Source organism: Diceros bicornis, chromosome 3, assembly GCF_020826845.1.
Source record: "Diceros bicornis minor isolate mBicDic1 chromosome 3, mDicBic1.mat.cur, whole genome shotgun sequence".
Classification (NCBI taxonomy): domain Eukaryota; kingdom Metazoa; phylum Chordata; class Mammalia; order Perissodactyla; family Rhinocerotidae; genus Diceros; species Diceros bicornis.
Genome location: NC_080742.1, coordinates 54,620,026 through 54,758,568, shown reverse-complemented (window position 1 = coordinate 54,758,568; position 138,543 = coordinate 54,620,026). Strand labels below are relative to the sequence as shown.

Below are 138,543 nucleotides of genomic sequence, written 5' to 3'. Positions count from 1 at the left end.
CCGAGGAAGCAACTGAAGCCTCTGCATCTGACCTCCGAATCCATACAGGTGGCTTCTCACATGAAATGAATCGGGGTGGCTTGGGCCAGGATACGCTGGCATGGGCCAAATTTCAGGACCCTTCCACTGTGCCATGGTAGGTCCCGGCAGGCCAAGTTCAATGTCCACTACCCTCCTTGGCTGTTTGTTGCTGAGTGGAGGACCCAGGTAGGCCTGTCACCCACTGTGGCAAGAGGCACCAAGCTGATAGAGGCCGAACTTGAGGGGGGAAGAGGGGAGGGGACCCTCCAACTGTACCTCAGAGTCCTCGGATGTCCAGCCTGGCTTTGTACAGCAGCCCCTGTGAGGAAGAGTGCAATGCAAGAGGTAGCCCTGAAGGTTAAGGGGAAAATCCTATACAGTCATTTAGCCACAGGGCGGCCATTCCCCTAAGGCACTGCTTTGGGGGTTCCTACCCACCCCTCCCCTCACCCCAGATCTGGGGATTCACCTAACAGTCACCCCCTGAAGCAGCAACTCTCTCCCTACCAGAGAATCGGGGCAGCAAACATGCCCAGAAAGCACAAAGGAATGAATGGGGTAAGCTGAAGGCCAAGGGTGCTAGGACAGGCTTCAGACTTACCAGGTGAGAGACCCACACTTCTCAGCTGACCAATTCATATTTTATTAAACTGCTAAAACTAAACTTTTGAGAGCCTAAAATTTACTCAGAAACTACTAAATATTACTGCTTTTAGAGACTATCAAAATTAAAACTGCTGCCTCTGAGGGAATTAGAATTTGTGTGGTGGCATTGGCTTAAATTCTATTTGGAAATAGTTTTGTCTTCTAGATGGTGAACGCTAGACTTTTTAGTTCCTTATAAAGATGAAATCAGGCTCCTCATTTACTGGAAAGGTTCTCCTTTATCCACAGGTAAGCTCCTGTGCAGAGAAGTGGAGACTTTTCCTAATCAAGAAAAAGACAATTGAAAATTGAAAGAAAAGATAAAGAATCCCACAAACTTGGGATATGACTGTTTCTTCCCATGGATATCTTGGTTGGTTTTGGGAAAGAAACTACTGCTCCCATATTTCAGACCTGCATTTCTGACATGTCCATGCTGATTTGGAACCTATGAAAAAAGCCACGTCGGAGCCGGCCCCGTGGCATAGTGGTTAAGTGCACGTGCTCCGCTGCTGGCGGCCCGGGTTCGGATCCCGGGCGCGCACCGATGCACTGCTTGTCAGGCCATGCTGTGGTGGCATCCCATATAAAGTAGAGGAAGATGGGCATGGATGTTAGCCCAGGGCCAGTCTTCCTCAGCAAAAAGAGGAGGATTGGCATGGATGTTAGCTCAGGGCTGATCTTCCTCACACACACAAAAAAAGCCATGTCAAGTCAGTGTGTGGCTTTGGGCCGGGTCCTAAGACTGTCAGAATCTCAATTTCCTCCTTGAAAAATGGGAATCCTAGAGGACTGACTCACAGGCTTGTTGTGAGGATTAAAGGAGCTGATGCACAGAAAGCTGTGCCCAGCACAGGGCCACTGCTCCATATCCGACACTTATTATGAAACCCACGTTTCTCATCTCTGCTCACAGTGGAACCCCCAGGTGGCTCTATTCTCACACTCAGGCCTAGGGAACTTCCCAACAAGGTCAAATATGAGACTAGAAGTTCTCAAAGTCAAGTCCAAAAATATTCACTTTGGGGGCTGGCCCAGTGGCGTAGTGGCTGGGGTTGCATGCTCTGCTTTGGCGGCCCAAGGTTTGTGGGTTTGGATCCTGGGTGTGGACCTACGCACTGCTCATCAAGCCACGTTGTGGTGGCACATCCCATATATAAAGTAGAAGAAGATTGGCACAGATGTTAGCCAATCTTCCTCACACACAAAAAAAAATTTCACTTTGTCAGTAAAAAGCATAGCTGTTTGTTGTCATCATTCTTACCAAAGAGCCCTACCATTTAAGTGTTCCTCATTAACCAGAGGGAGCACGTCCATGTCTTCACGGCACAGTAAAGAACAGAGCAGGAGCCAGCACCAGCATACAACCTGAGGGCCATGAGCCTCTGCCAGGCGTCCTTGTCAACTCCTGAACTTGGTAAGGAGCATTTGGCTCCTTGATATTTTGATCCTCTTCCAGGTGTGGCACATGTTTATTTCCAGTAACTAATTGCTCACTTACAGAAAAAAACCTTGCTGTGGAGCTGAAAGGCAAAACCATGACCATTATCCCAGGTCCACAGAGAGGAATGTTAATGGAAGTGGAATTAGCTCGTGAGGAGGCCGCGGTTCACGTGGCCACACAGATGGGCTTGTAGCAGAGCTGCAGGGCCCAGGGCCCATCCCTGCACGATTCTCCCAGCCTGAGAATTGAATTAACTGCACCCAAGACCAGCTTAAAACTTTTAGAGCACTAAGCACTGGAAAGGTTATAGGCCCCCACTGATCGATAATAAAAAAAAAAAATTAAACTGTAATAAATTATAAAATAAAATAAGTGCAAGGATGTTAAACAAGCTCCTGATTTTTTCCTGTGACTACTTGGGTGCTTTTTTAGGCAAATAAATATCAAAATATCTCTAAATTTTTTCTGTCACAGTGCTTTTTGTTATAAAAGCAATATAACAATATTAAAGAAAGTTTTAAAAATAATGCTTATAATAACATAATGCTAACGGAGCTAATTTAATTTTTGCATGTCATCTTCCCATGTTTTGCCTACTTTGAGACATTTTTCTCCCAATTTTTTTTATTGTGGTAAAATACACATAACATATTTACCATCTTAACCATTTGTAAGTGAACATTTCAGAGGTATGAAATACACTCATGAAAAAACACATTCAGAGCCAGCTTTGATGGCCTAGTGGTTCAAGTTCAGCACGCTCCGCTTCAGCGGTCTGGGTCTGCCTCCAAGGCTCGGAACCACAGTACTTGTCTGTCAGCTGCCATGCTGTGGTGGCTGCTCAGACAGAAGAACTAGAAGGACTTACAACTAGAATATACAACTATGTACTAGGCCTTTGGGGAGGGGGAAAAAAAAAAAAGAGGAAGATTGGCAACAGATGTTAACTCAGGGCAAATCTTCCCAGCAAAGAAAACCCCAAAACAAAATGAAAATACACTCTTAATCTTCTGTAACCATCACCACCACCCATCTCCAGAACTCTTTTCTTGTAAAAACTGAAACTCTGTACCCATTAAATAACTGCCAACCCTCCCCTCCCCCCAGGCCCCTGGCAACCATGCTTCTACTTTCTGTCTCTGAATCCCACTACTCTAGGTACCTCACATAAGTGGAAGCACACAGTATTTGTCTTTTTGTGACTGGCTTATTTTACTTAGCATCAAGTCCTCAAGGTTCATCCATGTTGTAGCATGTGTCAGAATTTTCTTCTCTTCCAGGGCAGAAGAATATTTTGAAACATCTTTTTACATAGTTTTAATCACAGTATATGTTTGCAGTTTCTTTCAATCAGACATTTTCCCACATTGTTACATAGTCTTTAACTTATTTATATTCTATTAGTTTGAGAATTTGCTTAATTATGTTCCAAATGTTAGCCCTTCAGGCTTCCAGATTGGTTGTAGTGGTGGTGGTAATTATTACAGACAACATTTCTATGGAGGTAAAAAATTCTTTAGGATGATTTCTTTGGAGTGGGACTATCAAGTCAAAGATTCTTGCTATGAGATTTTCTTTCTTTTTCAACCTATGTTAGCCCATAAAGTTTAGGGGTGTAATAAATGGTTTGGAAGCAGCTGGAAGTGAGGAAACAATGTAATGTGAAGCCAGCAGTGTCTCCTTTGAATAGGAATAAACTCCCCGCCCTGGACCCTCACCCTAAACAGTGTTCCAGCACCACCCCCCAAGCCCCCACCGCATTATAGCTAGAGACTGACACTGGTAGTAACTACAACTGCAGGGAAGAATGAATAATCCCCAAATCAACATGTTTGAAAGTGGGACTGTGCAAGGTAACCACTTATTACTGCAGGCGTCAGCATCTTCAAAATCAGTTTTCCTTGATTTAAAAAATTACTATTTGTGTGTATGTGTCCTTGCTTTGCCTAAACAAACTCAGTCCGCCTGAACTCATCAACACTGGGTCAAATGGAAACTATTTCTTCCCAACAACCCTGTGAGGTAGGAATTATTTCATGAATGAAGAAACTGACAACTAGGAGTATGGATATGTATTTTGTCTCACTAATCAGCATTTGTATATTAAAATGGAAAGAAAAAAAAAGCAAAACCATACAAGAAAGGGATTTGGCAAATGTAGAAAGTTGCGCTTGGCAATATCTAAGATTTTGTGCTCACTTAGCTCAATCCCCTCACTCTACCAGTGAGGAAGCTGGTGTTGGAGAGCAAAAGCAACTTGCCCCATGTCACCCACTTGATCACTGGTTGAGCACGACTAGAACGCAGGCCTCTGGCTGGTCTTATTTTCTCTCTGTTCTGATAGAGCTCGTGACCTTCAGTTCATTCTGCAACTGACTTTTCTGCCAAGTCTATTAAACCTGGTCACTCCACTAGGGCAAGTTAAACAAAATGAATCTCTGCCCAAGGACGCAGACGGGGTCTCCTTAGTGTTCCTGGGATTCTTCAGGAAGCCTGATCTTTTCTCCTATATCCCTGGTGCTAAACGTTACAGGACTCTGGAGTCATGTGTATAGGCCTCATGGTCTGAGAGCCGCAAGGCTAGGAACACCCTGGAGAATGTCGGGTGGTGTGAGTCTGACTCTGCAGAGCCAACAGCTTCCTCACTGGCCACACATCCTCCATCCCCCAACCATGGAACTGGACCAAAGGAAGTAGATGCATTCCAGAGGGCTGGAGAAGGTCATAGGCGGATGATTTTCATCACAAGAGGGCAGCGTGTGTCCAGCAATTAATCCATTACATAAGTGGCCCAAGGATTCAACTGTGCAGGGGGCCTGGTGGCTGACACATTGTTCTATTCAAGTAAGACTCAATCCAAAGTACATGGTGTTGAAAGCAATTTCATCTTAAACCCATTCATCTGTGAGTTCAAAGACTGGTAGCAGGGAGAGTTGGCCCTAAGACACACTAAAGAGCAGTATTACTGCAAGTTCTCTGGGTCCTGAGGATCTGGGTTCAAATCCCAGTGCTGCCAGTGGCTGTGTGACCTTAGACAAGTGACTTAGTTTTTCTGCTCTTGAGTTTCCCATCCGTAATAATAGTGTTCCCCTCGCAGGGCTGTTTTGTTATGAGGAGTAAATTAATTAATATATGTAAAGCACTTGGGGCCGGCCTGGTGGAGCAAGCAGTTAAGTGTGCGCGCTCCACTGTGGTGGCCCAGGGTTCGCAGGTTCAGATCCCGGGCGTGCACCTACGCACTGCTTGTTAAGTCATGCTGTGGCGGCGTCCCATAAGTAGAGGAAGGTGGGCACGGATGTTAGCTCAGGGCCAATCTTCCTCAAGTAAAAAGGGGAGGATTGGCATCAAATGTTAGCTCAGGGCTAGTCCTCCTCTCACTCACACTCACACACACACACACACATACACACACACACTATATATATATATATATATGTAAAGCACTTAAAACAGTACTGACAGTGGTAAGGGCTCCAGAAACAGTAACTCTTGTTATCTAATCAGACCTTCTCCCTCCAGCACTGCCTTAATGAGCATCAGGGATAAAGCAAGAGAAGAGAGGGTCTGTGCTGGGCCATCCTTCCTATTCTTAAGAGCCCCTCCAAAACAACATCGCCATTTTCAAACTGACAGCAAACTCTAGACTTTTAAGCAGCCCAGAGACCAGAAGCCATTTGCAAGGCTGACTACCTGTGGGATAAGAGCTAACCATTCGCTATACTTGCAGTTGTCTTCATTTTTATTTTGTTAAGGAACTGCATACCCAGATCATATCCAGAAGCATGGATTAGGAAAGCCAAAAACATATTTGCATTTTGATTTGATTTTGCAGATATTAGAGTGTATTGTCTGGCTTTCCACACTAAAGTCATGTGGCTGAAGGTCATTTCTTTGATGTCAGCATGTGGCTCTCTGTTTCTAGCCTTCTGTTCTTTCACTCTTTAACATTGCTAATGATTTCCCTGCCTGTAACAGAAAAATAATGTCGGGAGTCTTGAGAGCGAGTAGGACAGGAGAGTAGGGAGGGAGATAGATGAGAACAGAAGAAAACAAAACAAATCAGGAGGGGGTGAGGTGGGTGGGTTAACTCCTGGAATCCTGACTTCCACTCTGTTCCAGACCTTCCTATTGCCGTGTCCGAGAACCTGCCCAGTATGTCTGGGGCCATCAGCCTGGCATCCCAGGCACTGAAATTCTGTGGAGCCAGCAGCTCATCACCTACTGAGCAGCTGTGGCGGTTGTCCCAGCTGCCCGCTGCTGCTTGTAGATTTCTCAATGGATACTCACTAGGAGATGTGTAAGATCTCCTTCCTTCTGCTGAGACAATGCACTTGTCTCCAACTCATTTTCCCAGGAGGACGCATTGGTGGTCAACAAAATCCTTCCATTTGAATCATCTGGTCCAGTGTTTCCCAATCTTTTTCTCATTATTGCCCCTTTAAGGAAACTTTTTAGACATTTTTTTCCTAATCCCCCCTCCTACCATGAATACCAGATATACTGTATTTCTCTTTATATACAGTGGCCCTTTGGAGGGCCACAAACCATTGAATATCCAAGTTCCTTTTTGTCCCCTAAGAACCAATTTTCACCCACTTAGGGATGATATATTCCCTGTTGAGAATGCTTGATCTAGTCAAACCGTAGATAATTCTCGTCACCCTTGCCATCTCCGAGAACCCCCGTTACCCTGAAGGCCGTTCGCCTTTCTACACGTTATTCAGCTTCTAATTCAATATATCTTAATAGTTATAAATTTAATATTCTCATTCTTTCTCTTTACTCTTTTATCTGTCCTGAAAACAATTTTAATCTATGTGCAAAAACTTTGCTTATGGTATTAAAAAAAAATGCTGTTTGCAAAAGGGAACAGTCCGTGTTAACTGGGACAGTTAGTGGAAGCTTCCTGGCGCCAGCAGCTTCAGAGATGAATTTCCATGACGAGTCCCCAGCTACTGCCACCAAGCCTTTGGGCAGAACTGGAGGCTGACCAAGTTTGCCTTTGCTGTTGTCCCAGTTCCCTTTCTCACTTCCTGGTTCCCCTACCCTCAGATCCCCTCTGTGTTGAAATACAACACAGACCTCTGCCCACCCCAGGGTGCCTGCCTCCCATCTCAGCCCTCCCCACGCATCACTGCTGAGCTCAGCTAAATATGAGGATCTTACACTGATCCAAGTAATTCAGAATAAAATGCAATTGTCTAATGGGACTATCCCTATCAGATAGTTTACATATCAGAACTGTAAAAGATAGTTTACATATCAGAAGGCTGATCAGAATACTCTCCAGGGGCTGGCCCCGTGGCTTAGCAGTTAAGTGCATGCGCTCCGCTACTGGCAGCCCGGGTTCGGATCCCTGGCGTGCACCGACGCACCGCTTCTCTGGCCATGCTGAGGCCGCGTCCCACATACAGCAACTAGAAGGATGTGCAACTATGACATACAACTATCTAGTGGGGCTTTGGGGAGAAAAAGGGGGGAAAAAAAGGAGGAGGATTGGCAATAGATGTTAGCTCAGGGCCGGTCTTCCTCAGTAAAAAGAGGAGGATTGGCATGGATGTTAGCTCAGGGCTGATCTTCCTCACAAAAAAAATAAATTAAATAAAAGACAAGTAGAAGGAATGGAAATATAATGTGCTCTTTGCTGCTTGGCTCTGGGAGTAGTGACAGCTAATGGCACTTCTAAAAAAAAAAAAAAGAATACTCTCCAATTAGACACATAAACCCAGAGAAACTTCAGGTCAAATTAATCTTCATGTCTCCTCAGTCATCTCGTCACAATCCCAGTAATTCCCAAACATGGTTGGCTCTTTTGAAAGGGTTTGATCCCTGAACGTCTTAAGCAGAGCTCAGAAAGTCCATCCATCCGCTTCACAAATAAACACTGAATACCTACTGTATGCCAGGCACTGTGCTGGTTGCTAGGAATACAATGGTTAGTGTCACGTCTGGGATTGGATTTCAGCCTATTTACAAGTTAATAAATTAGACTATTACTGTATTACTGTTTCATGGATGCTGGCACAAGGCACAAGACTCCTAGGTCAGAGACACAGGACTTTATTATTCACAGAACAGCAGACAGCCAATGGAAAAATGAAAAGGTTTCAATAAGATTACAGTCAACATTGTTGAATGTTTTTATAACGTCAAAGTAAGGTGAGTCCTGAAAAGTGCCCATGGATTGAGTGACATGGAGGTCGTGGGTCACCTTAAAAAGAGTTGTTTTGGTAAACTGACAGCGGGGAAGCCAGATGGAAGTGCATGGAGAAGTAATTGGAAGACAAGGATATCTCTCAGGAAATATGACGTGAAGGAGGAAAGATAGGATGGTAGCTCAAAGGGGATGTGGAGTCTAGGGAGGGTTACTTTGTCTGACTTAAGACAAAGAGGAGCTAAATGTTGATGGGAAAGATATAATTGGGATGGAGAGGTAAGTGTAGGAGAGAGAGGCGGTAACTGAGAATGCAAGGCTCCTGAGAAGGTGAGTTGAGCTGGCATCTCCAGCAAAGACAAGAGACTGAACTTCATACAGGAAGAAGGGCTTCGCCATTGTGAGAGTGAGAAAGGAGAAGACAGGTGCAGACGCTAGGGTTTGTGAGGTTAGGAGTAGGATGTTGATGCCACTACCAACCCCTAGGATTAATGCAAGACTATTGTTAAACAATCAATCATCTCTTCAGGAAGACAGAGGAAGGCAAAAACAGAGTAGAGTAAAATATATTTCTTCTAACTGTGGAAATATTTTTCAGGGGGATTTTTGCCCATTTCAATTTGTGTTAAAAAAGAAAAAAGGAACAGTATTAAGTAAGAAGCATTTGCAATCTTCCCCCAACTCCCTCACCTTAGGAAGAAGGCTGCAGGGCCCATCACCACTGAACGGAAGGAAAGAAGTCAGGGACACCAGGAGATATTAAGGGAAACTCCTAGAGAAGGCTTACAATATACTAGACCCTCTTTTAATCGTCTAGATATACTCATTGTTTTTTCTCCTCACAATAACCCTACCAGGTTGGAAACTGAGCTACAGAGAGTTTAAAGTAACTTGCCCAAGGTCACATGATGAGTGAGATGGCAGATATTCCAGCAGAGGCAGCCTGGCTCCAGAGTCTGTGTGTTTAACCACTCATACGCCCTGCTGCTGCTATTCGTAAGTACCTCATAAAGAGATAACCCATAGTTGAGGAGAAACAAGAGACCCCACTTGGGAAAGACGTGGGAGACAGTTTCGGGGAGATGGGAGTGGGAGAGGAAGAAGGGATGAAAAGAAAAATGGGAGATTGAGAGAAGTGGGCAGAGTATTTCCATTCTTCTTCCAAATTTTTATTATGAAAAATTTCAAACCTATAGAAAACTTTCAAACCTATAGAAATAATACAATGAACATTCATATTCTACAAATATTAAGTATTAACATTTTACCATAATTGTTTTATTTTTCTCACTATATGTTTTCAGTGTATTTTTTTCTTTTTGCTATACCATTTTGAAAGTAAGTCATATACCTCATGAAACTTTATCTCAATATTTTAGCATGCATCTCCTAAGAAAATAGGCAATATCATACAAAACCTAAATTTATGATATAGTATTGGTAAATATTTCATTCTCATATATAGGTCTGAAGAGTAACTAAAAAATAAAACTGTCAATTATACCTTAATAAAGCTGAAATTAAAGAAAATCAGTATGACTTTTTTTATAACCTGGGCTAGGCTCTGAACTAAGGGCTTTAGACATTTCACCTCATTTAATCCTCACAACAACCCTATGAGGAAGGTTGTGGTCAGCATCCCCATTTCATAGATGAAGAAACTGAGGCACTGAGTAACTGAGTCACCCACGGTCACATAACTAACAAGCAAAAGCGAGAGAATTTGATCCTGCAAGCATTCTGGCTCCAGAACTCAGGCATTCAACCACCCTGCTTCTAAATTCAGCATCATTGTGGAGGGAAAGCACTGCAGAGCACTGTGCCCAGAGCAATGGAGGGAAGCACTCTGCTCTTACGGGTGATTCAGTGCAGCCAAATAAAGGAAAAGTTAAAGGAAAGGGAGGAAGTACTGTGTTTATAACAATCACTTATTCACAAGTGAATAATAAGGTGAATAAGATGAATAATAAATAATAAACAATAACAAATAAGGGTGAATATAAGTTTAGTTTAGTGAATAATAAATAATAATAAATAAGGGTGAATCTAAGTTTAGCCCTTTAAAGATTGCTTTAAAGTATGGATTTGGTTACAAACCCATAGGACCTTGAGAAATTGGATCCTTTAAACCTCAGGTAAAGTTGGCATGTTAATTTGGACCATCAGCTAAAACATCATCGCTATAGTGGTGCCAATATATAGTGCCAATTCTACTAACTTAAATTTATGATGTATTGGTACATATTTTTATTTATAGACATAAAATGTAATTTCAAAACAAAATCAATATGATTTTTATTATAACCAACACTGATATTAAAACTTGATTCAGGGGTTATGAAAATAGCCTCATAGTTGAACTCTACTATCAAATATGTGACTAAGATGTTGTATATATGTGAATGATTTGTCTGATTTGTGCATTAGTACCGCACTATGTATGGTAGATTGTTGCAGCAAATGCTCCTTGGTAAATTACATTTCCCTCTACCTGTGTGACTTGCACTGGAGAATGGTACATTGGCAAACACACACAAGCAGAAACCTGAAAAGTACTTGCAGATCAGGGCTTGCCCTCTTGCTGCTGAGAACCCTTCCACTACCATGTGAATAATCCCATACAAACCTGCTGGAGACATGTGGCCCAGCCAGCAGCCAGCGCTTACCTCCAGACATGTGAGTGAGGCAACGCTAGACCGGTTAGCCCCAGGTGACCCACCTGCTGGTTGTAGCTGCATGAACAAGTATAGGCAAGAGCCTAACTTTCTAACTCACAGAATCGTGAGTTAAGACGGTGGTTTTAAGCCACTAAATTTTGGGGTGGTTATCCAGCAAAGGATAATTGAAATAGTACATAAAAACTAAGGGAGGCTAATTCCTGTAATAAATAGACCTATAAATACATAATGGCTTAAATACAACAGAAGTTTACTGCTCATATAAACAGTTCAAGGAGGTTTCAGATTGGCGGCGGGGGTATTCTGTTGCATACAGTCACTCAGGGACCCACGCTGTCAGTTTTTGCCGTCTTCAATATGTGGTTTCCAAGGTCACCGGAGGCATTGTAAATCCGATAGCAGAAGCAGAATGAGCACAGAGGACAGCAAATGGGAAGTTGTACTGGGCAGCATCAAGAAATAGGGCATCTCTCTCCTATTCACATTTCGTACGTAGAATCCAATCACGTGACCAAGCCTAACTGTGACGAAGGAGTCTAGCTGTGTGCCCGTGAAGATGAGGGGTTTTGATGAACAATTCAGTTTGATGCTACAGAATTGTACTGGCTTTTTAGGAAATAAAAATCATGTCTGTCAGATCCAGAACGGCATAGTGTGAACACAGGCTGAGGGTTAGAAAGATCTGGGCAGGATTTCAATTCCATACTTACTAACTGTGTAACCTGCACAAATTATCTAATCCATCTTAATCTTCATTTCTTCATCTACAATACAATAACTGTCTTTACTAGGTTTTTGTGAGGATTAAACATAAGGTACTTGCTAAAGTGTCTGGCACTTGATAGGTTTTCAGTAAGTGGTAGGTATTAGCATTATTATTATAACTAAATTGAATAGTGTGAGAAATCAGGGTATCAAGAGAAATAAAGAGTAACACTAAGCTATCCAGATAGCAGTAGCAGTAGTCATGACTCTTCCAAACATAAATCACAAAAGTCTAACTCAAACCAATATTACCACAAAAGGAGGGGATTTATCAGAAGGATAGAAAAATAGGGTATAGCTCTCAACATCAAAGAAAGACCTGCCACCTGGAACCTGTTCCGGGACTTCAGAGGCTGGAACTCTTCCTTTTTCATGTTATATGCCACTTACATATCTTTGCTTCAATCTCTCTGATTATAGACACACTTTTTGTATGTTTCAACAGTCTGTAGGATAGCTAATTTTTAAATGTGATAAAGTTATTGTGGTTATACGTTTTAAAAGTCTTTATCTTTCACACAAACATATTGAAGTATCTATGGATGAACTTTTATCAGGGTTTCACTTTAAAATAATACATTTTAAATACACTTGGGGCAGCGAAGTGTAGAGCACAGATGACAAATAATCAGCCATGAGTTGATAATTGCAGAAATTAGGGTTTGGGTACATGGGAGTTCACTATATTGTTCTCTCTACTTTTGTACACATTAGAAAATTTCCTCTAAACAATCAATCAATTAAAGAAAAACAAAAGCCCAAGACTGATCTCATCTTGGCTTAGAGATTCAAGAAGAAAGAGGGATGGACTTGATTGGCTCATCTTACATTTTTTAGCTGTAACTTTCTGCTTTGGTGAAAACTTTATGTAACTAAAAGGGAAACACTGCTGTGATCAGCATTATCCTCCATTTGGCTGGAGTCTTTCTGGATTTTGAGAGAAATGGCTAAAATGATACTCAGAAATCAAGACTTGACAGGGTTGGATGAACTCAACTACAACTTTTTCTTGACCTAGTGATTGCTAGAATACTTTCCCCACTCTCCTCACAACGTATCATCTAAGAAAGGCAGAGCTATTTTGGCAGGGGTTTCCTCAAGAACCATCATATTTAATAGTCTCGGGAGAGAACAGATCAGAGAAAAAAACATGATGACTTGCAAAAATTATGGATCTACTTTCTAGTGATGGAGACAATAAGCTTTTAGAATAGTCATGTGTATTGTGGCTATCTAATCAGAATATCCAGTACATAAGAGATCCTCTGGCAAGCAGCACAAAATAAAAGGAGAAAGAGGTTGAGAACTAGTTACTATTTCTTTCTCATAAGATGTATTTTCTGAAGGAAAAAAAACACAATTTCTCTTTATTACACCCAAGGTGTGCATAGGTTTTGTAATCATGTTCTATGAACTGGTTGATCTCACTTGTTATATTGATCACATAAAAAATAAGAACTGAGGGCAAAGACGTTGATAACTTTAGAAAAAAAAGTCTAGCGATACAGGAAGCAACAGTTTGTTGGCCATAATTTAGTACTCTGTCCAAAAAGAAAGAGTGTATTTGGAATATAACTTTTACCATTAAAATCTTTGCTAATCAGTCTTGACACTTAAATCATGTTGTTGTACCCAAATCAGATTTTTAGTTTTCACAAGTGTGTCAGATTGTCTTTTCCAAAGATGGATACCACAATATACCCCATCCCAAATGCCTTTTCATTTTTTTCTACCATGTAACATTGACATTCCTTCCATTGGGTGGTGGGGTCTATGTCTTCTCCCTGTGAACCTGGGAAGACCTCTGTGTCCTCCTTGACCAACAGGGTACAGTGGAAGTGACTCTATGTACTTGGAGACAAGGTCACAAGAAAGTCATGCACTTCTGCTTTGCTCTCTTGGGACAATGTTATTGGAACCGAGCCACCACACTGTGAGGAAGTCAAGCAGCTACATGGACGTGCTGCATGTAGGTGTTCCAGCAAATAACCCCAGCTGAGGCACCCAGCAGTCAACATCAACCACCAGAAGTGAGTGACTGACCCTTCAGGTGACTCCAGCCCCAACCCGTTGAGTCATTGCCAGCTCCAGCTGATACTACATGGAGCAGAGATGAGCTGTCCCTGCCAATCCCAGCCCAAATTGCAGACCTGTGAATAAAATAAATGATTTTTCTTATCTTAAGCCACAAAGTTAGGGGAGCTTTATTATGCAGCAAAAATAATTGAAAGAATAAATATGACATTATTAAATTAGTAAAGCTTTTGACTTTTTGAACATGGCAGAATGGATAAGTAAAATGTTGAATGAATAGGAATAAAATGGAGTATTTTGAATATAATCAGGAGGGATAAATTAGATTTATATGTAGCAGCATAGATTTCAAAAACACACAGTGAGGGGCTGGCCGCGTGGAGTAGTGGTTAAGTTTGGCGTGTCCCACTTTGGTGGCCTGGGTTCACGGGTTTGGATCCGGGGTGTGGACCTACCACTTGTCAGCCATGCTGAAGGGGCGACCCATGTACAGAGTAGAGGAGGATTGGCACAGATGTTAGCTCAGGGCTAATCTTCCTCACCAAAAAAAAAAAAAAAAATTACAGTGAAAAAACAAATAATCAGAATGATATACAGACAACAAAACATTTATATACATTTTTAAAACATTCTCAAAGCAATTCCATGTATTTTTCAAAAAGTCATAAAAATCTAATTAAATATATAGAAGGTCGATCAGAAAGACTTATTTTAAATATACTAGGGTGTATACCTATAGGGGTAGGAATGTGAAAAAGGGAGAAAATAATATAGAAAGAACAACAACAAAAAAACCCCAACACAAGAGTGTTATGTTATATAATCACTAAACTTAATTCACATTTCCTTCTGGGCACACGGCTAAAATCTACTTCCCAGCCTCTCATGCATTGAGGTGTGGCCACACAATTGCATTCTAACCAATGGAATGTAGGCACAAGTGACAGATGCTATCTCCAGGCCAGGCCTTAGAAAGGGAAAAATGGCCTTGGCAACTAATAGAAAGGCTGTGACATTCCGTTCTGAATATGAACAATGATCACAATATATCAACAATGATCAGACAAGGCAACTCTGTGACCATAGTGGACCAAGACCCAGCACAAACACTCTGTGAGTATATCTGAAACAAGCGACAAAAACACTCTGCAACCACAAAATTATACATCCTCCTTTTCAGACTAAGAGGAGCGACTGGATTTTTTTTTTGTCACTCATGACTCTAGCTCTGCTTTAATCGTACTGCCTCCTAGATACAATTACCAAGGTACACAACCACCGAATAGCCCCAAGTTCCTGACAGCACTCAAACCACCACGAGCCTCTGCTTCTATGAACCCTTCTTTGAATCACCCGGCATGAGTCCAAACCAATAAGTGTGTCCCAATTCTCTGACAAGGGTGCCTCTTGGCTCCTCAACTAGCTAAAGAAATCTTACTGTGTATGACCTCAGTTGTATTCACGGTGGTCTTTGGTTGGTGAGCTTTGACAAGACTGGAGCTTCCTGAAATCTGGCTTAGACTCTTCCCTGCCTTGGAAACCGTGTGCAAATCTCAAACTCCTTAAATATCCATATTCTCAAGGCCACCCTTCCCAAGACAACAACAGCTGAATATAAGCTCCAAACATTTTGTTGAGCGCTTCAGTGTTAGCTTTATATTTGGTTCCTAGGACTTTTGAATTCTGATCAGCTTGTACTATTCCTTGGTGAAATTTGGCTTCTAAGCATTTAATTCAGCATTCCTATCATCTGTCTAGTTGCCCACTGTCTTGACTGTCACTCCTCTATAAGAGAAAAGTCTATACTAAGAGACATAGACTAGGTAAATTGTCAATGACGCTGGTTCTCATGGTTGGTAAGTTCAAAAAAATCTCATCTCATCAGCCCTGCATCCTTGGAACAAACTTTGCCTTGGGTCACTGTCTTAGTTTGCTAGAGCTGCCATAACAAATTACCTAAAACTGGGTGGCTTAAAACAACAGAAACGGATTCTCTCACAATTCTGAAGACTAGAAATCTGAAATCAAGGTGGCAGCGGGGCCATGCTCACTCTGAAGGCTCTAGGGAAGACTCCTTCCTAGCTTCTGGCAGTTGCTGCAATCTTTGGTGTTCCTTGGCTTGCAGCTCTGCCTCTGTCATTACATGGCCTACTTCCCTCTTTGCATGTCCATGTGTCTCCAAATCCTCCTCTCCTTATAAAGACACCAGTCACTGGATTCAGGGCCCCCTAATCCAGGATGACCACATTTTAACTTACCCTATTTCAAATAAGATCACGTTCACAGGTTTAGACTGTGGGTTTAGACTTCAGTATAACTTTCTCGAAGACACCATTCAACCCACAACAGTTACCTTTCAAGATATTTTAAGAATTATTTTCTTTAGTTGTGTCTTCCTAGAACTTTTTTTTTTTTTAAATGAGTCCTCAGTTGGCAACAGCTGGTCCTCGGCCAGATTCTGGAGACATGTGGTTGCACAAGCACATTATCAATGCAATGGTCCTCACGAGGACTTTTTAGTCCAAGTTTGCACTCCCTTCAGACCAAATACCTCTTCATTCATGAGATCCTGTTATATTGATAAATCATGCACACATCTTTCCAAGTTGCATAATTTCATCATGGACAATTAGGTATCACAGTGGTCGCTTTGGTGAAATTTGACATGAGCAACACTGTTAATTTGACAGGCAGCTTAGCATAAAATCCCAACTATCCAATGGTCTGCTTCTACACTCCAATTGAAGTGGTATAATGTTGATACCAGTAGAATGTGATCAGTTATACATGCAAATGTAGAATAACCACTAAAGAAATTATACAAAGAGATATACTTACAAACACTATAAATAAATCTAAATGGAACACTAAAAACAGTTCAAGTAACCCACAGGAAGATAGAAAAGATCAAGGAAGAACAGAAAGAACAAATAAAGTAGCAGACTTAAATCTTAACACACCAATACTTATGTTAAATGCAAATAGTCTACACACACAAATTAAGAGATTGGCACAATGGATTTAAAAAAAGCATTTTTCTGTATGCAAGAAAGAGAAGAGACAAGACAAATTACCAACATCAGGAATGAAAAAGGGGATATCATTACAGACCCAGCAGACAGTAAAAGGATAATAAGGGAATACTACAAACAACTCTGTGCACATAAATGCAACAACTGAGATGAAATCAATCAATACCTCAAAAGCTGCAAACTATCAAAATTCACCCAGAATAGGTAACCTGAATAGTCTAACTACTAAAGAAATTGAATCAATAGTTTAAAATCTACTGATAAAGAAATCTCTAGGCCAGATAGTTTCATTGCTGAATTGTACCAAATATTAAAAGAATAAACAGAAGCAACTTTACACCATTTTTTTCCAGGAAACAGAAGAGAAAGGAATACTTATACTGTAATTGAGTTTTGCAGGGTCGCAAGATACAAAGTTCACATACAAAAACCAGTTGTATATATACTGGCAATTGTATATACTGGCAATGAACATATCGAAACTGAAATTCAAAACACAAAACCACTTATAACTGCTCCAAAAAAAAAGAAATACTTCAGTTCAAATCTAACAGAACATGTACAAGATTTGTATGAAGAAAACTACAAAACTCTGTGGAAACATTTAAAAAAGACCTAAATAGAGAAACCTACCATATTTATGGATTGCAAAATGACTCAACATATTGAAGATGTCAATTCTCCTCAAATTGTTCTATAGGCTTAATGCAATTTTCAACAAAATCTCAGAAGGATTTTTTGTAGATGTAGAGAAACTGTTTCTCAATTTATATGGAACTACAAAACCAAACAGAAAACAAAACAAAGAAAGAAAAGTTGGTGGAATCACACTACCCAATTTTCTAATAGTTACTATATAGCTACAGTAATCAAGACATTGTGGTATTGTTGGAGGATCAGATATACAGATCAATGGAAGAGAAAAGAGTGCCAGAAATAACCCACACAAGTACAGCCAACTGCCTTTGACAAAAAGGCAAAAGTAAGTCAAAAGAGAGATCATAGTTTTATCAATAAATTGTGTTAGAATAATTGTACATTCCTAGGCATAAAAATGAACCTCAACCTAAACCTCACACCTGATACAAAAATTAACTCAAAATGGATCATAGATCTAAATGTGAAAAGTGAAACCATAAATCTTTTAGAAGACAACATAGGAGAGAATCTTACAGGTTAGGTGGAGTTTTTAGACATGACACCAAAATCATGATCCATAAAAGAAAAATACAATAAATTGGACTTTATTAAAACCAAATCCTTCTGCTCTGAAAAAGACCCTGCTAAGAGGATGAAAATACAAGATAAAGACTGGGAGAAATATTTGCAGTTCACAATTCTGAAAATGGGACCTATATTCAGAATATATAAAGAACTCTCTAAATGCAACCATAAGAAAAAATACAATTAGAAAATGTGCAAAAGACTTAGACACTTCACTGAAGAGGATATTCAAATCATAAATGGTATTTAATGGTAAATAAGCACATGAAAAGATGTTCAACATCATTACCCACTGGAAAAATGCAAACTGAATTTATTATGATACACTACTATAGACCTAGTAGAATGGCATGAAAAAATCCACAGTAACAACTGCTGCTGAGGCTATAGAGCAACTGGATCTCTCATACATTGCTGGTGGAAATATAAAATGGTACAGCTACTCTGGAAGAGAGTTTGGTAGTTTCTTATCAAGTTAAACATAGACTTACCATAAGACTCAGCAATCCCACTCCTGGGTATTTATCCTAGAGAAATGAAAACACATGTCCACACAAAAATCTGTACACGTATGTTTATAGCAGCTTTATTTGTAATAGCTGAAAACTGGAAACAATCAAAATATCCTACAAAATATCCTAAAATGAATAAACTGTGGTACATCCATTCAATGGAATACTATTCAGCAATAAAAAGGAACAAACTATCGATACATGCCACAAGTTGAAGGAATCTTAAGGCCATTATGTTAAGTAAAAAATGCCTATTTCAAAAGGTTATATACAGTATAATTCCATTGATGTAACATTGTTGAAATCACAAAATTATGGTGATGAAGAACAGATCAGTGGTTGCCAGCGGTTACAACTATTAGAGAAGGTATGATTTATAAAAAGGTCAGTACAAGAGAGTTTCTTTGTGGTGATGGAATAGTTTGGTACCCTGATTGTTGTGGTAGTTATAGAAATCTACATATGTGATAAAATTTCACAGAACTATACATAAAAAAAAGAATGCATGCAAAACTTTGGTAAATTTCAAATAAGGTTTGTAGTTTAAAGTATTGTACCAATGTCAACTTCTTGGCTTTGACAATAAACTATGGTTATATTACACAAAATCTGACTACTGGGGCATCTGGGGAATGCTGAGTGAAGGTCCACAGGAATTCTTGATACTATTTTGTACAATTACTTGTGAGTATAAAGTTATTTTAAAATACAGCTAAAAAATTGTTAGGAGAAGCTTCTAAATAAAATCCAGAATCCAAAACTTCCCTAAGAGTCTTCACCTAGATCAACAAAACGTGAAAAATTCAAAATCTGCCTCACTTGTGGATTCACCTAAACCCTGTTCCACACTTTCCTGTTTGTTATCTTTCCTTTCTCTTCCCTTCTCTCTCATCTTCAGAACTATCCATACTAACTCAAAGTCCCTTAAAATTGCAATCTCCATATGAAGGGGTCCCTCCTATTTCCTAATACGTCAACTTCTAATCCTGGTTACATTCAGATCTTTGTGCCATTGTTCAGAACTTCCCAAATCCTGTTCTGGCCCATACATTCCAAACTCCTTGACCTCTATATCAAGCAGTTCTTCTTTTGATGGGTCCAGGAGATGCAAAAACTTGATACAAAAAGGTCACTAGAAAATTGTCCCACTGTAGCCAAGAAGAGAGAGAACTAGAAGCCTGAGTGATTATAAAGGAGAGCCAAGGGAAACTGTAGCATCCAGATTCCAGTGGTTCCCTTAGCTCAACAAGGTGAATTCTCTCTGATGGAAGGACAGAAACGAACCTTTCAAATTGACACAGGTTGCACTATAAATCCTACAACTGTTTCTCTAATTATAAAATTATATTTTTCAGAATTATAAATTATCAGGTGGTAGGTTAACTTTCCCCCGTCCGATCTGCCTATAGCTGGCACCCTCTCATTACCCACCACCACTGCTTTCCTTGCTCTTGGAAAAACTTTAGGAATTAATAAAAAATCAAAAATTAATCAAACAGGACTCTGTTGTTATTCACATATACATACAGTCCAGATAAAATTCAAATTATCTTATTTTTTAAGTCTCAAGGCTTACACATATTTGTTCTTTAAATTTTTCTAGCTAAAACTAATACAGGAGAAAAAGTTAACTGTTAGTTTGAATAGTGGCCTTGGTTGCTATAAGATCCAAAAAGCAAAAACGTTAAAACTTTTGACGTGATATAAATTTTTGGTTTATGAATACATAGGTTCATCCTATACCAGAAGTAGAAAGAGTTATACTAGAAAAGAATTCATGTAATATTCCTGATCTTATCTCTTTGGACATATTGGAATGACTTAATTTTAGTTTAAAAATAGCTCTAGGTCTTCTCACTGATTTACCATCATGTAAAAATAATGTCAGTGCAAACTGTCAGTTGGTACAAGACTTGGGTTTAATGCTTTTATGATGTGAATTTTCTAAATCTCTTGCACTGGTTTTAGGGTCAAGTTGATTTAGTCACGTGTAATTCTTATTATGCTACAAACCGTAAGGACTTAATGTGTAAACTTAAATTGTAGTTTCCAGATCCATAGCTAACTTTAACTTTAATGTTAAATTGAGTTAAATTAATAAATAATCTTTGGATACCTCAACAATTTCTCAGTAAGAAAAAGACACAAAACCCTGGTCACACAACATGGTTTTAATTTTCTTGTCTCCTATTTTTATACAGTATAGAATGACTAAAGAGTAAACTAAGTGCAAATGCCTTTGGACAATATTAATTTATCTTTGCCACCTTAAAATCTATGAAAGATACAAAATGTGTAGCCATGGAGAAAAGAACTTAAACAGTTTTTGGTTTTATGTATTCTAGTTCTGTGTTTGGAGGAAATAAAAGTGGTTATTCTGGTTAAGGTAGTAACTAATAAAATAGTTGAGACTATACTATAGTACAGTTACAAAATGATACATCTTGTACATATGAGATAATGGATGTGGTTTAGCTATTACGGGAACTGTTAATTTTATTAAGATGGTAAATGCAATACAATATTTAATTTTATTTAGTTGGCTTATTTAATATGCTCATAAAGGTAAATGTATTTCAAAGATGAATTAAAACTTTAAATTTATTACGTTTACATATTTATGTATGTCTAAACAAATATTTAGGAAGACTTTAGAAAGGTGCATGAATGAAAGCCATACAAATTCTTCACTGCAAACCATCATTTGGATGATATAATAAGAGTCAAATTGAAACTAGGGGGGTTTTTTTACCTGTAAAATGACCCAACACATTCTGTGCCCGGAGAGCCGAGTTTCTTTTTAAAAAATAAAATATTGTGGAATCTCTTTACTTTTGGCACACACTTGAATTATTTTAACCCAAAGTTCTTTCTTTTTGAAAAAATTAAATTTTCACAATGCCACTCACTGCTGCTGTTTTTACATTATCAACTTATTTAGATACTTCTTATGTTTATACTTTGTCTCCTTGTCAATTCTTTATTTCGCCTTTCCCAATTTGAGAATCATAAAACTGCCAATGTGTCTTACAGCTAAATGTTCTTTGGGTGTCCTGGAATGGCTACAAGGGAACTTGTGATTTGCTTCTTCACTGTATAAAAGGAAGAGCAATACAAATAACTGAATTTGTTTGGTGCTTCGAATTTTAACTAACTTAAAACTATTATGAGAATTCTTTTTAGTTCTCCAAACATAGGCTAAAGAACAAAAATTGACAAATCATAAAAGAAATTTTAAAAACTGATTTAATAACAGAAAAAAACTACCTTTGAGTCTCAATGAAATAGACATTTCCAGGAGATCTTAAAATCTTGAGTCTTAAAAATCCTCTTAGGAACAGAAGATCGTCAGATGAAGACTGCTAACGCAAGACCTTCAGGTTGAAGAGATGTTGACACAAAGCAGACAGCTTCTACCCAACATGGCAGAATGAGATTAATTTTCTGATTTTCTTTTTTCTGCTCTACTGCTAATCTGATTTGTTACTGTACTTTGGTGCCCCCTAGCAATCACCTAATGGTTTCACAGAATACTTTTTACATCTTGTCACTGTTGTATTTTCATTCTCCCACTTTCTCTGCAATGTAACAAAAGGCAAAACTACCACGTGGTTTTCTCAGTCCATAGCAACTGCTCTAAATCTAATTGACTGCTGGATTATTTTCATCCTCCATCTGACCCCACTGACAAAACTTTAACAGCTGTTGCTTTATGTACCTCAGACGGCAGGTCCCTTCTGATATTTGAATTTTCTTCACATGTATTAACCCCAACCTTCAGTCTCTTAAAAATTGGAACCTAATCTCAAGTCAACAAAATACTTCTGTTGAAACCATTATGGTACAGACATTACAAGCTCATTAGAAGTGAGAACAAATACTGGGGCTACCCTGGTGGCAAATGTCAGCCTGTTCTCTTCAGAGCCTCTCCAGCCTGATTTGGAAGAACTCTTTACCTTCACTCAGGGAATCTGCTTGCCTCAAGGGACAAGTAGTTGGCTCATGCCTAATGTGATAAATGTTATTTACATTCCCAATGTAGTCTACCCTCCTTCCTTGTTTTCAACCAACCTTGTTTTCATCCTTCTTTTTAACCAACATATCACAATTTGTGGGATACAGCTAAAGCACGGCACAGAGGAAAATTTACAGCATTCTACACAAACTCTTTCAGAAAATAAAACGGGAAGGAACACTTCCCAACTCTTTTAATGAGCCCTCCATTACTCTGACAATAAAATTAAAGATGCCACATGAAAAGAAAACTACAGACCAATATCTCTCATGGACATAGATGTGAAAAAATCCTTAAGTATTAGCAAACTGAATCCAGAAATATATAAAAGGTTGGTTCAACATTCAAAAATCAACCAATGAAATTCATATCAGCAGATTAAAGAAGAAAAGCCTTATGATCATTTCAATAGAAGCAGAAAAAGCATTTGACAAAATTCACTATCATTCATGATAAATCCTCTTAGGAAATAGTACGAAGAGAAGGCAACTTCCTCAATTTTATAAAGGGCATTTACAAAAAACCTACAGATAACATAAACTCAATAGTAAAAGACTGAATGCTTCCCTTTAAGTTGAAGAATAAGCAAAGTTCTCAGCTTTTAGTACTTCCATTTACAACATACTGGAGATCCTGGCCAATGTAATAAGAGAAGAAAAGAAAGAAGAAAGACGGGAAGGGGGAGGAGGAGAGTAGAGAGGAGAGAAAGGGAAAGAGAAAAGGGGGAAAGGAAGGAAAGAAGAAAGGAGGAAGGGAGGGAGGAGCAAACAATAAAGAAAGGAAGAAGAAAACAATAAGTAAATAAAAGGCACACAGATTACAAAGGAAGAAATAAATGATTTCTATTTGTGGACAGTATGCTTGTCTATGCAGAAAATTCCAGAGACTCTACAAAAAAGCTACTAGAACAAACAAGTGAGTTTAAGAAGATCACAGGATAAAAAGTCAAGTTACAAAAATCAATTGTTTTTCTATAATAGCTGTAAACAACTGGAAATTTAAAAATTTAAGAACAGTATTTACAATAACTAAAAAACATGAAATATTTAGGTATAAATCTATCAAGTTATGTGCAAGATCTATGTGCTGAAAACTATAAAATACCGAAGATATTTTTTAAAACTGAAATAAATGGAGAGATATACTGTGTTCAAAGGCTGAAAGAATCAATATTGTTCAGACTATAACACTTGATCTATAGATTCAATGCAATCTCAATCAAAATCCCAGCAAGAGTTTTTGTAGTGATTGACAGGATGATTGTAAAATTCATATAGAAGAGAAAAGGAACTGGAAAAACTAAAATATTTTGAAAAAAAGAATAAAGTTGGAAGACTCATACTACCTAATTTCAAGAATTACTACAAAGCACAAAGCTACAGTCATCAAGACAGTGTAGTGTTGAGAAGGGCAGAAACAGGTAGAATAAAGAATCCAGAAATCAACCCATACATGTATGGATAATTGATTTTTGATAAGATATAAAGATAATTGGAGAAAGAATAGTCTTTTAAACAAGTAGTGCTAGAATAACTGGACATACATATGCAAAAAAAAAGGAACCTCAACTCACTTTGCACCATATTAAAAAAAAATTAATTGGAAATGGATCACAGATTAAATGTAACACCTAAACCTTCTAGAACATGGGTCAGCAACCAAGGGCTGATGGGCAGATGAATGGGCTGGTAAGACGTTTCTATTTTGTCCTGTATGGTTAAGGAAGGTCTATCTGATAAGCCAATATTTGAGCCAAAGTAACAAAATAAGTGAGAGGAAGCCTGTAGCCACCTGGAGGCAGTGTCACAGGCAGAGGGAAGAACGAGTGCAGAGCCCCTGATGGCGGGGGCTTGCCTGGCGTATTTTAGGGACATCAAGAGACCAGTGTGACTTTAGGGGAACAGGTAAGAGGGAGAGTGGGAGAAATGAGTTGGAGAGGTAGGAGCACGTGGCATGTACCTATCTGTGTATGCATGCATGTGTACTCCAGATGTTGCAGGGTCTTTAGGTTAAAGACCTCAGCTGTGGCTTTGAGTAAGATGGAATCCATGGAGGATTTTCAGCAGAAGACTAACATGTTCTGATTATTATGTAAATTAGCTTATAATCTGACCCCTACTCCTTGATCCATCAACTTTAGGCAAGAATGTTCACTGAAGTATTATTTACTAACAGTAAAAAATTGGAGGAAATTATTTAACCATAAGCATTGTTTAAATATATTATGGCACAACTATGAAACAGAATACTATGCAAATAAATACAAAAAATAATGATAAATGGAATGACTATGAGAAAAGTGGTTATAAAACACCATATATAATGGTATCTTGCAAATATATATGCATAGAAGAGAATCTGGAAAGATATATACCAGAGATGAGGAAAGATAAAATATGTTGTTTCCTCCTTTGTGCTTTACTTGTATTTTCATAAGTTTCCACAACAAATATCCATTGTTTTGCTGTGAGAAAAAATTTTATTTTAAAACATCCAAAGGATGAATTATTAGACACATAAACTAAAATAACCTTTTTCTTTGCTTTACCTTAAACTCGAAACAATCATATGCAGCCCATTTCAGCTCCTATGATAATAAGCAAGACCAAATACTAACTGAGCGGCATATACATGGTTAACAGATCTCTAGAATGAGCCACTGACATTCAATAAGGGCTGAAAGAGAACACGGTTAGCTGTCCTGAACAACTGTTTTAACTTACACTATTACACTACCTTCCCTCTTACTTGAATATAGTAGTAACTTTACTTTTTTTTTTTTTTTTTTTTTTGTGAGGAGATCAGCCCTGAGCTAACATCCGCCAATCCTCCTCTTTTTTTGCTGAGGAAGACGGCCCTGGGCTAACATCGGTGCCTATCTTCCTCCACTTTATATGGGACGCCGCCACAGCATGGCTTACCAAGCAGTGCGTCGGTGCGCGCCCGGGATCCGAACCAGCGAACCCCGGGCCGCCGCAGCGGAGCGCGCGCACTTAACCGCTTGCGCCACCGGGCCGGCCCCAGTAGTAACTTTACTTTTTAATTTTGCTTGCCAATTTTTTGAAAGTTGTCTACATGTTTCTCTTAATTGCAAGGGTTTTCAAGTGTCAGGATACTAAGACAAGGGAAGCTTTGGTAGATAAGAACCCGGGTCAACAGAGGATTTAGAGAAAACACATGCAATGGGCACCATTTGAGAAGAAAGTGGCCAAACACAGAGATGATAGAGGACCATCCCAGTAGATGTTCTCCAGTGTTTCTAGGAAAGTTCTCTCTTGTAGTTAGTACTGACTGCTGTGTAACAAACAATCCGAAATTTAGTGGCATAAAACAATAATAATCATGAGTTATCCTCTCACAATTCTGGCGGTTGAGTGGACTCAGCTGGGAAGTTCTCACTCAGGGTCTCTGATACGGTTGCAGTCTGATAGCGGCTGGGGCTGGAGTCATCTAGGAGGCTTCCTCACTCACATGTCTGGAGGTTGATGTGGCCTGAGCTTCCTCAGAGCACGGAAACTTGGTTCCATGCAGAAGCTTCCTGCGAGAGCCAGGCAGAAGCTGCATCGCCTCTTTTAACCAAGCCTCAGAACTCATACAGCATCACTTCTGCTGCTTCAGTTAGGAGAAAGCTACTAGAGCCAGCTCACACTCAGAGGGCTGGAATTGTTACTTTACCTCTTGATGGGAGAAACATCAAAGAATTTGTGGGCATGATTTAAAACCAGCACAGTCTACCGTCTGGCTTAAAATCTACTAGATAGAATCAGATAAGAATATAAATAACTATAATAAAAGGCATTAGGCTAAGTGTGACGAAGGAAGTATAAAATCATGAATTATGAGGTGGGGGTTCACAATAGGTTAGCACAATCAGAAGCTTTCTCTAAGAAAGAGAATTTTGAAAGGCCTTATAGAAATGGTAGAATGTTCACAAGCAAAGATGTGAGGGATAAATAATCTAGACCGTCATTCTCTTGGGTTGCTACAAAGGTCTGTTTAAGGAAACAGCAAATGATTTAGTTTAACTGGGGCTTAGGGTCTACAGGAAAGAATGGTATATGTGATTGAAAAGAAGAGTTTGGTTATAGTATTAAAGTATTTCAAATTTGAGGTGTTAAAAGCTCCTAGGCATGTTCGTATGAGGCCTAAGAGGGGCCTATTTTCCTCAGCTACAAATTAAGTACTTGAATAAAACTATAAACATTTAGCCCTATAGCCTCTCCAAATTGACCTACAACTTTAGGGCTACTTCTCCCCAACCAGGCCCTGAGGTTCCCACTCAGTCTGCCTTTGAAGATAGAGGGTCCCCAAGGCCCTTGACCTGTGTGTCCTCTCTCACTAATTTAATCTCTAGACATCCCATGACCAATCAGGCAACCTGCTTACCACAAGACAGCTTCACTCATCGCTCCATTAAGACAAAAAGGGTTTGATACTTCTCATACCAGGTATTTCCTAGACTAACATCTTATCAGACTTTGCCTTTATAACCTCTCTATAAATTTCTGCTGGTATACTCTTAAATTTCTAAAGCCAGGAATCCTGATATTCGTAATCCTAACTTCAGTTCAGTCACCTACCAATGGTCTGCTCTTGGGCAAATCACTTAACCTCCCCGAGTTGCCTCATCTATGAAGATGAGGATGAAAATCCCTTTCTGATTGGCTGTTGTAAGGATTAAATGACATAACTGTGCTTAGCATGAAGGCTGGCACACAGTGAGTGCTCCAAAATATGAGCTATGACTCTTATTAGCAGAATCTCCTAACACAAAATCCTGATAAAAGAACTATCAAAAGGCTGATGTGAATAGACTGTTTTGTTTTTACCACCATTAGGTGTGGCCAACCTATGCCCCGGCATTAGATGACTCCACAGTTTCATTTTATATTGAATTCTATTCTTCCACTGCCGCCTTTTTTTTTTTTTTTTTTTGGTGAGGAAGATGGGCCCTGAGCTAACATCTGTTGCCAATCTTCCTCTTTTTGCTTGAGGAAGATTGTTCCTGAGCTAACATCTGTGCCAATCTTCCTCTATTTTTTGTATGTGAGATGCCGCCACAGCATGGCTTGATGAGCGGTGTGTAGGTCCGTGCCTGGGATCTGAACTCGTGAACCCCAGGCCACCAAAGCCAATTGCACAAACTTAACCACTACGCCACTGGGCCAGCCCCCTGTTGCCTTCTTTTTAATTTATATTTTCAGAGATATTGGTGGATAAGTAAGTTTCTTTCACATAACATTTTAACAGAAGTTAACACATCGAAAAATTACCACAATGATAAATTTTAACATATTCAGTCATTGACTTAAATACCTATACGAGTGGCTACTATGTGGCAGAATATGTTCTAGGTTCTGGGGATATAGCAATGAATAAGACAGAAAAGATTCTTGTTTTCATGGAGTCCACATTCTCGTGGGAAAGATAATAAGCAAACAAACATGATGAAGTTAGACAGTGATGAGTGCTATGAAGAAAACTGAATAGGGAAGAGGATACTGAACAATGAGTGTGGTCTTCATTAGACAGAGTGATCAGAGAGAGTCTACTTTATAAAGACAGGGTGGTCAGAGAGAGCCTATCTGAGGAAGTGACATTTATGCAGAGATGTGAATATTGAGAAAGAACCAGCCAAGTGAAGATCTGGAGGAAGAGCATAAATATTGTATATAAAAAAATGTATCTTGGGGCCAGCCCCGGTGGTGCAGCGGTTAAGTGCGTGTGCTCCGCTTCGGCGGCCCCGGGGTTTGCAGGTTCGGATCCCGGGCACACACCGATGCACCGCTTGTCAAGCCACGCTGTAGCAGCGTCCCATATAAAGTAGAAGAAGATGGGCACGGATGTTAGCCCAGGGCCAATCTTCCTCAACAAAAAAGAGGAGGATTGGCATTGGATGTTAGCTCAGGGCTAATCTTCCTCACAAAAAAGAAAAAAAAAAGTTTCTCATCACTAGTTCTTATTCCAGCCTTGGCACAATGGGACTTAAAAAGCTTAACTGGTTGATTTTCCAAAAATAAAGCAAAATCTACCTGCTAAGGCACTTATTTTTCAAATATACTGTGCAGAATAAAAAGTTTTATACTTTTTTAAAGTTGTGTTACAATAGACGGATTAAATATTTAAATATAAATTTTAAATGAACTATATATAAAAGTACCAGGAGAAAACACAAGTGAATATTTATGTAAACTTAAGATGATGAAAATCCTTCTCAACATGACCACAAAGGTCAAAAACATAAAGGCAAAAATTGATCAATGCAATTATTTTTATAAAAAGGTACAAATGTTGAACAGAGAAAAAGCAAGAGACAAAACAAAAAACCATAATAAGAAAAAACACTACCATAAGATTCAAAGACCAATGGCAAACTGAAAAACACATTCAAAATATATATTAACAATTAATAGTTTTAACATTTAAAAATGTCTTAAACCACTAAGGAAAAAAAGAAACAAAAAAAGGGCAAGAGTCATAAATAAATAATCCACAAAGAAATACAAATGGCCAGGACACTAATGAAAAGATGTTCAACTATGGTCATAATAAAAGAAATATAATGAAAACTGTTTTTTCGCTTCTCAGAATAGCAAAGGTGGAAAAATAGCAACAAAACTTAGGTTTGCCCAAACTACAGGGAAACTTAAACTCACATGTCCTGTTGGTGGGAGTGTTATGTTGGAAACAAAGTCAACAATAAAAATGTTAATGAAATTACAGTTACTTCAACAGTAGTATGATGCTATCATCAAAATTATGAAATAGATCTGAATTTAATGACAAAGATATTTATGATATATTGTTGAAGGTGCAGGTTGAAAGATGACATAATGGTGTGACACTATTTATGTAAAATTATGTTTGCGGATCAATAAGTCAAAGTATATTCACCAAATATTAACAGTGGTTATCTATACACAGTGGGATTTGAGGTAGTATTACTTTTTCTCTGAGTTTGTAAGTGCTTACATATTTACTTTTCAATTGTCCCAAAGAAAAATTTTTAAAAAGCTGTACTGACTTGACAGCTAACAATTCAAATACTTACCAGCAACCATCAACACGGTTTGAGTTCTCACCTTGCTAGACAACGGAAAGTACAGTATAGTATTTATGAAAATAGTATAAAGCCAAGATTGTGGTCAACTCTAATAGTAGAAGAACACCCAACCCTATCATTTGTATTACATCATCATTTACTATATGCAAAAATGCAAAGTTATGCTAATACTTACAAACTAGTACTTCCTAATCTTTAGGTCAAGTGGCATGGAAAACTTCCTACATCTCTAAGCCAAGAACACTTCCTAGTTTCAAAACATATTACAAATACAGTTATTAAGACTGTGTGGTACTGGCATAAGGATAGACATAGATCAATGGAATAAAATTAAGAGTCGAGACATAAATCCATACATTTACAGTCAACTGATTTTCAATAAGGGAGGCAAAATAGTTCAATGGGGGAAAGAAGAGTCTTTTCAACAAATGGTACTGGAACAACTGGATATCCACACGCAAAAGAATGAAGTTGGACCCCTATACCTCATACTATCCACAAAAATTAACTCCAAATGGATCAAAAACCTAAATGTAAGGGCTAAAATTATAAAATGCTTATAAGAAAACATAGGTGTAAATCTTCATAACTTTGGGTTAGGCAATGGCTTCTTAGAAGACACCTAAAGCACACGCAGCCAAAGGAAAAAAATAGATAAATTGGACTTCATCAAAATTAAAAATTTCTCTGCTGCACAGGTCACTATCAAAAAAGTGAAAAGACAACCTACAGAATGGCATATTTGCAAATCCTATATCTGATAAGGGTCTAGCATCTAGAACACAAAAAAAGAATTCTTGAAACTCAACAATAAAAAGACAAATAATTTAAAAATAGGGAAAGGATTTGAACAGATATTTCTCCAAAGAAGATATACAAATGGCCAATAAGCACATGAAAAGACATTTAACATAACCAGTCATGGAAATGCAAATCAAAGCCACAACGAGATACCACTTCACAGACACTAGGATGGCTATGTTAAAAAAGACAAACAATAACAAGTGTTGGTGACAATGTGGAGAAATTGGAACCTTTCTACATTGCTGGTGGGAATGTAAAATGGTGCAGCCACTCTGGAAACAGTTTCACAGTTTTCAGAAAGTTAAACAGAGATGTCATATGTATGACTCAGCAATTCTACTACCAAATACACACCCAACGTAACTGAAAACATACGTCCATAAAAAGACTCGTATACAAATGCTCATAGCAGCATTAGTCAAGATAGCCAAACAGTGGAAACAACTCCAATGTACATCAACAAAATCTGGTGTATCCACACAATGGAATATTATTCAACCACTTAAAAAGAAATGAAGTACTGATATGTGTTATAGCATGGATGAACCTTGAGAACACGACGCTAAGTGAAATAACCCAGACACAAAAGGACACATATTGTACGACTCCATTTAATGAAATGTCCAGAATACACAGCTCCATAGAGAGGGAAAGTAGATTAGTGGTTAGGGGAGAATAGAGTGTGACTACTAACGAGCATGGGGTTTCTTTTTGGAGTAATGTAAATGTTCTGGAATTAGATAGTGGTGGTGGTTGCATGACTTGGTGAATATACTAAAAACACTGGATTATAGACTTCAAAATGGCGGATATTATGGTATGTGAATTATGTCTCAATTGAAAATTTAAAAAAGAATGATGGCAAACTTCTCGCCTGAAGATATATAAGATAGAGGACAATGGAGCACTATCTTTAAAATACTGAAACAAAACAAAATAAAACAAAAAAAAGGACAATCTGGAATTCTGTGCCCAGAAAATTTCTTTCAAAACTAAAGGCGAATTTCAAGACTCACTGTAAATCTACAATAATCAAGATAATATAAGATTGGCATAAGCATAGATGGATAGGTCAGTGGAACAAAAGAGAGCTCAGAAACAGACCCACACATACAAAGTTATTTTATTTTCAACCAAGATGCCAAGTTAACTCAATAAGGAAAAGATAGCTGTTTCAATAGATGATCTGGAATAAACTGGAGAGTCATATGGATAAACATGAACTTTAATACTTACCTTCACACAATATACAAAAATTAACTCGAATTGTATCACACATCTAAATGTTAGAGCTATAGAGAAAATCTTTGTGACTTTGCTTTAGGCAAGGATTTCTTAGATAGGACACAAAAATCATAACAGAAAAAGAATAAACTAGTAAATTGGACTTTATCAAAATTTAAAACTTTTGCTCTTTCAAAGACACTGTTAAGAAAATGAAAAGGCAAGCCATAGACTGAAAGTATTTGCAAATCATCTCATAAAAGGTTCGTATGCAGAACATGTAAAGAACTCTTACAACTCAATAAGATGATGCACAACCCAATTTAAAAATGAGCAGCCCTATGAGGCTTCACGAATAACTGTGTAAGGAGTACAGCAAATTTTCTCCCCCCAAAATAATGATAAAATTTGACAAAACTGTCAAAACAATCATTTTAGAACTCTGGAAACTGACCAAAGGCATGCAACACACTGAGAAACATTTACTCAAGAAAATCTACTGAACCTTGGTAAAAACAGTAGGCGTCTGGTATTATAGCCTGGAGCAGCTCCTACCTCCACCCACCCTGCACAGCCTCCCAAGTTCTGTGGTACTGTAGTGCTACCAGAGTGGGGCAGGCTGTGAGGACCTGCGGCCTCCCTGCTGGAGGGAGCTGAATTGATCTGGAATGAAATGTGGGAAAAACTCATGTTCAGGAGTATTGTTGGAAACAAGAGCAATCTTGGGTGGTGGCAGGGAATCAAAGAAGGTGGCAATCAGGAAAGACCAATATTGTAGCTAGCCTGAGGTTGAGATATTGTCTGTTGCAAGCAACAGATGAATAGAACAGCAGAAATTTAACACAGCGATTTAGGGATGAGACAGTAGTAAGTGAGCCTCCAACATCCCAAGATGGGATGGAATGTAAGGCTGCATGCATATAACCCAGCAATTCTGCTCAGAAGTACTTACCCAAGACAAAGGAAAAACAAACATGTCCACACAAAGACTTGAAGGTGAGTTTTCAAAGAAGCATTATTAATAGCCAAAAAAGGGGTAACAATCCAAATTTCCATCAACTGGTGAATGAACAAATGTTGTATATTCAAAAGAACACTACTCAGCAAAAATAAGTAAAGAATTACTAATACATGCTAAACATGAATGAACCTCAGAAACATTACATTAGGTGAAAGAAGTCAGACGTAAAAGACCATATTTTGTATGATTGTGTTCCACTTATATGAAATACCCAGAAAAGGGAAATTATGGAGGCAGAATATAGATTAGTGGTTGCCTTGGGCTGGAGGAGGGGGAAATGGGGAGTGATTGCTAATGGGTATGAAGTTTCTTTACGATGATGAAAATATTCCAAGATTAGATTATGTTGAGGATTGTACAACTTTGTAAATATACTAAAAACCATGGAATTGTACACTTTAATTTTAAATTAATTGCATATCATTTTATGGTATGTAAATTATACTTCAACAAAATTGTTAAAAGTAATGGGATAAAGATTTGAACAGACATTTCACCAAAGAAGATACAGGAATGGCAAATGAGCCCATAAAAAATGTTTAATATTATTAGTAGTTAGGTAAATTCAAACTAAACGAGATACAAATACATACCGACCAGAATGGCCAAAATTAAAAAGACTGCCAACAGCAAGTGTTGGCGATAATGCAGCAAAACCGTCATGCATTGCTAGTGAGAATGTAAAACAATACAGCCACTTTGGAAAACAATTTGGCAGTGTCTTATAAACAAATATTTACCATATGACTCAGTAATTCCACTCCCAGGTATTTATTCAAGAGAAATGAAATCACATGTTCACATAAAGATTTATATATAAATGTTCATAGCCACTTTATTCATTATAGCCCCAAACTAGAAATAGCCCAGGTGTCCACCAATAAGAGAATGGATAACCAACTGTACTATATTCATACAATGGAATACTACACAGCAATAAAAAAGAACTGATTCAAGCAACAACACTGATGCATCTCACAGATATGCTGAGGCAAACAAGCCTCACACAAATGAAGTACATACTGAATGTTCTCATCTAATCTAGAGTGACACAAATAGGCACCTAGGGCTGAGAGGGATGGGTGGGAACTGATGGTAAAGGGGCTACAGGTAACTTTTGAGGGGTGACAGAAATGTTCTCTATCTTGGTCGTGGTGATAGTTACACAGGTGTATACCACAGGTGTATACGTGTGTCCAAACTCATCAGATTGTATCCTTATAATGGATGTTTTTGTTGTATGTAAATTATAACTTACTACAGTTGCTTCTAAAAAGTTGTAAGGAAAAAAATTTGATTAGAAATATAACACCAGGGCCGGCCCCGTGGCTTAGCGGTTAACTGCGTGCGCTCCACTGCTGGCGGCCCGGGGTTCGGATCCCGGGTGCGCACCAACGCACCGCTTCTCCAGCCACACTGATGCCGTGTCCCACACGCAGCAACTGGAAGGATGTGCAGCTATGACATACAACTATCTACTGGGGCTTAGGGGGAAAAATAAATAAATAAGTAAAATTATTAAAAAAAAAAAAAAGAAATATAACACCATTCTTACTGAGGAAACAGGCCTCTAAAAATGGAAATGAATTAACAAATCTGTGTCTGGCTGTCTCTATGCAATTCTAGTGTTTGTAGTACTTTCATCTGTTTTCATCAGTGTTTTAGCAGAGTCTGGCACAAGGTATAAAACTGTTACCAGATGCAAGTCAAGTAAAGTATTTTCCAATGACTTTAACAATCTTACATCTTGAAAGATCTGACACACATGCTTACTCAAGAACTAGGTTTCACCCACCCACGTTATTTATATATTTGCTTTGTAATACCTGATTACCAACTTTTGCTAGGAATACTAAACCATAAGCCCCATATGGGCAGGAACTATCTTTCTTCCCATCAGTGTACATGCAGTGTCTCACACAGTATGTTACATCTATCAAATGTTCAATAAATATGTGCTAAATGAATGAACCAACACTTCAGTTCACCCTGCATTCTAGTTCAAGTAACTCTCACACCTTCTTCAGGGTGAGAAGACTTCTGAAGATTACCAACCTAACTCGAAGAATGAAAATCAGACTACAGTGACTCACAGTGGCTTTCTAGTGATTGAAGTGAGTGTAACAGAAAGCTATTTTTGAATTATTAACTGCAATATTTTTCATTACTTGTGTTCCTGGTTGCTTATGATAACTTAGTAACTCACTGGCAGTTGCTGCCTCAGTAGGGAGAGACAATAAGGATAAGACAAAGACATCATTGCTCAATTTTGAGTGTCAAAGTCGACTTTTTTTAAAGCCAAAGGAAGAGACAAGAGCCTGAAAACCAAAGGGTTTTTGATTTGTCAGAGCCACGCTCTGTGAGGCAGAAAGGGCTTTTAAGAATCGACGAACTTTGCTGTGCCAATCAAAGATCTGAGCCTGGCTCAATCAGGCAGTTTATTCTACACACTACAGAGCTGGAAAGAATGCATAATGATATAATGAGCAGTTTTCTCATTCAAAAGGGGACAAGAGCTTGATCAAGCAGGAAAGAGACTTGAAGGGGATGTAGCTAGAGCTTAACTGCAGAGGTCTGAGACATGCTTGGCATTCTCCTCCTCAAGTGTTGACACCCTATCTTGGGGGTGTGTGAGAAAACCCTAGATACAGGTTGCACGCTGGCTATACAATAGAAACATACCAGAACAATTAACTCAGAATCTCTGGCGTGGGGTCAGGGCCTTAGTGTCTTTAACAAGCTGCCTCTGCCTTCCCTTCCTACCTTCTGAGTTGATCTAACACTTAGCCAAGTGTTGAGAATCGCTGGCTTATGAGGATCCCAAAGCAGACGAGTGTAATATCCATCTTTCCGTCCTGTAGCCCATCCTTGTAGACCAACTCCCTGGCAATCCTAACCCCTGACTCCTTTCAACAGGGCACTCCCGACACAAACTAGTGAGCATCTTACTGCAGACAGCTTAGATTTGACTGCTGGTGACTCTCCAGCTAGATTTGGAAGAGTCTCAGTTTTGTGAATGAGGGTCTGGTGGACAAGTTCAACAGTTTAAACGTGGATGTGGTAAAAAGGCAACTACTGCTGGAAGGCTTCAAACTCACGAAACTGGCCCCACAGAGGTCAACAGAGGGGACAACTCAGACCAGAGCACTTCATCAGCACTGCTAACAATTCCTGCTGGTCATTTGGCTAAAACTTCACAAACACACCAACTCCTAACTATAAAACCGACCAGCTATTCAGAGCCTGTGGGTCCTCACCAAGAAACTGTAATTACAAGGAAAGCCAGTGACATCTGTAAAAGCACATGAAGAGGATTCAACAGACCATCAACCTTTTAAGATATTTCCAGCCCTTTTCATTGAAAAAATTAGGAAACTCTGCCTCAATTTAGTAACAACATAGGATCAGCTCTGCTCATGCACAGTAGCTAAATTAACTTTAAGGGCAAGGTCTTCAGAAAGTTGGAATTATAAGACCTTCAAAAATATTCAGGTAAGGATAGATAGGAATGGAAAACCAACCTCCCACAGTCATCTAGACCTGTGTGTCCAATATGGTAGCCACTGGTCACACATGGCTCTTGAGCACTTAAAATGTGGCTAGTTCTAAATACTGATGTGATATAAATATAAAATATACATCAGATTTCAAAGACTGAAAAAAAAGGATACAAAATATCTCACTGATAATTTTTACACTGATTACATGCAAAAATGACAATAGTTTAGATATTTAAATATCCTACGAAGGCCTTTAGCCTTTGCAATGTCTGAATTCCAACAATGGATGAACTGTATGGATATCCTCTGAATATCTGGATAATGAATACACTTAACATTTACAGATTTAATTACATTCCAATTTTTAATGAGCTACTTTTAAAGGTTCATGACACAGTTATTTGATATTTTTATGAAATATAAATTTACATTGCTAACACTGTACAGTTTGTTTTTTTAGCTACCCAGCTACCAAACGATCAAGTCAATCAGAAAGCATTTAAATCTCAAACTGATTTTGTTGGGAAGATATTTTTTGATTACGTACTTTTTAAATCTCATAAAATAGTGAACATTGAATTCGTAAGTTCATGGAAAAGAACCATAGGAATAAGGCACTATATGGCAGAATTTAACAACTCTGTCTTTTAATTACAGCATCATTAAGGTACTGCAGAAAAATTATTTTTACCACATTTTCTGTGGGAAATCCAATTTTAAATCATGCGATGATATTTATGAATATAAGGTTTTTTGACATTTTAGGACAATTCCCTTTCAGCGTTAAGTTTCTATTATTACAGGCCTTACTTTGTAGGAATTCCTGGTTTAGCAAGTTCCAAGTTAGCTACAGAAGCATGTTTGAATCAATTTGGAGAAACTTGTGAAAGCCTGAATTGGTGTTCCCATGGATACACTGTATTAGATTAGGGAATCTGTGGGGAGAACTGACTCCCTGACTTCATCTAACACAAGGACAACCCAAGGTTTCTGCTGCTTCTGCAGGAACTAAATATGTTTACCAGTCCTCATTTTCTGTCCTTTGCTAAACAAAGATCATGACGCAGCCAGCCAGTAGCAACCCACAGCCTTCTAGGAACTAGTAAACTTCTTCTGGTCCTCCTCTTGCCTAGCCTAACCCACCCATCCCCACAGGAGCATCCCTCTGGACACCAGGATTCATCCTTCCTGTATGTCTACTTTTACAAAGACTCTGCTGTCAATAGTAGCTTCTGTTATGAAGGTCTGAGAAGACTGGTTTAATGGAAAAGGTATGAGACAAACAGACTAAAAAGAAAACCTGAAAAATGTTTCAGAGTGCATCTCAGCATTTCACTAAGCAAACCCAGGAAAGCGTCGCCCTACTCCAACAGGTTAAGGGGAAATGTCAGGGGGAGTGCTGAGACAGATCCAACTCAACCAACCTAGATGTCGTTAAACTAGCTCGGTGTACCCCACTTACTATGCACTTACTGAGGCTTCTAACAGTGTTGGCAACATTTGTGTCTAGACACCTCCTGAACCCTAACAGCCACACACACACATACACACACGCTTTGCTTTCTCACAACTTCCCAACTATTCCTGTCTGGCTTCTCTCTCGAGGCTCTGTCTCCCATTTAAGATCCAATTCCTCATGTTAGGATTGATGTTCTTTATTTCTGATTCTCCAGCAGATACTTCTACCATTATCAGCTTCCCCCAGGTAGACTTATGTCCTTAAGATTCAATCCTTCAAGATGTGGAAAAAGTACAACTGGGAGTTGCCCTGGTCTTGTCTTTCATCCCTTCCATCTAAATGACTTCCAAGATGAGTTATTTCTACTCTCTAAATCTTTAAATTCTTCCGTCTTTGCTTCCCCTATTGCCAGTGCTTTAGTTTTGTCTCTCACCATCTTCCCTGAATTACTAGAATTTTCTAACAGGTCTCTCTGCCTCTAATCTCATCCCTCTCTAATCTGAAGGGTATATCTGATTATCTTTTTCCTGTTTAAAATCCTTCAATCAACTCAGCACATACATCCCTTCATGATTTGTCACCTGCTTACCTCTCTACACACAGCAATAAGTGTCATGCTTGTATGTGCTATGCCTTCTGCCTTGGGAATACCCTTCCCAAACTTTCCACTCCACATGTCCTTTTATCCATATCCCTTAGAGCTATGACCTATTTGTTCTTAAAGACTTAGTTTAATCATTCTCTTGCCTAGACTGAATTTAATGACCCTCCTCACTAACTCCACAACACTCTGTGTATATTATTACTCTTTATTATATGTTTATTTACTTATTTGCTTCACTCACTAAAGATTAAGTTCCTGGAGGTCAGCTACCTTTGATTTCTATATTCTTGGTCCCTAACAGTCCATAGAACCAAGTAGTGCTTATTATATAACTGCTGAAATAGTAAATCTCTAGATTTTAGAAAGAGGGAAGATCAGAATCCACAATGTCCTCTATCGATACTTAGGTTTCTTAAACACACTGTTAAGGTCTAAGACATTATTCATACACCTCCTGAATGGAGAGAAAAATTATTTATTCACAGATGGGCACCAATATTTTTATTGTTTTTAATAACCACTAACATCATTAAGTGCTTACTACGTGTCTGGTGCATACATGTATCTTCTCATTTAATTCTCACAAAACTTTGAGGTAGACAGTAGTATTACCACTTTTTATAGGCAAAGGCGAGGCACAGAGAAGTTAAGTATCCCGCCCAATGTCATGGAGATGGCAAAACTAGGCAGTCTGGCTCCAGAACCCATGTTCTTAACCACTATGCTACAAAACTCAATAGCTCTTACATCACAAAAATTGTGCTTCAAAAGATTAAATACTCTTCTTTTTAAAACATAATAGAATGTTACTAAACACAACCCAAATTTTGAAAGTTAAGATTGTACACTGACAGATCATCCCTCCCCAAATGTAATAGCTCTCCAATCGTATTTCAATAACAAAATTTACAAATAGGTTTTACACTAGAAATTTGAAAGTGTATTTTTACTTATGGTTAATGTAATGACGAAAGACCTCTGTCCATTACCACTATAAACAGTCGTTTCTTAAGCTATTACAGAATTTTAACTAATACTTTTAGATTTAATTTTGTGGTAATGGGTATACAAAAATAGATAAACTATAACATCAGTTAATTTATGGTAACCTTTCAGCATTCAGATAATTCTCAGTTTTATTGTAATGTACTGTCAACTTCTAGACATAAGGGTGGATATGACAAATTTCCTTGAAAGCATTCTTCTCTTATTTTCTACTTCTAAATAATAGGATAATTTGGCAAGATCATTTGAAAGTCTTATTTATTAAAATATCAATAATGAGTTGTTCCATTTTAGTTTAGAACACACTAATACAAGTTGTTCCTAATACATTTTCTATATTTCTTGTGATTGATGCTTGTGATACCTTATTTAACAGGAAAATACTTTCTAATAGAGGAAATTAAGAGGTATTACAGAAGAGTTGTAGAAACCATGAACAAAGCAATAGAGGTAAATATCTATTATTATCATGATTTTCAAACAATGAAACTCATAGAAATAGTCATTGCAAAGAAATAAAATATAATGGACTGCTGAAATAAAGATCAATATCATCATCAAATTCCAAAATCTCTTTTGTACCTCCCTATGGGGTCTGCTAACCGTATTATATGCATACAGGTGCTAAAATGCTATTGACTAATAATGAAACCTTTTCACAATGCTGGCACCTGGTTCACTGGTAACAGGGTATTGGCAGAAGTGTTAAGTTTATAAACATAAATCATCAGTACCTATCAATCTCAGCAGACCAAATCTAAAAGGCAGGCATGAGAATTCAGTAATAGAAGAAATCAGTCACTTCTGTTTCTAAGACTTGGGGTCCTGACAGGTGCCTCACAGTCCAGGGCAGAGCTAACAATGTTGGTTAAGAGATACTACAATATCATTTTTTAAACTTTGATTTATTTCTGGGATGTGAGTTTATGCCATGCTGCTCTTTGCCTCTCTATAAGTATAAGCAACCAACAATCTATCTTATTATTAGTCACTAGTCTAAAATCATTGATAGCTTAAATATATGAAAATATACCAACTCCCCTAAGTATAGTAATGTTGCATTTTCAGCTGAAACTAAATATTAATCTATGTGGTTTATCTTCAATGCCTTTTACTTTCCATAAAGAATCAGCTGACTTAAAAGACCAGGTATCTCCCATTCAATAAAAGAATTCTGTGATTTAAAAAGAACATTCTGCTTCCTAGCTTAAGCACAGCATTCACCGAATATGATGCTTGAAGTATTGTGTGGGTAAATTATTACCAAAAAGTTTTATCAGCTGTTACTGAATAAGAATCACTACTAGGAGTATACCAAGTAGCAATTTCCTCTAAAGAAAGCCAAGTAGCAATTTAATTTCAGAATGAAAAGATCTGGGCAGAGAAGAAAAGTAGACAGTAAAACAGATCATTTAATTACTGTTATTCACAATATAGCAAAGAAAAAAATCAGAAACTACATACTTCAGAAAAAAGTGGAATGGGCCAAAGATAAAATATTGGCATGCTATAATTTTTTTTTTTAACTTAGAAAATATTTGTACAAGAACAAGAGACACTTCACATTTAACCACCCATTGTCAATATGTACTGAGCTCACCTCAGCATAAACCAAATTGCAAGAAAATGACCCAAATGAATTAGAAGACTTCCTGCAACTAACAAACTGTACTCATATTTTAATAAGCAATATTTACCTCTATGTAGTTTTACAAAGTTCCTAATAATCTGATTTATATGGAAACTTCTTCCATGAAAGAATAAGATGATTTGGATATTATTATTAATGCATAATGTGGATGTCAATCACATGGTAAATTCAATTATTCTTGAATTTTAAAAAGGAGTTTCATGTTTTGTTCAAATATAGCTCATCGTTAGGAAATTTCCCTTCTTCAACTCTCCAGATTAGCAAATAAAATTAGGTAATATTTACATTGAATTTACAGTTTTTCTCATTTAAAGAAACATCCCTATGTCTCGCTATGTTAATTTAAATGATTGCTCTTAAACTTCACTATACCTGAATTTAAGCAAGTAAAATAAGCTTTGAAAAGGAATCTGCCATTTTCATTAACTCATTTAAACTGAAATCTTTTCGAAATACATACTGCAAATATGCTGAAAGTGTTTCCTAGGCATTTTTGGGCTACATTCTAGTAAAGTGTTTAGTGGGTGAAAATGGAAATAACTGTATAACATTTAAATGAAATATAAGACTTCCACTAAGAAATTAAAATCTATATAGTATGCAACAGTTAACAGTAGGACTTTTTAAATGTTTTGACTACCACAAAAAAAATCAGTAATAGAAACATTATTTATATTTCAATCACAAACACTGCTCTTAAAACACAATCTATACCTGATTTATAACCAGATCTGAAAAACATAGATTAAGACTATGCTTAGTCTATCTCTCTAGCAAAGAGCCCAAAGAAAGAGTAATTTTACTATCTCTCATACATTCTGGCAAAACAAACAAACAAAAAAGCCAGATCAAAGTAAGACGAGGAGTCAAAATTGGCAATAAATCCATTATGAAGAAGAGACTGGCACTAAGTGATATTTCAGAACATATTGCTTTCTATATACGCAAGTGTGATCTTATTTGAGAATAAGTATTTACAAAGATTCTAGAAAGCTATAACCAACTTGATAACCTAGGCTTTCAATCTTTATTTTGTCTCCATAATATTCAGTTGTCAGCTACATATTTAAATATCTAACGTGATTTTATGTCCTACTTAGACTAGTCAGTGTCCACATATGGATTTACAGGTATTATAAGTGACATGTAGAATATTACTTATAATATTTTCCAGAATAGGAACTCTGACTTTGAATAAAAACTGGAGCATTTGGGCTTTAAAAACATTTTCTTTTCAATTTCTAAATTCTTCTTTTTAGGAAGTCATTGATGGAGACTGAGTTTAAAATCAAAAATGCTAACTTTTGTAAATTTTAACAAAAAGGGATCACTATAAACAGACTTAAGTAAATACTATTCTACACAAATATAATAATCAAGTAGCACTTGACACTGACAAACACTGAACTTTCTTTTAAACCACAGGAGCTTCTATTGTAGCAGCTGCAGCACAGAACCTTATGACGAAAAGAGGCCAAGTGAATAAGACTGTGAGAGTATGGTACAGGATAAGGAAAGAAAAGTGAACTTAAGCCAGTAAGTTTTAAAAAGTCAAAAAGAAAATTATATCAGAAAATCAACTTCCAGGAAAATATTAATAGTTAACTACCACAGCTACAGTAAATCTTTTCCTTTAAGAATGGAAGACAACAAAATAATTTTCACCATAACAATATACCAGTAATAGAAAAAAAAATGAATTATTCACATTCTAAGAGGGTTTTCCAGGCGGGGGTGTGTGTACGTGTGTGTGTGTATGTGTGAAAGCTTACAAAATTGAAAATGTGAAATAAAATGGATTCATATTAAGATATCATGATAACAGAAAAAAATCTAAGGAGAGAATATTTTCCTCAAGGGAAGAATATTTTCCATAACTTGTTTAAAGAGCACCTATGAAACTGTGCTGTCAGCTGTCACAATGGAGGTTTTGGATTCTTTTATCAGTTGCAGCATAACAAAAGGCATTTCACAGCATAACTTTAGGGAAAATGTTATCTGGTCTAGAATCACTAGAAAGCAATTAAAAATTCTTTTAACTGTTTATAATACACAAATTTTTCTGGGTAGCAGCAGTTGCTCCTGTACGTGCCCTTTTAAGAAATATGAAACAGAAGCAAGAGAGTAGAGAAAAAATTTGAGAAGAATAAGAGTAGCAGCATTAAATAGAAAAGCAAATACTTAAATACATTAGAGTAAAGAAAGCTTAAAATAAGAAAATAGTACTGTGCAACTTTCAATTATACTGAGTAAAGTGCACTGCTTAAATGTTCACTGATAACATTTTCCCTATGTTGAAAACATAAAATCTACTTATTGGTATTTTTGATATTAAAAAAAAAAAAAAAAAAAGACATTCACTATTGTAGCCCTGATAGCTCTCTTCCAGTATTTTTAACCATTCAGATGAATTTTGTGGGAATATTTATTCACATAATTTTGCTTAATACATTTCTTTCTAAACAAGACTGAATTTAAAAGTCTCTATAACATTTTTCAATTACAGTAATAACACATTAATAAATTATAAATTAACAAAATCTTCATATTTGCTTTAAAAAAATCATTTATCAAACACTAACCTCCAGATTACCTGGAAAATTAAAGATGCAAATTGCTATAAATCTGGCATCCCAATTAAATTCTGATTTTTAAAAGTATATAAAATATCCCTCAAATTATTCCAAGTTCCACTCAAGAAAATTTTATTTTACCCTTTTCATAAGTTATTAAGTTTATAACCTGCTAAACATTTCACCCAAATGTGGGAAAACTTCCTGGAGATGCAAAGCACAATAAAATAATTACATGAAAAAAACAAAAATACCCGTTAAAACAAAAGTTATTGTAGCTGGCAGCACTTAAAATTGGTAATTCTTATTTTTTTAAAAGTTGCATAGCTGCAAGATGATTCATTGCTGATTAACTGTTGAGCAGTTTTAAGAGGAAACAATGTATTTAATAAATTGCAATTCAGTAGACAATCCTAGATTTAATTAATTAAAATGTAATTATGTAACTTGATTTTAGTCTTTGGACTGCATTCTGATAATGTTAAACCTTTAATTTAAAATATTAACATATTTTAGCTTTCCTATGTAGAAGTCTATTTTCCACTCTTGGGGAAAAAAATAGAAGAACTTGAGATCATGGTCTACATTCAGAGAATGTTTTACTTCTTGATTACATTTCTTGGTTTCACATTAAGACTTTAATTTATAAGAAGTAAATTATGTGGTCTTAAATTATTTAAGAATAGATGAATGCAGAAACATCATGTTGGGGGAAAATGAAGAGACCCCAAACTAAAAAACACAATAAATCAAAACACAATGAGTTGCGCAGCTCTAGAGAACTTAATAAAAAGTAAATCAACTTTTAGATCAGTTAACTTTGGCGTCTGAATACAAAATGTTTATCAGTATTACCTATGTAGATAACTATTTAGGGATGTGCAGCATTTCCAAAATCCCTGTGTGTCCTTTATATGCATGTTTGGTACACTGAGTTCTGCAGCAACTGTCCTCTCTGCAGCAGGATTTTTTCCTGTATGATTGTCCATCTCTGCATTTCCACGTCTCACAGAACTCAGATTTCTGGCTGAGTATGCCTGCATTTTTGTTTTTGTTTTTCCAGAGACAGATCCTCATATCCTCTTGGTTTTTCAAGCATCTTGAAAAGACAAGAAAACTTGTGTAAAAGTAGACACATTTAGTTTAAGCAGCAGTCCGTAAAAGTAATACAAATCAAAACACAACATCCATCAATGAACACTGCTTTAGTTACTATAAATTTTCATACTCTTATTTACTATTCTAAAAACTCATAAAATTTAGTGTTCTGCAAAAGATCAGATCAAAAACACAGGACCAATTAAAGCTTAAAATAGTCAAAAAATAGCCACTACATAATAGTTATTCCCCCTCCACAATAAAGACCACACCAGAGTACAGAAAACACACACGTACACAAAACTTGTTAATCTCTCCTCAAATAAGTAAAAACCTCAAACAGAAATAGTAAACAATTTCCTAATTAATCAAGACCTTAGATATGCACTTATCTCTATTTTGGGCTGACTATTAAATTCCTATACTGAAGAATATCAGATATGCTGCATTTGCTGCTACATGTTGCCTTCTTTTTTCTTTTAGTGTTTTAACAACACTGAAATTTCTTCAAATCCATACATACACTTTTAATCTGGGACAGCAAGAGGGTTATAAGGAATTTATCATTTGACAAATAAGAGCAGTCAGAACAAAAGCAAAAATGTGAGAGTCAAGATATTCCATGTCTATACGTTCTTAAAAATGACTCTCCAACAACCATCGAGACAGACTCCATTGATTCAGATTTCTGAAGGCAGCTGCCAACAAACTCAGGTTCTACATAGAAAATAAATAAAAAGATAACACTGGTACATAAGGTAAGAAAACTGAAAAGCTGTTTAAGACCAACAGACATGCATATTGACTATCAGATGAGATACATGTGCCACATATCCCATAAGATCATTGTTACATTAAAGTAAAAATTTAGCTGATTAGATCATGAAATAAAAATTTTATACCATAAAATTCCATCACATTCAAAAAAGTTTATTGAGTCTAAAAGACAAATTTTACCTAAAGGTGAAGGATTTAGACATATTACTTCGGTATGTAAAATACTAAGAAAAGAATTTCATTTTATTAGCATTGGTTTTTAATATGTCTCTTAAAATGCTTCTAATTTTAGCCATAGTTTTACTTTATTGGCCCAGACATAAGGAGACACTGAAGACATTCCAAAGCATTCCTCTGTTCAAAAAACCTTTTTCACAGTGAAATAAAATCATACGTGGACACATACTCAAAATACCACTCCAACACCAAACTTCCCTTACACAGCAATCTTACCCCAACTCATACTTCAAATGTGTCAAGGTATCAGCTGAATAACCTCAAAGTAAAAGGTTCAAAAGCAGATAGTCTTCTAGTTCTCTACAGTTTACCAGGGCTTTCCCATTTCACATGCATAACCCTCCATTCTTATGACAGAGGTCTCACTTAATGTTGCAGCTCTGATTTCAATTGCTGTAGCTGCTGTTAAATCACCTCAAATCACCTTTGTCATATTCTAATCTGCTGCTATGAAATTATCCTCATTAAGAGCAACAGAATTCCTTGAATGTGTTTATTACCTCAACACCTCACATTTAAGACCAGGAGTTTAGTAAAATCAAAGGAACTAGGGGTACACACAGGACTAGACCTCAGGATATCATCTGCTCTAGTTCCCTGCCTTCAGTCTCAGGCATTCGGAAAAGACTGTTGTCTGTTACTGTCTTGAGTCTCTGAACGTAGATGCTCTAACTCGTTCTGAAACAATTCCAGGATTGGCTATAATGTTCTACCTTGATGTAAAAGTCTAATGCTTTATGTCATTTTTGGAAGTCTTCTCATAAAAAGCTTTTCGTATATATGAAGACAGCTATTTTTTCAAAGCTAAATGATGCCATTTAATTCACTTTATGAAATATGAAAAAACACAATACTCAAGTGAGGTTATCATTCAATTCACTAAACATTTTCAAATAACACAGAATTATGAATAAGCTAAATCAGTAGAGCAAAACAAATTCTGTATTTGGTTTAAAATTCTATTCAATTTTTTTTGCCTACTATATAGACACGTACTATACTACATGTTGAGGATAGAAAAGCAAAGATTAAATTGAATGAATAAATTGATGATGCAACTTTTTGAAGAAAATGCTCCTACGTAATAATAGGCAAATAGCTAAGAACACAATCTTTGGAGCCAGAATGCCTGGGTTCAAATCCCAGCTCTACCAAGGAACTAGCTATGTAACGTTGACAAGTCAAGTTTCTTAATCTCTCTATAACTTAATTTCCTCAGCTGCATAATGGAAATAATAAGAGTACTGAGCTCAAAGGGTTGTTATAACAATTAGATGAGTTATTAATAGATGTAAAATGCATAGAACAATACCTGGCACATAATTATGCAATATAAATGTTAACTAATTATTGTGATTAGAGTTATAATATTATATTGCATTACCTAAGAACATACCTGGGAAGTTATGGATGAGAGTATGAAATTTGATTCTGTTTGCTAACTGCATGACTGCAAGGATTTTTGGTGCAACTTGCTTCTTAAAGTCATGGAACTTAATTACTCTGACTCTCAGGTTTCTCATTGGTAAAATGGGTTTTTTAAAAAATATTAAACTAAAATTAAATAAGCTAATGTGCTTTAAAGTACCAGGAACACAAAAGTTACTCAATATATGACTTTTCTCCTCAGGTATCAAGTTGTTTTTTATGTATCTTTTAATGTGAGTTTTCTATACAGTAGCCTAACACAATGTCCAGAACACACACACACAAACACACACACACACCTCAATGAATAAATGAATGAATAAAAATGGTGGCTGAGAATGTATAATTCAGGTAACAGTTTAAAAAGCAATTAAAACAGAAAAAGGGAGAATTACCTAAAAAACAGGAAGCTGATGCTTAATCTGAAGGGTGCTCAGGGCAAGATCTATTTACTTCAAACCATTCATCTATGCAGCTAAAAAAGAACAAAACCAGAAAAGATGAAACACTTATGTTTAATCATTTACACCACTACAGCCGTAATAAAAATGCTTACTTCTTGACTTTACTATATCTCTGCAGGAAAAAATTCAATATTTTAAATGATCATATTTGGCACATATAGGTAAAAGATAAAGATATGTTTATTACCTTTAGATTATTCTCCGCAGTTAAGGAAATAATCTTCGCAAAATTATGCTATAAAGTACTTTCAAGTTTAAACAGAACAACCATGACCTCAAGAGAATCTAAAGAACTACCATTTTACCAATATTCAAAATTAAATGACAAATCTGGACAGATATTTCTCTCTTCAAAATAGATATCATTTAGGCAAATATCAACCTGTTCATGCTACCTATCAATATAATCAAAATAGTTTTTAAATTTTAATTCTTGACAACATTGCATCACATTTTTAAAAGACCATATTTATATGTATTGAATACTTATTTTAATTCTATCCCATCTTGTAATACATATACACACACAAATAAATATACCACCATCCATTTGCATTTATAAAATATTTCATGATTTTATTAGAAGTTAAAAATTAGGAAACATATAATTATCCTCATTACAGACGTGCACTGTCCAATGCAGCAGCCATAAGGCACATGTGGCTATTTAAATTTAAATTCATTAAGATTAAATAAAAGAAAAATGCAATTCCTCAGTCACACTGGCCATATTTCAAGTGCTCAACAGCCACATGGTTAGTGGCTACTCTACCAGACAGCACAGATACAGAACATTTCCAGCACTGCAGAAAGTTTTACTTCACTGTGATAAATGATAAACTCAAGGCCTTGAAAAGGTTGAGTAACTTGCCAACAGCTAGGAAGTTACCCAAGCAGGATTCAAACTGTTTAACATTCTTATTGTTGACACATCAAATTTTCATATGTCACAAAGCTAGAAGGCTTGGCTAATATGCTGAAGGATAAAATTAATATTTATCATTCTCATATCCTGACAGGATGGTTTGGTAGGTAAAAATAATGGAAAAAGGAAAAAAAGGAAAAATAATGGAAAAAACAGAAAAAGGTAAAGTATCTCATCCACATGATATTCTTTCCAATATCTAAAACAATTTCTGTTGCCATTAAGACTTTTGTTGTCTAAATAAATAAACATGTCCAATTTGGCTTACAACAGTTTTCAGCCTGCTCTCTATCCTACTCACATGGCTCTAGAGGTCCCCCTAGTCTACCAGAATACCTCCTAAAACAAAGTACTGAGAACTGAACAAAATATGCCACATGTATTAACAACCCACAGTACATCCGAATACAACCACGTAACTTTGGCTCATCTTGAGAAGGTAATAATTTAAAACCCCAGGTCTTTCTCACATAAATTGCTATCAACCCATGTTATTTAAAATATTATATTTCCTTCTCCCAACTCCAGTAGGAAATCATTATTTTCAATTTCGTGCTTTTCATTCTTAGGTATTCTTACTCTGTAACTATATATGTGCATATTCCAAAACAACATATAGTATTGTTTTCATGTTTTAAATTTTACATAAATGCAACTGTAAAGTAAGTATGCTTTTTCTAACTGCTTTTTTCAAATTGTTCGAGATTTGCAATTGTTAAAAGTAAGGCTCTGTTTTTTACATTTTCATTGTGCATAGTATTCCATTATATAAACATATTGCAATTTATGTATCTATTTTTTTACTGGACACTTTTAATGATGCTATGAACATTCTTATACGTGTCTCTGAGCACAGTGGAACTCAAAGTGTGGTCCACAGACACAGTGCTAAACCATGAGCTGTTTGTTACTAGCTCTCAATGAGACAAGGGGCTTGAGCCAGAATACACATTAATTTTGCCACTAAACACACTGTTTTTTGTTGTCTTTTTTTTTTTTGCTAAGGAAGACTCGCCCTGAGCTAACATCTGCTGCCAATCTTCCTCTTTTTTTTTGTATGTGAGCCACCACCACAGCACGGCCACTGACAGACAAGTGGTGTAGGTCCACGGCTGAGAATCAAACCTGGGCCACCAAAGCAAAACGCGTTGAACTTACCCACTAGGCCACCAGGGCTGGCCCTAAACACACTGTTTTGATTGGCTTTTTTTTGAATCATTGCAAGACCTTCTCAATGCAGACAGCATATATTGATGTACATTCTGGCACAAGCTCCTTTATCTCACCCTGGACCTGCATACTGAGTGAGTAGTAACACTGCCCTAGAGCACAAGATTAAGAACTCCTCCAGGAAATATACCTAGGAGTGGAATTACTGAGTTGTAGGATATGTACAGCACATGGCTATTTACAGAGCTATCTGCTAAGTATACCAACTTAAAATTGTATGTTTATTGGCCATTTGGGGTTCCTTTTTCCTGAACTGACGATTAAAAATTTTTCTGAATTTTCTACTTTGATATGTCGTTTTCTTATACATTTGTAGGAAGTTATTCAGGTATTTCAGCTATAACATGTTTTTGATGAACCTTGCTTTCTACAAAATTGTGCACTAAAAGTAACTGGGTTTAGGGGGAAAAACAAGTTAAAGGCAGACCACTCACATAACACAACCTTTTAACCAGAACAAACATGTGTTCATTCCAAATAAATACAATACCACTGTAAATATAGGATGTTTTTAAAAAAAGGGTGAACTTAGCTTGACATAAAGAAGATTAAGGAAGGATTGATACTGCTAGGTTATGCAGACAAAAGCCAATGCACAAAATTTGAGGAGAACTTGAAGCAAGCACTTTCAAAATAAAGCCCATGGCCTAAGTGAACTGGGTGTAAGAACATTTGGTGAAGGGGTATCCTTACCCATATTCTTCCATGGCCTGCTTCCACATATGCTCTCATCTGCTTTTATTTGATGGAGTAAAACATTAATGTGCTGAGAAATAGCATGTACAAACCAGTAAGATCATGTCGTTATATTGTCATCATCCTTCCATCTACCAATTGCAATGAGCTAGGTGCTTTACAGAAAGTCACTGAAGGCGAGCATTGTTTCAGATACCAAACCTTTGTTGTTATGTGTATTGAAAAACACTCTCAGTCTGAGGTCTAGTTTTTTACTTTTTCACAGTATCATGATGCAAAAAAGTTTTAAATTTTAAAATAGTCAAATTTGTCAACTTTCCTTTTAAATTTTTATTTGGGGGAGGGGTATCTTAGCCCCAAAAATAATTCCTTACCAAGAGGTCAAGAACATTTCTCTATATTCTTTTCAACACTTTAGATTCTGGTTTCCACAGACAGATGTTTAGTGAATTTGGAACTGATTCTTATTTCAAATGTAAGATAGGGATTCAACTGTTTTTCCATATCAATAACCAATTGATCCCATTAGCATTCATTGAATAGTTCATTCTTTCTCAACTACACTGTAATACCACCTCTGGCTAATTTATTCATTTATTTAACGAACACTTACATAGCATCTATTATGTGCTGGCCCTTTCTAAAACTTAACTTGTTTAAAACCTCATAACAACTCTATGAAGTTGGTAATAGTGCATCATTTTACAGATTGAGGGAGGGAAAAACTAACTTGACCAAGATCACACACTGAATTAGTGGAGGGGCTGGAACTGGAATCTTGAGAGTCTTGACTCCCAAGAGCCCATGCTCTTAACCCCCGAGCTGTGCTATCCCTCCATCTGTGCATGAGTGTTTATGGACTCTTTCTGTCCCACTGGCCAATGTCCTTTCCACACTGTTTTAATTAATAGTCTTATAATGAATTTGTATAAGACAAGCCCCCCCAGCATGGTTTTCTTCTTCGTGAGTGTCTTGACTGTTCCCGGCTCTTCACTCTTTGGTCCAGATGTATTTCAGAATCAACTTGTTGAGTTACATGAAAAAACTAATTCAGATTTGATCAGGATAGTGTTAACTATACAGATTAATTTGGGGTGAAGTGACATCTTTACGACATTGAGTCTTCCTTTCCACAATACGGTACACCTCCACATTTATTTTACATCTTCTATAATATCTTTCAATAAAGTTTTGAGTATCTTTTGTAGGATTTATTCTTAACACACCTTATTGCCATCTTAGTTTCTGTTGCTGTTATTATTCTTAAAAAAAAGTTATATATTTTTTCTTATTGAGCTATGAATGCAACTGATTTTCATATGTTGAGCTCATATCTGGTAACCCTGCTAAATTCTTATTAACTTTAATAATTTATCCAATAAATATTCTTTGTTTTTGTTTTAAAATCATTAATACATAAGTATACAATTTTACTGAAACTTTTTTCACATTTATTGAGTTAATAAGGGTCTTTCTCCTTTGTTAATGTTGTGAATTACATATATAAATTTTCTAATCTTATAGTGTCTTTGCATTCCTAATATAAATCCAATTTGGTCATGAGGCATTATCTATGTTTTAGATACCTATTGATGAATTTGGTTTGCTAATATGCTTTTGGATTTTTGCATTTATGTTCATAAATGAGAGTGCCTTCTAATTTTCTTTCTTATACTGTCCTTGTCCAATTTTGGTATCAAGTTTATGCTATTCTCATAAAATATGTGGGAGAATCTTCCATCTTTTTCTTCTTTTGGGGGAGTTTGTGACGTTAACACGGTATTCTTTGGATGTCTGGCAGAATGTTACCAAACTGTCCTTGTAGCCCTGTTTTTAGGTTTTTTTTTCAGGGTTAGTCTTAATAACTACATATAATAGTTATTAGTGGACTCAGGTTTTCTACTCCTTTTTGAATCATTTTTTATAATATTATATATTTTTTAAAACTGCCCATTTTAATTTTTTAATTGAAGAGTGTAAAATTTTTCACAGAATTTTCTGATTATTTTTCATTTCTGCCATGTCTGAAGTTATGTGTCCTTTTTCTTTCCTATACTATTTATTTTTTCCTTCCAGAGACAATCCGGCCAGAGGCTTATCTATTTCATTAGCCCTTTCAAAGAACCAACTTTTGGCTTTGTTGGTCTCCACTCTAGTGTGTAATTCTTAAATTTCATTATTTTCTTCTCTGATCTTTATTATTTTCTTCCTTCTATTTTTTTTTGTGTTTATTCTGCTATCATTTTTCTAATTTCTTAAGTAAGAAGTTGGCTTATTGCTTTTCAGTCTTTCTTTCCACTCTAACAGAAAACCAAAGATCACTCTTTAATGTCAAAAAGGTTTTCATTATTATTCAGTTCCAAGTATTTTCTAAGTTCCATTATGATTTCTTCTTTGATCCACAAGTTACTTAACAGTTTGTGAGAAGATTATTTATCTTTTATTACTGATGTCTAACAGTGGTCAGACAAAAGCTTTCTGTATGGTACTAATTCTTTGTAGTTCGCTAAGACTTGCTTTATTGGCATAGTACATAATCAATTTCTATCATACTTCATGCATGCTTGAAAAGAAAATGTACTAATTGCTGGGTGCAGACACACACACACACACTCCCACACCCATTAGATCAAACCTGTTAACTATATTGCTCAGTTTTTCTAGGTCTTAACTCATTTTGTGTGTGTCTGCTTGAGTCAATGAGAAGTGAGTTGAAATTTCCCATTATAACAGATTTGTCAATTTTTTCTGATTATTCTATAAATAATGAGACTATGTTCTTAGGTACACAAAAAATTGAATTTTATATACTTTTATCATCATATCATACTGATAATACTTTTTGCTATAAAGTTATTTTGTGCAATATTAATTTAGGTTTGTTAGTTTTTAGTTAATATTTGCCTGGACAGTTTTCTATCCCCTTACTTTCATATTTTTCTATATCCTTATGTTTAAGTATGTTGCTTATCAACAGCACATCCCAATCTTTCAATCTGTTTTCAACTGGTGAGTCTGTTCTATTTAGATTTATTATAATTACAGATACTGGGTTTATTTTTTCCTCTTTATTTTGTACTATTTACCATTTTCTCTATGCTTTCCCCCAATTGCACCTCCTACCTTTAAATAAAATTCCACCTTACTCCTTTTATTGGCTTGGAAGTTATAGTTTTCTATTCTTTTTTTTGTTAAATAATTTTTTTTACCTAAAATTTTTCCTGTGTTGCTCTAAAACCAAGACCACTTTATGAGAAACCAGATAGGCTTTGAAGTCAAACAGACATGGCTGGAATCTCAGCTCTTCCGTTCACTAGTCATGCGACCTTCGAGAGATTTCCTATGGTTCCTCAGCTTATTTCCTGAATTGTAAAAGAGACTGTTACAAGGCTTACATGAGATAACCTATTTAAGAAGCTATGGACAATACCTGGGGTTATAGTAAAAGCTTAACAAATGGTAGATTTCTGGATACAAACAGATGTAGGCTTAAATCTTGGTTCTAGCAGGAAAAAAAGATTATTATTATTATTATTTTTATTTTATTGAGGTCATAATAGTTTGTAACATTGTGAAATTTCAGTTGTACATTATTATTTGTCAATCATCATATATATGAGCCCCTTTACCCTTTATGTACACCTCCCCACTCCCTTCCCCTCTGGTAACCACTAATCTGTTCTCTTTGTCCATGTATTTGTTTATCTTCCACGTATGAGTGAAATCATCCAGTGTTTGTCTTTCTCTGTCCGGCTTATCTCGCTTAACATAATACCCTCAAGTTCCATCCATGTTGTTGCAAATGGGATGATTTTGAGAAAGACCACTAATTTTTAAGAAATGAGGGGAGAAAGTTTCAATGAAGAAGAAACCTTTTCAGCCCTAACTACAGTATCTGAAACTTTGAGAAAGATCTTTTACTCTGGTTTCAACTCGGTTAACTTGGTAAACATAAACTTACCCTTTGTGATATATGCATAGACAGGGCAGTCGTGCTATAGTATCCCCCTGCTGCAGCTCTTCAAGGCATATTGCACATTCCCCAGCATCTTTACTCAGTACATCCTCTGAGGAAAGAGAAAATGAATTCAGGACAATAAAACTGAGAGAAGAATTACGTGAATGCTAATTTATAAAGAGTGGTGTCTGGCATATTTGGTCAGAAATACATAAAACTCAGCACTCATATTTGAAATACTATTCATAAATTAGTGAGTAATGTTTACATTTACTTATAGACAGTCTCTCTCATTTCTATTTCATTGAAGCATTACAGTAAGCAAGAACAATACAGAATCCTTCAAATTGCAAAGGATTTTGCTATAAAACTTTATCAAAGTCAGTTATTTGTAATTTACAATTCATTTTCCTTCTCTTATTAATCAATATTAATTTCATGCCCAAGATAGCTCAAAAAAGTTTAGAGTGTAATGTGACTGAAAAGACATGAAAATAGTATTATAATTTTTTAAATTCTAAATAACAAAATCAGATAAGTTAAAGAATCACCCTCAATATAGGACTTTTTAAAAACATCTGCTTAACTCAAGAAAATGCAAAGGTAGATCAAAGATTTTGTGTAGATTCTCAAAGAAACTTTTGGAAACTTAAGGATTTCAAAGACTGGTTGCAACAATTCTTAATCCTTTTCCATGACAATGTTAAGCCTACTCTAGGCAGCAATTAGAGTGGCTTCCAGAGGGTCCTGCAGAGTATTTAAACACTGTTTAAAATACTCCTATGGTAAAACTCTTTATAAAGCAAAAATTTATTTTGGAAAAAAAAGTTCCCTCAACTTAACGTTTTATACTGAAAATTTAATTCCAGTTATATTTTATTAACGTTAAATTTTATTTTTTAAAAGGATATTGCCTAAAATAGAGTATGTTAGCCAGATACACTTTGTGACTCTTTTTAAATGAGAAATAACTAAAACATGCCATTACTGAAGAGTATACAGAAACTGTTGAAGAGTATACATTCTCACTAAGTTTCGAGAATGAAAAGTTTAAAGCAGGAATGTGCAATATGAATTTATTCCACAAATAAATAAATTACTGGTTTTGGGAAATAAAAATCAAATAAGCTACAGGGGAAAGACTGCACCAATCTCTACCTAAATGATGAAAGACAGAGCAAGGTAGGGATGTTTCCTAAAATTAAGTATTTGTCTGGTAGTTGTACACCTCCTATAAAAATCAACAAATTTAATTGTACACATATCTGTAACAGCTCCTTGCAGAAAAATTCATTCTATAAGAAGTAGTTCCCCCTTTAGTTACTCATTTTGAGACAGCACACTACGAGGAAGCACAGATTTATTTGGTCTGTAGAAGGGAAGGCACCAGCAGATGATTTACCCGTAAGGCTGGAAGGGATAAGAGGGCAACTTTCGCAGAAAACGGAAAGGGCCTTGGCAAGAAGGGCTTATGCTTTCAGAATCTAGGGAATATAGTTGAAGTGATTTTAGCTAACTATTGGGTAGCTCACAAGCTAATATATCACAATCAGACACTTAATCAGAAAAAGATTTCTGGACAAGTAAAGCTGGGTAAATGGAAAATGCTGCTTATTAACACCCTCCTCAAGAGTCCTCTATTTTTCTTTTCTTGGCCCTGGTGGTCCCAGCCACTACCCTCACTCCACCCCAACCCCGCGCCAACCCAAAGTCTTTCCTCCTTCTCTTGATCTCCATTTTTTTCTTACTGTTCTCAATAGCCTTCCACAGACAGGGAATCAGCCTAATGTAAAGCATCTAACTAGTGATAAAGTTAATTAGTATATTGGGACTGACAAAATGGAGGCCGCCTCAATGGCCCTGCCCACATCACAAATCTAAACCTAAAACACCCTAAACTTATGGGAAACACCTCACTGTCAAGAAAACCGAACATACACCAATCACAACCCTCCACATCCACTCTAGCTAGCTGACCTTACCCTAGATATGACCCCCGAGCTTATTAGGAAATCCCCACCCTCCTAGCCAATCATGCCTGGTTCCCGCTTTGCCTCTTCTAACATTCTGTAAAACTCACTCTTGCTCAAATTCCTTGGGAATCACTCGTTAGGCACTGTACTCCCTCAATCCATGGATTGTGTTCCCTTGAATAAAGGACATCAAACTTGTTACTAAATGGTTTTAGTTTTGTCATTTGACACTAGGATAACAGCAGTGAGAACAAAAAGAAAAGGATCTGAAGGAAACACTAAAAGATCTTATAATTCCAAATAATATGGTATATTCTCACCACTTAGATTTTTTCACCATAAAGATATACTACATAATAATGAATCCAAGTTCCACAACAAACTCCAAAAAAATCAATGATCACTTTTTATGAAGCCTAAGAAGACATCAATGATTATAAGACACACCATTAGTGTTATATACCACCAAGTAAAAAAAATGCTTCCATTAAACTACGACACAAATCAATTTTAAGACGTCTCATTTTTCAGAGCTTTTAAAGTATGAAAAAGAAGTGTATCAGAATCGATGGAATAGGGTATCACATTTTCTACCTTTTGGAATATATTAACAATGCATCTAGATTTAAGTCTAAATAAACTATAACATCTCAATTATCATAAATTAAGAAAATGAGATAGACCAGCTTTTAAAAAATAAAAAGTATTGCCACATTTTTGCCACATAAGTCTGTGTAATGGATTCTCAACACCAAATGAAAATAAGTAGAAATCCTCTAAGTACAGGCTTCAGAATGCATTGCTCACAAAAAAATAACTGTCTTACAATACTTTTATGCTGATTTATGACTACCAAGTCTCCTTTCTTTATTGCAATAGGTTTTTTAAAATTTCTGAGCTGGTAAAATTTTAACATCTTAAAAGGCTTATTAGGTTTTATCCTGTGTCTAAGAAAATTTATTTACAGTAAAACAAGGACAAATCCAATCTGCATATAATTAACAGAATGATATATATTTTAAGTATATAATGTTATGCTTTGCAGATATTAAGTTAAAAAAAATCTTTTTAGTTTACTCTAGAATGTCATCAAGTCAGTCATTTTAATCATAAGCTCCCTAAGACCTAGGAATGAAAAATAATCAGGACTGTATTTTCTGTTAAGAAAGGTACACCTATACACAAGAACATGCCAAACACATGAATTTCAATGCAGAAGCAGCCCAATGTCCACTGTAAATAGATCTGAGTGAAATGATCTCTGCTCAGAAAATTAAAAGCTAATGTTAACATATTATAGCCACTGCTCAACTGCATTTTGATGAGCAACTGAGTTAAAAGACACTCCACCTTCACGGCAAAACCTCACAGTTACTGTCTCCAATAGCAAATGCTTAATTTTCAAATTTGAAAGTCTTATTTCCAATAGATCTTTGTTTGAAAGTATTTCTCATTTCTGAAAATTCACTATGCAATACGATTAATTTTTGCATACCTGGGGTTTGCGAGAGTAGTCCTCTCTCCCCTCTATTATGACATTGTTTTTTCATTCAAAGGGAAGTTTTGAGCTTAGTAAGGTGACACATTCACAATTAAACAGGGCCTGGAAATACCACTAGATCCAGGACACTGAAGCGTCTTCAAGGCACCTGGGAAAAGATTATTAAAAACCTTGGGGCTGGCCCAGTGGTGTAGCGGTTAAGTTTGCACACTCCGCTTCAGCGGCCCCGGGTTTCGCAGGGTCGGGTCCTGGGCGCAGACTGACACACCGCTTGCCAAGCCATGCTGTGGTGGCGTCCCACATAAAGTAGAGGAGATGGGCACAGATGTTAGCCCAGGGCCAATCTTCCTCAGCAAAAAGAGGAGGATTGGCAACAGATGTTAGCTCAGGGCTAATCTTCCTCACACACACACACACAAAATCTTTAGCCAATCAATTGAAAACATTCATGAAGATATTACCTACAAGCAAGAAGGGGTCAATGCTTTAGGACTGGAATACATTGAGGGCAGACTACTAACTAGCTAAAATTGATAACAGAGAAGCAGAGAAGGGAATACTAATATATTTAACTACCATAGTTGGCTAGTTTGGATTCCCCCCTCCACAGGCACTGATCGACAGAGAGACGTTCGAGATTGTGAACAGAAACTATACTTGTGTTGCTTTTTCAGAAGTGTTGTTGACGTCCTGACTAAACATCTGGAACAGTAAGTTAAATCAGTGTATTGCTTATCCGTCTAATTCTCTGTCTTATTCATACAGTCTATGCATTAATTTATAGCTGTACTGATATAGAAAAAGAATTAAACCCAGAAGAGAGCAATGATTTTCAACCAGAGGTGGGCACCAGCATCACTTGGGCAATGCATTCTGTCTCAATACAGAAAAAAAAAATTACATAGACCTGGGCCCCATCCCTAGCGATTCTGAAATATACACCTGCCTCAGAAACACAATTGGTATCAAGCGAACAGCATGTTGAAGTAGAAAGAGCACAAGATTTAAAGTGGAAAACTTAATATGAATTTCCATTCTCACTATTAGTTAGCTATGTAACCTCCAAAATGTTGGTCAACCTTCAGCTTCCTTTTACTCTTCTTTAATATTAGTATAATAAAGGTACTCACAATATTATAGAGATAAAATTTTAAAGAATTATGCGAAAAACTTTAAAAGTTATAAAAATATACAAATTATTAGTTCTTATTATCATTATTATCAGAAAGTACTTTACCGACTTCTCCAAAAACAAAGTTGGTCATTTTTCTATTTCTTTTTCTCCCCATTCTGGTGTTCTAGTTGTTTCAACTTTACACAATGTCATAAATAATCCCATGGCCACCAGAAACTTCTACAGGATACTCCTGACATAGCCATTTCTAGAGACCTATTATAACTGCCAGGCTGGGAACAATTCCATGCGAACAACACTACCTAATTAGTTTTTAATGTTTTGGCTTCATTCTATATGTAAAAGCATTATAAATGTCCGCTCTGTTACATGCTTTCAGACCTATTTAAGTCTTTTATCAATCCTACGAGGTAACTAATGTTACTTCCATTTTACAGATAAGGAAACCGAGGCTCAAAGAAGTAACTTTACTAGAAGTTTCTAAACTAGTAAATCCTGGGGTCAGTATTCAAATTTAGGCTAAGTCCTTGGCCTTTTTACCACTTCGTGAATTTTGCTACAAGAAACAATTTCACTTTAAAATAGCAAAAATACTCAAGCAAATGAGTTGTTTTAGGCAACTTTAAGTTTGAAACACTCAAGATGGTGATGACTACATATTTAGGGGAAGTATGCTGAAGACTAGTCATATGCTTCACCTTCTGGAGTCTAATATTCAACTGTTGTAAAAAGGTATCAGAAACGAGCTTTTTTACTGCTTACACTTTATTGCTTACTTCCTTCTACTGGACAGGACAAGAGCCCTGTGCAATAGAACTTCCTAAGAGGACAGCAACAATCTTTTCTCTGTGCTGTCCTAAATGGTAGCTACTAGTCACATACGGCCTGAAAACAGCACTTGAAATGTGGCCAGTACAACTTTGCATTTTATTTAATTTTTAGTAAAATATGAAACTTTAAAATATATAGTAAAGAACATACATATATAAACTAATTAAAAACTTCTGTAAATTGGTATTTCACTTATAGCCTCAAGCTGTTAATGTGCATTGCCCAAAGAAATTACTTAAAATTCAAGCAGCCAAATATGCAAAATTAAAATATTTAGCAATTACAAGCACATATCCATATAGTTACTACAGATCAAGACAACATGAAAAAAAGCAGACAGCCAAAATCCTTTCAGGGGGAAAAAAAAAGAAAGAAAACAACAAATAAGACCAAATTTGTTAGACGCAGCCAAGAAAACTCCATGCGAAAATTTCATAATCATCACAACTATTTTCAGATTAAGCATCCAAAGAGGTATATGATCTTTTCAGCAAAATACAATGCCAAGCACTATTATGGATCAGGCATTTTACCTGAAGACTTATTTTTTGTTCTTGCACCCTCAATGATAGCAGTAGAAAAAAAAACAGCTGAAATGTGAAATAATCCCTAGAAAAATCAAGAATTAAAAAAGTTCACAATATTAGTAAGAAGAAATCACTCAAAGAATGAAAAGTTGGGGCTCATACATACTTTCAGGTATAAATTTATCTCTAATGCACTTAAAAGAAGCAGTTAACATTAATATTCTAAATTATAGATTCATGAGCTGTTACTGTACTCAAATATTATAAGGGGAATTAGAAATGATATTTAACAAAGGGAAACTGCCATTTTCACTGTAAGACAAATATATCAATAAAAACATGGGAATAACCTTTATTAAACTGACTAAAACTCAAAATTCCTGGTTAGTGTCAGTTTTTATCCTTTTTAGAAACTTATTCTGGTTCCACTAGGAATTACTGGCTTCCTCTACCTAGATGCCAGTGGCAAATACTGCATCAATGCTTTCTTTACTTTATAAATATAACTGAGAACTGACTAAACACATAGCCCTTTTCATCTGCATTGTTAGAAACTTAATTGAAAATTAAGACTAATTCTTCAAAAGGAGATAGATAGAACTTGTGACTCTTTTGATGACTTTTAAAGAAAAATGTGAACCTTTAGGAATATTTCGGAAATTGACAATTGGCGCCTTCTCCAAAATGTAAGTAAAGTAAAATGGAACCCAAACTATAAACCCTAAAAGGTAAAATATACAAAAGGAACACTAACTCAATACTTATAGATTTAGCTTTTTGGACCTTTTTGTTCCTAATTTGGCTAGAAAAGCTAGCTCAGGATTAGGTTTTATAAAATCAGGTACCTAACAAGCTGTAAGAAGTCATACAAGCCACCTAAGAAATTATTAGATTACCAAATTATTCCCCAATCTTCAAATCATATTAACTTTCCTACTCCCCCCTGTCACAATTCAACAATAAACCAAAATTCAAAACCAATTACACTGATTTGCTAAACCCTAAACAAGTGTTTTCCTAAATAAGATGTCCACATTAAAAAGCAAAAAAATATTTGGAAACTGCTGAATATATATAACAACATAAAATATACTTTGAACTAAACTTAAGTTTCAGGTTCATTTTTGTTTTGAATCACTGCAGAAAGAAAAACATCAGTCCTAAAAAAACAAAAAAGCTTATTTTCAAGCTTAATTTATTACTGTATACTTTTTAAATTAGATTAATGTATTAAATTATAATGTAGGCTCTTTATGGCAACAAAAAGGAGTTAAGCAATCTGGATAATATGATGTAGCACAACAAAAAACGAGTGTTACTTATACAGACAGTTCTAGGTTCAAATTCCAGCTCTTCAAACTAAAAATGTAATGGGGATAACAATACCTACCTCATGCGGTAGTGGTAAGAATTAAATAAGATAATACCTGTTAAATATCTAGTACTGTACCTGGCAAGGAGCAGGTATGTTCTGAATGCTATGTGATTACTGGCAGGAAAGGACTCTTCCTGAGTTCGTTTTCTTCAATCTAAAGAAATGATGAAACCTGCTCAACCAGTCTCTATAAGATTGTTGTGAAGATCTACCGAGATAATGCAAACGGAAGGCAGTCTCATGGAAAAAGAACAGGCTTCAACTTTGGACAATGCACCAATCTCTTTGAGGCTCATTTTCTTCAAATAAATTGCAGGTCATAAATAGCTATATCTCACATGGTCTTTAATATTGATAATTAAAAATAAAAGAGCTAATGAATGTGAAAATACTTATAAGGCTGTAACTAAATGTAAGCTGAATATAAACAAAATTTTACTACAGCATTGTTGAAGTAAACTGAAAAATGTCAACTCAAATGGTATTACAGCAGGCAACAATACATATTATGTTATGTCAGAACTACCTCAGATTTATGATCTAGGATTCTATCATTTTGTTAGGATGCATTTGAGGGGGAGTATTACAACGTGTATGTCTACTGCTTTTGTTGATTGGGGCTCAAGTGTAATAGTCTTTCCCTTCTGCTACCTCCTGAGGCCGTAGATAATTAGCAGGCTGACTAATAAATATTGTACAAGGGGGGGGCCGGCCCGGTGGCGCAAGCGGTTAAGTGCGCGCGCTCCGCTGCGGCGGCCCGGGGTTCGCTGGTTCGGATCCCGGGCGCGCACCGACGTACTGCTTGGCAAGCCATGCTGTGGCGGCGTCCCATATAAAGTGGAGGAAGATGGGCACAGATGTTAGCCCAGGGCCGTCTTCCTCAGCAAAAAAAAAAGAGGAGGATTGGCGGATGTTAGCACAGGGCTGATCTCCTCACAAAAAAAAAAAAAAAAAAAATTGTACAAGGGTCACAAACTCAAAAGCCTCAAGGGGGAAAGTGAGAAAATGTTTAAGACGTAGCTCATCTTCTTAACTATCCTATAAGAAAAAAAGAACAGCATCGTTGTAACAATAAATGCCAAGTGAATTTGGCCTTAGTTTTAGGGATTAATAGGTAATCATAACAAACTCGTGCACACAGTCCTATTAAAGGGGTATGTGCTACTATAGCAGAATGCCATGAGGGAATGAAGGCCCAGTGTGGTCACATATTATATATTTAAAGCAGCTGCAAATTTAAGTTTTTAGGTGAAATTTCTCATTTTCAAAATATTGACTCAAAAAACATTTTTTTTTCTTTTTGGTGAGGAAGATCAGCCCTGAGCTAACATCCAATGCCAACCCTCCTCTGTTTTGCTGAGGAAGACTGGCCCTGGGCTAACATCTGTGCCCATCTTCCTCTACTTTATATGGGACGCGGTCACAGCATGGCTTGACAAGCGGTGAGTCAGTGCGCACCAGGCATTGGAAGCTGCGAACCCCAGGCTGCCACAGCGGAGCGCGTGCTCTTAACCACTATGCCACCAGGCCAGCCCTCAAAAAACATTTTTGATACACAAAAATCTCTGTGACCCAGATGTAGCCAATACTTTACAACCTCTGTATTAAAGAAACGAAGTAAATTTCACAAGGGCAGGGAACCCTGTAGGCTTTGCTTACTCCAGCACTTAGCATAGTTTTTTGCACACAGTTAAGTGCTCAATAAATATTTTTTGAACAGCTAATGAAGTGAAAGATCTCAGGAGACTTGGGAAAACACCAAGCAACAAATGCACAGCCAATGGACAGAAAATGCCCCAAAGCCAGGGGGCTGCTATTTCAGTGACTTGGGCACTTTGTTTGCAGTCTGGTGAGTCAGCTGAGATCAGATCTATTTTTCTTGTGCGTGTGTGAGGAAGACTGGCCCTGAGCTAACATCTGCCAATCCTCCTCTTTTTTTTTTTTTCTGCTGAGGAAGACTGGCCCTGGACCAACATCCATGCCCAACTTCCTCTACTTTATATGGGACGCCGCCACAGCATGGCTCCACAAGCGGTGCGTCAGTGCACACCCGGGATCTGAACCTGTGAACCCCGGGCTGCCACAGTGGAGCGTGCACACTTAACCGCTTGCGCCACTAGGCCAGCCTCCAGATCTATTTTTTTTTTTAAGTGTACCGATTTCTCTATCCAAGAGGTTCCTATCAGCCAATCAACCAGAAAGCACTGAATATATGCCAAGTTTGTCAACAAATACTTACAGGTTGATTAGTACATATGGGTCAAGTATTAAAAGTATGTAGTCAGAGAGAAGATATTTAAAATGTCCAGTCCTGAGACAATAAAGCAAAGTGCGAAACTCACATGTATCTGGAAAAAGCAAGAAGCTGAGAACCAACAGCTCTGACAATAACAGTCATGTAACATTAACAATTGCGAGTTCTTTCTTGATCCCCTTTTACCCTACGACTAAATTTCTAAAATCACTGTGACTAACTGCCAGATCCTGGAGAATATAAATCTAGATTCATCTGAAACCTCAGGAAATGGAACCACATGAAAATCAAGAAAGAGCAAGTACGAAATGGACTTTTTAAAAAACAGTTCTAAGAAGAGGGAAAATACACTGATTTGGAAAGAGGTTTCTTTCTTTTCAATGAGCCTGCTCAAAATCTACCCATCTTTAAGTTGCCCGGGCAGTCAGTAGTACCTGAATGAACCCCACTGGGTGAAGGGAGGAGGCTGCTCTGACACTGGAAGGAAAACTACGAAGTGGGGTTGAGGATGGAAAATTCTTTCCTCACATCTTCAAACAGAAGGCCTTAGTGGGTGCCAAGCTAATGACCACCAGAGAATATCTTCCATCTTCTTCTATTTGAGAAAGAAATAACAGTATGACCTACATGTGTGTTGAGAGATTCTACAACTGATCACATTATGTAACAGAAAAAAAAGTCATAAACTATCTAAGTGCACACAGCAACGTGAATGAAGGTGAACCAAGCTGAAAAATTGAAATAGACATCTACTACAGTGTCAGAACAAACGGAAGGAAAGAAGGAAGGGAAGGAGGGAGGGGGGCGGGGGGGATGATGACTTTGTAAGTAAAAGTTCCTAGAACCAAAAAACAATTTTTTAACTTAATATTTCAGAGGAAAGGAAAAGAAGGTCATTGTAGAAAACTAAATTAGTAATCTAGAATAAATATCATGTAAGTAAATCCAAAACAACAAAAAACTATGAATGAAAACATAAGACACAAAAGACAAATCCAGGAGCTCTAATATTGAAATTATAGGAATCACAGGAAGAGAAAGGGGAACAGAGAAAGAAATATTAATCAAAGAAATACTAGAAGAAAATAATCCCTGAGCTGACTGAAGACTTGAGTTTTAGCCTGAAAGGGCTCATGAAGTCTCAAGCAGGATTAGAGATGGGAGTAGGATAGAAAAACATTTAAATAGATGCCCTGGGAAAAAACAGAATTTCCAATCTTTAAAAAAAGAAATCAATCTGCAAGCTTCCAAATGGAAAGAACAGGTAACTTAAAATGAAAAAATAATGACACCCAGGCTAGACTTCTCACCTATAATACTGGGAGTTAGAGAATAGAACAATTTTATAGACTTAAAGGAAAAAAAATAACTGAAATAAAAATATCCTATATTCAGCCAAGACAGTATTCATACATGAAGGCAAACAAAAAACATTTGGACATTCAATAGCTCATTAAGTATACCATCTATGAAAGGCTTTCTAAGGAAATTATTCATTAAAAAAACACTGCATATCAGAATCTATGGAACAGAGATGAAATATCTTCAGAGAAAAATTCATACCCTTGCATACTTATGCTGAAAAATAAGAAAGGCAGAAAGGAAGGAGGACAGAAAATGAATGAATTAATACTCCCAACACAACAAACCAGGAAAAGCACACCTAAGGAAAGCAGAAGAAATAAATAATATAAACAAAAGCCTAATAAATGAATTAGAAAACAGAAAAAAAGAGACCCAAGGGAATCTAAGAGCTTATTCTTTGGAAAACAACGACAACAACAATCAAAATAGCCAATAATAAAAAGGATGAGGAGGAGTAAACACAAATACAAAAATTAGGAAAAAATTGGGAAACAATCACATAATGGTAGAAAGTAAAGAATCCACAAGAGATTACTTTGCTAACAGTATGCAGCAATGAAGTAGATAACTTTCTGGGAAGTATCAAGAAGCAAAACAGATTTAAGGCAGAAACCCAAATAGATCAATTTCTGTAGAAGAAATTAGAGATAGCTGCCTAAGAGTGATCCTCCAAAAAAGCAGGAGGCCCAGACACTTCCATAGGGAGTTATACTCAACCTTTCAAGTTCAGATGATTTGAATGTTATTTATACAGCTTCAGAGCACAGAAAAAGGAAGTCTAAATTATTTCTTCTGAAGTAAGCATAACATTGATTCTAAGACTCTAAAAAGATTACCCCCAAACTAGTCCACCTCATTTTTGCAAAAATCCTAAATAAAATACTAGCAAATACACTCCAGCACTATGCTCAAGGTAAAATACTAAAAGCATTATCAGAAATACAAATGCACATACATCCCTGACCAAGCAAGGTTTCAAGGACCACATCCCATAGACATACTCATACAAAATACCAGGAACAATTTAAACGCCCATCAACAAGGGAATGGTTAATAATTTGTGGTTCGTCCACCTATGAAATATAAGGTAATCGTAAAGAAGAATAATGAAGCTCATTTGGAATAATTTCCAGGATATATTATTTAAAAAACTCAAGGTTCTGGGGGCCGGCCAGGTGGCACAAGTGGTTAAGTGCACACGCTCCGCTGCAGCAGCCCGGGGTTTGCCGGTTTGGATCCCCGGGGGTGCACCGACGCACTGCTTGGCAAGCCATGCTGTGGCGGCATCTCATATAAAGTAGAGGAAGATGGGCATAGATGTTAGCCCAGGGCCAGTCTTCCTCAGCAAAAAAAGAGGAGGATTGGCAGATGTTAGCTCAGGGCCAATCTTCCTCACACACACAAAAAAAAAACACCAAAAAAACCCCCAAAAAACTCAAGGTTCAGAACTGTCTACAGCATGATATCACTGTGTAAAAAGTATGTGAGGGCAGAATATATGTATATATTTGTTTGCATATACATTAAATATCTCTGGAAGGATCACAAGAAACTGGTAGTATTGGCCACCTCTGGAAAGGATGACTGAGGGTCTGAGGTGAGAAGAGACGTCACCAGATATCCTTTATATCTCTTTGCTTTGAAACCATGCAAACATATTACCTATTCAAGCATAAAATTAAAATTAATTAAAAGAAAAGAAAAGGATGAGCAAAGATAGCAGACAAATACAAATAAAAGGAAATTGTTGGGAGACAATTCTCCAAGGGTCTCTCATGTTTCTACATGTCTTAGACTATCTTTTCAAGGATCTTGGAATAGCAAACAGCCTTGGAAGACAGAGAGTGTGCCCTCCAGAGGAAAGGGCAGGCCTGCTGACTTCCCACAATAAAACATTCGGGTTCCCTAAACTCAGGGTCCCTCTTCTGTAATGTAACTCACTGAGTGTGCAGATGTCACCCAGCCCTCTTCACGTCACCCTGTGAGGACTGGGGCTTGAGGAACTGGCACAAGAAAATGCTGATATTCACGATTTACAGAGCTCAATGATGTACTCAGCCACAAAGAAAACATGAATAAATTTCAAAAATATAGATATTATGGGCAGCATTCTCTAATATCAAGATCAAAATGACTTCCCATTAAATTCCTCCCCCCCAAAATTTATTTTCGAAACTAAGAAGCATTTTTTTTCTAGTTAACCTCTGAATCAAAGAGATTGAAAATTGAAATGAGAAATTATCTAGAAATTAACAAAAAGAACATTTCATATTAAAATCTCAGATGTAAATAAAGCCCTTATAAGAAAAATATTTCTATTTCTAAAATAATCTTATTATTAAAATTGAAAGATTAAAAAGAAATAAACTAAGCAGCTTTACTTAGTACTTGGTACTCATAAATTAGTACCTTTATTTACAATTCTAAAGTAGCTTCTTTAAAAATATCAATTAAATAAATATATGCCCTTTTAACTAGCCTAAAGTACAAAAGTACAAAAACAAAAATACACAATATTAGAATGAAAAAGGTAATACAACCAAAGATATTAAAAAGATGAAAATAATTGTAAGAAAATGTTATATGCACTGCTACGGTGATTAATTTGGAAATTTAGAGGAAAAGGATTATTTTCTAGCAAAATACAAATTCCCAAATTTATATATTCCCAGGAAGTGGAAGAACATGAAGAACATGAATACACTAATAATCAAAGAAGTTAGAAAGACTGCCAAAAATCTACCTTAAAAAGGATAGATGGTTTTAAAGTCAAATTCTGTGTGATATGAAAAAAACAGTACTTCCTGGGTTATTCAAATTATTCCAGAGCACAGAAAAGATGAAAAGCTTTCCAATTCATTTTACTAGCACAATCTTTAGATAGCATAAACTTGGTAGCAACGTTTTAAAAGAGGAATAGCCCATGATCAGAGTTAAATCCAACAACATTAGAAATCAGTTCAACTAAAACATTAAAAAAATCTATCAACATAATTTATCAACAAATAAAAAGGGGAGGAAAAATTAAATAAAATTAAGCTGTTTTTTTGCTTTAAGTAAAAGAGAAAGAGAGGAAAATGACATTTACACAATAAAGATGATTTACCAAAAGTCAAAGCAAACATCTTTTAAAAAGTGAAACAGTAAAGACACAGAACACAACAGGCATGCCCACTGGCACCACTATTATCTACACAGTTTTTAAGCTTCAAACTAATGCAGTTAGACAAAGAAATAAAATACGTGCATAAACACTTGAAAACATTATCTTCATTTGCAGATGACAGTTACACATCTAGGAAATCCAAGGACTCACCTAACACCAATAGCTTCTTTTTATACCAGCAAAACCAGCTTGAAATTCAAATGGCAAAAATAAATGCCATTCATAACAGTAACAAAACTATAAAATACTAGGCATATACTTAACAAATTTAACCCTAAAGATATAGGTTCTCAATGAATCAAAACAGACGTGAAGACAAACCACGTTCTTTGATAGGTAAACCGAAAATCTTAAAAAACTGCATGGAACAAAAGATAGTATACATCTTTCTTAGTGATTTAAAAAAGAGTAAAACACACTGCATCCAATTGAGTCTTATGTTAATGAATAATAAACTACACTTTATATTCACTCATCTGTGCTCTGTATATAATAAACACAAAAAGTCTTAAGGTAGAAAATAAGACTTCATAGCAGAAGTCTTTACTTCTTTACTGTGAGAATTCCACAATATAAAACTCAACAAAATTAACTCACATTTTCCCTCTAAAACCTGGGGAGGAGAAAATTATAGTCTTTTGTTGCTGGGGCTTACAATAGTAGCTCTCATTTCCCCAAATCTCTTTCATCCACTTTTGTATTGTTGATAATAAACTAAGATTATGTATTCCAAATTGTACATGTGCAATATATGGTAAGTTCTAGTGTGTACTGGTGGTACTTAAAATCAGAGAGCACACATGGCACATTTAAAAGATTTGGAAGAAGATTCCCTTTACATCACAACAAATAGAAATGTTAAAATTTAAAAAATTTGAAGAATGTATGGTTTGCATTTTAGGATTAAGTCTTCAGGTTAAGCTTTACTCTTCTGTATTGATTCACTGACTGACTGATGGACTCAGATACATTTTATACTTTGAGTTGTAATCCAATACCATGCTATATTAATTTTGTTACTCAAATTATTCACTGGGAGCTATTTCAGGTTAGCTCTTGTGTTCCTTTGACATGCCCTCAACTTTTTGGTTTCTGAACACTTCCTTGCTTTCAGACAATACAAGAGCTCCAGGCTCTTCTTTATTTTCTCTGCTCCAGCCCTAGAATCAGCCATTTCTCCAAGGAGAAATGGTTCTTTTTACTGAAGAATGGTATTTAGAAACCAGGATCTAGGTGCTGGGTGTCAAAGATTTTTCAGTTATAAAAAGGTCTCTCATATCAAAAAGCATTACAAGCAAAGGCCTAGGAATTGAGGTGAATGCTAAGGAATACAGTTTAAAGGGATTAAGATAAAAGGAGACCCAAGTAACAATAATCTAGGAGGCGCTGAGAGGTCAAGAAGCCTGGAGATTCCAAAATCAGTCTCATGCAAAATGAAAGAAATCAAGCAAATCATAAACATTATAAATATTTAGATGACAAAAGAGTGGAACTTTCTAGAATATTTTTCTTTATTACTTTATTGTTATATTACCTTAATACATTGTTAAAATGTTAAGACTTAAAAACAATTCCCAAAAAAAGGCAGAGCCACTGTGTTAATATTGCCTTCCCCGAAACAAAACCACTCAATGGCTCGGAAGATACTTTTGAAGGCCATCTCTAAGGCAAATCCAGGGCAGTGTTTTGAATTATCAAAGGCCAAGGTGACTTAAAGGGGGAGAAAAAGCATTAAAAAAAAAGATATACAAGTAATAAATGGTGATTGGAAAAATATTCACAAGCCATTTCTTTAACAGTCCTCTCTAAAATCTTTCTTGAACAAAATATTCAATTACCGTCAGCAAAATCCTTACTCTTCTCTTTTGGAAAAATTCTTAAAAAAATCACATTTCATAATTTTCACATTTTGCAAAGATCAATAGCCCTCACATATTGTTTAGAGCAGCTAGGTACTCTCTTACAATCTCTTTATCCCAAATGGAATCACTCCACTGCCAACCCTCAAGATACCTGTGACTCCTCCCTCTCCATTTCCAGCAATCACTAAACCCAATTCATCCTTTCTTTATTATGCCTTTGACATCTGTTTCTTTCTCCTCCCAACACATGATCTAACCACTTCCCACATAAAGTACCATACGTTCTCCAAACTGGTATTTAAGAAGTTCTTTTCCTTACAAACATTTTTGCAAATTAATACCAAGATTAATCTTTCAAATTCCAAATAACTTATTTTAAAAAACTTCATTATATAGTCATAATTTATCTTTGCACCTTCAATTCTCTTTTATCCTTCTCCTTTGCCTGAAACTATACCTGTCTAGTTGTTACTTCTAAACATGTCCTCCATTTCTCTGTAAATCTTATTAATCCTTTCAAGGTCTAGATTAAATGTCTAAATAGACTAATTTATCTTTTACTATGTAGACAGATGTAAAATATTTTGTGAAAGGGCAAAACGGTTGACAGATATGGGCTGAATCCTAGCTGTGCTCTTATATTGAGGAAACAAAAATGAGATAAATTTGGAAATGCATTTTATTAATATTTGTATTAGAATCCCTTTAAAATGAGAGTTTGTCAATACCACATCTTAACCAAAATAAGAACTGTGACCAGGAGAAAAAAATCTTTTTCCCTTTGAGGACAGCTATATTGGTTCACTTGGTTTCTTAACACTCCAAAAATCTTTTTAAGGTCTCTGTTCTGTTTCTTCTTCTGATTTCTTAAAATCAAGAAAGCTTACTTTGAATGTTGGAATGATTAAAAAAAAAAAAACTATGAAAGTGATACAAGGATAAGGAGAACACAAAAAGGCAAGGCTTATATAAAGATCTATGAAATGACGAGACAAATTAAGAATCAGTAAACAAAGAAAAGAGGTGTCATCTTCTTTCTCAAATTTTATTCGTGAAATCAGAAATGGAATCTGAAACCTACTTCATACTTTAAAGATCTACCAGAATTCCTTCTCACTGAACTATGTATTTTTATTTCAATTTCTATTCTATGTATCTTCTTTTATAATAAGCCTTAAGGAAAGAATGTACCTTAAGATAAACACATTTATACATGTACAGACAGCTTTTTACAGTATTTCTATTTCTATTCAGAATATGAAAAGAGCTATACTTCTACCAACATCACAATCTGCCTATCATCAAATCTAGACTTCAGATTTCAGAATGTGTAGGCCACCATATTACTTATAAAAAGTAGGAAAATATTTTTTCATTAAATTGCACCTTTAAATTGTCACATCAGGGGGCCGGCCTGGTGGTGCAAGCAGTTAAGTGCGCGCACTCCGCTGCAGCGGCCCGGGGTTCGCAGGTTCAGATCCCAGGCACACCCCGACGCACCGCTTGTTAAGCCATGCTATGGTGGTGTCCCATATAAAGTAGAGGAAGATGGGCACAGATGTTAGCCTAGGGCCAATCTTTCTCAAGAAAAAAAGGGGAGGATTGGCATCGGAGGTTAGCTCAGGGCTAGTCTTCCTCACACAAAAAAATAAAAATAAATTGTCCCATCATATAAGAGCAAGTAGTTTTCTAATTATCCTCCCACCCCCTACTTCTCCATATATTACAGAACTATTATTGCCATGCAAGACTTTTAGACATCTAATTTGAAATTAAACAACTATGGGCTTTTAAAAAAATACAGCAAAAGAATTTTAGATTTGTTAGTATGTTAAATACGGCACCTACCATATGTTTACCTCTCAAAGTCAAAGGCAGCAACAGGTCTTAGTAGTAACAACAGGTCTTATTTACTTAGCACTTACTACCTACAAACAACTATGCACCATTTCTCATTTGATTCTCACAGTAACTCTACGAAGATAGGCATGACTTCTAGTCCTAAATTTACAGGAGAGAAAACCAAGACCAAGATTACACAGCCATTACACGATAGAATAGGGATCTGACCTCAGCAAGCTGAATTCAAAGCTTGTACTTTGTACAAAGTACTGTTCTTTTTTTTTTTTTTTTTTTTTGTGAGAAGGACTAGCCCTGAGCTAACATCCGATGCCAATCCTCCCCCTTTTTTTTTCCTGAGAAAGACTGGCCCTGGGCTAACATCCGTGCCCATCCTCCTCTACTTTATATGGGATGCCGCCACAGCATGGCTTAGCAAGCAGCATGTTGGTGCACACCCGAGATCCAAACCTGCGAACCCTGGGCCGCCGGAGTGGAGCTCTCGCAAGTAACCACTGCGCCACCGGGCCAGCCCGCTGTTGTTCTTTATAACATTTTAAATGCAAATCAGTGCTGCTTTTGAGCAGCTACATGTTAACACAAGGGCAGTAAAATTGAATTCAGTGCCATATAAAATAGGCGTACAATTTTGGTAACTGGATATGGTAAAGTTTTTTTTTGTATGACCATTTCTGATCCATTACCTTTATAAAGTAAACACATGCTAAATTTTAAATTATTACACAAAATAAGAAGCATTTTAGAAGTGTTAACACAAGTAGAAGAGGGTAAAATATTATTTTTCAGGTTACTTTAATATTCTCTTTTTATTTGGTTTTTGGTTAATGTGTCTCTAGGTATAAATTTATTTTTATTTATACTGCTCAGGATCATAGCGCTCCTTCAAATCTGAGAATTCCTGTCTTTCAGGACAGGATTCAGAACCTTCTAATCCTAGAAGGTTCTCTGCCATTTCCCTTCAAATATTGCCTCTTACCAATTCCATCTCCCATTATGCGTATGTAACACCTTTTGTAGTTGACCCACAGTCCCTGGATGTTCTGATCTGATTATTTTTAGTCTTATTTCTCTTTGCTTTCAGTTTTCGAGGATTCTAGTGATATATCCTCTACTTCAGAGATTCTTTCCTCAGCTGTGTCCAGCCTATTAAAGGCATTCTTCATTTCTGTTACAGTGTTCTTGATCTCTAGCATTTCTTTTTGGTTCTTTCTTAGGATTTCCATCTCTTTTTATACTGCCCATCTGTTTTCCATGCTGTCTACTTTATCCATGAGAGACCTTAGTATATTAATCATAGTTGTTTTAAATTCCCAGTCTGATAATTCCAACATCCTTGCCATGTCTGGTTCTGATGCTTGTTCTGTCTCTTTAAAAAAATTTTTTTCTCGTATGCCTTGTGATTTTCTCTTGATAGCCAGTTATGATACACCAGATGAAAGGAACTGCTGTAAATAGGCCTTTAGTATTGTGGTGAAGGTAGGGGAAGAGGGGAAGATTTCTACAGTTCTATGATTAAGTGTCAGTCTTTTAGTGTGCCTGTGCCTCTGGACCATGAACTTCACAAGTGTTTCTCAGTTTTTTTTCTCCCCCATTAGGTGGAACAGGATTGGCTAGAGTGGGCTGGAATTGAGTACTTCCCTTCTCCCAGGTTCAGTTAGGCTCTGGTTAACTAGTTTCCCCTGAGGCAGGCCTTGTTAAGAACATAGTCCTCTGGCATATTTCAAATGGTTCCTTTTCCCCTCCCCCTGCCAGAAGCAAGAGGGGATTCTTCTCCAATATTTACTGTGGGAACCTGGTAGAGCTCCTGGAAGCAAATCTTGTAATACTGTGGGGCTCCCACTGTGACTGGATCCCTCTGAAGTTTTAAGCTCTCAGACTTGCCCACACTGAGCCCCCAGCAATTCATCAATTACAGTTCAGATGTTCCTCCTCTGGCACTGGTTCCTGCGATGGTTCCAGCTATTGAGTCTCTGCTCAGTAAGTCAAAACCCAAGACTTCCTGTATTTGCCTGTCTCTACAATCTTGGGGGCGGCAGTTTGCTCTGTGCCCTTCCATCTCTTATAGGTCCAATAAGAGTCGTTAATTTTTCAGTCTGTTCAGCTTTTTACTTGTTGTTAGGACAGAGTGGCTAAGGCCAAACTTCCTACATGTGGAACTGGAGACCAAAAGTCAATTCCATCTCTTTTTCTGAGATTATTATAAGCATGGTGCATGCTCTTTTCCAGGCTCCAGGCCATGCACACCTTTCTGATATTTCCCATCACTCTCTCTGTTACACTCTGTGTAATTTCCTCAGATCCATCTTGTACTTCACTAATTCTCCTTGCAGCTCTATCTAATCTGCTGCTTATCCTATTTGTTGAGATTTTAATTTCAATGGCTAATGTCTAAAGAGTTCCATTTGCATCTTATTCACAATGTGTCTTATTTTTTACTTATTTCCTATTCATCCTTTTATTTTAATGATTTGAAAATAAACATATTTATAGTTCTAAAGTTCTTGGAGTGGTAATTCTAGTCATATCTGCTGACTCTCACTCCTTATACATTTAAAATTTTTCATTACAAGTTCACCTTTAATAGAAGGTGACTGTATTTTTCTACAGGAATCCCATGTGGGTTTTAGAACAGTTTTGCTTTTGTTTTGCCAACCTCTTCTGGGATGTTGTCTACTCTGAAATTTCTATAACATAGTATAAGGGATGTGACACTTTCTACTGGCTTTAATTTCACTGAATAGCATGACTCTCAATTTATAGTACAAAAAATAACTTCAATTCATAATGTAATCTTGATGAAGTCATTTGAAACTACAATTAGGAATTCACATTTAAGTTAAAACTCAACCACAGAAATCACCAATGCAAATAAATGAACAGAAAGGTCAAATTAGATAACAGAAACCTTCCACAGAAGGCAAAGTTCACATCAACTCAGGCAATAACTGCCTGATTTAAAATTCCGCTTGGTGGTTGGCAGGTTTTTTTCTCTTACCTCAATTATAAGAGACATGCCAATTTCAGAAAGGATCCTGAATTCAGAAAGATTAAAACAGGGGGCGGAGGGGAATCTTAAAACCAAGAAAATATAGTATGTAAGGCAGAAAGCAAGTTTACAACTTAAAATGAGAACCACAACTGCCTGGAAAGCCAGACAGTATCTACAAAGAGAGAAAATACGTTCTTTCCTGCAAATACGCTACACGGAAAGCCAGGTCATTAGAAGACTGCACGTGCACACTGGAATCAGAGTGCTGACTGCCTGCCGCAATCTACGTTCAACATTTGTGTGAGCGAGACACGATACATTCTCCCACAGACAGCACAGAAGTTGGGATCATTTGTCCTCATTTTCATTGCAAAACAAGCTGCCTTCCAATTGACTCAATCTTTCTTCAAATATGTTTAACAGAGCAATAATCACATCTTACTCTATCCATAAAGCCAGTCTTCTTTCTGATGATTTTGAAAAGTTCTTTGATTCACTACATGAGTTCAAAATTAACTCTCAAAAGACAAACTTATTTCAAGTTAACCTCTCTACAGGTACACATGCATACACACAGTATCAACTACAAATAAAACAAAGGTTTCTTAAATACAAATCGTACTGCCCTCAATCACAGAAGTCTAAAATAAAAACTGAACTTTACATGATGCAAAACATGCTATGATCCAATGAAGTTTAAAGACCAACACAATCAAGACTAAGAATTTGCTAACAGTATTCAATTTTCAGTTTGTTCTGAAACATTTTAGAAGATGAGGAGCAAAGAAATGAAGAGAGACTCTATGCTCATAAAATTTATATTAAGTTCATAGACTACACAACAAATTACTAAGCCCATAAACTAAACAATGAAGCACATGAAGGAGGGAAAGTATATGAAATAGGTAGTCCCTGACTTAAGGGCAATCTACACAGATGAACACTCATCGTGGCATTCTGCATTTTTTCCATGCTGCCAAAATACCACCTGCAATAACCACTCATATCATTCTGAATAATTCCCTGCCATGATTGCCTTGGGCCTCCTATCTGAACCTTTGCTGAACCAGATGCCTAAACCCTGAGAGCTTCCACCTAGCCAGTCCATTTTCTTCTCCAGCTACCAGGACTTGGGTATTTGATATATTACAGATTTTTAAAAAATAAGAAAGCTTTTGTGGGATAGTCTGGAAACTAAACCAACATTTAGAATATCATTTCTGGGAGTACGAATTTGAAACTCCAAATCATCAACTTACATTCAAATTTCTGGAATTTATCCTATTCTGGAGTTTGACTATAAATATATTCAGCCTGAAAAACAAGCCCAAGTATTCTTCTTGCAACTGTGGATGTTTATGGATAGTTAAATTAATATATATTTAACATAAATTTCAAAATTTCAGATCTAGCTATTTTAGGAAAGGCTACAAAAGGTATAAATTTACAAGCACTGTGCTGAATATAATTCTCTTGTTTGAGTATTAACACGATTTAGAGGCCCAATCTCTCTAATGCTTATCTCTCTATGGCATTGACTTTTAGGAATTCAAATATTAGGTTGTGAGGAGTCCAGGTGACTAAAAAGATTCATTTCAGAGACTGTCTGACTCACCTTGTTCTAAACTTTATAGAAATCCTAGATGCCTTGCTCAGGTGTGAAAGAGGCCAATTTTTACACAGACTCATCACATGTGATAGATGAGATTTTGGGGACTGAAGGGTAGCAGAATATGCTACCCCAAAATATGCTTCTTTGGCATAAGCATTATTTTAAACGGATTAAGAAACAGCAGATACAGAAGCTCTGAAAACAAAAGTTACCCTTTACTGAGGGAAATTTTACATTTATAAAGGAAATCATTTGTAAGTGTCTCCCTCTCTGTACCAGGAACAGAAAGATGAGTCTAAATCACACGAGAATATTACAAGAGAATCTTATCGATGGAAAAGGCACCAACTTAAATCTTCATAACAAATCCTTGTTTACCATGACCTTCCTGGTAACCTTCCATTACTGCCTTTCCCCCTTCTTTGTCTTTTGCTGAAGAAGGTATTTAAGCCCAAATTCTAAACCACCTCGGAGATTTTCTCATTTTTCCCTGGGTATCTCCCACACATACAGGAGGTACACATGTTAATAAACTTTTGCTTGTTTTTCTCTTGTTAATCTTTTATTACAGGGGTCTCAGCCAAGAACTCAGAAGGATAGAGGGATTATTTTTTCTCCCCTGCAGGGCTCTGCCTTCAAAATAGAGTGGTGTTAGAATTCCCACAGCCTGTGGAATCCCCCACCTCTAACCTAAATAAGCCAATCAAAGCTCCTTCTCCTTTTACCCATAGTTGGCCACTGTCCAAGTTTTAAAACTTCAAAAACCATATATAATTTTTATGAAGCTGTTTTTGCTTCTTTCGAATGTTTATAGACAGTTAATATATTTTTAACAAATTCAAAAATTCCAGATGTACCTACCTTAAAGTAGACAGCCATTCTTAAAAATGGCTGCAACTTTATTTACTTTTTGTATTAAGTTTGCTAACCTCTGAATTGGAATACTGCCAAATATTTAAAACCTGAATACTTGGCTTACAGTATCCCCAAGCAGAAGGTAACATATTGGTTCTTTAAGATACCAAATCAGTGATCTAGTAGAAAACTTTAATGACCTGAGGATAGTTAAATCAGGAAATTAAAAACTGCCAAATATTGGCGCCCCCCCCCCCCCCCGCAGTGGTGTAGTGGTCGGGTGCGTGCTACGCTGCAGCGGCAGCCCAGGGTTCGCAGCTTTGGATCCTGGGCGCACAGCGACATACCGCTTGTCAAGCCATGCTGTGGCAGCGTCCCATATACGGTGGAGGAAGATGGGCGCAGATGTTGGCCCAGGGCCAATCTTCCTCTGCAAAGGGAGGAGGACTGGCATCGCATGTTAGCTCAGGGCTAATTTTCCTCACACACACACAAAAAAAACTGCCAAATATCAACACACAGAAAGACTGTATTCTAGATCTATTACACAAAAAGTAAATGTACAGAATACTAAGATTGTGTGCAAATACATTATATGGTCAAAAGAAATATATTTGTGCTTTTAAAATTCAAGGCCAAAGGCTTAAGATTTAAGGATATTTATTTTAAAGACACCTGTAATAAATATAATAATTATGGAGGGTAACAATAAGATAATGGGGTAAGTATGAGAAACAAGCCCAATAACTTTTACCTCAAATTTTGAACCTAAATGAGAATGCTTTTTAAGTAACTGAATTTCAACTAGATTGCAAAGTAGCCGATTTAATTTCATAATGCAAAAAGTTTGGATATAATCAATAGGCACATGTACTATTCAAAGGAATTGGTAAAAGCTACTTTACTTATTCACTGGAAAATGAATGGGAAAAAGTACTCTATGGTCACCACTGTAACAGTGTGGCTGAAACACTACCTTTTAGAGAGAGAGATTCCTAAATCAATTTGCAAAAAAGCTACTCAAAGTAACATGTTCATTTTAACATTAAATTCTAACCCTCCCAACATTTCTGTAATCTGGAGAAATCTCAGATTGTTGACTAAGTGCTACTACGCTGATTAGCCTTTGGCTGATCCTAGGCTGTAGGATCCATCTCTGTTTTATTCACTGCTATATTCCAAGTTCCTAACACTTTACCTCATACTTGATAGGTATGCAAAAGACATTTGTTGAATGAGGTCAGTCTTTCAGCTGGCTTCATTGTTTACTGGTACTCTTCCTACTCATTCTATTTCAAACCAAATTTAACAGTTGAAAAATCTGACATTTCTCACAGCCTTTTTTTTTTAAATTTTTTTTTATTATTTTTGTTTGTTTTTTTTTTTTAGGAAGATCAGCCCTGAGCTAACATCTATGCTAATCCTCCTCTTTTTGCTGAGGAAGACCGGCTCTGAGCTAACATCTATTGCCAATCCCCCTCTTTTTTTTTTGTTTTGTTTCCCCCCAAAGCCCCAGCAGATAGTTGTATGTCATAGTTGCACATCCTTCCAGTTGCTGTATGTGGGACACCGCCTCAGCATGGCCGGAGAAGCGGTGCGGCGGTGCGCGCCCAGGATCCTAACCCGGGCCGCCAACAGCGGAGCGCCCGCACTTAACCACTAAGCCACGGGGCCGGCCCCCACAGCCTTTTTTTTTTTGAAGAAGATTGGCCCAGAGCTAACATCTGTTGCCAGTCTTCCTCTTTTTGTTTTTTTTCTCTTTTCTCCCCAAAGCCCCAGTACATAGTTGTATATCATAGTTGTAGATTTGTAGCTCTGTTAAGTGGGACGATGCCTCAGCACAGACTGATGAGCAGTGAGTAGGTCTGTACCCAGGATCCAAACCGGGGAACCCCGGGCCACCGAAGTGCAACGCGCGAACTTAACCGCTATGCGCCACCAGGAGGGCCCCTCTCATAACCTTTTGAAGTTTGTCTTTCTAGGGCCAGCCCCGTGGCTTAGCGGTTAAGTGCGTGCGCTCCGCTGCTGGTGGCCTGGGTCCCGATCCCGGGCGCGCACCCATGTACCGCTTCTCCGGCCATGCTGAGGCCGCGTCCCACATACATCAACTAGAAGGATGTGCAGCTATGACATACAACTATCTACTGGGGCTTTGGGGGGAAAAATAAATAAATAAAATCTTTAAAAAAAAAAGAAGTTTGTCTTTCTACTTATGAAATTTTGAAAAAAGCTCTCATTTTTCCTTTATTTTATTCTATTTACTTAACATTAGAAATGAACTATCTGATTTTTTTTTCAAGTCTATTTCAAAACGTACTGAGACTACATTGAACCTCCCCTAGGCTTTTGAGTATCTGGAGATTGTGGTCAGGAAAGAACAGCACAGCCAAATCACCAGACTTAACTAAAATACCACTTAGCTCCAGGGCTTGTCAATGGTCCTTCCTTGCCTTTTAAATTTTACCTGAAACATGAAATTCATAAAATCTAAGGTAATCCTCATTTAAAATATTATTTTAAAGCACGGGACTTACCATTATATGTTATTCTTGGCTTTGTTAAACACATCACAAGATGCAAATCCATTTCATCTGAGGGTACAAATTTTGAGCATACAGGGCACTTAAATCCTAAAAAGTAAAAGAAACTTATGTTACTTAACTATTCTCGATATCCAACTATGTTTTTTAAAAAAGCATGGAAGACAAAAAGCACTTCAAACTTCAATATTACACTTACAGTAATACACCTTATGTGCAACTTAAGGTGAGAAGACAGTTTGTGACTATAATATCTAACTTACATCAGTTTATGAAGACCACCCCATTTCAAATAAAACAGTTCAAATGAGGAGAATTTGGTTCACTACAAAACTCCAGTTTCTTTTTCTAAAGTATGAGTCCAATCATTCTTGTTTCTAATATTTTTTTACATTAACTTGAACTTACGATTTTGTTATAATAGCTTTGTATTCTGACCATCCTTGTAGAAATTATCTTTCCCAGTTTGAGTCACAAGGTTTTATAGCTAGATAGTACCTTAGAAACTATTCTACTCCACAGACCTTTTAAAAATTTATCTGGTGAAGAAAGTGAAGGCTTTCAGAACAGCAAAAGCAGATCTAGAATCTAAGACTCCTAACTTCTAGTATAGCGGTCTTTCTGCCACACCATGCTACTCAAGTTACAATGCAAATGAAAAATAGCATCAAACAGGGCAGACTTCTCAGTCAATTTTGACACTTACGTATTAGCTAGTTTCCTGCAATATTCAACCTGAACTATTTGCTTACTCTATTAAAAATAAACTGGCATGCTGAAGGAGAGACCACGTTATGTAGTCAGCTCTAACCTGCCCCCTCACTTACCAATGAGAACAGTCCCATCCATGGTTCCTTGCTGTTTCCCTGCTGCCCCACTACTCCCCCCACCCACCGGACATTCCTAAGTTGCTTGATCCGCACCGAACACCTGATCCAAAACAGCCAATTTATAATTTGGCTAGGAATAACAGATCAGAAGTGGCACAAAAAGATGGTCAGGGCCAATCCATTTTTCCTGGAAATATGACAGAAACAGCAGGAGAGTACACTGGTCAGCTGTGAAGAGCTGAAGCAGAAAGGGCACATGTAGGTAAGAGAGAGACTGGAGTGTCCATCTTGGCTCATGTGTAAGCTGAACTTAGAACAGAAACTATCGGCAGGCACAGAAAAATGGTTCACATGGACATCTTGGAGCAGATGTGCAGAGAGAAGCAGAAGTGCCGTGAGAAACAACAGCTAATAAGAAGGGTAGTGAAAGAAACTAGTCCCTAAAGCTGCCTCAGATTCTGGCAGCTCTCTACTTCCAGTATACATGTGTTCTCACAGGTACTCTCCTCCCTTCGTGGTGACAGGAAACTCACTGGAAACAAATGAGTCAGACCAGAATCACACCTCACGCAGAACTTTATACAAATCAGGAACAGGTTTTGGCATGGGTACTTAATCCAGGTATTCAACTTTCTAAACGAAATATATGGTTTTGAATACTTTTCACACTGTATTAAATGCATTTTAAAAGAAAGGAATAAAGGTATGTTTACTTTCCCTTCTTGAAAAATCACCAAATTAAAAAAGAAGAAAAAGGAAAGGGGATTTAACTAAAACAAAACTACAAAAAAGCTAAAATCTCCAAACAAAGACCATACAATATAGCAAGATTGGATCAAATGGGGAGAAGACAGAGACTCTCAAGCAGCATTCATATTTCAAGGACCAATTAACAATCTTTTCCTTGGAATTGTAAAAATGTTCTTCCCTTGAAGTTAAACAGGACTAAAAGAGGGCAAAGGGCAACCAATTTTCTAACCACTGATCAGAATCATCTGAGTACTGGCACATAAACTCTAAATTATCAAACAAAAGTGCAATACCATGAACCATTGAGAGCATTCCAACTGCCCACAAAGTAGAGCCTGAAGAGAGAAAACTATGTACAAAGAACCACCAGGACTTCTAGCCAAATACAATAAACTAATGTGTCTCTTTCTCCTCCTATCTAAACCCCACTAAAATGAGAATAAAATAAAAATAAGATAAAGAAGAACTTAAAAGGAAACAACAGCAGATGAGAAGAAAACAGATGAAGGAATTAACAGGAAGTGAGAAAAGAGACATCCTAAGTATCTGCAGAAGTAAGCCAATTCTCACTACATAATTCCCAAAGGACTCAGGAATCTATACCTCCAGTGAGACTGAAAGACTGAATAAAAAATTATCCCCAGATCCCCAACCTATGACATATAGCCAAGCAACTACAGTTCTCCAACTAGAGCAGGAAATAAAGGTTTACTATAGAAAAAAAGACCGAAAATAGATTGACTTGAGAACGCCAGGCACAGCAATGGGAAGGGAAGAAAACAAGGGAATAAAAACCTACATACTGAAAAGGGCCCCTCCCACCAATCTCCTTTATTCCATCTCTACCAAGAAATTGGAAGATTCTTCTCTTAAATCAAAAGGTCCCACAGAATGAAACATCAAGCTCCTCGTCTGGTGATAAGCCCTAGTCTTACACATAAAGCTTCCAATCAGCTTTTCAGGGCCTCTCTCATAAACACAATGCAATTAAAAAATTTTTTTTGCAAAGTTAAAACACAGCAGAAGCAAATTCAAAAGAAAATATTTACAACATATATCACAAAGGACAATATTCTTAATGTATAAAGAACTCTTAAAAATTAAGGAAAACCAAATATCTCTTAGAAAAATGGGCAAAAGTTTTCACCAAAAAGATATGCAAATGACCCTTAAACAAAGGAAAAACTGTACAGTGTCAGAATAAAAAGTGCTTTCCTCTCAAGTTCTTGTTTACTTTTTTATTCTCATTTTAGTAGGTTTTAGGATGGAGGAGAGAGAAACATGTGTTTAACTCACCGTATTTAACTAGAAATCCAGGTGATTCTTTGTACATGCCGTTGTCTCTCCTTAGGCTCTAATTTATTCTCTACATTAAGATATCATTACTCAGCCCAGATTGGCAAAAACTCAAAAGCCTGACCACACATTGTTGATAGGCTGTGCAGAAACAGGTACTTGCGTACATTGCTACTAAGAATGCAGAACTGTACAACATCTCAGAGGTAATTTGGCAATATCTAACTAGATTACATATGTATTTATCTTCTGATCCAGCAATCCCACTTCTAGGATCTCACCCAGAAGGTATGTCCCCCAAAATACAAAAAAATACATGCACAGAGAGAGGATTTGGGGAAGATGGTGGAACAGGAAACACTGGTTGAATCTGTCTGAGGGAACAATTTTGGAACTCTGGGGTCTACTGAAGACTTGCAATTTCCAGAGGAAGACTTGGACAGTACATTGTGGTTAATTTCAGCTCCTAGCACAGCAGTAGCTACCCCTTCCCCACCCCCAGACACCTGGCAGGCAGCGGTGCATTTGCTCCTAGAGCAGCTTACACACGGCTTGCAGGAGCCAGGGTGAGCAAAAAGGCCCCAGTTCTCCAAAAAAGCACTCTGATTCCTGATTGTTGCTTCTGATCCAGGAAGTACAGGCAAAGAGAAGAGCAGTCATTGTTGTTGCAGCTCTCCCCATTGCTACAGGCCCCTCCCACTCTGGCTGAAGAGACTTCAAGGAGATTTAAAGGGCCTGCAACCTTTTTTCCTCCTTCATTTTTCCCTTTTTCCCCTTTTGGGAACCAGACATTAAAGACTAGGACATTCAAAAACCACTGCATATACAGGGAAAATTAGAAAGTGACTGTGCATGCCTAGGGAAAGCTCAGAAAAGACCTGAGAAGATGTTAAGTTTATACCTCAGGCTGATGATCCTCCACATGGAGACAGCCTACAACATCCCAAAAAACAGTAATAAAAAACAGGAGAACCTGGGGAAGGAAGAGAATCTGATTTCCAGAGTTACCACATTATTAGATACAAATGTCCAGTTTTCAACAAAAAAACACAAGGTATACAAAGAACAGGAAAGCATGGCCCATTCAAAGGAAAAAAAAATAAATCAACTGAAACTGTCCCTGAAAAAGACCTGATGACAGATATACTAGACAGAGACCTTAAAATGGCTGTCTTAAAGATGCCCAAAGAACCAAAGGAAGATGTGGAGAAAGTCAAGAAAATGATGTATGAACAAAATGGAAATATAAATAGACAGAAAATCTAAATAAAAATCAAAAAGAAATTCTGGAGTTGAAAAGTCTAATAACTGAAATGAAAAATTCATTAGAGGGATTCAAAGGCAGATTTGAATAGTCAGAAGGAAGAGTCAGTGAACTTGAAGATAGGACAATGGAAATTATCATGTCTGAGGAACAGAAAGAAAAAAAGATCGAAGAAAAGTGAACAGAACCTAAGGGACCTGTAGGACACCCACAAGCAGACCAATATATGCATTGTGGGAGTCCCAGAAGGAGAAGAGAGAAAGGGGCAGAGAGAATATTTGAAGAAATAACGGCTGAAAATTTCCCAAGTTTGATGAAAGACTTGAAAATATAAACATCCAAGAAGCTCAACAAACTCCATGTTAAGATGAGTTCAAAGAGACCCAACCAGGATACATTATAATTAAACATTCAAAAGACAAAGAGAATCCTGAAAGTAGCAAGAGAGAAGTGAATCATCACATACATGGGATCTCAACAAGATTATAAGCAGATTTCTCATGAGAAACTTGGGAGTCCAGAAGTCAGTGGGCTGATATATTTAAAGTGCTCAAGGGAAAAAAGCAGTCAACTAAGAAATCTAGCAAAACTCCTTCAAAAGTGAGGGAGAAATTATGAAATTCCCAGATAAACAAAAGCTGAGAGAGTTCATTACCACTAGACCAGCCCTAGAAGAGATCCTCAATGGAGTTCTACGAGATGAAATGAAAGGACACTAGGTGGTAACTCAAAGCTGCATGGAGAAATAAAGACCTCAATAAAGGTCTTCAGGTCAGGGGAACTGTTCTTGAGGAGCTGTAGTGTAGGAATTGCATCTAAGAAGTTTCATCCATATCTGGACCTGACTTAGATAACAAGATCCTGGACTTCAAATTGATGCCTTAATGGGATGAGACTGTGTGGGTCTTGGGAAGAAAGTGAGTACACTGTACACATGAAAGCAATGTGAATTGTGTTTGCCTTCTGGCAGACTATGGTATATAGCCTCCAAAGATGCTTGCTGTCAGTTTCATGCATCCTGTTCCCCACATTAAGAGAAGTAGCCTAATTTTCCTCCCCTTGAATCTGGGCCAGCCTTAATGATTTGCTTGATCAACAGAATGTAGATGAGATATTCTGGGATTTCTGAGATAAATTTTAAGAAGCCTCAAAGTTTCCATTTGGGCCCTTTGAGACAGTCCCTCTTAGAACAGCTGACATGCTCTGGGAAGCCATAGTCACACAGAGAGGTCATGGGCAGGCATTCCAGCTAACAGCGCGAGCTGAGCTCTGAGCTGACAACCAGCATCAGCTGCCAGGCATACTGAGTGAGCTACCTTGATGTTGAGTTACTTTGAACTTGCAGATGACTCCAGCCCCAACTTCCATCTGCAACTGCTTGAGTGACTTCAAAGTGAGAACCCCATTAATTCATCCCAATCTACTCAAAGAACCTTGAGAGACAATACATTTATGTTTTAATTAAAACACACATACACACGCACACAGTAATTTACTGTGGCACTCTTTGAAAGAGCACAATACTGGAAGCACGTAAGAGATCTGGCGAATAAACTATTATGCATCTACACAATGGAGTACTATGCAGCTATGAAAAAGAAATAAGGAAGTCTCTACCAACTGATATGGAGAGATATCCAGGCTATATTAAGTAAAAAAAGCAATGTGAAAAAGAATGCATATGTTATGCTAGCTATGTGCAAGAAAGAAGAGTAAATAAGAATACTTGTGTACATGAGTATCTGCAAAAATAAAAATAAAAAAATAAAACAAGAAAGGAGAAACTTCAAATAAGGTTTACATACATGTTACCTACAGGTGGTAAGTGAGAATGTGGTAAAAAACATGGGGAAGAAGGTACTCCTGAGTATACCATTTAACAAAGTTTTTGACTTTTGAACAATGTTAATGATATACATATCCAAAAATAAAAAGTAAACAAAAAAATTAGGGGAAAACCTCTACTAAAATTAAGTATAAATGGAAACAAATGAACTTAACTATATACCAAATAGATACAAAAAAAAATACACACACACACACACACACACACACACACACACTTAGCCCAGTCCACTAAAAGAACCCAGAAGCAATGACACCTCAGTGGCAAGAAGACCCAGCCTCCAGATCTTGGGTTTCTCTAAATATCATTCCCCCACAAAAAGGAACCAGGGCTCCCTGGAGAAATGGCTGGTTCTAGGTCTGGGGCAGGGAAAGTACAAGAATATCTTGCTGTGCCAGACTAAGGAAGTGCTCAAAAATTGATATGGACACATAAAAAAGCAAAGAAGACAGCTTAAAAGGGCTTCTCCTGGTCAAATTTGGCAATCTGAGAATCCAAATGGATAATGACATAATATATTATAGCATTTTAAATTTAAAAAGAATGCAAAAGTACATATGGATAATTACACATTCTGAAAGTATCAAGATCACAATTAACAAACATAAAAAGGTACTTTTAAAATGGAGAAATTGGCTGACATCACCTTAAACAAACATTCTAACTTAGTACCACCAACAAAAGAGCAAGTGATCGGGCACATCTGTCCCCGATGTGACTCACTGAGGATATGATACTTAAGTATATTCTTGCCAAATATAATTTGAAGCTAAATATGAGGAGATTTAGAAAAAGGCTCCAACATATAAGATTCACACCAAAACAATAATGGAAAAGGAGAACTATGATAAAATAGTCAACTGAGGAAACAGAAGAAAACTTTAGCATTGCCAATCCCCAAAAATCTTATAATTAGTTATAAGACTTCTATTTATTTTTGTTTCTATCAATTATTTATTTGATTTTGTTTCTATTTATTTGTTTTGGTGTCCATCTTATATGTTGAAGGTTTTTTTCCAAATTCCCTCAATTGTCCCAATAATTCAAGATGATATTATATCTATGAAACAAGAATAGGAGGTTGAGGCAAGAGAATAATGATTTTTATTACAAGACTAGAAGTACTTTGTCTTTTTAAAATATATACATACATTACCTTGGTATAATTTTAAAAACTATTTTAAAGGAAAAAGTGTCTATAGAGCACAGGACATATCAGCCTAGTGGAAAAGTATTCTGCGAGAACATATCTCAACTGAAGCTGCTGACTGCCCCAGAGCACTTCCTCTGCACGACCCCTCACTGTTCTTCACTTAGAGCAGGCCCAACTAGAACTGGCTCCATTCTTTGAGAAAGGATTCAATATGGGACCTAAGCATTGAACCCACTATATAAGGAAGACAAAAACATAAAAAAGGCAGATGAATTAGACAACGTAGAAAATTAACTCAGGAAAACAGAGCTGCCCTAGTTCAGCAAATAAACTGAATATTACAATAAACCTGTAACAGAAATAAAAACCACAACAGAATCAGAAAGCAATAGAAATAGCTAGTGATAACATCACTGACACGGAAAGGAAGCTTACAAAAAATGAAACAGAGATGACAGTGATTTGAAAACAGATGAAATTTATGGAAAACAAAAGGCTAATTGCTTCTCTCAGAGAATGAAATCAAAAGAACAGAACAAAATTATCAAAGATGGTAAAAAAACGAATCCTAGTGAATATCTAAACAGAAAATGTAAGACATCTACAATTGAGGGGTGAGGGTGGCAGAAATCTTACTGGTCTTAGAATTATCCATAGAATAATACATAGATTAGCTGGGACACATTTTGTGTGTGTGTTTGTGGGGGGGTGTCTTCAGAACTCTTAGAAGGGAGAAAAAAGTAGGGCTGAAGAAATTTATATCCTCAAATATTCAAAGACTCAAGACAAGACCAAGAGATTAATCAAAATAAAGAATTCAGGAATGGACAAACTGTGGTGTATATATACATATGTATACACAGACACACACACACACACACTGGTAGTACATTACACACATATTATTTAATTGAAGAAATAAGTGTAAACAACTGTAGCAATTATTGCTACAGTATAAAATGCCAACAATGTGAAAATGATATAACTAACAAAAATTGGTATGAGAATGGCAGGATCGTGTTTGTGTATCAAAAGGACAAAGGAGACTGTAATAGAATACACAGTAGAAATGAGCCAGATCACCCTTTTCTTTTAAAGCAAAGAACAGGTATAGAGGTACTGAAACTAATGTTATTACTGCCTCACTTCTAAATAACTCTTAGGTTGTCATCAAAACCCTAACTCAAGTGTCGCCCTTCTCTAGGAATCTCTCTAAACGCTCCACCTCAAAGCTGATTTAATCATTCCCTCCCTTTGTATTTGTTCTGAACTTTGATACTTCCAATACCACAAGGTAGCACATGCCACTGTAATTATTATTTATGTGTCTATCTTCCTTATTAGCTTTAACGGTCTAGTGAAAACATCGACTCTGAAATCTCAAAGAACTGGGCACAAATCCAGTTCTACAGCATACAAACTATGTATGTGCCTGGAGAAGGCACTTAAGTCCTCCAGGCCTGATTTCTTCCCTGTTGATAAAATCACTTCTATATGGCAATCTGGTGAGGATTAAAGACTATAATAATGTATATAAAGTGCCTAAAACTTAATAGGGAGTCAGTAAACAGTGGCTATTATTTATTGAAATTGTCCCTTTTTCATTTTTCAGACAATTCACTTATTCTTTGTGAGTTCTTAAAACAGTACAGTTCTAAAATGACATTCTTTAATGATAAAATCCAGACCCTTTAGACTAAAGGAAAACTTCCTGTAACAATTTAATGAGGCATACGTGCTGCATCAGTTACTTTACATAATGAAATAAATACTATCAGCATCAGTAAATGTGAATACCTTGTCCTTTTCCACTGTTGGTGACTAAGGCAAAAAGATTCTTCTTTATATCCCCAGTGGCCCAACCCTACTTTTATTAAGTATTTGTACATTGCTTCCTTCTACCACACACAAAAACGGACCCATCCTCCACCTGAGTCTGGTAAATACATCTACTGGCAGGAAAAATAAGGGTGAGCTTTCAGTTTTGTTTTTTTGAAGGTGGAAAAACTGTTCCCACAATCAGTCAGAATCTTTCGGGCAAGACAGATGAAAGTACCGGCCCCATTATGGGATTTACATATCAAATCGTCACTCTACAACTGCAAACAAGTTATGTAAATGTGCTCGCTTAGTTGATAGCTATAAACAAAATACAGACACCAGAGAGGGTCACACTGGCGAAGCTATCCTCTCAACCACTACCAGAGTAGAGAAAGAGAAAGAACAGAAAGACAACCTGTGCTGGCTGCTGTGGAGATACAACAGACGCCAGACTTGACGACTCTTCTATTTCAACCTTTATAATAATCCAAATATTCTGCCCCTCCTCCAGATGTCATCAGCCTTCCATTATCCTCACTGATTGTCAACGTTCTCTTCCCAAAGCTGGTAACACTCCAAGTTTCCTCAAAATCAAAACTATTCCTACACTTTCCCTTAAACAAAGCTCTATTTCTTCTGATCTCAATTAGGTAATTTAATTGACTAATATAAATAATTTCCGGAAGGAAATGACCAATAGGTTTAAAACTCCTTTAGGTATATGTGCACTAAAGGTGACAAACAATGAAGTGAATCAGTCATAGAGGAATGTGCTCAGGAGATTTTTACAGCAGGTGACCTTCATCTGCTACACCCAACTCCCCAAGTAATACAAAACAGCAGCTGCCACTTCCTATCTTCAATAATGAACCAGAGAATATTAAGCAAAAGGTGTCTACAGACTCTTGGTTTAAAGTGCTCACTTAACGAGAAAGGCAGTCTTCTAAGTTCAAAGAAATCAAAAGTGACAGAACTCAACTCTCTTGATTGCCAAGCTATCAAGCTTTCTACCACAGCTTGCTGGCCCTTGATCATGTTTCACACCACTGCACACACACCCTATTTTCCCCTACACTAGGCTTTTCACATAATCTCTAACTATTACCCTAGTACAAACTTGGTATAGGCAATTTAATCATTTTCCTCCAACAGAACATACCCATTCACACCTCTATGCCTTTGCTCTTAAACCAATATGCCTTGCTTTTCTTTTACTAAAAATCTACTCTCATCTCTTCAAGCCCAGATAAGTCTCACCATCTCAATGAAATCTTTTAAAACAACTCAAAATCATAATGTCCTTCTCTATTCCTTTTATTGATAACACTCATTTGATATATATCATCATCTACAACATTTCTTCTGTGTAGATTTTATCTCCCAAATTTGATAACATCTGTGGGGCAGAAACTGTATATTCTTTTAAGTATTCTATTCAACCACCCTGCCCCAGCATCCAGCTAGACTTATAGTTGAGACAATAAATATCTAAATGCCTGCATAAATGAACTGTAGAGTTGGTCTGAATTCTGCAGAGACAAGACTGGCACAATTAAAGGTAGATTAGGGAATTCTAATTACTGGTAATTCTAACTGCAATTAATAGAGTCCTAAGCATTGCATTCAGGAATGAATTGCATTTTTTTTTTTAATTCAGTTTAAAGGTAAAATTGTCCTAAACATGCCAATAAAAAGAACGTAAATAAATCAACTTTCATAAGCGAAGTTTTATAGTATATAATATGATGTACAGGAAAAGGTCCAGAGTGTAAACTGAGGAGAAAGACATCTCATTTGTCAGCAGGACCTGTTCTGAGTTTAGCAAATACAGGAGTATCTTTATGAAAAATTTCCTCAGAAAACACAAGCCAATTTACCTAAATAACCACAGGCAAGATCAGCTGCAGACTACCCATCTTCTCTCTATCAATGGTCTTCTAATAGGTAAAACTTCTGCTATAAGAGAAAAGATGTTCAAGAAGCCAAAGGGAAATACTTAAGTAGAACCTACATTGTTTAAAAATGACAACTACTTAATAAAGGGCAAAAATATCTCCAACAAAATAAAAATGGCAGGATAGCAAATGTTCCCACAACACAGTATGCCAGATTTTAACCTCACTCAACAAGCATATTTACCAGATTAAATGTTGAAATATCTAGTTCTATAAACCATCAAAAACAATCCTTGATGAACCTACAAAACTAACATCACTATACATCAATTTGCATAACAAACATTCCCGAAAAGTTTACTTTATGTGAGAATTCGTATTTTACGTCCATTAGGGAAAATCATTATTTTCTACTATCTACCCATTTGTGATAATTCTGTCACTTTATTCTTTTTTCATACATTATCTTTTTAAAAGAACTATTTCTGATGAGAATGGAAAGAGGAAATGAATGAAGCAATTTTAAGTGACATTCATGATCTATTTTTTTGTAGTCCCAAAGCCATTGGTATGCCTATTATGACATATAGTAGACACTCAAATACTGGAATTAATGAAAGGCTATCCAAAACAGTGTTAGTTTTTCATGTTAAATATCAGCACACTGAAATGATTCATAAAATGGCCTACAAGCATTCTTGAAACATGCCCTGAGGGTTTCTTTGTGGTTTAAATTTCTTTTCCCTTTTTTGGTTCCTGATGTAAACAACAAAAATACTTACAGGATTGGACATTTTTATATGCTTTACACCGGGTGCACCCAACAACGCCCTCATAGTTGTTCAAAAAGAGCTACTTTTCCATGTTCACTGTAATTACTCCCACACCATCCAGATGCAAATTTATGAGAATGTGAATGGACCCTAAGGGAGCATCTACTCTAATCTCCTTTTACAGATAAAAAAATCCAGTGAAGCTAAAATTTTTGCCAAAGTCATAAAACAACTCAGCAGTAGGGCCAGAATTAGGGCTCTTTTCATTGCACTCTGCAGCCCACTCATCCACCAGACCTCTCTCATAAGCATCTGTAACCAATTAAACTAACAATTCACAGCACCTTATACATAAAAATGTTATAACCATGCAACCATTATAGGGGATCTATTTTGACCTCCCCCCCCCTAAGGAGAGGTGATATTCCTTATGAACACTGGCAAAATACCACAAAATGAATGGTTAGGATTAAGAACATACATTAGGAAACAGAAGCATATCAAAATCCATACTGGGAGCAACTTCTGGACACCTTAACAAATGTATTTGCCATATTTAGGAAACTATTCAGAAATTCAGACAGATTAAGTATTGGAGATTCAATAATTTTCCTCCATCCAACTGAAAAAAATTTTGCAGCCATTGTTTAAATCATAAATTGCAATAACATGCATAAATGTTTATGTCTTTGGCATATTCACAATCTTTAAAAACACTGCAATGATGCCCATCTTTTTGCTTTTGTTTCCTATTATTTTTCATTATTTTATTATCTCTTTTACCTATCAATCAACTTTGTGTCAACTTTTTTTTCCTCTCCCCCACCTCACTCCCAAATATATCCCATTAGCTTTATTTCTCATCCTATATTTTGGCTTTATTGTCTAGATTATTTTAAATACATATAACCTACAAATCTGATAGATTAGAGTAACTATAAGACAGTATAAGTAACTAATAATGCTTCTCTGTCACTGTAATTTGTGTGATCCCTATATTATGTATAGAAAATAATTCTGATACTGAAAATTACAGCTTTATTAGAAAATAAATATCTTCAGCAACATAAGTATTTCCTTGGGAAAACTAACAAATAATATAAATATTCTCTTTTAAATTTGAGTGAATTAAGAAATGAATCCATCTTACACAAGAATGCCAAATAGGATAAGATGTGATTGCTCTTATTAAAACAGTTGGAAAGGGGGAATAGAAGAGCCAAATGGCTATTCAGAATGGTAGAAAAGTAAACAAACCTGGTAGTATGGGGCAGGTCAGTTCCCATGGAAAACTAAAAAAATTCCATGTGGCAACATAAACAAGGTGTACTTAGTTTATAGTATGAGAAAGTTATGCCAATTATGGTACAAGGACCTAAGGATCAGAGGTTTAACTAGTACAAATGAGTCTTGTAAGATTCAATATATTGAACACCTTCTGTCATCAGTGAATCTCAAAATGGCCACACACCCCCACTGGGGGAGGAGGGTAGTGAAGGAGGGTACAGAATGACCAAAACATAGACAACAAGAGGTAAGTAATTTTTATCCTTCATTGACAGAAACAAGCTCACTATTAGAAGAGGAGGAAGATGCCTCAGTGCCACGGGTAACTTAGTCTCTGCATTCTTGGGGGCAATTTTAGAAACTTGACTAGATATGTGTTTTAATCCATTCTAGCTGCTATAACAAAATACCAGAGACCACACAGCTTATAAACAACAGAAATTTATTTCTCAGAGTTCTGGAGATCAGGATGCCAATATGGTCTGGTGAGGGCCCTCTTCTGGTCGTAGACTTCTCCTTGTATCTTCACAGGGTAGAAGAGGCAGGAGAGCTCTCTGGAGCCTCTTTCATAAGGGCACTCATCCCTCCATGAGGGCTCCACCCTCATGACTTAATCACCTCTCAAAGGCCCCCTCTCTTAATACCATCTCCTTGGTCATTAGGTTTTCAACATATGAATTTGGGGGAGACACAAACATTCAAACCACAGCGGTATGCAAGGAACTTTTGGAACTGAGAATGAGCTTCAACAGCAGAGTCTATTTGTTTATTTTCATAAACAGAACAATGGCCTCTGCTCTAGAATTTTCGGGGGGATGCGGGGAGAGAGGATGGAGTAATAGCATTTGCTCTGGGAATTCACACACTAGATGGAGAAATGCACCTTCGAGCCACAACTTCTCATCTAAGACACAGTATAGCTGTATAATGCCCACTAGACTATGGGGTCATTTGTAACATATGAGCAATAATGTTAGGTTTGCCATGGCCCTAGATTAACACAGAAGTCAAATGAAGAGAAAAAAATTTAAACAAGTATAGATTTCAGATTATCACAATGAACTTTAACCACTACAGTTAATAACTGTTTACAGTCATTGGTTTAAAGGAAAACACTATGAAAAATCTGTATAGGCCACAACTAAAATTTTCAATAAGCTCAACCTCCCAAAACAGTTTGCTTCTAAACATACATGTTTCCAATTCCCTTGAGTTGCAGACAACATATGACCAAAGTTTAATAGTGAGCTCTAGTAGCAGAGTATCAACTTCGGTATACTCCACATGGCTTATAACTGTTTATTGCCTGTTTCATTTCAGATTCTGTCTGTAAGATATACATGAAGTTTCTATCATATTTATATTTGTTGTCTTACCATGTTTTAGCTATTCCAAAAACTATTTACTAAAGGCTGTGTTGAATTTTATTGAGGCTCTTAAGTCTCTTTAAAATGTAAATGAAAAAAAACTACTGCTTTTAATTTGTAGTAACCAGACTTCATTAGAATTAAAATTTATTCAAGAACTACAGACACGGTTATAGCCTTAATGAAACTATTAGTCAAATGTCTTTAGAATTTTCCAAATAAAAATGCAAAATATTCAACATATTCCACTGAACTCAAAAACATAAGGAATGATTTTAAAACATATCTTCATGTTTCATATCAAGATACCATTTACTTCACAGCACCATGCCAAAGCAGAGTAGATACTCAATAAATATTTACTGCGTGACTGAACAACTATGTCCTCCCTCTAAAATATCCTTCCTTCTTGCCTAAATTTGAAGATAATGTGTGGAGTTTTTTTTCTATCCACAATTCTCCCCTTAGTGCTGAAATTAACAATGGCAGCTCTGAAGAGCTAGCTAAATGACATTTTTAAAGTATGGCTTACTATGTTTCCCCCTTTCTCCTCTCTTCCCCTCCATGTCCCCCCGGCTCACGTATATGTACAGGCACACGCACACACAACACGGAGATTTTAGGTTTAATCAGAATTAAACCTAAATCAAAGACAACAAAATATGTAAAATTTCATATTTTAGCATGTAGTAGAAGATGGAGCGGAGACCATATGGTTGAAGAGACAGAAATTCCAATATCTGTTACTTTCTTAATGTAGAGCTGGACTAGTTATTTGGTGGACAATAGCTGGTGCCTTTCTGTTGCTGTTTCAGGTAAAATATACATTTCAAATGGTCTACTGTTCCACTCAGCCACAGGAACATGACAGACAAGCTGACATAATGAGGCACATATTCTTCTGATAAATAACCATAGTATAAATTTTCCCTAATTGACCATAAAATACATGCTTTTTTCCTAAAGAGCAAGGATTGATATGTACATTACACTCTTAGAGGACTACTTTTTAATAAAATCCTAAAATTTTTAGTGCGCACTTTGTTTCTAAAGAAGATAATCTTTTATCATTCATCCCAATCAACTAAATCTTAAAATCTTTAATGATCCCATTCATTCACACGGAATTAGAGACTTCAAGAAAGAATTCCCCAAGAATAGATACTTAGAACAAAAAAGCAAAATAAGAAAAGTTAAGATCCAACTGGGAAGGCTTAAAGAGCAAGAGCAAGTACGATGGCCTGATGCACTTGCTGAAGCAGAGCTGGTACAACATAGGTGGTAAAATAGGAAGACACAGCAAAGAACAAAAATAATGTATCTGCTCTTCTACAGTTGCATTTCCCTTCTCACTGTACTCTGTACTGTCCAAAAACGAAAAAAATATTTTAATTGGAAACAAAGAAATGCTGAAAGAAAAACTACTGGAAAACAGATAATATACATGGACCATGTGTGCAAAATATTTACGTTTTTTAAGCTTGTAGAATTAGATTTAAAATATATTTGTGTCATCCTAGTTGTATCTTACACTTGTATGAGTAAACCTACTTTTCTCCATGTACTAATTTGAAAAGTGAGGAGACAAAAATAACTAATAATTAAAAAAAAAATTATAATTTAAATAGTAGCCAGATATCATTTTTTAAATATTATTTAAATATTCTAGTTTTCCGTTAAAAATAATATGGCTTTGATGTTGTAGATAGAGATTTCTTATCAACAATAAATATTAATATAGTAATTCACAAGTGTGTGTATTGAACATAAATCTATTTATCACAAACACTACATATTCTACCAAATAACTGTTTTTAGATACCTATACAAATGCAAAATGTACCTAACAAAATCGGATAGGATTTAAAAACAATTTTTTTGGCAATTGGGGCTTTAAAATTGTAAATATATTTGTCTAAAAGTATTTTCTGTTATTGTGAATACTTTAATTTTTTTAAGGCCACCATGACAAATGAAGAGGTAATCATGAAGGCTAAACATACATTAACAGTTTAGTATCACAATTAAAATCAAATGTTAACTGCAGCAGTTGGGCACCTGACTGTAATCAGTACTGCTTTTACACAGAGAAAACTGCCCACTAAGTTTGTACTCAAATAATCGAACTCACTGTTGCCAGTATTTCCTAATACCATGCGTATGTAATTTAATCCTTATGACTTATCATGTCAAAATTGACTCAGAATTAAACGGCTGGTTCTATAAGGGTTTTCAAGGTTAGCAGAAAATGTGAAATCACTAGTATATGATACTCCAAGACGAGCAAAGGCTAAAAGAAATACCAGCTCCAGAATATCAACCAAGTTCTCCACTTTCTTAACATATTTGTATTTAGTCTGACAAAAGTTACTTTCTTTCCCATAGGGGCTGACCCCTGGAAACTACTTCTCATTGGTATGTGTTAATTACCTTCTTAAAGATACAGTTCTTCAGGGAATTCACTCTGCATTAAATACTTCCCCAGCTAAACTTACTGAGTTTGCTCGTAGTTCTTGTTTCTAAGTGTGTTCCTGTCTCTTGGGTCCTGCCATACTCACAAGTGGAAGGATCAAATAACAGCATTACAGACTTAAGGATTAATAACTCCTTAGGAATGAAAGGAATTAACACCTTACAGCCTATTTGCTATTTATCTTAAAAGTTTCTTATAAAGAAACTGCACTTGGGGCAACTCTGGCAAACTGTGAGCCCGTGGGCTGTATGTGGCCTACTGCCTACTTTTGTACAGCCCTGGAGTCAAGAATGGTTTTACATTTTTAAATGGCTGAAAAAAAAAAAGAAACAGAAGAATAATATTTTGTGACACATGAAAATTATTTGAAAATCAAATTTCAGCGTCCACTAATAAAGTTTTATTGAACTCAGCCATGTGCATGCATTTACATACTTTCTACGGCTAGCTTCACACTACACAAGAGGTGACAGAGATCAAATGGCCTGGAAAGCCTAAAGTATTTACTACCCAGCCTTTACTGAAAGTTTGCTGATCTCTGGAGTAAGTCATAGAAAGTTGTTCAAAATATCTGAAAATTTGTTTCAAAGGGGGAACTAGGAAAACTCCTTGGAAAAATTTTGGTTATGACAAAAATTCTGTTTGTATGCTGCCAGTGAACTTGATTAAAAAGTTTAGTCTACGAGAGTTGAGGAATAACCATGTTCTAGTCAGGCCAGTATTATCATTGCTTCCCTAAAGCCACCCCTGCTTATTCTTAATCTATCACCAACCCAGTAGATTTTACCTCCCAAGTATCTGTGAAATTCAACCACTTCTCTAGACATCTATCACCACCCAGTATCTAGCTACTTTATTTTTTCCCGGACTAATGCAGTAATCTCTACACACATCTGAGCTATCTATCCCTTCCCCTCCTCATGCTATTTTTACAGGCCATCTTCAAAACACAAATCTGGTTTTGTCACTCTCCTATTTAAAACACACACACACACACACAAACTTTTTATTCATTATACAAAGCCTTGCATTGTCTGTTCCCTCCCAACTCGAGCCTCATTTCTCTTCCAACCACTACTTGACTTTTTTTTTATATAACATACAACATATCTGTAGTTTCCTGATCAGCATGATTTAGTCTTTAACTGAATCACTATAATACGAAAATTACTAAGCATCTTTTGTACTACATAATAACATACAGTGTTGGAGTATTTAATTTTTGCCTTCTCATCTACCCTCAAAGTTACCTATACTTTCATTTTTATCTGACAATGACCAACATAGTAGACCCACTCAAAAAATACTCATTGCTTGATTCATTATAAAACCTTGAATATGTTCTTAATTCTGCTGGAAGTTTACATTGGGATGTGCTGATTCAGGGTAGTGAACTCAGCACAACTCAACAGCAAGCCAGTGGCAGATATTTTAAGATATATTCTTTGATGATAGAACTTTATGAAAATGACTTCCCAAAGACTCTATGTCTGGGCTCTCAAAGGGTTGCTTCTAAGAATAAAGAGACAAAATATAGTCTTTTTTAGCTGTCTACTCTAGTCATCAACTAGGACATCATTACACATGTTGAGTTTTATCAGAGAAGTAATACATTTGAGTACTCAAAACATTTTCTTATTCCTAAAAGTAAAACCTAGGTAAATCAATCATTTTAAGAAATCTAAATTTCTGATTCTGTTGGTGACAAAGAAAAAATTCAGTATGATTATGTAAGTGAATACATTAGAAGAGTCAGAGAGTGTTAAAAGACTAAGTTCATTCAAAATATCTCACTCACAATATCACAAATGATCATAGTTTATAAACTGTGCTTTGTCATTATTTTAGTTTTACATTTTTAATACGATGTTGCTCTAAGTTTTTAAAACAAAAAAGGGCCTCAGCAATAAAGACATTATCATCATGTAAATAAAATGGTATATATTTCAGATATGCACATTTAAGTACATGAGGTAAATGATGTTAAGTAAATGACATGATATCTGGGATCTGGCTTAAAATATTTCAGAGAAAAGAGACAGATGAAGCAAATATGGCAAAACATAATTAACTGGTAAATGTGGATGATGGGTACATGAAGTTTATTAGTTCACTGTACTACTTCTCTCTACTTCTGCATATGTTTCAAAACTTTTCTAATAATATTTTTAGAAAGTCTTCATTAAATCTAAGAAGTCAATTTTTTCAGTAAATCTGAAAAGGCAAAATTCAACTGCAGTTAAAAGTGAACTCAGAAAATATTGAAATTCTAATTTAAAAAAAATAAAACTTTGACAATACTAATTGTTACAGAGAATGCAGAGCAACAACAGACTCTCCAACACCACCAGCCTAAGTAAAAATTGATAGAACTATGTTGGAAAACTGTTTAAATAAAGCTGAAGGTAGGCATAACCTATGATTCAGCAATTCCATTTCAAGGTATATATCCCAGAGCAGTGATTCTCAAACTTTAATGTGCATAAGATGTATCTGGAGAGCTTGTTTCAATTCCCTGGACCCCAGAGATTCTGATTTAGTAGGTGAGGGTGAGGCCCATGAATTTGCATTCCTAAAGCACAAAGGTGACAACACCAATGCTGCTGGTTGGAGGACCACACTCTTTGAGTTAACACTAAAGAAATCTGTGCACATATGCACCAGAATACATGTTAACAAAATATTCACAGCAGCAGTGTTCATAATAGAGAAACGGAAACAAACATCCAAGAAGAAATGGTTAAATAAATTGTGGTATATGGCTAGAATGGACTGATGAAAATTAACCACAGCTACTGAAGGGTAGCAGAATATGCCACCCTAAAACATGCTGCTTTAGTATACTGATTATTTTGAGCTATAGGCATTTGAAAAACAACAAATGCAGGGAGAGGCTTTCTCTGGCCTCCTGCTATGTACCTAAAGACATATTCTCCAAAAGGAGTTCCGTTGTCATAAATCCTCTCCCCAAGTGTTTCATCAACCAAGGAAGACTGACTCTTATCACAGGAGAGAAGACTAGAAGTTGACAGCACATCCCCTGAGAGAGCTACATCCCTCTCCCTTTTCCTGTTAAGATTGTATTTAAGCCTGAAATCTAAGCCATCTTGGAGAGTTATTCATTTTTCCTTGGATATCTCCCACATATACATGAAGTACACATGCTAATAAACTTCTGTGTTTTTCTCGTTAATCTGTCTTTTATTACAGGAGTCTCAGCTGAGAACTCAGAAGGATAGAGGAAAAATTATTTTTCCTCCTCTACACGACACACAATATAAATGAATCTTACAAAAATAATACTGGGGGAAAAGAAGAAAGACCCAAAAATAAGAGTATGATGCCACTTACATCAACCTGGCAAAATTAAAGATATTCTTTAGAATTGCATATATAAATGATAAAACAAAAAGCAAGGAAGTGATTATCACAGAGTATGATTATTCTAAGAGAAAGAAAAGGTTTTATAATCAGGAAGACATAGCGGAGGGTTTCTGGGGTACTAGCAATACTGTATCTTCTGGACATAGGTGACAGCTGCGCTGGTATTCATTTTGTAAAACAGTATTTTTCTGTTTCATGCATTTTTTTCTTATGTATAACAAAAAAAATTTTTTAAGATATTTTCTTTAATGACAGAATTTTATGAAAATGACTTTCTAAAGTTTACTATCTGAATCTCAGTACTCTAAATCTAGCCTCATCTTTTAATCAATTAAATTATATTTCATAATCTAAGTTCAAAGAATTAAATATTAGGCTCGGTAGTAAATGCAAATTTCATTAAATTAAAATACAAAGTTTTGTGGCAACAGCATAACAAATAGATATTGCTATGATAAATCCTAAAAAACATATTTGTACCTTTTAAAAATACTTAAAAGGCTCAAATATCTTTAAATTTGAAACGAGAAATAAAGCAACACAGAATTTGATAGAAAATTTAGCAGTTAAGAGTCAACGAATGAAAACAGTATCATTTAATGGACCTGGACTCAATCTATAATTCTGTCCAAATAAATATCTTACAGATATCTATCTAACTGGCAAAACTTGGAAAGATTCCAAATATTGTAGGAAAAATAAAACTGCAGGTGTGAGAAAGATTTTTCTCCTTCCCACCCCTAAGCCTCCCCCCACAAAAAAAAAAAAAACAGCAGAAAGAAGGAGAAAAGGAGAATGCAATGTCCAAGAAAAACATCACTACGAAACACACAAACAATGGATGCCATCTGACACAGCATGCAAGGACATGAGTACCTCACAACCCAAGTTTTATCAGTCTACACACAAACAAGGAACAGTGAAAACCTGGGAAACCACAGAGACCATCCGGAGTCTACAAAGTTTTCACCACGATAGGTGAGGGTAAAAAATTCCTCACTAGGTCAAAAACTTTGTAAATCTTATTTAAATACTTACCATTAAACTACTGGTTCCAGAAGGAATAGAGGTAGCAGAGTAGAAAAAAGAGGGAAAACCCAATCAATACTAAGAATAAAGAGTGGCAACACAATATTAACTCTAGGCACCCAGAATAAAATAGCAAACAAACATAAAATATGAGGTTAGGCAGCCAACTTTCTAGTAGTATTGAGAGGTGGGTTATCAATGCCCCCTTCTGCCTCTGATTCCTGTTTTGCGTATTATTTGGACACAGAGCTACTTAACAGCTATTCCAAAAAGCAGACTCGGGAAGGCAAAAAAGTAGAGTCGGTAATTTCTATTATGGCCAACAAGTCAATATGCAACTTAAATTACTAAGGGAACCAAGAAACCTTTTCTTACTTAAATGGTATTGTACAGCAACTGGACTACCCAGTATTTTAGGAAAACCACCTATCTTTATCCAAAATATATCTACACAACTAAAATAGCTGTTCAGCATTTCAGTGAATTTAAAATAGATGGTCTTATTATTTGCTGGTATGGTTGATATCTAACCATTATCCTGAACAAATGAAAGGTTACAACACCTAATCACCTGACTTATATGCATCTAATGCCATAAAAGATTGAATTTTACTCTTCATGGCTTTGTTTCAATGGCTTTTACTGTTTTCAGTATTTCACGTATCTTTTACTTACTGCTGGCTTTCATATCCACCATTTACAGCAACTTGTAGATAGGAGAATTTATTATTTTGATAATTTGGATGTTAGCTCACATTTGCAGAGCACTTTGCCAAGCAATTTGCTAAATGCTACATTACTTCATCTAATCTTCAAAACCACTACATAAAGTAGGTACTATTATTATCACTTTAATATTGAGGAAATAGAGGCTTAGAGAATTTAAATGATTAGGCCAAAGTCACAAAGGTCCAACTACACATCCAAAAACCACTATACTGTACAGAGAGTAATAAATAAGCAACTTAGAATAATACCTTCACAATGTTTCAATCTTATTTTCTTACTCCTGTGCCTAAAATATGTATTACAGATAAATGTAGCATGAATCAAGACTTAAGGTAAATTTCCCAATTCATTGATATTCTAGAGTACTAGAACATAAAGACACCAAATATACAAGTAGGAAATAATTAAAACAACAACACTTTAATCTTACAAAAAGTCCAATTCTAGTCAAGTTAAAATACTAGAGAAGCAATGTTTCTTAGTGTTAACTGGTCAACCTCATTTATAACTGCTGTGAGAATTAAATCACACACACACACAAACATTTCCACGCTAAAAAGAAAGGAAACGTATATTCCTTCTTGCTACAAGGAACTCAATAAATGAAACTAATGGCTTACAAGAAAGATCAATTCTGCTTGGCTGTTTGTTATGAAAAAAGATTTTTCAACTATACCTTTAAATAACAATGTTTTAAAAGACTAGGAGAACAAATTTACAAAAATACAGTGTATGTTCAAGTAAAAGCTAAATAAAAGAAGGCATCTTTCTTTAAGCTTAAGATATTTTTAAAAACATTTGAGTAAAACTAGTGTATAGCTAGTTCTAATAGCTATAGTTCTACTAGCTAACAGTATATAGCTAGTTCCAAGAGCTCCCCATTTCCCTAAGAACAATTAAAGCTTTACACAAAAGATTGAAAAGCACAAAACTTCAGAAAGTAAGTACATTTACAGAGACGAAAGGCAATCTGTATCGCAAACAGCAAAACGTTATACCCAGTGGTATTCCGGTAGATGTTTAACAACTGCTCTCCAGAGGAAAAAAAAAAATCTTGATTTTTAGTATTTGCTGATTTCCGTGGTATAAATCGTCTACATCTGATTTCAAGCTCCCAAACTGCCATCACTGAACAGAGAACTGAGAGAGGAGCAGTGGCACACTGTCACATAGTATTTCCACCATACAGATATGGTAAATGTTAATAATCTCAAGAACACAGATAACAGTAAAATGCAATAAGACAACCAGGAAGTGACTGATGAATTTTGAGTATTTGTTACCTTTGCTTTAAATATAATTTATTTAATTGTGAGTTTATATAATTTAATTTTAATGATGGTTGCCAAAATCCTGAATTTAACAATCAACTCCAGGAAGAGCTGGTTCCAGCACACCATTGGCATACAGTTCCCTTTTTAATTCACTCCAGTCCTTTGTTTATTTCCTTCTTTTTGCTATTACACTTTCCTGTTAAGCCAGGAAGAAAGCTGGAATATTTTAATCAATCAGCTCTCTCAACTACTTCTTCTAAGCCTCTGTGAATGTCCCCGAAGTCCACCTATTCTCGCAGTTCAGCTAAGCAAGGCCTACCCCCATGCCCCTAAAACATAAGAGACTGATAACATTCATTCACATTTTTCTCCAGTCCTCAACCACAGAAAAATAAAAGGAACGGCCAGTTGCATTTGCTGCAAAAATACCTCCCCCAACTTATTCCTTCAACGTGACAGTTTTTGCCTGACATAAGCTGTTTTAACATTTCTTAAAAGATCAGAATCATTTACATTTACACCAGTACCATTTACAATCCATATCACCTGCAATGGTATGTTATTACTTTACTTTCTGCCAATCTGATAGGCATAAAGTGCTACTGAATTACTACTTTAGTTTGTATTTTCCTAGAAAGCAATCTGGCAAAATCTACGGAAGTTAATCATACAGAATGCTGTTCCAGGAATATAGCAGAATAGGTACTCAGACCAACCCTCCCAATAGAAACAACTCAAAGTCCAGGATTTAAAGGAAAAACAATCTTAAAAACATTAATGAGCTGGCAAGAAAACTACAAATTCTTAGGCCAGAAAATGAGAGAAGGCTGGAAACCCAAACGAGTAAGGTAGGTAAACAATAGCAGGAGGCTTCTGCCTGGAGCTAGCATGTCCCAAAAGGCCTATGATTTCACTGTTAGGGTAAATTAGAAATACCCCTCCTCTCTCCTTACCACCACCTCCCAAGCAACTTCAACAAAAATCTAGTGAACCCTGATACTGGGTGGGGAGGGGGTGGAAAAACCACCACTGAGAATTTGGAACCACAAAGAGAGCTCCTGCTGCTTTTGCTGTCTTAATTTATAATTCCTAGGTGGTCTAAAAATCCTAAGCTGAAATTCTCACACTTGAGCACGTGTCAGAATCACCTGGATGGCCTATTTAAGCACAGACCCCTGCTGCCCACACCCCCTCCAAGTTTTTAGCAGGTCTGGCGTGGGCCCAATAATCTGCATGACAAGTTTCCAGGTGACGCTGATATTGCTGGTCTGGGACCACATTTTGCTAGGCCCACTAATGTAGAGAGATCCCCAGGCTCCTGGAAGAAGCAAACGTTTTATGACAAGGGTGGCAATGCAGATCGGAGGATTCACAAACGGTGCCAGGACAAATGGGTATCCACACGGGTATCCAAAAATTGGACCCTTACCTTACATTATATACAAAAATCAATTCCTGGAGGATTAAAGTCTTAATATAAAAGGCAAAACTATAACACTTTAAGACTCAGGAGAAGGGAAGAGTTTAAAAAACAGGAAAAGACTGATAAATGTGACATTAAACAAATGACTTCTGTTCATCAAAAGTCTCCATCAGAAATGACATGTCTGGAATTTGCTTTAAAATATTTCAGGAAAAGAGGAGGGGTTAGAGATAGATAAAGTACGGCAACAATCTTGATAAATGTTGAACCTGAGTGATGACAGTTTATTATACTATTTTTCTCAACCTTTGTATATTTTTCCCTTCACTCTTATACAGCATTAAGCTGGGAGAAGAAATTTGGAACTTATGTAACTGACGAAAAAGTAGAATACAGAATATACAAAGAACAGCTCTACGGGTACAGAATGGTTTTAAGGGTATCAGTTGTTTACACTTGTGATCACGTGACTGACTGACAACTGTGGCTCGGTGCCACTGCCCAGCATCACAAGAGTATTGTACCACATATCGCTACCCGGGAAAAGATCAAAATTCGAAGTATGGTTTCCATTGAATGCTTATTGCTTTCGCATCATCGTAAAGTCAAAAAATCATAAGTCAAACCATCGTAAATTGGGGACATTTTGGACAAAGTATTCTGGGCACTAGAATAAATAATACTCCAATTGGTATCATCTATAAAGAGCCCTAGGTGGTCAGTTTATAAAGTGCAGAATAAGTCACGTACTGCACTAGGGGAACTTTTTCCAAGATGTATGCTCCCATTCGTGCTTCTCATGTGGTAATGTGCATACAAATCACCTGGGCATTTTTAAAACACAGATTCTGTTTCAGTAAGTCTGGAGTAGAGCCTGAGATTCTGCATTTCTTAAAAAACTCCCAAGTGAAGGTAACATCATTGTTCCACAGACTGTACATTTATTAGCAAGGTGATAAGCACTTGGAATGTGCCAGGCTCTGTACGAGGCACTTTTGCAATTATATCATTTAATCCTATTACAACCTTTTGAGGTAGGTTTAATCATTTCCATCTAGAGACGACTAAATAAAAGCTCACAGGAAAGCAGAAAAATACTGACAAGAGAAGGGAAATAATGCCCCTTGGCTAATTTAGTTAATGAACGCCCCCTTTCCATGATAAACACAATTATTTCCTATTTTGAAGATACCTTCTTTCAGCAGGAAAACACTAATTGTAATCTATCCTAAGAGTTCTATGAGTTTATATCTCAAGGCAAAATGGGATTGCGAATCACATAACAAAGGGAACACAAGGTGTGGTTCCTGGACCGACCAGGAGCAGCAGCAATACCTAAAACGCATTAGAAATGCAAATTCTCAGCCCTCATCCCAAACTTACTGAATCAAAAACTCTGAGGGTGGGGGTGATGCTTACACCCACTAATATTTGAGAGCCAGAGAATATCAACAAAGGATTAATGAAAAAAAAGAGTCAAGTTATTATGAAATTAATTTGGGAAATGCTGAATTAAAATGAGTTGACCAGGTTTCTTTCTTTATTACAGAACTTTAATAGGTTACAAACTTGCTCGGCTACAGAACTCCTCCTTTCAGGAGAATCTTACGGAACCAGTGTTCAACAGGATTAAACTTTCAATGATGCTGTCCAAAGTAGATTTTGCTCCTTTAGGCCTGAGGGCTAAGGATACACACCTAGAGTCAACAGACTTGAGTATGAATCTGAGCTCTCAAAGTATGAGTAACAGTAGTACAAGAGTAGTAACATAAGAGTAGTAACAATGATGACACCACTACCAGTTCTTTTCTGTTTATAAAAGCTAGACAGGTATTACTATAGAAAATATATGCCAATATATAAGAAAAAAATAGCATCGCAGTATTCCTACCAGACGGAGATAACTGATTTTTAGTGTATGGATATTACCTTCTGGTCTTTTTTACTTTATGTACACATATACACACTAATTTGGTAACAAAATTACCAAAACACAATCCATACTACTTTTATATTATAATCATTTGTTTCCAAGCTATCTATCCACTAGACTATGTGCTTCTTGAGGACAAAAGTGTTTTTCACCTTTGCATTCCCAGTACCAGAAAGCCTACCTAGCTAATGCAGCAGGCACTGAATATGTTTTGACTGAGTGAATAAGTAAAGCAACAAAGAAAAATCAGATACACAGACTATGCATGATAATAAAAGAACAATTCAAGGTTCCTTCAGGCTCAATTTTAAAGCCAGCTAAAACACAAAAGAATATCTAAGCCTTGTGCTGCTTTTGCTTGTAAAAGTCCACTATCACATTTTCATATATAGTACAAGGAATATTTTTCTCTAGTCTTTGCTACATATAACACTACTTTTTAAAAAAGTCTTAAGACATCAACTAATGTGGATACATAGCAAGAGCAAGAATAAGGTCAATGGAGTGGTAGACAATTTGGTCCTCAACAGATCTCAACTTTCTGTGGAGTAAGTTTGTTGGATTTCTCGAATTCCTCTAGAGCTCCTGACTCTCAGACAGAAGACTGCTTTCAGAACACCAAGGAATGATGCTGACAGAACTCGTTCACCACTCCCTCTGAAAAAAGTGAAACCACCGCCTTCTCGGAACAGCTCGCCCCTTTCAAAAGTACCACATGACTCCCTTTAATGCACTAGCCTACAAGAGGACACTTCTCTAGGCTGCTGACCTAGTCATTTGTTCTTATACAGTAAACTTAATTACCTTTTTGGAGTTTGTAATCATGGCATTTGCCTGCACTAGTTTATTCAAATCCAAGACATGGACATGCTTTAAATAAAAAATAAAAGCCTCATTATTCTTTAGTCTATCTTGGAAATTAAAGCCCAAGAAAATGAAAGATGAAGGTCATAAAGCTAGTTTTACTGACCCAAAGTAGAACTTGTTCTCACCATACTCCGGGACCCTTCCAAAAATATTTAATATATGAAAAGTGAATGCAGCTAACTACACCCCAGACTGCTTTGAGGAATTTTAGTCAAGCCCGTTTAGTAGCTTTTTAAAAATACTCTCCTCCATAGATACTAAAGGAATCTCCAGGCTGAAGTTCTGTCATCCTAGTCACCTTTCTCAATCCATGCAGCTTGATATGAAAGGCTATAAAAGATGGGCAGATCCTTCTCTCCTCTTCTCATCTTTGGTGAACACGGATCCATATTCAAGACTTGGTTCCTTCTGTCTCATTGTCACAACAGTCACAGAACTCCCTTTTCTGGTTCCTCTTGCATAAGGCTGGAACTTCTTTTAGGTCCAGCTGTTATTTTGGATTACAGTTGAGTTGTACACAAAACTTAATATGATCTTTGACTCATTTATACTTCCTAGACTCACATATGAAAACAAAATACGTACTATAGGCAGAAAGAAAATATGTCCAGCCATTGTCTACTTAATTTTTAAAAAGATTTAGACTATACCAAAAACAATAAATTCCCAACTCTTGAATCTTTGTTCAACCAATTCTCCACATTCCTCGGACAAGTGAAATTTCTCCCATACTTGGAAATAGTGATACTAAAATACAATTCCCTGAACTTTGTCCTTTTCCTGAGAATTGACAATTAGTGGTACAAATAAATCAACCACTATATCTCACTTGGCTATAGTGAATGCTATCTAAAACATATAATCATCCAAAAACTTTGCCAATCAGATAAATTAAAATTAAAGAATGGATCAAGTATGGATGAATTTAAGCATTAATTTTTAAATTAAGTCTATCTTTTGAGATATTTACACACTCAAGCCTTGTACTATACATCCATCATTAGTTAAACACTTTGGGTACTCTTAGCTCTGGTGTCCACCCATTAGAGTACACTGTTACTGTACAGTAACTGATTGAGGAAGCAGTGGCATGAAGGAGACAGAGCACGGAAAACGGGAGTGGCAAGAAAGAATTTCACTACCCTTCCCAATGTCTCCCTCCCTTTTCTAACTTACTATACAATTACCCCAAACCCTCAACACGAAAGAGTACATGTTGTATGACTCCACTTATATGAAGCTCAAGAACAAGCAAAACTAATCTATGATGACAGAAACAGGTCATATTAATCAGCCTCGTGGAAATAGGGTGGGAATGACTCGGAAGGAGCATAAGGGAACTTTTCGGAGTGAAAAAACTGTTCTCTATTTTGATAGTGTGTTGGTTACACAGTGTATTGTCAAATGTATTTGTCAAAACTCTTCAAACTGGTCCATTTAGGATCTGTGCCTTCTGACGTATGCAAATTAATCCTAAATTTTAAAAAAAGAAAAAAGTAGTTGTTTTCTTTCCACAAAGAGGTCAGTTCCCAATGATGATAAAATTAGAGAAGGCTCAGGAAAAAAATTAAAATAATTTTTTTAAAAAATTGAGGAAAAAACATGACAATTACCCAGCTTGACGAAACAGGGTCCATGTTTGTTACATTCAGCACCTAGCATATATCAGAAGCTTAAAAATTTGTTGTATACATAAAATTTCAAATATAAAACAACTATACAAAAACATCAGAACTGTACCAAAAAAATTAAGAATTTAATTACACATGAAAAAAATTCATAGACCAATGGTTCTTAATCAATGTAGGGGATATATCTCTTTGAGAATATGATGAAAACTATAGATTATTCCTCTAGAAAACTGAACATTAAACCACAAAATTTTGTACATAATTTCAAAAGCTTTATGGACCACCTGAATTTTATCCATAAATTCCTCAGGGACCTACTGACTGTAAGTGAAGAACCTCTTTCTATAACTAGATTTGATTTTAATATTAAATTTAATATGAATAAAAATAACAATTCAGACAACTCTGCTCTGAATTGTTCAAGAGACCACACCAGATGATCATTGCATTTTTTCTTTGTTGGTTTTAATTCTACTAGTCCACTCATTTTTATTGTTTCATAGAAGATTTGAAAAATACTCACTTAACAATCTTTTAGATAAAGAATTCCTTATAGAACTTTCTTTTAGGTACAACAGCTAGTAGCTAGTTAAAGTTTACTTAAAATACTATTTTTACAGTTTCATCTCAATCATTTTTCTTTCTCTCCTATTGATAACTCATTAATATAACCAAAAATACTGCATTTCCTTTAAACAACAAGATATTCAAGAGTTATCATAGTGTGGTAGGCAGAATAATGGCCTTCCAAAGATGTCTTCAGCCTAATCTCTGGAACCACGTTAGGTTACATGACAAAGTGGAATTAAAGTTGGAGATAGACTTAAGGTTGCTAATCACTGATCTTAAAATAGGGAGATTATCCTAGATTATCTGGGTAGGCCAACCTAATCACAAGGGTCCTTAACTAGTGGAAGAGTGAGGCAGAAGAGTGAAAACCAGAGAGATGGCAGTGTAAGAAAGACTCGGCCCAGTGTTGCTGGCTTTCAATCTGGAGGAAGGAGTCATAAGCCTAGAAATTCAGGTGGTGTCTAGAAGCTGGAAAAGTCAAGGAAACAGGTTCTCCCTTAGAAGCTCCAGAAGCAGCCTACCAACACCTTGATTTTAGCCCAGTGAAACTCATTTTGTACCTCTGACCTCCATAACTATAAGATAATAAATTTGAGTGGTTTTAAGTCACTACATTTGTGGTCATTTGTTGGAGCATCCATAAGAAACTAATACACATGGAGAAATGACAGAAAGCACTGAATTGATGCAGAGTCATTATGACTTACACCACTTAAAAGCCAAATCTCTTAACATCTCAGAGCCTCAGTTTTCTCATTTATAAAATGGGGAAATTATGTTCTCTGCCTCTGGCAAAGTGTTACTTGAAGATATAGAGTACGTAAATATGCTTTTATAAACTATCTACACATGTGAGGTAGTAATATTATTACACAAGATTAATATGAACAAGATTACATTCATGCTGGTATATTAAGATATATTCAATACATATACATATACAACTAAGAGTTCCAGAGACAAAGTTCCATGAATATTTATTGAAGCTATTTATATCTTTCTCAGTTTTATGCCAAAAATATCAGCATCTAAATTTCTAAAAAATTTCTTCAATGGTAAAATTTTAAATAGTAAGAACTAAGTCTTTTACTACATACTTCTATATTCCATAAAGAACACCCCACACAGCAATTTTATTATAAAGATACTATACATATAATAAATTATTATAATAGAGAATTTAATATTTACAGAATTATGTCACTTGGAGTTATGGTCAATTCTAAATCATCTTTAATAAAACAGAAGAGGGATGATCTGAATAAATACCATCCAAAAAATTTAAGAATTTTTTTGTGTGTCAGGAAGATTAGCTTGAGCTAACATCCTGCTGCCAATCCTCCTCTTTTTGCTAAGCAAGATTGGCTCTGGGCTAACATCCGTGCCCATCTTCCTCTACTTTATATGGGATGCCACCACAGCATGGCTCGACAAGCAAGTGCATCGGTCCGCGCCTGGGATCCAAACCTGCGAACCCCGGGCTGCTGAAGTGGAACACAGGAACTTAACTACTACGCCACTGGGCCGGCACCCCATAGAATTTTTTTTTTTTAATTAGTTATTACCTTTGGACTTCTCCCATCATACTGCCATAATAAATATTCTCCTCTTCTTCCTACTCTGCATTACTCTTCAAGATTTCAACTGTTCCAAAAAATGGAAAAGAGACAGACAGGAACCTATATAATTTAAATCCCTATGAAATCAGATATCTGAAATAGCTAAAAATCACAAAAAAATCTTGCCATTAATAAAGGCCCTTTCTTCTTCATCTTTAGTAAGCAATATTAAGTACCATTTTAATAATTTAAATTCAAAACCCTGCACCGTTAGAATTGACACAATATAATTCATAACAATTTAATCTTACAAGTGAATAATCTGGGAGGAAATATTTAAAACATATAAACAACCAAAGACTAATCTGTTGAATATATAATGAACTACAAATCAATATAAAATAGATGAACAACCCAACAAAAAAAAAAGGGCAAAGTCACTGAGTAGGCAATTAAAAAAAGAAATATACATGGCTAATACTAAACACGTGGAAAAATGCTCATTTTCACTAGCAATCAGGAAATACAAATCAAAATTTTTCATCAAGTGAAATGGAGGAAAACAAGAATAACATCTAATACCAGCAAAGTTACAGAAAATTTAGTATTATCATATAATGGTGCAGAATAGATTAGTAACTCCTTCGGGGGGGAGTTTCAATATCTATTAAAAATTAAAGTGTGTATACCATTGAACCAGAAAATTCTACTTCTAGGAATCTGTTGTATAATAAAGAATTTGTCTGGTCTTTGTTCCTGGGTTCCCGGCATACCTCTAATACCCTTGGAATTTCACAAACAATAAGAGTGTCTTCATTATTCATGAGCCCCTGGGATCATATCTGACTTTTGGTTAATGAGATGATTCAGAATGAGGGCTAGTCACCAGAAAGAACAACCATGTGAGTAAAGGGTTGGGTGGCTTTGAGCTAAGCAAACCTCTAAGGAGTATAGGGATTTGAAGATTGAGTTCAATCATGCAGCCAATTTTTAATCAATCATGCCTATGTAAAAAAACCCAAATACAAAGTCTGGACACCTAGGCTCAGAGGAGTTTCCTAGTTCAGGAGGGTGTGCCAGGAGGGTGACACAGCCTGATTCCACAAGAAGGCAGAGAAGCAGCGCATTTAGGATCCTCTCAGACCTCACATTGTATCTCTTCATTTGGCTGGTCCTAATTAATATATATCCTTTATAATAACACTGTAATTCCAAGTATAGCATTTTCCTGAGTTCTACGAGTTGTTCTAGTGAATTATCAAACCTGAGGGGTGGTGGAAACCCCACAAATTTGTATCAGTTGATCAGAAATGCAGGAGGTCTGGGCTCCCCCAAAGTGTGGGTGACATTTTAAGTGACGGCAGGCTTCTCAGGACCATGCCCTTAAACCTGTGGAGTCTGACACTAATTCCAGATGGTTGGTGTCATAATAGTATCTATCTGAGAAAAATCTCTACATATGTACATACTTATCAAGGTGTTTATTACAACACTGGAAAAGTGAAAAAGTGTAAACATCCTAATTTCTTACCAATGGAAGAACACTTAAATAAACTACAGTACATGAATACTATGAACAGTAAGTATGCAGCAGTTAAACCGCCTAATAAACACACTAAAGAGAAAAAAGCAGATTTTAGAAGAATATAGTATGACCACATTCTTGACAATAACAGCCTCCATCACAAAATCACAAACAAAATGAAACTGTTTTTCTCTGTACTTGTAAACGTGTAAATAAATTTATTAAAAAATTAGGAAGTATATATATAAAAAATGATAATAGTGACATCTGGGGAGAGATTGGGATCAGCAAAGGAGGACTAAAAGTGACTTTCATTTTATCTGAATTGTTTAAATTTCATAGAAATGCAAACATATTTCTTCTGCAATTATAAAAAGAGGACTTTCAGTTAAAGACAACTGCCTGAACACACTTACCAGCCTCTGCTCAGTCCAAACATCCTACCAAAATCATTAAAAATGTGTTTTTTTCCCAAGGGAATAAGCCTATAAAAGGACAGAGAAAATGAAAAAAAGCAATACAACTAGACTATGAAAAGAAAATAAATGAGTGATGACTTCCATTGCAGAACTAGGCGAGCAGAGAAGCAACTGATTTACACCTGGCACAAGAACTGATAGGCACGAGAAGAGGACTAACAAGAGAGAGACTTACTGCAAGTCCATGTAAGACGCAGTTAGAGCTCCCCAGTTGTCCTGACTTCGAGCAACTAAGCAACTGCTCCTCCCCAACCCTGCATTAGACTAGAGCTTTGTGATCCGGAAAGGGAAAGGTTTCTGGACTTGGGAACAATACAAATAGCTAATGCCAGAGGTACCTACTGATGGTGAACATGAAGATTTAATGAAAGTACCTTACTGAGTGCTAAGACTCCCAACTTTCTTCTCACTCTGCTCCTAGAACACTGGTATAAAAAAGTATGTCCTCGGCAAGAAAAGAGAAAAGCCTTTCTGGAAAAATGACCAGCCCAAGAGAAAAAGACAATAATTTAGTATTCCTAACAAAAGGGCACAGTCAGATGACCTTACATGCACAGACAGCTTCCGATTAGCTTTTTATTACCTTATTTTTAAAGTCTGAGTAACCTGCCAAAGATCACCAAACATTTGAAGAAAGAACCTAATGAAAGACTGAAGCCAAACAAAGAGAAAAGGCAATGGGGAAGAAACTGAGTAATCAGAAAGGGGAAAAAGCATATGCATACACATATACACACACATAAATACATATCATTAGTCTTCTTAGCAAAAGATACTGTACCCACAAAATAAGAACAGAATGTAGAAAAAAATTCACAATAAAAAAAAAATCTTGGAAATTAAAAATGATTATAGAAACAAACAAAAATCAACTAAAGCATTAGACAAAGTTGGAGAAAAAAAAATCCCTGCCAAAAAAAAAAGAAAAAAAGCAAAAAGATAAAAAAAAAAAAAAAAAAGAGAGCGAGACAAAAAAAATAAAGCAAAGGATCACTCTAAGTGTCCAACACTAAAATAATGAGAAAAGAAAATGGTAGAGGAAATAATCACAGAAATAATTCAAAAAAACTACCTAATATAAAAAACAAGAGTTAGCAGACTGCAAGGGCCTGCCCAATAAGCAGTGCAATGGATGAACACAGAACCATCCCAAGACATATAATGATGAAACTTTCTAACCCTAGGGTAAAAGAAGATCCTAAAAGCTCAGGGTGGGTGAAAGAGAAGTTTCATACAGAGGATCAAAAACCAGAAGGACATCAATGCACTCAACTGCAACACCCAGAAGCCAGAAAGCAACAGAGCAACACATTTAAAATACTGAGGGAAAATAATTTCCAACCTAGAATTCTATGTCAAGCCAAACTATTAACCGAGAGTAAGGGCAGAAATAAAATATTTTCTTTCAGACACTGAAGTCTCCATCTCTTTTACTTTACACACATTCCTTCTCAGTAAGACACAGGAGATTGTGTTCCACTAAAAACAACAGAGTACCACATGAAGAAAGAAAAGACATGAGACCAAGGAACTAGGAGATTTAACCTGAAAGGCAAATGGAATCCCCAGGATGATAATGAACAGAGAACTCACCCGATAACTAAATCAGAATAGAGTGGGTCAGAAGACCCTGGGAGAGACTTTAACAAGAATATCAAATTCACAGAATATGTGGTTTATCAACAAACTGAGAGGAGATTTATACAACTGAGGGAGGGTTTGTGGACTACACACAAAACTAAACAAATTTTAAAAAATACAAAATTGTGCAGGGAAAGAAAAGCAGCCAACTATGAACAGGACACTGCATTAGTAGAACAAAGTTAATTAGGTTCCATATGCTTTACAACTAAGATACAAAATAAATAACACTTAAAATATAAGTGCACATAGTTCATCTAACTTCTGATTCTCATCTCCAAATAACAAAGGAAATTATCTACCCCATACACTTCTTATGAGACTCAAGTTAGTGCTTGTGAAATCACTTTCTTAACCCATAAACTACTATACAAAAGCAATGGTACTGGTTCAATATTTAAAGACACAAAAAGTGGTCTATAAGATTAAATATTCTCCATGTTTTTTTTTTTAAAGAAACTAATGGCATTCCTCTGAAGAACTTAATATGGCAAGATGATGGAAAAAGTGGACAATGAGAGTTAATAAGGAACTAAGATTTCAAGGTGACCAGATGTGCTGTTTTTGAAGAAGTGCTACGACAGAAAGGATATCTGGAGAATTTCAAATCAAGACCTTAGAGCTCCCAGATTGGAGCATGCCAAAGCACCAGCAAAGCAGTGATGCGCTTTATCAAATGCCAAGTCATCCAGGTTGCATAAGATGCAGTAAATCATACAACAACTATAAAAATGCTAAGTTATTCAGATTCTGCCCTGGAGAAGTAGCACACACTTAACAAAGACTGACCTGCCTTAACTCCTCACCAACCACCCCCTCAACCATCTCCAACCACTCACAAAACATATTCAGACTGATTAAGAATATTTTGCAGCACATTCAAATGGTTATAAAAGAAGAGCTATTAAGGACAGCAAAGTTTCATTTCTAAGACAATTTTATGATTATCCCTATTTGTAGAGTTCACACTATACCTATTTTCTTTGGTTCAAAAATTCAGTTTACATATATTTACGCAAATGAAAAGATAACATATCACTTCTTTCTGGAACAACGTTTTTATATATGATTTAAAGAAACAATAATTTTGGTGATCAACAATCTTAAATACATTTTGAAGAACACTGAATATTTACAAAGATTTGCCATATGACTAGCACAGTAAATGTGTTATAAAGCTTAATTCAAAAATTCAGGGGAGATTCTTGGAAATAGAAGACATTACAAAAATAATAATAAAAACCTAAAATTAAATTTTGGATTATTTTTGCAAAATCTGAGAAGTTGAGAAAAGTACATGGTCTTCCTGAAGGGAGTGAGAATACAGAGTGGGATATGAGTTTTCATTTTTGATGGAGAGGTTCAAATGTTAGTTAAAAATATAAAGGTATAATGTACCTTATGTAGATTACTTGAATCCTCACAATACTCAAAAGCATGTATTATTTTTATCCTGATTTTAGATATAGAAAACTAAGGTACAGAGGCGTTAAGTAATTTGCTTAAGGTCACACAGCGTGGAGGGACTCAACCCAGACAGGCTGACTTGAAGACCCAAGCTCTTCCCCATAATAACAGAATACAGCCTGCACATACAGAGCATTCCATCTCCTTCTCTTCAGTGATTGATTTATGAATAGGCACATGACTTAAATTGGGCTAATCAGAGGCCTTCTGCTGGATGTAAAGGGAAATACTCCCTTCAGGCCTCTCAGATCACTTGTGGATGGAAGTAAGGGTGAGCCTGCAGGCCATGAGCTTAAAGAAGACCTATATACAATAGAAGAGGATAAAACCAGGTAAGAAGCAAAAGGAGACCAGGTGATGTGGGTGTGGGCACACACACAGAATTGCTAAATTTCAGGTCCAGGGACTCTGATTTCTGCACTTGTTCCTTCAATTCTGTGAGCTACCCTAGGATCCTTGCTAATAATTTGAGACAATATATTGTTTTTCTACTTAACACTATTTGAGTTGTGTTGCTATCATATGCAACTGAAAAGGTCTGAAAATCTCTGACCACAATGCAATACTTCCAGTTAATACTAGAAATAACAAAAGGGTAGCAAGAACAACAGTAAATTTACCACCTAAAAATGTTAAATCCACACTTTAAAATAACTCCCAGGTAAAAGAAAAAAAATCTAAATGTAGTTAACAAAATTATTCCTAATAGAGTTGATTTAAAAAGAAAAAAGTGGGGACCGTCCTGGTGGCGTAGCAGTTAAGTGCGTGTGCTCTGCTGCGGCAGCCCGGGGTTCAGATAATGGGCACACATGACGCGCCGCTTGTCAGGCCACGCTGTGGTGGCGTCCCATATAAAGTAGAGGAAGATGGGCACAGATGTTAGCCCAGGGCCAGTCTTCCTCAGCAAAAAGAGGAGGATTGGTAACAGATGTTAGCTTAGGGCTAATCCTCCTCACACACACACACAAAAAAGTGTACTTAATGACTGAAAATACTAAGTATCTAAAGCTCTGGGAAGTGACTATAGGTACTGAGGAGTAATCACAGCCTTAAATGCTTTTATCATTAAAAAAGAATAAATGAAAAATAAATGAACTAAGAAGCTAGGACAAAGAACAAAATTAACTTTAAAAAATGAGAAAGAAACTAACAGATAAGAGCAGAACTAATGAAATAAAAACCAATAATAAAAATAGTAAAATTTATTGTTCAAACCAAGAGCTGGCTCTTTGAAACAAATCACATTAATAACCCATTTGTATATATGGTTTCCTTTTTTCTCAGCTCACATGTATACCAATAGGATAAATTAATGAACTATCATAGACTAATCACAATTCAAACAAAAATTAGGATATACAGGATGGTCAGAATTTATTAAATTCAAATGATGGAATGTACTTATTCTTTTTTGATATACTAAATATCTTTATTGTAAAACAAGAGCACTGAATAATGATTCTGATTATTCATCAAAATGCATCTACCAATCTATACTTATAAGTATCAAAAATCTCACTTGAGTTTTCAGGGGGAGAAAAAAAAGTTTTAGATAATCCTAAACATTATACCTTGCTTGAAGAAGTTGCCCTTTCCAAAGGGCAATTCGACAATAAAGATCAAATGCCTTGAATGAATGCGTCTCTTTGGTTCTAACGATCCCACATCTTTGATCAATTTCTAAGAACTGGAAAACGGTAAAAATCTGCATACCAGGATTTTGACAGCAATGGTATATTAACAGTACCAAACTGAAAACAAACTATATAAATCCTGACTCCTCTTTCACTCTCACTCCTCCACATCTAATCTAGCTGGCCTCGACTTCAAATAACCAGACACCCAGAATCTGGCCACTGCTCACCACCTCCAGTGCCACCACCCTGGTCCAAGCCACTGTTATCTTCTGCCTAGAAGATATCTTCTGCCTAGATTTTTGCCTCCTTGCTTGACTCTTGCCCTCCAGAGTCTACTCTCACACAGCGGCAGAAAAATCCTTTAAAAGCCCAAGTCAGGTTATGTCAATCTTCTACTCAAAAAACTCTCAAATGCCTCCCCATCTCTCAATAAAAACAAAAGTCAAAAAACCAGGTCAATGGATACAAGACATTTTATGATTCTGCCCCACCCCACTCCTCTCTGCTCTCATCTTCTACAACCCTCTGCACTCCAACTACACTGGTTTCACAGTGTTCCCAGAACACATCAGATACATTCATTACAGCCAGACCTTAGGGCCTTGGTGGTTACTGTTCCTTCTGCCTGGGTATGCTTTCACCCTAGAAATCCTCATGGTTTGCTCCCTCAGTCTCTGCTTGAATGTCACCTTATCAGTGAGGTTATCCCTAAAACCCTATTTAAAATAGGGACACGCCTCCACCCCACAGTCTCTATCCACTGTTCCACTCCTTTTTTCTCCATCACTTTCAAAACCCTCTGACACTATATATTTTACTTGTTTGTTTACTGTCTCCCCCAAGTAGAATATAAGGCCCACAAAAGCAGGGATATGCATCTTATTTCTTCACTACTGTATCCTTAGGACATGGCAAAGTAGATCCTCATTAAACATTTATTGAGTGAATTTTGGAACACTGGGCAGTCATTAAAAATCATGTGATAAAAAAATTTAATGAGATGGAAGAAACTGATGAAGTGGAAAAAGCATGTTACCAAAGAATAGGTAACCCATGGATCAAAGAATAAAATCGCAAGGGAAATTAGAAGATATTTCTAACTGAATGTTAACAAAAACACTTCAAAATTTGTGTGATTCAGCTAAAGCAATTCTTGGAGGAGAAATTGTAGCTTTAAAATCTTATATTAGAACACCAGAATGGTTTAAAATCAAAAGAATATATACAATTAACGTTCCAAATTTTATATCCAAAACAAACATATATATACAAAAAAACAGACATGAACATTTTATTCTGGTTATTTCTGGTGGTAAGATTACAAGTGATTTGCAATTTCTTATATGCGCTCTTCTGTGTTTTCTATATTTTAGTTTTCTCTAATGAATATGTATTGTTTTTATAATAAAAGAAATTTAAACAACTTCTTTTCCTTGTGGTTCAGTTCTAATTGCTGGCCTCCTACTCTGCCTGTCTCTCAAAATTCTTGCTCCCGAGGATTCCATGCTTGCTCCTCCTCAATTTACATCCAACCCTTGGTAATTTTATCCACTTTCTGGCTTCATTTATAATCTGCAAATTGACGATTTCTCAATTTTTTGTAACGTCCTAAATTAGAAACTTCTATTTCCAATTGCTTAAAGGATACTTCTCTAGATGGAAATTCTATAGCCATTCAAATTTTAAAAGGCCTAAAAGAACTCATCATCATTTCCTAAAACTTGTTCTTTCCTTCTTTATTTTTAATATTGGTTAATGACATCACTATGCACCCAGGTTCTCAATCCTATCAGTTTTACCTTAGAAATCTCAATCAAATCCAACTTTTCCTCTCCCTCACCAATGCCATGATTTCATTTAGGCATCTTCCACCAATTACATTCTAAGAGTCCTAGCTTATCTTCTTGCTACCACTCTCCCCTCCTAATGAGCAATTTAATCATGATCAGGGCTACTGTATGCAGCTTCAAAGGCTGAGCACTGCACTGCTCAGGAAGACTGTCATCCATACAAACTATGATTGTAATGGTGCACTCTGGCCTGATCATGATACTACCCCACTTTAAAACTTGGTGGGATAAAACATACCTACAGCACTATAAAATCCTGCAATAACTGGTCCAATCCTATTTTTCTAGCTTCATGTTGTTATTCTTCCTTACACCCTACAATTCAGGCACATTTAACTTTCCAGTATGCCCTATCAAAATCGAAGGCTTGTGGATTCTTCTTTAGTCTGTAGTGTCCTCCTTGCACAAAACTTCTAAATCCTTCAAAACACAGTTCAAGTGTTACCTTCCTCTGTGAAGTATTCTATAGCTGCCCTCCTCACAATGCATTTTGTTAACAGTCCTATTATAGCATTTGTTACAGTATATAACAATCTCAAATTCAACTGATAGCTAAGCAAGAACAGGAAGAAGCCCCATGTTTGTACCCCAGACAACTACAATGCCCAGCTCCTAAAAGGGGCTCAAATTCATATTTACTAAGGCTACACTTACCACATAACTATTACAACATTTTCAAAGTAAATAAAATACGAGTTTAAAAATGTTAGAACAGTTGCATATTTAGCTGGTCAACCAAAGTCTATAATCAATGTGGCAGACAGACTTGACGTTGGCCACATGTATTCCCTGCCTCCTGATATTTACACCTTTCTGTCATTCCCTCCCCTTGAGTGTGAGCAGGACCTGTGACCTGCTTCTAACCAATGGAATGCAACAAAGGCCATGGGTGGTATGTGATTACATGTATATATTTATATAACAGTGTGGCACCAGCCCACCTTGCTTGAGTCTCTCCTTTGCTGGCTTTGAAGAAGCAAGCCGCCATTAGCTTAACAACCATGAAGAAATAAATTCTACCAACAACCTGAGGGAATGAGGAAGCTTGGAAGCACGGAAACAAACCATTCCCCAGCTGAGGCTCCAGATAACAACCCAGTCCTGGCCAACACCTTGATTGCAGTCTTGCAGAGGACCCAAGCTAAGGTGCACCCAGACTCCTAACCCATAGAAACTCGGAGATAATAAATATATGTCGTTTTAGGCAGCTAAATTTGTAGTAATTTGTTAATAAGCAGCACAGAAAACTAATACACTCAGAACCTAAAGTATTTGTGAACCCTTTGTTCACACAAAGGGCATATTTTCCCCAATTTCTAAACACTTAAATAAGTGTAGAACTTAATTGATTAATTAATACCACTCAAGTACATGCAAAACCAAAACATTTAGGAAGTATTTTGCTACATAAAGCAGTTCCTATACTTCTTTTTTTACCCATTCACTAATACATCCAATTGTACATATACCCAGTATATGTAATAAATATATTAAGGCAATTCTCCTTATAAACACAAGATAAATAATAAACATGAAAAAAGCTGGTACCTAATTAATGGTATCAGTAACCAGAAAATAAATAAGAACATACTTACTGGTTACCTGGCCAAGGAACTATCTGTTTATTAGCTGTCTGTTAGTGAAACAACAGAACTCTTAACTAGCTTTGCAACCAGCAAAGCATCAAGAGTACTGAGGTCAGGCAGCTCTCCTATCAGAGGATGTCCGGTGCCAACACAAACCACTCCTCCCTACAGCCCACCTTCCATCTTGCAGTCAAGAGAACTTTGAAAATATTCCCAAAGCAGAAACTTCCATGACAGCGTCCACACTTCAGCATAACAAAGCATACAACACAAGGTATCTCCTACAGTGTTTAAAGATATATGAGATTACAAGTGAGAAACATTAACCACCAGAGTTCTTGTTTTTTGAGGGGGTAACAGGGGTGGTGGTTAGAAATGTCATTTTTCTTAGGAAGAAGCAGGTATTTCTCTTCTGCCACAGCCCATAAAAATCTTCAATTGGATAAAAGAACATTCAGGAATAGGAAGTAGATTAATCACAATACCCCAAATTCAAACATTTTGGCACTAGATACTGGTAAGAAGTAATGACTGAGAACAACTGAATAAAGGAGATAATGGAGATAATCTAACACCTTAAAAACCCACATATGTCTTGAAGATTAAGAGAAATAAATCTGCCTAGAAATACAGATTTTATTTAACATATTCAGTTTTAAGAGATAACCCACACTCCTTCAATATAAGGAAGCATGTTTCCTAAGTAACAGGAGGCACCTGAATTACAATCAGACTACTGAAATACTCATGAACACAACACACCCAAACAAACTCAAGCCTGTTAGGCGGAGGCCAAAAGCAAGCCGGTACCACCGGTTGGGTTAATTGTCTAGATTAATTCACTTTACATTTTCACTTCCAGACTCAAGGATATATTATAAGAGAAGCCCATATGATTTCTCTAGACATAATCTCCATTCCCTGGTATATTTTTATAGTCCAATTTACCTCCCCCATCCCTGTTGGATCATTAAAGACTATTTTACCACCCATAATAATTGATTTTATGAACATTAGCAACTTGACAGTGGAAAAAATATAGACATAAAATACAGCCAAAAAAATGCTAAGATACCACTAAAGCTTTTAAATATTAGACTATACCTCTAAAGACCGGTTTTAAAACAAAAGTGATAGACAAGGGAAGGCTTTTGTTCACTTTAATAGTATTAAACTCAGCAGTCGGGAAACGAATAACAAAAACAAGAAAAACCTATTTCACCTAAAAACTCCTGTATTATAATCATCTTCTGATAGCCAATAACTCAGTTCTAGGAAATTCTAGAAAGCTTCTGGAAACTGAAATATCTAGATTAAGCACCTCTCTTCTGGTTCTCTCTCTAGAGACTTAAGTAAGAGTGTATATAGCCAAAATACATGTCCAAAGACAGCAAAACATAAAGACCAACAGAGAAAACCTCATCCAATTAGGTAATTCATTATGATGAACTAGTAACAATTCAACTTGCTAGACTCCTAAATTTAAAAAAAAAAAAAAAAGGTACTGTTTAGGTTTTCCTTTTCTATAAATTACACAACAGCCCACAAGAGAATGATAATTTTGAATCTTAGCACCATATTTTCTTATTAGGAGATATTAATAGTACAAACATCAATTAACATAAGTTTTACAAAATTACACTAAGAACTGTCCACTAATTCAGAAATATTCCTTTTCTCAATTTTCAGATGGAGTTATTTTATATATGCCCAAACATTTATACAGTTTGTAACTGAATAAACACATTAATACCATAATACATACCAAAAAATTACGTCAATGTGAAGTATAACGAAGCCTAATTTTTAAAATAATAAGATTCATCATCTGGCTCCCTAAATCTCATGCTTCTATGAGAAACACGCTTCTATTAAGTTTCCCTGATGACACTATTCACTGAAATATAGGTAAAAACCTCCTTAAAGCAAATGCCACTAGAAAGATGAATGTTTACCTAAGGGTATTCCATCTCCCTGTCTCAACTAGTACTTGTTCCCATCATATAATAGGAACAGGTAATTTCTCTGATTCCCTTCCAGTCCTTCTCAACTGGGGCTCCTCATCTGAACCAGCAAACACAAATTATTTGACTGACTGTTTTCTCAAATTTCCCAAGAATGATACATAACAACAATCATTCTAAAAGCATAGGAGAAAAAAGTTAATTAATTGTTAAAAGTTAATTGCATACGATACCCTAGGACATTAGGGGTCCATTCTCTACAGAGGCCAGGTTAAGAAAGGTGGCCCAAGTTCCTCAACGTCACTGCACTGCTAGTAGGCCCCAATCATCCTAACTCCAAAAGCACTAAAAGAACTAAGTGCACAAATCTAGGAACTTAGATACAGGATAAATGCTTTACTTCTCCAACTTTCAGCAACTAGATCATTTGCTAATTTACTATGAATTAACAGCATGGGTGTTAACTATTTGCCCCCTGGTCTGAGTGGAACATATTTATTTTAAGAAAATAAACCCATCCAGACACATTGTTGGTTAAAGGAAATTATCAGCCCTTAAACAAAAATGAGTAAATAGTAATCAGTATATTAAAGAAATAAGAGCTATTAATTTTACAAGTCTTTTCCTATTCCTCCTTAAGCAAGCTTTGAAATATAAATATCTTTTGATGATCATAACTGCTAAGTGCAAATTTTCATTTTAAAAAGATAAATATTTTTTAAAACCAGCTTATCCTTTATTCTTGCACTAATCTCCCATTCTCAAGAAACAGTCTTTGGTTATTCCTCCATGTGGAGACTACAGCACCTTCAACTGTGTTAATTAGGATCAAATCACAGTAAGGACAGCACTAGTTCTTTTTCCCAAAAACAAAAGATTTTTTTTCCAATGGCCCAATTTTAAGAAACATGAATATTTTTGTTTATGTAGCAAAAATTACTTTATAACAAGTAATTAAAGTAAGGTAGTTAAAGAGTTGTTCTATATCGAACATGCAAAGCAATACTAAAAAGATGGAAAAACTAAACACGACATTCCCATTTTTAATTTATGCTAACGTGAATGCTGATAGTACAGAACATCACGACAGATAAATTACATTATTGAACATTCCACTTTACCAACTCCCTATTCAAATTTTTCACATTTAGAAACATGAGAGGAAGGGGCACAAAAATGGAGGGGATGGAGTTTTCACTGTTCATCCGTGCTCCATTGTGAATCTATGTAACATCACGATACAAAATGCAATGACATGGGAATGTTTATCTTCTACAGTCAACATCTCTAACTAGATTTAACTTCTGTTTCTTTGCATGAACAGGGAAGGGAGAGCGGTCTTGATTCATTTACTATTAACTGTTTTGGGGTAAAGAAGATCACCATAAAACATAACTGAAGAGGTCGAGTTCATTTTCCCAGATCAAGCGCACCCTCCCTCCTGTTTCTACATAAAAAAACAACATTTTGCTATTAAAAATTTCCATTTTTCACAAGTGACTTCTCCTAAACTCTGGCCAACGCTGCTTTTCAAAAGCACCCAGGCTTTTACTGCATCTTGTAGGCAGGGTTGTGATAATTATTAGTTTCTCTCCTTAACAGACTGTTTTCAACTTTTTAAACGCTCTGTCCAAATTAAGCAGGACTCACATTAACCATTATCTAAAGTAGTAGTTTACCGGGGGTTAAAAATACACTTGTCATTAACACATTCATCCAATTAAACTGTAGGCAGAACGTGGGACTATTCACACAAACTTAAAAATTACAGTTTTATATTAACAGTCAGTCCAAAGCAGTTAACTACCTCTTTTTTCAAATACCTGCGTTCGCTCGGGACCCTGTGACTTTTGGCCTTTAAAAACCTCTCACCACTCGAGTCCCCAGATAGAACGCCATTCAGCAACGGGTCTTCTCCTGACTTCCTGATACTAAAAGCCACAAGCACGAGGGCTGTTGCGTCTGTTTTAAAACAATATCTACTCCATTCCCTTCACGGGGGAAATAAGGGCTTTCTCTACTGGGGAACCGCTATGGGGCGAGGGTGCACACCGTGTTTTTGGAAAAAATCAAACACGGGGGTCTATGCGGGAGCGGCGATTTTCCTCCCCGGAGGGGCGGCCGCGCCGGGCCGCGCGGCAAAGCCCTGGCGGTCGAGCTGAAGGAGACAAGGAGAAGGGTAGACGCCGCCGCGGCCCACGTGCCGCCCGCAGAGGGCAGGGACCGAGGAAGGGGGGAGGGAGGGGACCGTACCTCCGAACATGTGCGGCGAGAGGTGAGCTGGTAAGGAGCCGATCACCAGGCGCGGCCCACCGGGGCCCCCGCCCGCCGGCCGGTCCCTGCCGCCGCCGCCGTCCTCGGGGCTGCTGTGGACCGAGTCCTGCGAGCCATACGGGCCGCTGCTGCTGTTGGGGATGTTGAAGGAGGACTGCGCGCCGCGGGCCCCCGACGCCACGCTCCCCACGGCCCCGCCGAGGGAGCGGCTGCGCGGGGCCGCCGAGGCCGCCGCGGCGCCGCCCGAGGCGCTGGGCTGGTGCGCGCCCGGCACCTGAGCCGGAAACCTCCCCGCGGCCGCGGCCCGCGCCACGCCGCCGCCGCCCGCGGTCCCATTGGCCCCGCCGCTGCTGCTGGAAGGTAGATCCGAGCCCGAGTACGCGCGGGTGCGGCCGTTAGCCGCGGCCGGGCCGCTCTGCTTGGCGCCCATGTCCGCCCTGCCCCGGGCCGGGCCCGCGCGCAGAACCCGGAGCGCCGGGAGGGCGGGAGCGAGCGCGGGAGCGAGAGGGCAGGGCCGAGGCGCCGCTGCCGGCCCAGAGAGACGCCCGCACGTCCAGGGCCACCACCCGGCGCCCCGAGGGGCGGTCGGCGCCCGGCGCGCTCTCCTTCTCGGGGGCGGTGGCGATGCCGGTGGCCTGACGGGGGGCGCGGGAGACGACGCGAAGCGGAGAAGAAGGAGGCTCGCTGGCTCTGGCGGGAGGGGCGGCTCAGGTGGCTGCGCGGCGGCCGCTGGTTTCGGTTCTGGCGCGCCGCGACGGGCCGCTGCCGCTCTCTGCCGCCGCCGCCGCCGCCGCGCTCTGCGCCCCGGGTCTCGGCACCGCCTCCTCCCGGGCGGCCGCTGCTACCGCCGCCATCCTCCTGCTCCCACGGCGGCTCGCGGGTGAGTGGGAGGCGCCCGCCCAGGCTCCGCCGGGGCCACCTTCCCTCCTCCCCCAGCCACCCAGCTGTTATTAACGGAGAAAGAGGAAAAACGGGCGGCGCGTGAGGGGAGGACGGAGGGGGGAGGGAGGGGCGGCGCGCGCTTCCCGGCAACCGTTACCGCGACCCCCCCCCGCAAAGGAGGGGCCGCGGGTGGGGGGCGGTGTCTGGGCCGCGAAGGTGGGGGTGCCCAGGAGGGGAGGAGGCTCCCCGGCCCTCACGCCGGAAGGCCGAGGAGCAGCACGGCTGCAGGGTGCGCTGAGGCCCATGTGTTTGGGTCGCGCGCGGTGACCCCGCCCTCGCCCCTCGCGCCGCCTGGCGGATTGGCTCCCGCTGGCCTGGCCCCGCCTCCCCCAGCCGCGGCCTTCCCGCCCCGGCCCCGCCTCGCCAAGGTACCGCGGTGTGGTAGGTGCTGCCACCCGCGGACTCGGTGATGGACTGGTCGCTGGCCGCGCCCTCCCCTCCAGGGCGCGCCCCCCCTCCACTTCGGGGCCTAAGCCGATTGGAGGGACGGAAGCCCCTCGGGGCGCCAACCAGAAGGCAGCCCCTCCTCCCGCACGTGGCTGTCAGACACTGGAGAAGACCGTGTCCCTTAACCTTTTCCAGTCTGGGACTGAGCATGGCTGTGTCCTGTGTCCGAGCCATTCCGATTGGGTGGGTGTTAACCTCCTCGATGGTGATGCTCAGAGTGTGTCTTTTAAATAAACCAGAAGGTCAGCAATACTGATGATAAAAGACTGAGAAGAGCGAAAACAAAAGAAATAACCAAGAAGGCAGAAGCCAGCTTGATCTGAATTAGACCTATTCCATAAAACACCCCAACCATGGAGGAAGGGCAGAGTTGGAAGAACTAGAGATAATCCAGCCTGACCTTCAGTTGTAGGGCAAAAACTGTGGTGCAGAGAAAGCTACACCGAATTTAGGAGACCTGGGGTCTAGGTCTGGGACCAAAACTAAATTACATGTAGTGAACAAATTATTCTACCTTTTTGGACTTTAGTTTCATTACCTGTAATGTTTGTATTAAATCCCTAGGGCACCTGCAGCTTTAAAATCCTATAATTTCTCTCAAATGGAATTGAATAAAATTCTCCTCAGTCCATTCTTAACTGTAATGTAGTATCTTGCTGGCAGAGCATGGTCTGGATATCCGGTGGACAGCCTACTCTGACCCTCGTGTTTTGAAAATACCTAAAGTGTCTTCTATGTGAAAATAATGGCAACTGGTGGTTTTTGTACCATCTACAGAAATAAAATCTTTGTCTTTTTTTCCGTATTTGGAATGAGTCATTTATGTAATGACTCTTTTCATCACTCTTGCAAGTGTGAGAATCAAGTTTTTAAACAGAGAAGTGAAGAATATATGTGTAGATGTAGATATGTATTGTGTGTATGTATATATATCATATATATCAAAAAAATATATAAGATATATATTTATATATCTGGGAATGGGAAAACAAAGCTACTCAATGCAAATCTAAAATTGTTTCATCCTGTGTTATGAGCTTACTGAAACCAATGCTTACTTGGTAAGCAGAGAAAAGTTTGAAAGACCAAAGTGGTTACCAGAATGACAAGTTCTAATTCAAGAAGGTAATGATTTGACCTGATTTGACTTTTATTGAATGAGGCCTTCAGTGTAAAACTGTGGTTCAGCAGGAATTTGTTACCAATACAGTAAGACCTTACTGTTAATAGATAAAAGTAACAAACACTATTATTTAAAAAAAGGAATAAAAAGACTTCAGCAAGTCTCTGAGAAGCTAACAACTAATGGTTTCACATTCATCATTATACATGCATTTTAGAAGTTTAGTTAACTGTAATATGGAGCAAATCCCATTCAGTAGTTAAAACTATTAAATGGAAAGATTTAAAATAAAACCTGTGACTCTTAGTCATATCCAGATTTAGTTATATTTTGCTTTATTGCATTCAAGCTTAGTTATATTTTTAAATCATTTTTACCCAGATGGCAATTACACCTTAAAAGTGCTCAACATTTGGGGCCGGCCCTGTGGCTTAGTGGTTAAGTTCAGTGTGCTTGGCTTCGGCAGCCTAGGTTCGGTTCCTGGGCACAGACCTACACCACTCTTCCACGACCATGCTGTGGTGGTGACCCACATACAAAATAGAGGAAGATTGGCACAGATGTTAGCTCAGGGTGAATCTTCCTCAAGCAAAAAACAAAAAAAAAAAGTGTTCAACATATATTCCTAACTAGGAAAAAAATACCCTTATAGTGCCAGGTTTCCAGCATTGACACCACTCACAACAGTTGGAATTTTACATTTGTTTGAGTGATTGGTTGATTTATGTCCATTCCTCACAAGACTGTAAATTCCATGAGGGCATAGAAAGAGTGGCTTTTGCTCACCATTGCAATGCTGGGCACACAGTAGCCTCTAGGTAAGTATTTGTTAAATAAATGAGTGGTGAGGCCATTTACAGGCTGAATGTTAGACATAAGAGAATAAAAATTGAAGTTGTGATGATCATTCATTCAGCTCGCAAATATGTGTTTTGTGTTACTCGGTGTCAGGCACAGCATATTAATCAGGGCAGCCTAAGCTATGCAGTGGAGACAAAGACCCACACCTCAGGACCTTGATGCAACAAAAGCACATTGCAAGTTCACTTGGCACACCCTCTCATTTCTCCCCAAATGGTTCCCCTCTTGAGTGGCAGTCTTGGGTGTCTCTTCTCCGAGTAGTGACTCAGGGACTCAGGCTCTTATCTAATGGCTAAGCAGGCCCCCAGACTCCTCACACACGGAGTCCTTCACTAGGTCCTGTGTACCTAGCTGGCCAAAGGAAAGAGGCAGAGAGTGAAAGAAGTTTTGGACAAACCTGTAACGATTTGCATCCCTCCTGCCCACTGTCCATGTTGGCAGAATCAGTCACATGGTCTAAGCTAACTGCAAGGGGCTCAGGAAATGTGGTTTTATGTGTGTGCCCAGGAAGAAAAGGAAGTAATTTTAGCAAGCATGTCTTTGCCACACACAAGAACAGTTGCCTGACTGTCAAATATCTAAGCTAACTATTAAATCTTAGTAAAACCTTTTACAATAAAAATTGTCATATGAAAAATTTCTAGTGACAATTATTGTTACTAAGCCATTATAATGTAGTAAAGAAAAACTAATTTTTTGTGTGCATGTGGATCAACTAAATTCTATCTGCTTTAAAATTGTGCCTCTAGAAACACCATCTAGCACAAGTCTTAATTCGGCCATTTAGATCAGTGATCCTCCAAATATGATTCCCAGATCAACAGTATCTGCATCGCCTGGGAACTTGTCAGAAAGGCAGATTTTCAGACCCCCACCCCAGACCTACTGAACCAAAAAGTACTTGAACAAGCTCTCTGATGGCTTCTGATGCACACTGATATTTGAGAACCACTGATCTAGATAATCACTGATTAGTTTCAAGGTAGAATACCATGTTAAGATGTGGTCATCATTTTGATTAAATGCCCTCTCCATATGGATGTCCCTGTGACCCCACTCCCAACCCCACCCCCATCATCACAGGCTGACTTCAGGATTCCCAGTTACTGCTGTGTTAATACTTCTTCACAGCACAGATCATGCTATTATATTATTGGTCTTCTTGCTTGTCACTAAACAATGCAGTGCATGACAGACCTCACATCTGTACCCCTAGCATCTAATACAGTGCCTGGCACCATAAATGATCTGTGAATGAATAAATGAGTAAATGAATTTCATACTTAATTGATCATTTCTTGAAGGTCACACATGACCTCATCTTGTACTTATCCCTGACATCTCCCCTGTGGTAGATGCCCCTTCCATTTCCTCTCTGGGTGGGCCGTTTTGTTTCTTTCCGCACGAGGATTCGGGAGCTATAAAACTTTGGCCTGCTATGTTCCTTCCTTGGCCCTCTTTCCTCTCTCCTCAATCTCCACACAGGAATCCACGTTAAGCTGTCGCTGTGTTTTATTGTCAACCAAACAGTTTTGACTTCATTTAAAATTTGTAGCTTTTTTATTGTACCCTACCAGTTCTTCAAAAATTAAAAGTGCTGCTTCATCCAAAGGGGTACACACGGCCATACACACATATATAGAACTGAAACCAGTTGTATGAGATCATGCCCACGCTACATGGGATGTACTCCATTTTCTGTCCTATTCCATTTCACCTGTGTAAAATGCTGGTCACTGCCTACTGAATTGATTTTACAACCCACTAATGGGTTGTAATCTGCAGTTTGACAAACAATGGTGTAAATAGGTGCTTTGCAAACTTTAGTGCAAAAAGAATCACCTGGAGACCTTCTTAAAACATGCTGCCGGGCCCCACCCTCAACGATTCTCATTTCACAGATCAGGGCTGAGGCTTGAGAGCTTGCGTGCTAACAAGCAGCCCAGTGACGCTGATACCACAGGATCTCAGACCACACTTGGAGAAGCACTGGTCTAAATGACACTTTCCTGTACATAATCAGAAACGCTGTTTTAATGCCTCAATGACTCTTCAAGAGACCAGAGCCACAGCTTTTTAAAATTCCTAATATTTGGAGCTTTTTCATACGCTCTATTTTTCTTCCTCCTCGCATGGTTAAATGATGATATTTTAATCAATGACTTTTGGGGTTCAAAATTAGTTTGAATTGTTAAAGCATTTCACATTGACATAATTGGTGGCCAGAAACCCACATGGAACAGATAAGCTAGTTGTGGGCTTATCAATAAAAATACCTGACTGATCAGTTTGCTGTTTTCTAGTTTGAGTTTCAGTTGAGGTGAGTCTCTTCTCTTTGGCTCTTATTCTTTTTTGTACTTCTCTTTCCTCTCTTCACTCCCGTTTAAAGCTATGCTGGGTTAGACCTTGGATAAGTGGAACAGCAGATTTGCACAGGGCCGAAGACCTGTCCCAATCATTAGTCCTCTCAGTTGGGCCCACAGCCTCCCAACAGTGCTCCCCTGTAGCCAGCACCAGCCCTGCACTTTTTGCTCAAGTCTCTGCCATCCCACTTTTCCTCTCGTTATAGTATTTAAAAGATGGCCATGGATTTGCCTTTGTGTGTGTGTGTGTGTGTTGTACACTACCCAGTCTCTTTACCAAACTATAGGACTATATGTATAATTACCTAACTTTAAATATGCCTTTTTCCTATTATTATTATTATTATTATTATTTTTGAAGGGAAACAGTCACTCTGAGCTAACATCTGTTGCCAATCTTCCTCACTATCCCTGCTCCCCACAGCCCCAGTACATAGTTGTGTATAGTTGTAAGTCCTTCTAGTTCTTCTATGTGAGCCGCCGCCACCGCATGGCTACTGACAGACGAGTGGTGTGGTTCTGCACCTGGGAACTGAACCCCGGGCCTCTGAAGCCGAGCACGTTGAACTTTAACTGCTAGGCCATCAGGGCTGGATCTATACTTGATTTTTTAAAGAAATGACCATCTAAACATTAAAATTTATCTTAATACATCCTACAGAAAACACTGTTTAGGATTTTAGTGGTGATTAGAAACTTATATCTTAACTTTTTTTTTTTTAATTTTATTTATTTATGTTTTTCCCCCAAAGCCCAGTAGATAGTTGTATGTCACAGCTGCATATCCTTCTAGTTGCTGTATGTGGGACATGGCCCCAGCATGGCTGGAGAAGCAGTGCGTCGTTGCACGCCGGGGATCCGAACCCGGGCCGCCAGCAGCGGAGCACGCGCACCTAACCGCTAAGCCACAGGGCCGGCCCCAGGGCCAGCCCCAAAGCTTAACTTCTAAAACTAAAGTTAGGTTAGAGGAATATTTAGAAATCACATTGCTGGATAATTTTTCAGAAAACGTCAATAATTTATGTAATGTCTTTAACACGCTTTTATTTTTCTGTTATGAGTAAGCCAAATTCTCCCTTCACTTTACTCTTATTCATTCTTTAATCAATCAGGCCCGTCTTCTAAAGGATGGAGCCAGTCATGAAAGGATTATAAGCACACACTGTGAAGTGGAGGAGCTCGGGCCAGGGTAAGGCCCTGGCTCTGTCTAGCACTGGCTGTGGGATTTAGTAAAGCCACTTAACCCCACTAAACCTGTTTCCCCTGTAAAATGCGGATGATCATATACCAGTCTCATAGAGCAGCTGTGAGTCTCAAATGACTCAGTTTCTGTTTGAAAATACTTTGAGATTTGTTAATAGATAGACAAATTTTAATCTCAATGTTATTATCCCTAGCAGGTTGGTATAATTTGCATACTACCTCTAAACAGGTTGTGATATTGTGCAGTTTAATCTAGCCTAAGATGCACTGGAATTGATTTTACCACTTTGTATAATTCTAATGCATTATTGACACTTAAGGATTTATTGGTAATAATTGTTTAGTAGTAATTTACTAGTAAGTATGTACATCACTACTCTAATCTTGATGACAATATGACATGGTATGATGACCAATCTACATCTTTCTACAATGGGATGGATGTATGTATTTGCATATATGTATCTATGGAATTTTGAAAAGAAATTGTCATTAAGAGACCAGGGACTAGCTATTTGAAATCTCTGGTACTTAAAGCTTTTTTTTTAATATCTCTTGATTCTACAGGGTAGTTAAATTACACTTTCACCAAGGAGTCTTTGGGGTCCTGAATAGGATTAAATGTGTTGCAGAAGCAGTTCATGTTAATCAGTCAGTGACCAGAGCCCTAAGCTATGTCAAACATAGATTCTGGAATCATTTTTCTTTCTAAAAACAGCTTGTACATGGTAATAAGAATAGCTTGATTCTTGCTTATCAAAATGGTATGGAGTATTAATAAGAGCTTAAATATTTATATTATGCTCTATTCTCAATTAATCCACTTTGGATTGCAAACAATATTTTTTAAAAATCTTTAAAAGCCCTTATTTTAAAGCCCTTAATACAAAACAAATGCAACCCATGGTGCTTTTCCTCCATTATGAAGAAATCTCTCAGATTCCATACATAATGTTTTGAAAGGAATCTTGGATCTTTAAGAGGGGCATACTGTTGAAAAGACATAAAATTTAGTGGAAAGCTGTGTCATGGGGTCAGTACCGAGGGGATTTTCCCAGCCTACAGAAGTGAAGAACAGCTTGAAGAAAAAATAGCTCTCTGCTACATAATGCATGTGGTCCCTCCTCCAATGCATATGCACTCTCCTCCCTGCTTCCTGTCGCTTGTTTAAATCACTATGGTTATACATGAATGATTAAAAAGTATTATAAGACATTTTCCCTTACCACCTCCTCCTCCAAAGTTAGCCAAAAGCCCCAGTAAAGGCAAGCCCCTTATTTTAGGCCTAGATTGCATAAGCCTCCCAAGTACAGGAACTCTATTTCTGTTTTATTTTTAACTCCCTATAGTGTCTGCTTGTAGAGCTCCAAGACAATCTGCACACAGGAGACAGTAACTGCTGTGGATCACGAGGGGCAGCAGTGGTAATACATGTCCTGAATTATTCCTGATGTAACAGGCTGTCAGAACCACATTAAGTTTGTGTGAGTTAAATGTGCTGTCTTCTATGCTTTTCAGCCAGGGCAGTCTGTACCTTTGGTGGCCAGTTCCCTTTGAGTTGCTACTAATTGATGTATGCCCCCAGGTTAGGCCAGGTTGGAAATGGTAAGCCCATGACTGCAGGACTATCTTTCACTGGCAACAAGAAAAAATAGAGCAAGAAGAGCTACTGTTCAACTGGCCCCACCCTCTGTGCTAGCTGGGCTCTGGCTACACTCGAGGGACACAGGTCTAAACCAGGTAGGTTTTGGAACATAGCCCTGAACTGGGTCATCCCTGGTCATGGAAACATCAGGATACCTTGGGACCCGCCCTGGAGATGTCTTCATTCCTTAAACAAAAAGGGACTGAGCATTTGTAATGTGCCAGGCCCTGTGCTTAGCCCTGAGGATGCCAAGTTAAACCAAACAGGGTCCCTGCCTTCAAAGACCTTATAGCTCATAGTCAGGGGACATAGCTATAAATAATGAGATGATTAGATTGCAATGTGGTAAATGCATGCTGAAGCTGAGTGCAGGGATGGGGGTTGGGTGAAGGACAAGGATGCATTCCCAAAAGTGATACCAAGCTGAGTCTTGAGAGGGAGAGTTGGCTTAAGCAGCCAGAGGCATTCCAGGCTGAGGGAGCATGAAGCAAGGGAGAGCTTTGAGCATCTGAAGAGCTGCAAGCAGTTCATTATAACTGGAATGAAGAGTGGGAGGCAATGAGGTGAGCGAGTAGACTGGAAAAGTAGGTTACGGCAGAGTCTAAGAGACTTGGTGTGATGGACTAGGAGGTTAGAATCACTTCAGAAGGCGAAAGGGAACCACTTTCATAAACACAGAAGTAGCATGACTGTGTTTACAGTTTAGATGGATAGCTCAGGCAGTATTTTGGAGAACTTATTGGTAGGAGGGAAGAAAGCACAGTGAATTAGAAGACTAGTTAGGAGGCTAATGTAGGGGAGATTCCAAAGCTATTAAGAGAGTAGCCTCCACAGGTCTTGGAGACCGATTGGATGTTGTGCACAACTGAGAAGGAACACTCAAGGATCACAGGTATGCTTTCTGGTCCCTGGTAGCACTGGGTAGGAAATATGGAGGAGAGATCAAATTTGAGAATTGGGGCGATGAATTCAGCTTGACAAGGCAGAGGGAACCAGCCTTGAGCGTGTGGCAAGGCATGGGGTTAAGTTTTGTTGGCTTTAGGCATCCAATCCTATGTTGAATTTGCATGAGAGTATGAACAGGTTACCCTAGTCCTGTTACCTAGAGCACTGGGTATCATTTTGCACAATGCTTCTCAGTGCTGGAACCATGTCTCCTGATCTCTGTGTGTATTCACCCTGCACCAACTCCGTGCTATTCCTAGGATAGACATCCTGAAAATGGGGAGTCACAAGGGGCAGCAGAGTTAGTGCTATGCATAGTCAGGTTGGAGGGTGACCAAATATTAACGCTAGGTGTGGCAAATTTATTTTTCTTCATTGTTAACATTCCATGAACGAAGGAAATTTAGGCCTTGTTATTTTCCAACACAGTCTACAGTACAAACAGCAGTTTTCTATTACATTGAATTAGGCTATTAGAAAGTTCATCACCCCAAAAATTGCATCATATATTATTTTTAAAATAATGACTGCAGTCAGCAGAAAAATGCCCACCTAAGGATGTCTATGCCCTCATCCCTGGAACGTGTGAATATGTTACCTTACATGGCAAGAGGAACTTTGCAGATGTAAATAAATTAAGGACCTTGAGATTGGGAGATTGTTCTGGATTATCTGAGTGGGCCCAGTGTAATTACAACGTTCCTTATAAGTAAAAGAGGGAGGAGGAGAGGCAGAGTCAGAGGGATGCAGTGCAAGAAGGACTCAGTCAGCCATTGTTGGCTTTGAAAACCGAGGGGGACCACAAGCCAGGGAATGCTGATGGCTTCTAGAAGCTGGAAAAAGCAAAGGAAATGGATCCTTCCCAAGAGCCTCCAAGAGGAACACAGCCCTGCAGACATCTTGATTTTAGCCCAGTGAGACCCATTTTGGATTTCTGACCTTTAGAACTGTAAGATAATAAATTTGTGTTGTTTTAAGTAGCTAAATTTGTGGTAATCTGTTACAGCAGCAACAGGAAATTAATATAATGACCTTTAAGATTTCAGAAGCCCCCTGAATATAAGCTGCCTCAAAAAAAGAAAAAAAATCTAGTAAACATGGCCATGAAATCCTTATGTAGCCAATCATATATATTTTTTCTTGGCTTCCTGCCTCACTCTTGAGCCATGGTAGCATAGGACCCTACGGTTTCCTGAAGTTGGGCACTGAGGTAGCATGCTGCTGTTAAAAGACCCTAAGTGGAACACAGCCAAGCAGCCTTGTAGGCAGCCTTCTAAATGCAACCATTGAGGTTAGAAGGTCACAGCATTAAAAAGAGCAGGCTTTGGTTCAGGGTTTCTGTGTTTTAAAAGAACTCTGAAAAGTCAAAATATGTAAGTGGATAACGTATTTAATGAAATTGTGGTTCTGAAAATAGCCGTGTATTTGCCAGGACTTGAGGAAGGACCCTGGGTGATGTCTGGTACATCTCCTGCAGAGGAGAGAAGGTGGCTGTCGGGAAAGTCCACACTGACATCTAGTGATACAAAGCTGCACTGCCAAAGGCTCGAAACCTGCTGCAGTTTGCATCAATGGGCTCCTCACTTTTGACACACCTACCCCCCGAGAGGGCTCAGGACTCAGTGCAGACCAGGTGACTTCAGCCACCCTGGGTGGGGTGAGGCAGGCAGGCTCCTATATGCTTGCATGCACTGGTGCAAAGTTTAGCTACCTAAGGGTTTTGCCTCTTAATTTTTTGAAATGATTATTTCTGCACACTTTAAAGCTAAATATTTTACTTCTAAAAGCCTTTTTGTGGTTCTGGTGGCCAAACACTTTAATGCCAAATGAGTTTTTACGAGCATTTATATTTTCTACGTTCACAGAACAGTGGCTTTGGCTGTGATGTCCTGAGCAAGGAATGACCTGCATCAGAGATAGAACAAGTGCAGTGGGGACATGCCCTTCTTTGTCCCTAGAACTTTATCCGCATTTGATTTTCATCAACTATGAAGCCTAAAGCACAGAAGAAATGGCAAAGAATGCCTTTTCCATTTTTCTCCAATGCACGTGGTGAAAATAAGTCAACAGGGATAAGATTTCTATTTCCTTTCTTAAAGGGGGCAAAATTGGAAGCAAGACTGGATTTTGAAGGCTGTTGCAGTAACCCAGGTAAAAAATGATGCATAACAATGTGACTGCACTTAATGCAACTGAGCTGTACACTTAAAAATGCTTCGAATGGGAGCCAGCCCTGATAGCCTAGTGGTTAAAGTTCAGTGCTGTCACTGCATTGGCGGCCTGGGTTCGTTTCCCAGTCATGGAACCACGCCACCCATCTGTCAGTTTCCATGCTGTGGCGGCAGCTCACATAGAAGAACTAGAAGGACTTACAACTAGGGCTTTGGGGAGGGAAAAAAATGTTTAAAACGGTAAATTTTATGATATGTATATTTTACCACAATAAAAAAAAAAAATGAGAGGCTGACCCGTATCAGTAACGGTGGGAATGGAAGAAGGTTCTACAGGTCTAATCAAGTGATTGGATGCAGATATATTTCCATATCATTCTCAGGGGCAAAATGTGCAGATTAAGTGCAGATGAACAAATATTAAACTCTAGAACTCTAATGCCAAAAATACTCTTACAACCTTCTCATTGAAACAAACAGACATAAACATTATGAAATAACTTAATCAGATTTTACAATGAAATGTGTTTTTCTTCATACATTTAGAGCATTTTCTTTTATGACGTGTAAATATCAAGTTTCAAGAAAATCATACAGGTGGGAAAATAAAATGTGCTACACTAAAAGCGCACAGATTTGGCAGAGAAAGGGCAAAAAGCAAAAAAACAATACCACTCCATGAAGCATCTCTGATTCAGTTTTGACTCTCAGAAATAAGAGAGAGGTAAAAACATTTCCAAAATTTCAGTTGCTTCTGTGAGGCAAGCCAAAAAGTAAAAGATAAATAAGAAGGCACTTCAGACATAAGTTGTGCAAACAGCAGATTCATAGCTTTGGGAATGATGATTTGTTACTTTTTAGAATTTGTAATGCATTGAAATTGTGACTCATTGAAATTCCAGGGAAGAATTAGAAGAGATTTGGAATTTCTTCACTAAAACGTAACATTTCAATTAAATGTTCAGATGTACATCAATCTAGTTTCTCCAGTATATCTTTTGACAGATAGCATACTACTAATAAATTTAACTGAGTTTCTTCATCCCCGCCCCCCACCAATGATTGGGTAAAAAAGTAAAACTAGTGTCAAGACTAATATTGATGAGAAGAATGACAGCTACAATTAGGATTTCATCTTAATACAGCGATTTTTTCTACTGAATGAAAGTTATTTGATAAT

At 37.2% G+C, this 138,543-nt stretch overlaps 1 protein-coding gene across 2 annotated transcripts; it reads right to left on the bottom strand.

Moving 5' to 3' along the window:
- Positions 1–40,596: 40,596 nt before the first annotated feature.
- On the bottom strand, positions 40,597–126,776 carry ZNRF2 (zinc and ring finger 2). 2 transcript variants are annotated; one of them, XM_058527681.1, is made up of 5 exons: positions 125,643–126,773; positions 80,081–80,176; positions 54,245–54,350; positions 47,364–47,443; positions 40,597–44,527 (listed from the first exon to the last, which is right to left on the bottom strand). In XM_058527681.1, exons 1-4 carry the CDS (start codon positions 126,091–126,093, stop codon positions 47,386–47,388), a joined length of 711 nt encoding a protein of 236 aa, XP_058383664.1. In that variant the 5' UTR covers positions 126,094–126,773; the 3' UTR covers positions 40,597–44,527; positions 47,364–47,385. The 2 variants fall into 2 exon arrangements, with proteins under 2 accessions (XP_058383664.1, XP_058383671.1); XM_058527688.1 differs by lacking the exon at positions 40,597–44,527 and adding an exon at positions 44,546–45,243 and having other exon boundaries at positions 125,643–126,776.
- Between the last annotated feature and the right edge of the window lie 11,767 nt (positions 126,777–138,543).

Coding starts and splice junctions, on each gene's coding strand:
- ZNRF2 (XM_058527688.1), bottom strand. CDS start 126,093: ATGGGCGCCAAGCAGAGCGGCCCGGCCGCGGCTAACGGCCGCACCCGC. Junction 54,351..80,080: donor GCCAAGAATAACATATAATG/GTAAGTCCCGTG, acceptor CTCTTTCCTCAG/AGGATGTACTGAGTAAAGAT. Junction 47,444..54,244: donor CTATGCATATATCACAAAGG/GTAAGTTTATGT, acceptor GTTCTTTTTTAG/CTGCATAGATGAATGGTTTG.